The 144,179-nt window shown below is 43.3% G+C and overlaps 2 protein-coding genes across 9 annotated transcripts in view; both read right to left on the bottom strand.

Moving 5' to 3' along the window:
* Window positions 1-34,335: 34,335 nt before the first annotated feature.
* On the bottom strand, window positions 34,336-82,239 carry wnt5a (wingless-type MMTV integration site family, member 5a). 5 transcript variants are annotated; one of them, XM_086001638.1, is made up of 5 exons: window positions 82,105-82,239; window positions 68,956-69,086; window positions 67,162-67,409; window positions 62,723-63,015; window positions 34,336-36,164 (listed from the first exon to the last, which is right to left on the bottom strand). In XM_086001638.1, exons 1-5 carry the CDS (start codon window positions 82,162-82,164, stop codon window positions 35,706-35,708), a joined length of 1,191 nt encoding a protein of 396 aa, XP_085857764.1. In that variant the 5' UTR covers window positions 82,165-82,239; the 3' UTR covers window positions 34,336-35,705. The 5 variants fall into 5 exon arrangements, with proteins under 5 accessions (XP_085857764.1, XP_085857768.1, XP_085857767.1 ...); XM_086001642.1 differs by lacking the exon at window positions 82,105-82,239 and adding an exon at window positions 79,699-79,784; XM_086001641.1 differs by lacking the exon at window positions 82,105-82,239 and adding an exon at window positions 78,716-79,767.
* A 57,726-nt stretch (window positions 82,240-139,965) lies between these two features.
* The window catches only part of LOC147111092 (ERC protein 2), an 885,067-nt gene continuing 880,853 nt past the window's right edge, over window positions 139,966-144,179 (bottom strand). For all 4 annotated transcript variants that reach the window (XM_086001631.1, XM_086001634.1, XM_086001633.1 and 1 more), the window contains one exon: window positions 139,966-142,321. In XM_086001631.1, the coding sequence (XP_085857757.1) occupies window positions 142,184-142,321 (138 nt within the window). In that variant the 3' untranslated portion in view covers window positions 139,966-142,183. The remainder of the gene's footprint in view (window positions 142,322-144,179) is intronic.

Raw genomic sequence — 144,179 nt, 5'->3', positions numbered from 1 at the left:
TGACATAACTGGTTCCACCTCTGACTATAACCTTTAATTCTAGAGTGACAGAAGAATTGTACCTCTGTCCCACATTTTAAACAGAGAAAAAGTAAATGTTTCATTCGACCTAAAGGTGCATTTGGAATAGCTATACATAATCTATTGAAATATTCTTAATCAGACACTATTTATCCAGAAGTTGCACTACAGATAACTCAGGGTATCTTCCCCATTGAAGATCACCTCCAATGCAAGAAAGGCTTATTATAGCATTTTATCACAATCAATACAAGAAACACTAATCAAAATACAGAAACTTTGGAAATGTATATAAAGACTTTCAGATGATAAGCAAGGCTACTAGTTTACAACTTTCAAGGAAAAATGGACAAAATCCAGGGGTTTCCAAACCACTGGAAAGAATCCTAGAATCCCTTGAATAAAAATAGAATTTGAATTCTGCCATCGCCATTTATACTTCATCTAGAGTCATCTTTTGTCTCTTAACTTGTCCCATTACCATCTCCTTTTGCCTTGCACCATCACCCCTTTTGTCTCTTAATCGCTCTTGCTTCCCATCCTATCACGGACCTTCCCTTTTTTTCTTTCCTCCCCTCCCCCTTTTCCTGCCCCTACACTTGCTTAAAAACTTGTTCCATGTCCAGCTTTTTTCAGTTCTGATGAAGGGTCATCGACCTGAAACGTTAACTCTGTTCCTCGCTCCACAGATGCTGCCTGACCTGCTGAGTATTTCCAGCATTTTCTGTTTTTATTTCAGAATTTGATTATTCAGTCACCCGAAACTCGTGGCCTTAATTATAAATGGATGGAATAGTGGGATACAATCATAAGAAATACCAGTAAAAATCCTGGAATCTTGTGTATTAAAAATGCAATTTGACTTTTTCTGGTCACTGCAAACCAGTTTTGCCATTGGTAGGCAATGAAAATTGTTAGTCAGTCACAACCTGTAACAGATATTTTAAGAAAAAGTTAATTACAACAGACTTGGCACAACAAAAGTGTAGCACCCCTGACATAGGAGAACATCTCAAGGCACTTAACAATGTAAAGAACGAGCGGGGACAAGAGGCATTAAGGGGGGAATCAAAAGCAAGATGAAAGAATTTTGAAGGGAGTGAAAGAAGTGGTGAGGGAGGGTAATTGAAGGAAAGCGCTCCAAATGGAAGCACAGTACGTGAAAGATCAACCATAAATAGGAGAATTCTATTCCATGTAAAATAATGCAATTGATTATCAGGAGAAACTTGAGAACCAAGTACAATACCAACCTAGTAAACAGCAGTCAACATGCAATCAGATGGGGAAATCCTGCCTGATCAAGCCCTTGGACATCTTTCAGGAAATTACAACCCAAGTGAGCTGTGGTAAGCCTTTTGACATGGTGTACCTTGACTTCAAAAGGCCATTGACAAAGTTCCACATGAAAGGCTATTAATTAAACTGAAAGCTGTAGAGATTCAGCATAAACCCATGAAATGGATAAGAAATCAGTTAAAAGGTAGCAAATGAGAGCTCATTCGAGCAGTTACGTCAGAGTGGAAAGAAATACAGACTGGTGTGCCTCAGGGCTTAGTGCTAGGACCACAACTGTTTCTAATTTACAAAAATGATCTGGATTCAAAAAATCAATGGATAAATTTGCAATTGTTACCAAACCAGGAGAGGCAGTGGAATCGGAAGATATAACTCGGAAATTACAGAACAGTAGACTATCAGTCAAAAGAGGTAATGATCAAACTTTATACTGCTCTAATCAGAACACACCATGAATACTGCATCCAGTTCTGGTCGCCAAGAAACAAGAGAGACGTTCAAGTGCAGGAGGCAGTTCAAACAAGAGCCACGAGACTAATTGCCAGTGTCAGGGGTATGAGCTATGAGCAAAGAATGGAGAAACTTGGGCTTTTCAGCCAATTAAGGAGGCAGTTGAGAAGTGATCTCGTAGTGATATAGATAAGATTGTCAAGGGTATAGAAAAAGTTAATATATAGAAGATAGGAGCAGGAGTAGGCCATTCGGCCCCTCGAGCCTGGTCCGCCATTTAATGAGATCATGGCTGATCATCCAAATTCAGTATCCTGTCACTGCTTTATTCCAATATCCCTTGATCCCTTTAGCCTTAAGAAATATATCTAACTCCTTCTTGAATATATTTAATGAATTGGCCTCAACTGCCTTCTGTGGAAGAGAATTCCACAGATTCACCACTCTCTGGGTGAAGAAATTCCTCCTCATCTCTGTCCTAAATGGCTTACCCCTTATCCTTAGACTGTGACCCCTGGTTCTGGACTCCCCCGCCATCGGGAACATCCTTCCTGTATCTAGTCTGTCTAGTCTTGTTAGAATTTTATGTTTCAATGAGATCCCCTCTCATTCTTCCAAACTCCAGCGAATATAAGCTCAATCGACCCAATCTCTCCTCATACGTCATTCCTGCCATCCCAGGTATCAGTCTGGTGAATCTTCGCTGCACTCCCTCCATGGCAAGAACATCCTTCCTCAGATAAGGCGACCAAAACTGCACACAATGCTCAAGGGGGTCGATTTTCCCACACGAATGTAAATGGTTCTGCCAGATTGATGCAATTTTCCCTCAATTGGCCAATTCATTTCCAGCGTGTGGGAACCCTTGCTAATTGACTATTTCCAGTCAGAAAGCCCCACAGTATGATGTCATCATTCGTGGTGCTTTTAAAGTCTATAGCAAGCATTACAACCTCTGCAGGCTTTCATACGAACCACACAGGATGGCAGAGGAGCCTACAGCAGCTGTGGCCAGTGCCAGACCCCGAGCTGGCAGCAAATTCGACGAGGCTTCACTGCAGGCATTATTGGATGGGGTGAGGGCCCACAGGGAGGTCATCTTCCCTAGGTCAGGGAGGAAGAGGCCTCCCACTGAGACCAAGGCTGCATGGATGCAGGTGGCAGCAGATGTCAACTTGCTGGGAGTCACCAGAAGAACCTGGATACAGTGTCGGAAGCGATTCCATGACCTTCACCATACAGGAAAAGTAAGTATGAAGTTTTCATCACCCTCAAACTGATCCCCATTGCCTTTCCCCACCAGCACTCAGCTTTTGCACTCTCTTCCTCCACATTCCACTTCACAGTCACATCCATGCACCCTTACCCATTCCCTCTCTCTCTATGCTCACGTTCACATAACTATTCCAACATGCAGCCCTCATACTCCCTCTCACTCTGATGCTTTGAGCACAACTGACAACACACAGGGAGGGCCCTTGGTCATGCAGCCTCACACCATCTTTGTCTCCCTCTAAGTATCTATGCTATGCAATCTCTACACTCACTCCTTCATTCTCACTCAAACTCCACTTGTCTCCCTCATTGCAGGAAAAGAGAGCTCACAACAACAGAGAGCGAGCCAGGACTGGAGGAGGCCCACCCTCAATAGCGCACCTGACCCCCTGGGAGGAAGGAGTCCTGGAAATTGTCGGGGCTGATGTGGCTGCGGAAGCTGGGGAAGGAGAGACAGGGGCAGGCCCGCAAGCTGGTGACAGAATAGTTTTCCATCTCTCTCATTGACATAACATGAGTCGCTGTTATGATTCTGAAGCTACATCAGTTGGACTTATGAACATCTGCAAAATCCAATGTGCATGTAACCTTGGCAGCACATCTCTAACTCTTTCCTTTACTCCCCCACAGGACCATCCGAAGCCCCCGTCCCCACTGCGGAGGAGGAAGAGGCTGAGCAGCCAGACGCCTCAGAGGAAGCTCCCACCTCTGAGGGCACAGCATCAGCAGAATTCAGCACACCCAGCACCAGCGCAGACACTCACACCTCGATGGGACCTTCGCGAGATAGAGTAGTGTTGTCACCTGGTGTATCACAGCTCACAAGTGAGCATCAGCAGATGGTGGAGACAGGGACAGCATGGAGAGTCCTCGTCGGAGGGTGCAGGACACTGCCAGCTCAGCTCTGCTGCATGTTGACCCTCTGCCTCTGGGTCCATCCGTAAGAGAAGAGGTGATGGATCTCCATGCACAGATGCAGGAGTCTCTGGCAGCTTTTGTCTCCAGGGTCGCTGCGAGTGTGGAGCGAATAGAGGAGTCCATAGCGACCATGAGCAGAGCCTTTGTGGAATCATTGGCACATGAACACATCACCATGGAAAGGATGGCAACCTCCGCAGAAAGGATGGCTACAGTAGAGGAGAGGATGGCTACGGCCATGGAGGAGCTAAGTTGCCAGAGTGTTGAAAACATGGTGAGTGTTCAGGATAGACTGACATCTCTGGAGGAGCAATGGTCAGCTATTGAGCAGAGAAACCAGACCTTCATGGCAGGCCCTCTGAGTAGGACTGCCATTGTAGAAACGGGTCCCCATGGCCCCCCTGATGTGCAGCAAGCTGCTCTCAAGCCACTTGCAGGCACTGAGGGGGACCTGACCCATGAGAAGGAGGTTGGTGGCAGACCTCAAGGAAGTGGGGGCTCCTCTCCAAGCGCTCACACTTCCATGCCACTGCAGAGCCCTCGGTCAGAGCCCCGCCAGAGTCCACACCCAACGGAGATAGACGTCTCAATTCCTGCACAGCCGCAGGAGCAGCAGACTGCTGGCGAGCCCTCACAGGCTTGCCACCCCGGAGGACGCTCGCCAAAGGTGTCGAGACAGGAGCAGCAGGAAAGTGAGCAAGGGGCCTCCACATCTGCTGAAGCCACAGGGGAACCACTACGTAGGAGCACGCGTAAGAGAAAAATAAAGCACCACTAATCACAAGGGTAGTCACTTGGGTGAAATGTTGTGTTTATTTTTAAAATGCCATCAGTTGGCTATTGTAAATAAAATTTCAGATGGCAACTTCTGCAGTTGTGGCATGTGTCATTTCGCAATTGGGGCTGGAGGTCCTCTAATGCCAAGAGGGGAAGGAAAAAAAGGCCTCCCATGCTTCTGGTAGGTGCCTCAGTTGAGGAAGCGCTGAGTGAGGGTGGCGAGAGGGGCTTCCCAGGAGCTCACACTGGAGAAGTGTGTGAGGCTCCAACCTTCCACTGCTGTGCCTAAGCCTTGAACAAGTTGCCCCAAGCCTGAAACAACAAGGTCCTGCAACCTACAAATGCTGTCTGATTAAATCTCTTCTTTCCTGATTGACCTGCAGCTGAAAGTAAGCAAGCCGACACTGTTCACGCCAGGTTTCATCAGCGGGATTCCCACCAGGCGTGTTTAACGTGGGAAAAGGCTGAAAACAGCAAGGGCCCCTTAAAATGGCATTAAAGATGGCAATTATTGGTGATTAGGCTCCCGACGACCAGTCCCGCCAGCTGCGGGCGGGACTGATTCGGGTCAGATTGAAACGCCGGGGTGAAAGTCGGACGGGGTGGGGAATCAAGCGGGGGGGTTGCAACCCCCTATTTTTGCAATTTTTCCCCCCCCCCCACACACCTGAAACCCCGCTTGACGGCTCCAGGAAAATCGACCCCAAGGTGTGGTCTCACCAAGGCCCTGTACAACTACAGCAAGACATCCTTGTTCCTGTACTTGAATCATCTCGCTACGAAGGCCAACATACCATTTGCCTTCTTAACCACCTGCTGCACCTGCATGCTTACCTTCAGCGACTGGTGCACAAGGACACCCAGGTCTCATTGCACTTCCTCTTCTCCCAATCTATTGCCATTCAGATAATAATCTGCCTTCCTGTTTTTGCCACCAAAATGGATAACCTCGCATTTATCCACATTATACTGCATCTGCCATGCATCTACCCAATCACCCAACCTGTCCAAATCATACTGGAGTTTCTCGGCATCCTCCTCACAGCACACACGCCCACCCAGCTTTGTGTCATCTGCAAACTTGGAGATATTACATCTAGTTCCCTCGTCTAGATCATTAATATATATTGTGAATAGCTGGGGTCCTAGAACCGATCCCTGCGGTACCCCACTAGTCACTGCCTGCCACTCGGAAAAAGACCCGTTTATTCCAACTCTTTGCTTCCTGTCTGCCAACCAGTTCTCTATCGAAGTCCGTACCTTACCCCCAATCCCATGTGCTTTAACTTTGCACGCTAATCTCTTATGCAGGACCTTATCGAAAGCCTTCTGAAAGACCAAATACACATCCACTGGTTCTCCCTTATCTATTCTACCAGTTACATCCTCAAAAAATTCCAGTAGATTAGTCAAGCACGATTTACCTTTTGTAAATAGAAACATAGAAGATAGGAGCAGGAGTAGGCCATTCGGCCCCTCGAGCCTGCTCCACCATTCAATGAGATCACGGCTGATCATCCAAATTCAGTACCCTGTCCCTGCTTTCTCCCCATATCCCTTGATCCCTTTAGCCTTGAGAAATATATCCAACTCCTTCTTGAATATATTTAATGAATTGGCCTCTACTGCCTTCGGTGGTAGAGAATTCCACAGGTTCACCACTGTCTGGGTGAAGAAATTCCTCCTCATCTCTGTCCTAAATGGCTTACCCCTTATCCTTAGACTGTGACCCCTGGTTCTGGACTCCCCGACCATCGGGAACATCCTTCCTGCATCTAGTCTGTCCAGTCCTGTCAGAAATCCATGTCAACTTTGTCCGATCCTGTCACTGTTTTCCAAGTGCTCTGCTATTACATCTTTTATAATGGACTCTAGCATTTTCCCCACTACCGATGTCAGGCTTACCAGTCTATAATGCTCCGTTTTCTCTCTACCGTCTTTTTCAAATAGTGGGGTTACATTAGCTACCCTCCAATCCAAGGGAACTGTGCCAGAGTCTATAGAATTTTGGAAGATGACTAGCAATGCATCTACTATTTCTAGGGCCACTTCCTTAAGTACCCTAGGATGTAGATTATCAGGCCCTGGGGATTTATCGGCCTTCAATCCCATCAATTTCCCTAACACCATTTCCCTACAAACACTGATTTCATTCAGTTCCTCCCTCTCATTAGAACCTATTTTCCCTGACATCTCTGGGAGGTTATTTGTGTCCTCCTTTGTGAAGACAGAACCAAAGTATGTATTTAATTGGTCAGCCATTTCTTTGTTCCCCATTATAAATTCCCCTGATTCTGACTGAAAGGGACCTACGCTTGACTTCACCAATCTTTTTCTCTTCACATATCTATAGAGGCTTTTACAGTCAGTTTTTATGTTCCCTGCAAGCTTACTCGCATACTCTATTTCCCCCCTCTTAATTAATCCCTTTGTCCTCCTTTGCTGAATCCTAAACTGCTCCCAATCCTCAGGTTTGCTGCTTTTTCTGACCAATTTATATGTCCTCTCCTTGGATCTTATGCTATCCCTAATTTCCTTTGTTAGCCACGGTTGCGCCACCTTTTTTGTTTTATTTTTATGCCAGACAGGGATGAACAAATTCTGTAGTTCATCCATGCGATCGTTAAATGTTTGCCATTGCCTATCTACCGTCAACCCTTTAAGTAATGTTCTCCAATCCATCCTAGCCAACTCATGCCTCATACCATCATAGTTTCCTTTATTTACATTTAGGACCCTAGTCTCTGAGTCAACTACTTTACTCTCCGTCTTAATGAAGAGTTCTATCATATTATGATTGCTCCTCCCCAAGGGGCCTCGCACAACAAGATTGCTAATCAATCCTTTCTCATTACATAATACCCAGTCTAAGATGGCCTGATCTCTCATTGGTTCCTGTAAAGTATGTGTCTATACTTAATCCAATAATGAAGAGACAGCTTGGAGGATTCAACGTAGGTCTTTACTTAATACCAACAGGCGGGGAACTGAGGGGAGATCAGTACCCACAGTACTATTTATACCCCTATGGCCAGGAGTGGTACTACGGTATCACTACGCCCTACAAAGTAGTGCTGCCCTGGCCATAGGTTTAAAGTAACATACCTATTACATACACAACATTCCTCCCCTTTTAATTAAAACGTACCCGTGCAATTAAGTCAATAGATACCCCATAACTAGGGCTAATAACATTTGGTAACACAATATACATAACATATTTACATCAAGAGTTGTTATAGATTCAGTCTCTGAGGATGCCTCCTATCTCGACTAGGATAACGTCTTTCTCTAGTCGGTCTCGGTGTAGGCGGCGGTACTTCCGTCACCCCTTCATCGCTGGACTCGTCGGTGTCTGATGGCACATCCTGTGCCGTGGAGATCACTGGAGTGCTGAACTCCTCGCAATCCTGAGCCCTCTGTAACGACGAGCTGGGCCGTGATTCTGCTGTAACAATGTGCTGAGACGTTTGAGGTAGTGAATCAGTTGGGTTTCTGGACTCCACAAGTTGATCAGCATGTCGTCTGATTATGCCTTCCCCTGTCTCAACTGTGTACATCAAGGGTCCCTGGCGGGCCTTTATCGTACCAGACCGCCACTTTTCATTCCGATAATCACGGGCCAACACTTGCTGCCCCGCCTCGAAGCTCCGTGTCTGTCTGTCAGGAGCCCTACGAAATACTCGGTTTTCCACATCTCTCCGAATGTTTGGTCTGAGCAATTCAAGGCGAGACCTTAATCTTCTATTAAAGAACATGACGGCGGGGGCCTGGTTGGTCACCGTATGTGCAGCATTACGGTATGCGAATAGGAAGTTGTCCACCTTGTGTTGTAGTGGCAACCTTTCCTCCCCCATCGCCTTGATGGCCTTTTTAAAAGTCTGTACAAAGCGCTCTGCCAGCCCATTTGTAGCCGGATGATATGGTGCAGACGTATAATGTCGCACTCCATTCCTTTTTAGGAATGCTTGAAATTCTTCTGCCACAAATTGTGGCCCATTGTCCGAACAGACTTGCTCGGGCACCCCATTTCGGGCAAAAATGGTCCTTAAGACTGCGACCGTCTTTTCGGCTGTCGTTGATGACATCTTTATGACCTCCGGCCATTTTGAATGGGCGTCCACTACAATAAGGAACATCGCATCCAGGAAGGGGCCAGCAAAGTCCACGTGGATCCTTTGCCACGGCGTTGAGGGCCACTCCCACGGATGTAGTGGGGCTTGTGGTGGTACGTTCTGTACCATCTGGCACCCTTGGCACGCTTTTGCTACTTCCTCAATGTCCCTGTCAATGCTGGGCCACCAGACGTAGGCTCTGGCAAGGCTTTTCATTTTGACACCCCCCAGGTGACCTTCGTGTAAGTCCTGCAACACTTTATGTTGTAATTTTTGAGGGACCACCACCCTGGCTCCGCACATCAATGTGCCCCGGCAGACGGACAACTGGTCCTTCCTTGCCGAAAACGCCGGCAATGATGCGTCACCCTGCGCCGGCCAGCCTTTCACGGTTAACTCGTAAACCCTTGCCAATGTCGGGTCGTTCCGTGTTTCCCGCTCGATACATTGGCTGGTGATGGGCAAGTGTTCCATAACAGCCATATGATATATTTCCACGGGGTCCTGTACTATCTCTTCGATCTCGGCAGGCAAGGGTAGCCGCAACAGGCCACCCGCATTGCCATGCTGTTTGGTACCCTTATATTCGATAAGGTACTGGCGTGCTCCTAAGAACAGTGACCATCTCTGTAGCCTTTGGGCCGTCATCAGGGGCACCCCTTTTGTTGGATTAAATATCAACACCAACGGTTGATGATCCATCAGTAGTGTGAAACGTTGCCCATGCAGGTAGTGGTGGAATTCTTTTACACCCCACACCAGACTGAGGGCCTCCCTGTCGATTTGCGCATAGTTTCTTTCGGCTGTAGTTAACGACCTTGAGGCAAATGCTATTGTCCTCTCCGTCCCGTTGGGAAATTTGTGTGACAACACTGCCCCTATACCGTACGGGGAGGCGTCACATGCCAACCTCATTGGCATTTTTGGGTCAAAGTGTGCGAGCACTTCCTTTGATGTAATGAGTTGTTTACCCTTTTTAAAAGCAGCCTCACACGCTTCGTCCCAATTCCAGGAGACTCCCTTTTGCAGCAATGAATTTAGTGGATGTAAAATGGATGATAAGTTCAGGAGGAACTTATGGTAATAGTTTATAAGGCCTAAGAATGATCGTAACTGAGATACATTCTCAGGGGGCGGGGCCTTCACTACTGCCTCGATCTTTTCCGGGGACTTATGCAGGCCTTCCTTATCTATAATGTAACCACAGTATGAGATACGTTCCTGGAAAAACTCACATTTCTGCTTGTTTGCCCTGAGTCCGTATTGTTGCAACCGCAGAAGTACTCGCTCCAGGTTAGCGAGGTGGTCGTTATCCATTTGTCCTGTCGCCAGGATGTCATCCAGGTAGCACTGCGTTCCTGGAATGCCCTGTAGGACCTGTTCCATGGTCCTCTGCCATATTGCCGGGGCGGACGCCACACCAAATACCAGGCGATTGTACTGGTACAATCCCTTGTGTGTGTTAATCGTTAGGAGCTTTTTCGAGTCCTGTTCCACCTCCATCTGTAAATAAGCTTGACAAAGGTCAATCTTCGTAAAGTGTCTACCCCCAGCTAACGATGCGAATATATCCTCTATCTGCGGCAGCGGATACTGTACCGTGTGCAGGACTGGGTTAATAGTTATCTTAAAATCCCCACAAATGCGAACCTTCTTTGGTTCCCCCGGTGTGTTATTTGCAGATTTCTTTATAACTGGGATGATGGGCGTGGCCCACTCACTCCACTCAATCTTTGTAAGGACACCTGCACTCTCTAAGGCATCCAGTTCTGCTTCCACAGCTGGCCGAATGGCGTAAGGCACCGGTCTGGCCTTACAAAACTTGGGGTTTGCGTCTTGAGCAATAGTTATTTTTGCTCTAATGTCCTTTAAGGTCCCCAGCCCTTGTTGGAACACCTCTGGCGTTTTTGCCAATATTTTCGACAGCCTGCTTGTAATGGTTGTATCATCCTTGGTGGTCTCTACTTTTAACTCGTGTATCGACTTCCAGTCGAAATGGATTTTTCTTATCCATTCCCTACCCAAAAGTGGTGGTCCACCGTTTGGTAGGACGTATAAATAAAGTCCTGGCACTTTCCTGCCATTGTATTTAACTGTTACTTGCATTTTTCCCTTCGGGTAAACTTTTTGTCCCGTATATGTTTTTAATTTCATTTCCGTATCCTTTAAGGGAATGCGTTTGAACAGCCTGTTATAATCTTGTTCATTAATTACTGATAGGGCTGAACCCGTGTCCAGCTCCATATTAACTTCGACGCCTGCTACCTTCATTTTAACCCACATAGTGCTGTGGTACTCCGTTTTGTCTACACCATATAACTTGAGACATCCCAGACCTTTAGGCTCTGCTTTTGTGCCTTCCTGTGACTCGTCTGATCTACTGTCAGATATCTTATGTATTTTTGTCCTTGCCTTGGTACTGCTCGGACTGCCCCCACTATTGGGTTTCGTACCCGACCGACAAACTTTCGCTATATGCCCCTTTTTTCCACACTGCCGGCATATTTTATCACGAAACCAACAATTACTTTGGTCGTGGGTGGTTTTGCCACAATGGTAGCATTTACCTTTGTGAAATGTCACCTCATGGGTGTCATAGCAGGTTGTGTTTTGTCGCATTTGAGCAGCACCCTGTGCTGCTGCTTCGTGGGTCGATGCTATTTCAATCGCCTGATCTAGGCTGAGCTGTTTCTTGGCTAGCAACCATTTTTGTGTACTCTCATTTAACATGCCACAGACAAATCTGTCTCTGATCGCGTCCGCCAATATGGCTCCAAACTGGCAATGTTTGGACAACCTTCTGAGCTCAGCTAAATAGGCTGCCTGCGACTCATCATTCCTTTGGTCGCGCCTGTAGAAGCGGTACCTTTCCGCTATAAATGGTGGCTTAGGGTTTAAATGTACCTTTAACGTATCAACAATTTGGGCATACGTTTTGTCTGCTGGCTTTTCTGGAGTAAGAAGATTCCTCAGCAGACCGTATGTTTTTGCCCCCATACAATTTAATAAGGTTGCTACCTTTTTGTCATCTTCCACCTTGTTTACTATGCAATAAAGTTCATGCCTTTCGATATAGGCATCCCACTCTTCTGTGTCCTCAACAAATGCTGACAACCAACCTTCCTTAGACATTTTAAACTGCTGAAGAGCTTTTCCCGCCTTTCTCCACTAGATGGCGTTTTTGTTTTCTTTTATTTTAAACTGCTGAAGAGAAAAAAAACTTTTCCCCTTTGTCCACTAGATGGCGTTTTTCCCGCCTTTTCTCCTGCTGCTGCTAACGACCTCTCTCCAGCTTCGTTATTTTTGGCCCTTGCAGCTCCCGTTATTGCCACCGCCGCTATTGACAAAGACCTTCCCCTCTCGTGGCTTGCTAGTCCTCGTGGCTCCGTTTGTTCCCCAGATCGCCTGCCCGTTCTGGCCCTTGCAGCTCCCGTTCCCCGGGAAGGATTTCAGTTTACCTGGCCCTGGGTGGACTTTTGCCCTGTGGCTGGAGCGCCTGTTCAGCCTCTTCTCTCAGCTGCTGCAGCCTCCGCTGGAACCCTCTCTCTCTCTCGCGCCGTTGCTGCCGCTCCTCCCGAACCCGGAGTGCTGGGCGGCCTCCTTCGGTCGATGCTGGACTCTGCAGGCTGGCTGGTAAGAAACCTCTCTCCTTCTCTCTCCGTACTGCTACCGTTCCTTTGTTGCACCGTGTACTGGTGAGTTCGAACCTTACTCGTCGCCAGTGTAAAGTATGTGTCTATACTTAATCCAATAATGAAGAGACAGCTTGGAGGATTCAACGTAGGTCTTTACTTAATACCAACAGGCGGGGAACTGAGGGGAGATCAGTACCCACAGTACTATTTATACCCCTATGGCCAGGAGTGGTACTACGGTATCACTACGCCCTACAAAGTAGTGCTGCCCTGGCCATAGGTTTAAAGTAACATACCTATTACATACACAACAGTTCCCCGACATATTGGTCCAGGAAACCATCCCGTAAACATTCTAGGAATTCCTCCTCCACAGTATTGTTACTAATTTGGTTAGCCCAATCTATATGTAGATTAAAGTCACCCATGATAACTGCTGTGCCCTTATTGCATACATTGCTAAATTCCCATTTAATGCCATCCCCAACCTCAGCATTACTGTTTGGGGGTCTGTATACAACTCCCACTAACGTTTTCTGCCCCTTGCTATTTCTCAGCTCTACCCATACAGATTCCACACCATCAGAGCTAATATCCTTCCTTACTATTGTGTTAATCTCCTCTTTAACCAGCAATATTACCCCACCTCCTTTTCCTTTTTGCCTGTCCTTCCTGAATATTGAATACCCCTGGATGTTGAATTCCCAGCCTTGGTCACCCTGGAGCCATGTCTCTGTAATCCCAATTATATCATATCAGTTTACATTAATTTGTGCAGCTAATTCATCCACCTTATTACGAATGCTCCTCGCATTGAGACACAAAGCCTTCAGGCTTGTTTTTTTAACACTCTTAGTCCTTTTAGAATTATTCTTTACTGTAGCCCTGTTTTACACCCTTGATTTCTTTGCCTTCCACTTTTGTTTTTCTCCTTCCTGTCTTTTGCTTCTATCCTTGCTTCCCTTTGCTCTGTTTCCCTGCACAGGTTCCCAAACCCCTGCCATTTTCATTAAAACCCACCCCAACAGCACTAGCAAACACTCCCCCTGGGACATCGGTCCCGGTCCTGCCCAGGTGCAAACCGTCTAGTTTGTACTGGTCCCACCTCCCCCAGAACCGGTTCTAATGTCCCAGGAATTTGAATCCCTCCCCCTTGCACCGTTCCTCTAGCCACATATTCAGCTGAAATATCCTTCTATTTCTACTCTGACTAGTACGTGGCACTGGTAGCAATCCTGAGATTACTACCTTTGAGCTCCTATTTTTTAATTTACCTCCTAACTCCCTATATTCAGGTTTTGGGACCTCATCCCGTTTTTTACCTATATCGTTGGTACCTATATGCACCACAACAACTGGCTGTTCACCCTCCCTCTCCAGAATGCCCTGCAGCCGCTCCGAGACATCCTTGATCCTTGCACCAGGGAGGCAACATACCATCCTGGAGTCTCGTTTGCGGCCGCAGAAATGCCTATCTATTCCCCTTACAATAGAATCCCCTATCATTATAGCTCTCCCACTCTTTTTCCTCCCGTCCTGTGCAGCAGAACTACCCATGGTGCCAAAATATTGAATAAAACTGGGAGTAGAACTAGGGTACACAGGTTCAAACTAGAGAAGGATATTTTTTAAAGACAAATATCAGGAAATCCTTCACACAAAGAGTGATTGACATGTAGAATAAATGTGGAATAGTGCAAGCACAAAATGTGGAATAATTTAAACAATTGGATGCTACATTGAAGAGGGGGAGGGGGGCATTAAGACCTCTCTGGATGGATGAATCAAATGGGCCAAATGACCTTCCTCATCCATAATTAGCTTGTGAGCTTGTGAGCAGAGGGAATGGGGAATAAACAATATGGCAGAGTTAGAGGGGTGCCGCGTGTGTCATTGGAGAAGATCAGTCAAGCATGAAGAAGCAAAGATGTGGAGGGATTTATAAACAAGAACAAGGACCTTGAAATTGAGATGATGAGGAGCAAACTACCAATGGACAGGGATAACAGGAAAGTGAGATCTAGTGTACAAAATGACTCAAGATGGAGGGATTTTGATTAATTGAAGTTTGTAAAGAGTGGAGGAAGGGAGACCAGTGAGGAGGATATTCAAGAGGTCAATCTTTAACATGAAGAAGGCATGTATTAAGGTTTCAGTAGTGGAAGAGGAGTGGTGGTGTTATAAATTGGGAATGTTCTTCAGTTGGAAAAATGCACTCAGAAATTGACCAAAAGCAAGGTATTCCTCCTTCCCCCCCCCCCCATTCACATAGATCATAAATTGATATATAAATATTGTTGGTGTCTCAGCTTCTGATAATCCTGACATACCAGCTATTTATCCACATCAGTCTCTGAGTATCGACAGTGAGAACAGAACAAATTATGGCAGATTGGCCCCATATTTCAAGCATGAGTTGGAAACACTCACTGGAAAAATTTGAAAGCACCTGTCTTAAGCTCCTTTGACCAGACATGCTTCTCGAACAGAGTAGCGTCATTTGAAAAACTGATTACTGTCTAACATCTACCGATAATTCCTTTCTCACTGACTGAATTCAGTGCTGATGAATCATTCTCCTGATGAGGAACTTAATTTGTAATCACTAGAGAATGGGCTTGGAATAGAAAAAATATCAGTTGCTGATGGCATCATGCAGCTTGTGGTGGGGGTGGGGAAGATGTTAACTGCCTCCTCTCAGTTGTGGTAATCCAATGGAATGGGATGTTTGCCGCTGCTCAGACACATACGGGAATGGATTAGGAAAAAAAGGAGGGCTTTTGGTAGATACAAAAGGCTAAAGACGGAGGAAGCCCTAGAGGAGTACAAAAAGTGCAGGGGGATACTTAAAAAAGAAATTAGGAGATCAAGGAGGGGCCATGAAATAACACTGGCAAGCAAAATAAAGGAAAATCCGAAGATGTTTTATAAGTATATTAAGGGTAAGAGGATAACTAGGGAAAAAATAGGGCCCATTAGGGACAAAAGTGGCAATCTGTGTGTGGAGCCGGAAGATGTAGGAGGGGTTCTGAATGAATTTTTTGCGTCTGTTTTCACTATGGAGAAGGACGATGTAGACATAGAAATAGGGCGGGGGGACTGTGATATGCTCGAACATATTAACATCGAGCGGGGGGAGGTATTGGCGGTTTTAGCTGGCCTAAAAATGGATAAATCCCCAGGCCCGGATGAAATGTATCCCAGGCTGCTGTGTGAGGCAAAGGAGGAGATTGCGGGGGCTCTAACACATATATTCAGGACCTCTCTGGCCACAGGGGATGTGCCAGAGGACTGGAGAACCGCTAATGTAGTACCATTATTCAAGAAGGGTAGTAGGGAAAAACCGGGGAACTACAGGCCAGTGAGCCTAACATCAGTGGTAGGAAAATTATTGGAAAAAATCCTGAGGGACAAAATTTGTCTCCACTTGGAGAGGCAAGGATTAATCAGGGATAGTCAACATGGCTTTGTCAAGGGAAGATCATGTCTGACTAATTTGATTGAATTTTTTGAGGGGGTGACTAGGTGTGTGGATGAGGGTAACGCAGTGGATGTGGTATACATGGATTTCAGTAAGGCCTTCGATAAAGTCCCGCACAGGAGACTGGTCAAGAAGGTAAGAGCCCATGGAATCCAGGGTGCCTTGGCACATTGGATACAAAACTGGCTTAGTGGCAGAAGGCAGAGGGTGATGGTCGAAGGTTGTTTTTGTGACTGGAAGCCTGTGGCCAGTGGGGTACCACAGGGATCGGTGCTGGGTCCCTTGCTGTTTGTGGTCTACATTAATGACTTGGATATGAATGTAAAGGGTATGATCAGTAAGTTCGCGGATGATACAAAAATTGGTAGGGTGGTAAATAGCGAGGAGGGTAGCCTCAGTCTGCAGGACGATATAGATGGGTTGGTCAGATGGGCGGAACAGTGGCAAATGGAATTTAACCCGGAAAAGTGCGAGGTGATGCACTTTGGGGGGACTAACAAGGCAAAGGAATACACAATGAATGGAAAGACCCTAGGCAAGACGGAGGGTCAGAGGGATCTGGGTGTGCAAGTACACAGATCCCTGAAGGCGGCGGAACAGGTGGATAAGGTGGTAAAAAAGGCATATGGGATACTTGCCTTCATTAGCCGAGGCATTGAATATAAGAGCAAGGAGGTTATGATGGAGCTGTATAAAACACTGGTTAGGCCACAGCTGGAATATTGTGTGCAGTTCTGGTCGCCACACTACAGGAAGGATGTGATCGCGTTAGAGAGGGTGCAGAGGAGGTTCACCAGGATGTTACCAGGGCTGGAGCGCTTCAGCTATGAAGAGAGACTGGGCAGGTTGGGTTTGTTTTCCTTGGAGCTGAGGAGGCTGAGGGGGGACATGATTGAGGTGTACAAAATTATGAGGGGCATAGATAGGATGGATGCTGAGGAGCTTTTTCCCTTAGTAGAGGGGTCGATAACTAGGGGGCATAGATTCAAGGTAAAGGGTGGGAGGTTTAGAGGGGATTTGAGAAAGAACTTTTTCACCCAGAGGGTGGTTGGAGTCTGGAACTCACTGCCTGAAAGGGTTGTGGAGGCAGAAACCCTCACAACATTTAAGAAGCATTTGGATGTGCACTTGAAATGCCATAGCATACAAGGCTACGGGCCAAATGCTGGAATATGGGATTAGATTAGACAGGGCTTGATGGCCGGCGCGGACACGATGGGCGGAAGGGCCTCTATCCGTGCTGTATTACTCTATGACTCTATGACTCTAACTGCAACCCTGACCCAGTTTCCTGGGTTACGATTCATCCAGTATGCACAGTGAGCCCCCAGCATGATTTCCCTCGACCAAGAGAGAGCCCGAGGAGAACGTCAGGACCATTATCAATGGCTCCCATGGCCTACCGCCACTTTGCCCATCATGGCCTCAGGAAGCAAGGGAAATCCACTGTGGACCCGGACACTACCCCTCCACTGTAATTTGCATGTGGTGGGCAAGGAAGGAATGGCGAGCAGCAGTCCTAGTGAGGCAGGAAGAGGGAACTGAAAGACAGATGGTGAAGCAACGATGAGCCTTACCACTCAAATATTCCATCAGTTTTGGGCAGGATTACGGAGAAGAATCCAGCCCCAAGAAGCATTAGCATTTAAGTCAGACTTGTGTCAGTAACACAAAAGTCATGTAGTTACATCTTAACACTCTGTATAGTATAATACCAGCAGTAAGGCTGTACACACTGATTCTTTTATCTATAGCATTTTCTCCCAGATAATATTACTGGAACGCTGTTCCATATATAAGAACATAGGAACAGGAGGAGGCCATTTAGCCCCTCAAGCCTGTTCCGCCATTCAATCAGATCAAATCAATCAAATCAAATCAACTTTTATTGTCATTGTTAGTGCACAAGTGCAGTACAACGAAATGTAGGCTTGCGGCTCCCGAGAGTGTACATTTAAATTAAGACATTTAAACATTCAACATACATTTGGTTTGTAATACATTCATATAAACACAACCATAATAAAGTGCATTGGCAGATGTGCAGGCTTTAGAGTTTATTTGTGGAGTTCAGTAGGATGACAGCCCTGGGAAAGAAGCTGTTCCTAAATCTGGTCGTACGGGTGCGAATGCATCTATAGCGCCTCCCAGATGGCAGGAGGGCGAACAGACTGTGGCTGGGGTGGGTAGGGTCTTTGATGATGGACCGTGACCTCCGTAAACAGCGTTTCTGGTATATGTGCTCTGTGGTCAGTAGCCGGGTGCCGGTAATGCGTTGGGCAGTTTTGACTACCCGCTGCAGGGCTTTCCGGTCATAGTAGCTACAGCTGCCATACCATACTGTGATACAGTTCGTCAGGATGCTCTCTATTGTGCAGCGGTAAAAGTTAGAGAGGATCAGGGGTGACAGGTTACATCCCTTCAGCCTCCTTAGGAAATAATAGGCGCTGCTGGGCCTTCTTCACCAGAGAGGAGGTATTGAGGGACCAGGAGAGGTCTTCCGTGATGTGGACTCCGAGGAACTTAAAGCTGTCCACCCTTTCCACCACAGCCCCATGGGTGTGGATGGGGGTGTGACTTCCGCCTTTAGACTTCCTGAAGTCCACAATCATTTCTTTGGTTTTCTTGATGTTAAGGGCCAGGTTGTTATCGGCGACCTAACTCCATATAACCGTTTTTGGCCCATATCCCTTAATACCTTTAGTTAACAAAAAGCTATCAATCTCCGATTTAAAATTAACAATTGATCTAGCATCAATTGACATTTGCGGAAGAGAGTTCCAAACTTCTACCACCCTTTGTGTGTAGAAGTGTTTCCTAATTTCACTCCTAGAAGGTCTGGCTCTAAAGATTGAAAGACAGATGGTGAGGCAGTGATGGGCCTTACCACCCGAATATTCCATCAGTTTTGGGTGGGATTACGGAGAAGAATCCAGCCCCAAGTTCAAATACAAAGATAGTCACTTGCTGAACCAAGAGTGTCAAATTATGTATTAACCTATAGGAAGTATCTGACTTGTCCACTGGCACCCAGTAGAATTTCTCTAGACGTTTCTGTCCATCCAGCAACCACAGGGGTCGAATCGTGTCACCCACTTTTATTACATCAACATGTGTCATTAGCCACACAAGTTCCTCAGTCTTCACCATTGTGCCTCTACATGCCTTATTACTTTTCACTAATTGTGAACCTCTTCTAGGTGCCACCTGTGACCGAAGTGGAGACAATGGCTGGCTGTTCTTTGGCTGTAGGACTCACATGGGACTGAAGTGATTGGAGTCTCTGACAGGCACTGTCGTGAGAAGGATTAGTTGTAGGTTGTATCTCCCAATCAGATAGTGGGGCAATGTGGTCTGGTGCTGTGAAGTAGCATGTTCAGAGATTTACTGGAACTGGATTTCTGAAAGAAAGTTAAATCCAGTAAATTGCTTCCTGGTAGGTCACTGGTGCTGGGTTCATTCTCCAATGGGACAGTGTTTGGCTGGAAGACAATTTGAATGGTCTCAATCAGAGTTGAGAATCCCTCCTATTTATTGTCCTCTCAATGCAGTTGCCCAAGCTCTCCCTGGCAGTATGTGAGCTAACTTTTGGGAAGCAGACAAAACTTCAGGGTTCTTATTCATGTGAGCATTCTCTACAAGTTTTCCTTCAGTTCTCCAAGGGTTGCTGCAGGGAGAAGAACCCCTCCCCAGTAGTGCTGCATGTGCTGATGATGAATTCCTCCAGCAGACCAGACAGACGCAACACATTTTTGGGAGACTGTCTGCAGTGCCTTCACATAGGTTCACTGATCCATTTGCATCCTTCGTCTGAAAGCAGGGCCAATGAAATCTGTGTCCTGAAGCTCCTCAACCAAGGTCTGACACCTTTAGAGCCTCTGATCAGAGATGTCATCATCATCTTCCTCCATCCCCCATTCCTTCTGGCCATATCACCCAATGCAGGACCTTCCTCATCACTCGTCTGAAGCTCCTGGGTGGCTCTCTCTGGCCCGGTGCTTGGAAGTGATGGAATGAATGACAATGTGGGTGATGGTGTGCAGGCAGAGCAGCAGCCAGAGTGGGAGAAGTCCTCTTCCTCCATGTTATCATGCTCTGCAGGCTGCATTTTGTCTGGCTGGACTTCCTAACAAACAGACCCCAGTCTGTCAAATTAGGTAACCACACCTCCCGCCCCCTGACCCTGAACTGGGGGCCCCACAAGGATGTGTGCTGAGCCCCCTCTTCACCCACGACTGTGTGGCTGTTCATGGTTCCAACACCATCATCAAGTTTGCGGATGATACCACGGTAGTAGGCCAGATCACCAACAACGATGAGTCAGCCTACAGGGAGGAGGTCCAGCATCTCGTGAAGTGGTGCGCCGATAACAACCTGGCCCTTAACATCAAGAAAACCAAAGAAATCATTGTGGACTTCAGGAAGTCCAAAGGCGGAAGTCACACCCCCATCCACATCAATGGGGCTGTGGTGGAAAGGGTGGACAGCTTTAAGTTCCTCGGAGTCCACATCATGGAAGACCTCTCCTGGTCCCTCAATACCTCCTCTCTGGTGAAGAAGGCCCAGCAGCGCCTATATTTCCTAAGGAGGCTGAAGGGATGTAACCTGTCACCCCTGATCCTCTCTAACTTTTACCGCTGCACAATAGAGAGCATCCTGACGAACTGTATCACAGTATGGTATGGCAGCTGTAGCTACTATGACCGGAAAGCCCTGCAGCGGGTAGTCAAAACTGCCCAACGCATTACCGGCACCCGGCTACTGACCATAGAGCAAATATACCAGAAACGCTGTTTACGGAGGTCACGGTCCATCATCAAAGACCCTACCCACCCCAGCCACAGTCTGTTCGCCCCCCTGCCATCTGGGAGACGCTATAGATGCATTCGCACCCGTACGACCAGATTTAGGAACAGCTTCTTTCCCAGGGCTGTCATCCTACTGAACTCCACAAATAAACTCTAAAGCCTGCACATCTGCCAATGCACTTTATTATGGTTATGTTTATGTTAATGTATTACAAGCCAAATGTATACTGAATGTTTAAATGTCTTAATCTAAATGTACACTCTCGGGAGCCGCAAGCCTACATTTTGTTGTACTGCACTTGTGCACTAACAATGACAATAAAGTTGATTATGATTATGATTATGAAAATAACAGAAATTAATACAAGGGCATTCAACGGTGAGCTACAAAGAAACTTCCAGAGTGCAATACAATCACAGTAGGCTAACAGAAGCCTGAGAAGTCAGCGATGTTTCATTTATGCACAAATCTCATTGTGCCAACAGCCCACCAATCCCTCCATCTCTGACTGTTTCTGCCACCAGACATCCTATGATGCTAAGTACCTCCTCCTCATAGGGGGTCAACTTGCATATATTTGCCACTCCTTCCTCCTGTGGACTTTCTCTCCTCCACATTATGCATCATCTTTTCCTGCAGCACAAATGCAGCCTAATTATTATATCAGTCTCATTCTGCTCATTTGGGAATTCAGGAGGGGACCCAGTGACTGCTTGCTAACTGGCAGACTCATACCTGTAATACACAGTGGGCTTGTTGTGATAGTTTCAGAGGCATGCAAAGTGCTGGCGATCACAAAGATGTGTTGATTGACTGTGTGTGAACATTGGTACTTCACAATGTTCTAAGACCTCATAAAATCTAAACCTTTGACCGCAATTTTGCCGCCGCTCAGAGAGGCGGGTCAGAGGTTAAAGTCCTATTGATTGATGGCGGGTCCCGAACCCGCCGTACACCTGCCTCCAAACAGCTTTCCCAAGTGTCGGGTCCCCGATTTGCAAATGGACCCAACACCTAGTGGCCGGAAATGGATTAAAGGCAATTACCTGCCTATTAACAGGTACTTGTCAGTACTGTTCAGCCTGTTTTTTGATTTTCCTGCTTCTGGATCAGGTTTCCCGAAGTCCGGACACCACACCAGGTAAGTGTGACGTCTTGAGAGTCTGGTGTAATATTTGTGAAAAGATGACAGCTGCAGAAGTGGTGTAAAGGATGCAATGTTGCACATGGTGAGTTTCAGAGCAAAGAAAATGTTGGTTACTGCATTTTTAAAACATATACAGATTTCTTTAGCTTACAAGTTTTTAAATTCAACTGTATGTCCAGTGTCACCTCATTGGGAGAACCTCTCTCACCAGTGACAGATCGCTTCTGTCATCTCACCTACAGCTGCCATCTATTCCAGCATTTGAAGGGAGTCATTGGAGAGCCTGGGTGCAAGCGTTCACCTTTGTGCAGTGATTGTCAGTGTTTTCAGCACCTCAATGCTGTCAAACACTGAGAAATCAACTGTCAAAATAAAATTGTGCATGGTCCCTTTAAGGAAACCGGCAGATGACGCGTCATCAAATTAAGTCATCTGACCCACTTCCTGTTAATTGGCTGTTAAGCCCGCATAACAAGGTCAATCAAGGGAAAATCACGTCTGTGAAGCGGAGGTAGCTGAGGGCGGGACCGGAACCCAGAAACCACCTGACCCACACCCATTCCGACACCGAACGCAAAATCGCAGCCTTTGTCTCTACTCTAAGGCTCAACTGATCTCCCATTTGTTAAAGCCAAAAGAAAAACAGACTGCCTATTTCCTGTGATGAGTTGACCTACTATTTTGGTTGTAACATAGTAATGTTTTGGACAGGAAAAGACCATTGGTTCAACTAACCTACCCTTCCAAGCCTTCCATCAGTTTCCATACAGAGATTCTAGAAAACCCCTTTCCTAATAGGAATTCATCCGGTCCTTTTTTTAAAAAAAATAGCCTCCATAGTTTTCTGTTCCACCAACCACACTGCTAGCTGTTCCTCAATTCTATCACCCTCTTATTTGTTACCTGTCCCTATTGCGTCCCTTGCTTACATTCTTTCCAAATGTTTTAATCATCCTAGTTGAGATGAATATATCTGCTCAGTGTCAGTGCAGGTCATCCTGATGATAAAGCCTTCCTTTCCCTGGAATTGTTTTCAGTAGGCCAAGATTTCAACCCTCCCTTTCACACCCTATGTTGAGTCATCAATGACCTATTAATATGTCTCTAATGGGTCCAGCATCTGATATAGGGATATAATACTCTGGAAGTCTTCTTCTATAATCTTTTCCCAAGCTCATGAAGCTTCCTTTGTACGACTTTCATTCTGTACCTACCTACATCATTAGTTCCTATTTGAATCATGACTCTTGATTTCTCCACTTTCCATCACAGAATCTGATCTACCTTATTAGTGAAGTCCCAGAATCTGTCACAGTGGAAGCCCATTTGGGGCTCCCAATCAAGCTGGAGAAGATTATATCAATCCCTCTTACTATAGAGTCTCCTTCAACTACAGTGTTACCTTTAATCTTAGCTATTCCCTGTGTCACTTGAGCAGTCTCTTGCAGCCCTGTGCCATTGGCCTGCTCATGGTTACCATTCCCTGTGGTTCTATCTTTGGCCATCTCCAATGTTGAAAATAGGTTGGACAATTCCACAAGTTCCCTCAATTTTAGCCTACTCTTTTTACATGCCTAGTGTTAATGCTTGCTATGCTGTTTCTCTCTCTGTCTTATTGCTGACAACCTCATGGAAAGTATTTTCCAAATGCATTTCCTCTTTGCATATAGTGAACAGTGTAGCTCACAGGTCTTTGAACTGGCCAACTTGTTTCTTGTCAGAATCAATTAATCAGCACTTTATGCAAGCATATTTCCCTAGATCCAGGATGGCCCACGTCCCAAATGTCACGCAAGCAGTCAGCTTAATATTGACAAATGCAATCTCAATTTAGGTGTGTGGTAAAGATTGCTTGCATTTAATTTTTTTAGAATGTACATTCAAAGAATAATTTCTTCCCAGTTCCAAACTCCTTCCATTCTACTCCCTTAAATAAGAAAATTACTTCTTATTCTGCCAAAAACTCACTGCTATAAGTCTCCAAATAAAATAACAAATATAAAACTTTTGACTTATAATATGCAGCTATTTGTTAGTTGAACTTGAACTTTTGAAGCTGAACTTTTCATACCCACCTCACATATGTACATGAATGAATCATCTTAACTTTTATCCTTTGACTATAATTTGCACAATTGCAATCTTGCACATTTGGTTGTTTAATGTTTTAAGCACACTTTTAAAAAAAACAACTTCTGAATGATCAATGTTGTCCTTGCAGTGGCACTGGCAGGAGTAGCAAAGAAGACGGGGCGGAGGTCAATAGACAGAGCATTGAATATAAAAGAGTATGCAGGTATTGTAAACAGTAATTGAAAAGTGCACCAATCTTGTCAACCATGCTATTTATGAGATTTTGCTGTGTATTCCTAAGTAACAGTTCCTGCACTTCAAAGTAGTTCATTCTCTGTGAAGTGCTTTAAAATGCTTCTAGGAGACACCATAAAATGCTATGTAAATGAAAGTCTTTCTCCATAATCTGAAAAATGTTAAATAGATATTCTAACATCCTCTCTTCATTATCTAGAGGCGGTCGGGAAGAGGAAATTTCAGTTTTCACGGTTTTAATCTTTTTGGAAGGTTATTCAGTTTACCCACAACATTGCATAAATTCAAAACAATCCATGAAATCAGAGCTGCCAGCCACCAGTTTCAATACAACTACTTTTTCCAGGTTTCCAAAGCAGAGTATCTACCAAATATCTGCCACAATCTGACCAACTGGAAACAGGGTTGCACTGTGGATTTGGATTGCTCCATTTTCTAACTACTTGCCAAACAATGGGACATAATGCATAATGTATCACAGTCCTCTACAGAATTCCTTTTCATCTTGGTAACTTCTACACCTCATCACTTCACTCTGGAAAGCAGCTTCTTTCTGAGGCAGGCCTTTTATCTCCGAGCTCTAACCTCCAATCCACCCAAATTGATGGGTTGAAAGTCTCCTCGTCCCTCTGACTGTAAAGAATTTATGCGAGTTGAGTTTTGGTAGTTTCAACCTTGTTCAGAGTGAGATGGTTGGTGTGGGAATAGAAAAATGGGAATGCTCCTATGAAATTGGGACTGAGGCACATTGTTGTAACAGAACAGGTGGGACATTACTCTGCACCTAACCTAGCATAGAAGTGCTTGATGGCAACACTTGATGCCTAAAATGGAAACTGTTCCATTCCCCAGCACCAACATCCCTTACCTTCATGAGCACAAAATTCAAAATAGAAAAACAATTTTACATCTTGAAATAATTAGTACATACAAAAATATGAGAAATCAGTGTGAAAATCCACATCCTTGATACATTTCTCTTCCAAATCCTCTCAACACTTGAATTCAATGAACTATGCATTTCTACTCCATTAGTTTGAGTTATGCTGCTAACTACATCAAGAGACATGGCATACTAGGAAAATTAGTTACGTACAGCTAGTGCTTAATACAGTTTTTAGATAATGCCAACCTCAACTTTGGGATTTATCATTAATTAATTTGCTAAAACAATTTCAAAACTATCCAATCACATTTGATAATCATACTTACACATCTTTTGAAGCCACAGTAATGTAGACACAAATAAAAATTTTGTAACAAAAAAACCGAGACTTAAAAATTCAAAAAAATGTTTTACCACATGTAACCCCTTCAAAATCCCAATAATTATAAGATGATTGAATAAGCCATCTTAGCATTAGTTTGAATAAAACTATATAGATTTAAGTAGATCAGGTTTAACACTACTACTTAACATAATGGATTAAAATCATAGTAACACCCATTTTATCATAATACTATTAGAAGTGAGAGTAACTAGTCAAATCCGAACGCTATACCTAGTTCTGATTATGTTTCTCAGGCCTGGTATTCAGAAATTCATGCTCCCAATACTGTTAAGTTAAGTTACCTACCGTCATTAGATTTAATTTCCATTTTGTTTTCATTAATAGTAATAAATGTTGACAGAATTCTATAAATAGTGCTACTACCTTTTCACAGCTTACAACAAATGTACCTTTTTATTACTGTACAACTGCTGATAGGTATCTTCCAGTACTTATCTGATCCTTAGGAGAACAGATATGTGGAATTCAGCCCTGCCACCTCTGGTAAGTAACCACGGTCAATGGAACAGAGGCATAGTGGTTATATTACTGGACTTAATGATCTCAGAGACTTGAGTTCAAATCCCACCATGAGAAGCTGGGGAATTTAAATTCAGTTAATTAGATAAAAATCTGGGATAAAAAACTTGTATCAGTAATGGTGACTGACGTAATAAAGACTCACTACGCACTTGGTTGAACATAAAGCAAGACTTTAATCGACTTGTAACAAAACATGGAGGTCTAGTTAGTAGTCACTAGCTTCCTGTTTCCAGATTGTCTCTGGCCAAGTTGGGCCCACGCCCGAGTATTTATACTCCTCGGACGGCGCCCTCAGCTGGCCGTCCAGTAGTACTTCCTGAGTTACTTCTTGTAGACGTTGCGATTTATGACAGTGACCATGAAACTATCGGATTGTTGTAAAAACCCATCTGGTTCAGTAATATCCTTTAGGGAAGCAAATCTACTGGTCTGGCCTATATGTGACTCCAGACCCACAGCAAATGTGGTTGACTCTTCACTGGCCTCTGAAATGGCCAAGCAAGCCACTCAGTTGTACGCAACCGCTACGAAAAACAATAATGAGAATATAACTGGACGGACCACCCGGCATTGACCTCGGCACTGGCTTATTGCCAGTTCCTTCATCGTCGCTGGGTCAAAGTCCTGGAACTCCCTCCCTAACAGCACTGTGGAATTACCTTCGCCATAAGGACTGCAGCGGGTTCAAGAAGATGGCTGACCACCACCTTCTCAAGGACAATTAGGGATGGGCAATAAATGTTGGCCTTGCCAGCAGTGCCCACATTCCGGAAAGAATTTTTAAAAAAGCTCCAAAGTGGTTCCATATGACAACATTAGTGGACATTGATAAGCCGTCACTGACAGGTAAGTACTGTGGCTGGAACTGGCCCAGATTTTTCTACAATGCACTGGTATTCATAAAGTATAGACTAAATTTTTATATTAAATCTAACCAGGGAGTCATTACAACCTCCCTAGAATTCCAAATCCATTATTATACTCTTAAATATGCTGCTCATAACCAGCCATTTTTCAGAACATTCTTTTTTTTTATTGATTGTGGCCTAAATTCATCTTAAACAACTGCATTCATTTTTGTGAAAATCATTAGCCCATTCCATAGAGATCACCATCTTTAATCAGCTTACTTGTTAAATCTGAAAAAAATGTTCATTTTTGCACTAATAGACGCTACCATCTGTTCTATTGGCTTCTTATCTGGGGATCTAGAAATCATTCATAATATCCTGGGATTAAGTTGCCATGCTACAACACATTTTTGAAGAACATCCAACCATGAATTGCTGCTGAGTCAGTATGTACAGAATATGTTTTTCACTCTCCCCCGACCCCCGCCCATCAAGCTTGGTTCAACAATACATTCTTTTAAAATAGTTTCAAATTCACCAGCATGGTGGTGCAATGCATTGTCTCTTCAAATATATTATATTAGAACCCATGATCATCTATGGAGTGAGCTTCAGTCTTAACCAGGCCAAGAGGGGAAGACGGTAAACAGAGGCCAATATCAACAGATTATAGAATAGCATTGGAAGAGCTCGGAGATACCCAGAGCTTTCAGCCAGATAATAGTGCATGGTGGAGAAATAAAACACAATGGGAACAGATAACTTGGCACCAAAAGAAGTTAAAAATCAATTTGAAAGATATAACTATGTAAGTATTGACTAGAGTTTTAAGGCTTGAGATAAATTCTCATCTATCAGGTTACAGAGGTGACATTAAGTGTGCTATAAGGCCATCAGCCATTAGAACATAACACTGGTAGCTTCTGAAATTGTCAGATCCAAGGTGTACCCCTTATCGCCCTCAACAAGAATCACTTATAAATTTATATAAGAAAAAAGTGATTGGATCTCTAAAATATGCTTCTGCCTTTTAGTGAAGTTTATCATTGGACTGATTATTTAATATGCTGGACATTACACCTAAGATAATCGAGGGACAGTTCCTGCCTGATTGTATTTCAGTGCAATATTTTGTTCAGGAATTCTACGGAATGGGAATAAATGGTTGGATTTAGAATGCATTTATCTAGAAGCACGCTGTAATACAGACTTGGCTGAGACTGGTTACTTCCAGTAAATACAAAGCATATCCAGATGAGACTTGAAGCTGGTTGACGTTGATAGTTTATTTCTCCATCCTCTCCACTATAGTTTAATAAAACAGAAATTGGGACTTCTGTGAGAAATCTGGAACACTATCAGCAGCCTGTGGAAACTGAAATTTGGCAGGCACTTAGAACACTCATTGCTGTAATCGGCATACCCTGGAACTACGATTTTTTCCAGAACAAGATAAATGTCCTTGACAATGGTGATTATGTTTCACAGTGACAGATTGTCTTGGAACAGAGCTTGGAAAGTGGTTAGCCATAGGCATTTTTACAGATGTGTTTTTGTGGATGTCATTGCTTCTTTCTGTTTTGCAGCAGGTTTTGAATTTTATGTATAATGCTGTTCATCTTTTTATTAATGATATGTGCTACAATATATAGTCTTATATTAGTTTGCTGCTAGTTTGTTTTTCATATAAGATTAACCCAAATACTTCATTGTGTATCCATAATTAGCTGCAGTAGAATTAAAGCACCAATGTTTGTAATCAGGAAAACTAGCCTCTTACTTCCAAAAAGCTGATAACGATCTATTAATGGCACATGTTTGCTCATTGTGATAATTTAGAGCATTTTCACAAAGTGATTAATGTTAAACCAACAATCACATTTGGAGAAGTAATAGATGGGTATCTTCCTTTCCCTGAAATGGTAACAGAAATCTTAAATGGTTCAATGGAACTATTGGTCCCAGCTTTATTAATTCTATCTCATTTTTCTCTGGTAAGGCAAATATCTGACAGTGTGGCTTCACTGGATGAACGCATCACACTTGAACAGCAAAATCCTAAATGACAAAACCTTCACTTCCTTAAGATGTGGGCATAGAGCTTTGTAAATGGTGGTCACTGAACAGTAAAACTTGTCAATTGCTAACTCCTCCTCCAAGATATTAGCGTTGCTCATATCTTTATCAGCTTTTTGGAAGTACAAAGCTAGTTTTCCTGATTACAAACATTGGTGCTTTAATTCTACTGCAGCTAATTATGGATACACAATGAAGTACTTGGGTTAACCTTATATGAAAAACAAACTAGCAGCAAACTAATATAAGACTATAAATTGTAGCACATATCATTAATCCATCCTCCAACCAAGGTATACAACTGATTTTTAAATAGGTCAAACCAATAACCCACTCTGTCTATATAACTGAACGAATAGACCACTCTGGTACATAATTTGGGAAACAACCTTTAAACATTCCATCAAGTATATGGGATTGTATCAGACAGAAGAAAAAAATAATGACACCACAGACACAATGTCCACCACTTTTTCATTACACCCATGTGACAATATTTTGGTAACATTCCATCCCCCAACACAAAATGCCACTTAAACCCATAGAATCTGCTCCAACACAGAATCATTCAATCATAGAATTTTACGGCATAGGAGGCCATTTAGCCCAATGTGCCTATTTTACTATCTAAAAGAGCTATCCACTTAGTTCTATTCTCCTACTCCTTTTTATAAAAGCTATTTTGGATTCTGACTCCACAATGTTTCTGATGGAACATTCCATTTCGTAATGATCGACCCTCTGTGTTCAACAATTTCTCATAATTTTCTCCTTAAGTTTATGCCCTCTATTAATTAACTCACCAACCAGTGGAAATAGTTTTCTTCTACTTATCATATTGAAACCTTTCATGATTTTGGACACCTGTACCAGATTTCCTCTTAACCTTCTCTATTCTAATGAAAAAAGGCCCAGCCTTTATTCTTTATCCATAACTAACCTCTCATCCCTGGTATCATTTTAGTGAATCGCTTCTGTACACTCTCCATGCCCTTGACATAATTTCTAAAGTAGGGCACACAAGACTAGACACATTATTCTAACTAAAGCTTAATCAGTTATTTGTATAAGTTTAGCATTACCTCTTTTCTGTGAACTTGATGTTCCTATTTATAAAACATATATATGATCCCAAATATCTTTGTTCCAGCTTTATCAACCATTCCTCCCATTTTTAAAGATTTGTGTATCTGACTCCTTGAGTTGCTCTGTTCCTTTGCTCCTTTTAAAGTTTTGTCATTTAATCTATATTTCCTCGCCTCGTTCTTCCTCCCAAAATGTATCATCTCATGTTTCTCTTCATTAAGTTTCATCCAACATGTACCTGCCCAATCTAATAACCTGTCTTCATCTATCTGAAGTCACATATAATCCTCTTCACAATTAATCACCTCCTTATTTTTCTGTCATCAGCAAATTTGGACAATGTACCCCTTATATCCAATTCCAAGTGATTTAGTTATATTAAGAAAACCACTCGCCCAGACAACACTGCTTACATCCCTTCAATCCAAAAAACATCAGTTTACCACTAATCTATGTCCTCTGTCCTTTAACCAGTTTGCTATCCATGCTGCCATATTTCCCTCACTACCCCAAGTTTATTTTATCAACAAGCCTGCTTTGCGGCTTCTTATCAAACACCTTTGTAATTCCATATACATAACGTTTACTGCATTTCCTTTTCAATACACTGTTACTTCCTCAAAGAATTCTAGTAAATTTGAAAGCTCCCAATTGCCTTTTAGAAATGCGTGCTAGCTGTCTTTAACTAACCAATGTCTTTCTAAGTATTAACTTGATTCCTCATTATGGCCCATAGACACTTATCCACTACGAGTATCTACAGTTGGTCTATAGTTAAAAGATTTCTCCCTTTCTCCCTTTTTGAATAGAAGTGTTACATTGGCAACCCTCCAGTACTCAGCCACAACTGTTACATTCAAGAATATTGTGGTCAAAAAAATCTCCGCTATTTCCTCTTTGAATCCCTGAACATTTTAGGATGCATGCCATGTCTGTTCCATCATGTTGTTGAATACTTTTTGAGATAAACACTTACTTTAACTCTTAAGGTGTGTTTATAAAGCATATTCAGCAACCACTAACCCATTTTAATATGACAATACTTACATAAAATAAATACATTTTACCTTCCTACCCTTAAAGCTGTCCCACTTACTATGAATTGGCAAAGAAAGATGAATGCTACCAAGAAGGGTGCTGAAGCCCTCTCACTTCCACTATACAGACAGTGGAGCATTGCTTTCATTACTTACCTGTACATCCTGTCTCTGTAAACAAAAGTTGACGATTTTGGGCTACAGCAATTTTTAGTGGGAAACGGACCTAATTCGTTAATGTGTCTCCTGATTACTGCCATGAAATGACTGTCAGAAACCAAGCTTCCGACATAGATACATCATTCCCGAAAGGAAAGGAAGAACTTAAATTTATACAGCGCCTTTCACGTCCTCGGGACGCCTCCAAGCGCTTTACAGCCAATAAAGTACTTTTGGAGTGTAATCGCTGCTGTAATGTTGGGAAGGTCCCACAAACAGGGCAATTAGGGATGGGCAATAAATGCTGGTCTTGCCAGCGACGCCCACATCCCAGGAACAAATAAAAAGATTCCCGAGGAGTGTCCGGATGACTTAATCATTCCAAAAATTGCCGGCTTAGAATAATCAAAACCTAGGCGTACTGCCCAACTACCGACTTCTGCTTCCTTGGGCTGAAGATGGGGGTGAAAAAACTTAACCAAAATATCGTAACTTTTCACAAACGCTATCAAACGTTGAATATTTGAATTCGTCTGTACTTGTACTGAAAGTATACCGATTCTGTTTGAAAGCAATATGAATGGTAAAGTAATCCAAGCAGGGGCTTGTTTTTAAATGTAGAGCCACGAGCTCGAGCTTTCCTCTCTCACGGAATTCAAGAGGACGGAACCTTTTGGAGACTTGAGATGTGCCCATCTGCCAGTTGCACGGACCAAGTCCATTTATTTCCCAGCAAACTTCTCTGTGTAGTGGTCTGGATTGTGACCTACAAACCCAATGGCGGAAGAAACGTGTAGACTGACAGTGAATACAATTCGTCATTACTGCATGAACATGCTTTCAGAGTTTTACCATTTATGTAATGGACAAAATCCTTCTTGAAAATGGGAACAATTGGAATAATTATAGCGAGCAAAGCAATTCTCTGTGTAAAAGATTGCCTTTGATTTGAAGGAATGTACATAAGAGTGCTATTTGGAAGACGAAAGCTCTGCTGTTGGCAATGAAGTAGAAACTATTATATAAACCGGCGATCTGAACAGATGCAGCAGAAAAGCGCTGACATTTTTAAATTGTTTGCACAACTTCCCAAACAAGAGCGCATTGATCAATAATACGATGGGGGGGGGGGGGGGGGAGAACTGAAACAGATGTTCACTGTCCAAATACCACAAATTAATTTCTTGCAGAGAAGCGGTTTCTAATGGCCACGTTATGTTTGTAATGATGCCTTTTGCAGTCCGTTCTCAAGCATGGCGAGTTGTGAGAAAGCGACTGTCTCTTCTCACCAAGTGGACGTTTGGTAAATGTCACAAAAATTGTCAAAAACGGACGGTTACTTCATCCGTTTGGTTAAAAGACGTTGTCTACGAGCATTCATATGGTCGCTCGGTACTAAACAAAATGGGAGTCTATAGCGTTTTTATTCGGTGAAGTCAGTGTATGAAGTCATGTTTTGGAGGAAGGGGGAGATTTTATTAGTGGGTTGTTATAGAAGGAAACATATTCGGTTTAGAGAGAAATACAAAACTGCTAAGCCGAAAGCACGGATGCTCTAATCTGGTATTTTACCCCCGCAGAAGTCCCATTCTGACAGGCAGCTTCTGGGGCTTTGAAATTGCGATAAACCCGAAACAGGAATTGCAAACTGATTTTAGAATATCTGGTTTGCATTCAAATTGATGCCGATGGATATTTCCAGACCAGATACAATATTTTCCTTCAAAGTGCGGGCAGATCAAACTGCTCATACAAGAAATAAAGCTGACAAAGTAAGCTGGAAATATTTGAACTAAAAGACGGATTGCGACGGCCAATGAAGGAAGACCCAGCTAGTTCAGATTTATAGCTCAGGGTGTTTTAGAACATATGGGATTGCTTTTGGCCGTCTTACATTCGGTTAATACCAAGTTCCAATAAGACAAGCAAAAACACTATTTCCTCATTTAGCAAGGTTTGCAAACAGATGGAGTGCGAACCCAGACCCTGCACCCTCTGAACCGCTCTATTTTAGAGCATCGCGATGTGAAGACTTTAATTAGACAGGGTTCTCCTTCCTTCGCTTCATGTCTTCCTGTCTCCAAATCAATGTAGGGGAAGCAACTCTCAATTTCAACGACAAAGGACTGAAAACAGGTTTCTTCCTTAAAAGTGGTCGAGGTCAGTAAAAGGCATCCAGTGCGAGTCCTCAGAAGGTCCTGTCAGAACCCCGAGTCTTGGCTCTTATCTGCACTTATTATTGGGCCCTCCAAAAACTGATCGAAAACGTGACCCCCACCGCCCGTCTAACTTGTTAAACGATGCAGCCTGTTAACAGCGGGGCCGCCAACTGATGGCATCTCCAACCAATAAGAGAAGGAAATTATTTCCCCTCATGTCAATAATTTCACTGGAGATGCCGACTTTAAAAAAATACGATTAAAAAGCGTATACCTCGATTTAAGGTAAATTTAAGGTAAATTTGGCAGCCACCTTAAGAAACAGTTACGAAAAACGTCCAATTAATTAAAGCACTTTCTGGCACAAACACAATCTTACATATGCTGATATACAAATAATAACACATTTCCAACTATAGCAGTTTTATTTTCAACATTGAAAATAACTCTCCTTATAAATAGCCATTAAACATTAAGGGGTGGTATAAGGATTAAGGTTACTCAATGAACCCTGGTCAAGTACGGTTCCATAGTCAGACCACCAAAAGTATACAACACAATACACTAGATTAAAGTTATCCACGGTTAAATTAATTGCAATGACATTTTTTTACTGGCCTGGGTTATATCTATTTTTGCAACATTGTACCGTTATAATTTTAAAAAATCCACTTAAAATGTAAAACACTTAAGACGTGTCGAATGCGTTGCTATAATGAAATGCTGCCAGAAACGTGAGTTGGTGCAGGATCACAGAGACAAATATTGCCCTATTGAAATAGTCACCAAATGTCGTTGCCATGTTTCCCGTGTATACCGGTTTCTGTAAGTGACATTAAACGTCGCTATTTCTTTGGAACAAACGCAACACAAATTATAAACCAATTCAAACCCAAAATGTGCCCCAAACGGTTTAATAAATGGGAATGGTATGGTGCACAAGTGCTGTTTGGAACAATTTTACAACTTAGGTCAGTGCAACATTCCGATGGAACTGAATGCCCCCAAACTCTTCTGGGGTTGGGGGTAAAAACACATCCTACAAACATTAGCAATGCCCACTTAGCGCGACATCTCCACGGATTTAAAAAGGAACCAATTGAAAGTGTTAGATGACGACTAATACAGCAAATCCGTTAAAATGCAGAAAGGTAGACAACCCTACTCTAGATATAACTTGTAAATAAATACAATTTAAATCGCTGATTGTAGACGTATATACAAAGTTGGAATATTAGACACCAAATAAACCTTAGTTTGCCCGTAATATATAGTTTACCATCCCAGCAAGTCCTCCCGTGTTCGACCTGCAGTTATATATCTATTATTTTGGAAACTAAAATATTGCAATTAAGGATGATCTCTAAATTATTGTCCATCTGTGCTGCAGCTCTCAATCTCTTCATTAATCACGGGGATTAATTGGTTTAAATACACAGAAACCAGATTGCCACCACAGCGAATATTTTCCGCAAAATAAATACATGACAAGCGATGAATTAAACCATGCTTTTAAATATTAGAAAGCGACATAGAAATGGATTTCTCCGTCAGATGACATGAACCCGGGAGATTTTCTGTAAGTTTAAGTCTCAGAGCGGCGAATGGGCGATTGTCAGCAAAGTTGGCTTTTCTGCGAGCTTTAGTGAATTTTCTGAAATATATCTAATAAATTGTCACATTTATATTAAAAATCAATTCACTTTCCAGGTTGTTGGCGTGACCTCGTTTTCCTTAAAGAGCAAGTCAGTTAAGAGCGTTCAGTCGGGTCTTTTCTATACCCATAAAACAGGATGCTCAGAATTCAGTCATCCTTCAAACTAGTCAATGCCAATCATTTCATTTGGCCAGTCTGGACTTGGTTACAGACGGGATCGGGGTGACTGGATAGCTCTCACATTTTCCCACTGGTCTCCCCATGAAGGAGTTGGAGGCGAGGCCGCTCTTCTGAGTGCAGTCATTGCACGGTGTGAAACAGTGCCCTAAGTGTTGCTCGTACTCTGGAGATGTCCATAGGTTTCAGATCACTGAACGGACCTTTATTACTGCTTTTTACTTACATATTAGTCAGTGTTTAGCGTTAACTCTATTTTGATGGGTCTTCGATAGGGTTAGAGTCCACGTGGTATTAAAGTTTGCTTTTGGTTTGATCAGTTTACTTTCGATTAGCTCAAGTATTAAGAGGCAATTCGAGTATTGCAGCTGAGGAGTATTGTCTCTAAGTTCTCAGGGGTCTCTGTGTAGCTGCAGTTTCTTTGAGGGAGGGGGTTATTTGCAGACGAACTGATCCACCACCTCGGTGCACTTTTTGCACTTGACATAGCAGCACCAGTGGAACTTGCAGTGGCAGCGCTCGGTGCGGACCGTCTTGAACTGGTCGTAGCCCCGGCCGCAGCACATGAGCGCGCAGCCGTCCATCCCCTCCGACGTCTTGTTGCAGAGGCGGCTTTGGGTGCCCAGGGAGCCGGTGCTTTCGTTGCGGACGCAGTAGTCGGGGCTCTGGTCGACGTAGACCAGGTCCAGGGTGGTGGGTGGGTTGAAGCGGCTGTTGACCTGCACCAGTTTGCCGCGCCCGTTCAGTTTCATGGCGGTCGCACTGTCGTATTTCTCCTTCAGCGCGTCCCCGACTTTCCGGAAATCGGCCAGCTGTAACCAGCAAGTCTTCAGGCTGCAAGAACCCGACACTCCGTGACATTTACAGGCCACATCCGCCAGGTTATACACCGTCTGCAAGAAACACCAGAAAGGAATGTGTTAGACCAATATCCACAGTAAGACCACTGAGTCCCACAGCTACCTTGCCTACGATTCCTCCCACCCCGCTTCCTGTAAGGACTCTATTCCATTCTCCCAGTATCTCTGTTCTGATGATGCCACCTTCCATACCAGTGCTTCCGATATGTCTTCCCTTTCATCAACCGAGGATTCCCCTCCACTGTGGTTGACATGGCCCTCCACCATGTCTGTTCCATTTCCTGCACTTCTCCTCTCACCCCTTCACCTGCCTCCCAGAACCACGATAGGGTTCCCCTTGTCCTCACCTTCCACCCCACCAGCCTCTACGTTCAATTGATCATCCTCCGCCATTCCCGCCACCTCCAGCGTGATCCTACCACCAAACACATCTTCCCCTCCTCCCTTTTCACCATTCCAAAGGGACCGTTCCCTCCACGACACCCTGGTCCACTCATCAATCATCCCCAACACCCCCTTCACTTCCCACAGCACCTTCCCGTGCAAGCGCAGGAGATGCAACACCATTGCCCTTTCACCTCCTCCTTTCCCATCATCCAGGGCCCCAAACATTCTTTCCCGATGAAATAGCGATCTACTTGTACTTCTTGCAATTTAATATACTGGGGCAGTAATTCCTCCCCAAACGCATGAGTACGGAAGGGGTACTCACGCGTCTGGCCGGAGGAAATGCCGGTTTTCAGCATGCACAGCGCATGCGCTGAAAACCGGCATTTCCTCTCCTCTAACCCAAGAGTTGAAGAGGCTAGCGCGTGCGCTGTAGGGGGCAGCGCGTGCGTCTTGGATTTCCTCTGTTTTGGGGGATTTGCGCATGTCTAAAGGCCTCCGGTCTTTACGCTTGTAAAAAGCACACGTAAGTATTTATTTTTACAGGTAAGTGGTGTTTTAGTGTCATTTAGAATTTTTTTTCCCACAGGTTTATTATTTTAAAGAATCTACAATAAGGTAAGTTTCGTTTTAGACCCTTTTTATTAAAAATTTATTTTTTTCAAAAGAAAAAATTGTTTAAATTATTTTTTTAAACTTATTTATACTTAATTTAATGATTGGGATGTTTTTTAAATTTTTATTTAAAGTTTAAATAGTGTTTTGGGCCCCCGTAGTTTTCATGAGTTTGACAGTTCTTACTCTCAAACTCATGAATGAACCTTCCCCTCCCCTGATTGGTTGTACAGTGCTCACCTGATCCCAGCCGGCACATCGCACTAACTACACCGCTGGATCAGGTAAGCACTGCGCGCTGACATCTGAACCGGGCCTGTCACAGGAAATGCAAGCAGGCCCGGGCTTCAGATGTCAGCGCGCAGGGTGAGTGCAGATCGGGGGCTTGCACACGCGACAAGCCCCCGACACCAAGTTCTGGGCCATTGTATTGGCTGTGCACAATGCAGTCCCCTCTACATTGGGGAGACCAATCACAGATTGGGTGACCGCTTTGCGGAACACTGCCATTCAGTCTGCAAATGTGACCTCGAGCTTCCGGTCAGCTGTCACTTTAATTCTTTGCTTCACTCCCACTCTGACCTCTCTGTTCCCGGCCTCCTATACTGTTCCAATGAATCTCAACGGAAGCTCGAGGAAAAGCACCTCATCTTTCGGTTAGGCACTTTACAGCCTTCTGGACTTAACATCGAGTTCAACAATTTCAGATCGTAACCTCTGCCCCATTTTTTTGGATGGCAGCTGTTGATGATTCTGCCATTGCCATTAACACCTCTTCTAGACCCATCTTTTGTTTCTTTACTTGTCCCATTACCATCTCCTTTTGCCTTCCACCATCATCCCTTTCGTCATTTAATATCTCCTGCCTTCCACCCATCACATACCTTCCCTTTTGTTCTTTCCTTTTCCCTGCCTCTGTACTTGCTTAAAACCTGTTATATCGCTAACTTTTTCCAGTTCTGACGAAGGGTCATCGACCTGAAACGTTAACTCTGTTTCTCTCGCCACACATGCTGCCTGACCTGCTGAGTATTGGCAGCATTTTCTGTTTCTGTCTCAGATTTCCAGCATCCGCAGTATTTTGCTTTTGTGTTGTTTTGTGTTAAAGAAAAAGGCTAGCTCAGGAAATAGTTAATTTTAGCGGCTTCGTAGCCGGGTGAAAGCGACATGACTGTTCAGATCCCCAGCCCTACAAGCTTTCTCAGCACTGCGTGCTCAACAGTTGATTCCATGAAAAAAAATGCTTCCCACCCGTCCTTTCAAAACATTTCAAAATCCCTGGGTGCAGGAGATTTATGCATGTACATTGCTTTCTGATGGCTGCAACACGCTCCCTGGAGCCAGCTCTCTCCAAACGGTAGTGCAGTATAAACACTTGCCTTGCACTGTCTCTGGTGAAAACAAGGCAGCATTTTTTCAGGCAATTAATGTGGACGTTTCCAGTTAAAGAGGCGTTGTTAACTCATCGCACCGTTACTCTCACACCCCAGGCTAACAGACTCTCTGACCCCCCCCCCCAGCCCAACAGACTCTCTGACATCCCCCAGCCCAACAGACTCTCTGACCCCCCCCCCAGCCCAACAGACTCTCTGACCCCCCAGCCCAACAGACTCTCTGACCCCCCCCCAGCCCAACAGACTCTCTGACACCCCCCAGCCCAACAGACTCTCTGACCCCCCCAGCCCAACAGACTCTCTGACCCTCCCCCCAGCCCAACAGACTCTCTGACCCCCCCTCCCAGCCCAACAGACTCTCTGACACCCCCCAGCCCAACAGACTCTCTGACACCCCCCAGCCCAACAGACTCTCTGACCCCCCCAGCCCAACAGACTCTCTGACCCTCCCCCCAGCCCAACAGACTCTCTGACACCCCCCAGCCCAACAGACTCTCACACCCCAGGCTAACAGACTCTCTGACATCTCCCAGCCCAACAGACTCTCTGACCCCCCCCAGCCCAACAGACTCTGACCACCCCCCCCAGCCCAACAGACTCTCTGACCCCCCCAGCCCAACAGACTCTCTGACCCCCCCCCCCCAGCCCAACAGACTCTCTGACACCCCCCAGCCCAACAGACTCTCTGACCCCCCCAGCCCAACAGACTCTCTGGCCCTCCCCCCAGCCCAACAGACTCTCTGACACCCCCCAGCCCAACAGACTCTCTGACACCCCCCAGCCCAACAGACTCTCACACCCCAGGCTAACAGACTCTCTGACATCCCCCAGCCCAACAGACTCTCTGACCCCCCCCCCAGCCCAACAGACTCTCTGACCCCCCAGCCCAACAGACTCTCTGACCCCCCAGCCCAACAGACTCTCTGACCCCCCCCAGCCCAACAGACTCTCTGACCCCCCCAGCCCAACAGACTCTCTGACCCTCCCCCCAGCCCAACAGACTCTCTGACCCCCCCCTCCCAGCCCAACAGACTCTCTGACACCCCCCAGCCCAACAGACTCTCTGACACCCCCCAGCCCAACAGACTCTCTGACCCCCCCAGCCCAACAGACTCTCTGACCCTCCCCCCAGCCCAACAGACTCTCTGACACCCCCCAGCCCAACAGACTCTCACACCCCAGGCTAACAGACTCTCTGACATCCCCCAGCCCAACAGACTCTCTGACCCCCCCCCAGCCCAACAGACTCTGACCACCCCCCCCAGCCCAACAGACTCTCTGACACCCCCCAGCCCAACAGACTCTCTGACCCCCCCAGCCCAATAGACTCTCACACCCCAGGCTAACAGACTCTCTGACATCCCCCAGCCCAACAGACTCTCTGACCCCCCCCAGCCCAACAGACTCTCTGACCCCCCCAGCCCAACAGACTCTCTGACACCCCCCCAGCCCAACAGACTCTCTGACCGCCCCCCCCCAGCCCAACAGACTCTCTGACACCCCCCAGCCCAACAGACTCTCTGACCCCCCCAGCCCAACAGACTCTCTGACACCCCCCAGCCCAACAGACTCTCTGACCCCCCCCCAGCCCAACAGACTCTCTGACCCCCCCAGCCCAACAGACTCTCTGACCATCCCAAACCAACAGACTCTCTGACCCCAACAGACTCTCTGACCCCCCCCCAGCCCAACAGACTCTCTGACCCCCCCAGCCCAACAGACTCTCTGATCCCACCCCCAGCCCAACCGACTCTGAGGCGCCCGCCCCCCCCCCCCACCCACCCACCACCAGCCCAACAGACTCTCTGACACCGGTTATAGGTATATGAAATTCTCAGAATCCTCATAAAACTTAATTAAAGCTCCACAATACTGACCACCATAGGAGTCATAGGGGGAGAAATACGGCATGTTAGCGCCCCCAGTTAGCACCTGGCGGAGGCCCTAATGGGGCACTCAGATAGTAGCACCGCAGCAGGGTGAATCCCATGCCGCATGGCACATTCGCCAGCCTGTAGCACCGGCAATAACAGTTAGTGCCTCGGCACCTTTTGTCATGCAGACCGTGACATCAGCGAGCGTGCAATGCTCGCTGGGCGCCCGATCTGCAAACTTCAGTAGCGTCCCCCGCCTTGCCGTCTCACGCCGACAGCACCAGGGAGCGGAGGCGTGAACCAGCCGGCTGGTGGGACGCTACTTAAAGGGATGCGCCACAGCTGTCAAGGAACTTCTGTTCCAAAGGTCTGCAGCCAAATAAAGGCTGTTTAGTCCTCGGAATGTTGCGGGCCATCAAAGGACTTTGCATTTCATCCCACAGCATATCGCCGTTCTGCGCTCCCCGAATCAATGGGGGCTGGTGTGCGGACTCCAGTGACCCTCCCCTTTAATGACTGGAAGGCGCCTGCGCCAATGCTCACTCCCGATTACACAACACCTCATATTCGTTATCGTTTGGAGCCTAGTGCCACTCACCTATGCCATTAGTGCCTGATTTAGTGCTCCCCTGCATTCTTTGAGTGCTGAGACTGAATTTAGCAGGCAGCGAGATTGATCAGCGCCTGGCACTAAACTTCCAACTTCTCACAAGTTAGCGCCCCTTCCTGGGCGCTACTGAATTTCTAGCTGTCATTTGTTTTATATGTGGCCCCAATACTTAGCTCTGTTGGAATGTTTAATACACCATTCATTCTTCACCGTGAGCAAAAACTGATCAGAATTTAAATATACACTTGTTTAATATGATAATACTGCTTTTGTGCTTTTATAAATGCTTTGATTAATGTTCTAGATACTTGACTGAACATATTAAGTAATTGTGGCATAATTAGTGTTGTAGATGTAAAATAGTTCATGTACAAAATTCAAATATTTTCTCCCACAATCTTCAAATCTAACAAGAAGACAATCTATGAATACTACTAAGCTTTTCAAATCAAAAGTTATTTGATCAATGCATCTACTGGCTCTCCCTCCAGATCCTCAAAGTGTATTAAGACTTAGTCCAAATCTATTTTGGCTGGGTTACTCATTTCTGCACATGAACAATAATTCAAGTACGACCAAGTTTGAGGATTACCTAAAGGCATTACAGTCAACAGCATTTGCAAATGTAGGCAGTTTGGCGTCTGGATAGGATCAGGGACTCACATTTTCATGGTCTTGCAATCTGTCTTAAGATTGTACATCCGTGTTGGGGCAATAAAACAAGCAAGATGTTCCATGCATCTAAACGCTTGTCAAATTATGTGAAATAACATCATCGAACAAGCACGTAGATGCATGGAACTGGTTCTGTGTTACTCCCATGGCCACCTTGCATTATCATAATGTTTTTCTGTCAAATTCACCTCCAACAGGCTTACAGGGAGAGCAGTGCCAAAGCACGAGCAAACACATATATCAGAGGGAGCAACATAGAGATGTCATTTAAGTTTTGTTTTCAGAGGCCTGGTCAACTGATCAGTCAGTGGCAAACTCCTAAGGGAACTGCAATGGCACTCCATCCAGAGATGGCAGAGTCGTTTTTTTTTTAGGTTGACTGCCTCAAGCATCAGTGCAAACATTGCTGGATGGCAAGGCTGCTGGAAAAAAATGGCTGCCAGAGGGCTGAATAACTAAAGCACTCCTGCCTGCCTCTATATAGTGAGTGAAGCAGGTTTGTTCCCACTGACCCATATGGACCTTTCTCAACCAATGTGAAAAGCACTTGCAATAAAAGCGATGTTGTTGTCCATGCAACAACTCTAAAACAATTGCATATACACAATTATGTAGATTTATTATTTTTTTAAAACACCCTGCAATATAAATAAGGTGACTTCTATGATCAATTTACATAACTAAGTTCCCATGGAACTATTTGGAGAGCAGAGAATGCTGCTGGTGTTCTGAACAACATACCTCCCACAATCAAAAAACAGATCATCTCATTTACTGATTATGGGATTTGGCTATGCGCAAAATGGCTGTCATGTTTACCATGACTACACTTCGAAAGTAATTTATCTGTCATGAAATGCTTTGCAGCTTCCTGAGGGACATGATAAGGTGCGATATAAATGCAAATTCTTTCAACAGCAATGAGTCAGCCCTGGAGAACCACTTCAGCAAGCAGTTCTCTAACAGAAATGGGCCATAAAGTTTTAGAATCTACTGGATTAAAACATTTCCTGAAAATAAAGTAAAGTTGTACCTTGATAATTGCATTTTCTTGCAACTCATGAAGAAAACACGTTTTGAGTAGGAATCTAGCTTTAACCCTCTTGGATGGATCACATAACATTACAGTTCAAGCGATGATTTACATTGCAGTCCTATTGTGGTCACTCTGCTTTTAGTTAAATCAGCTGGTGCAGGAGTCGAATATAACTTCAGAACCAAACTTGCACAAATTAAGGGAATAGTTAAACTTCACTCTCGGTTTTCTGTACTTCCGTATAAGTTCTGCATGGCTGTGGTACATGCACCAGTATACACTAGAAACTAAGCTAAGGAAGACACTGATTTGTCTAGTAGCAAAGAGTACACATTTTTACTTGAATATTTTGTACCCAGGTTATGTGAAGATGCTAAAATATAGCATCTATGAGCAAAAAGAAAACTATGGAAAGTGCTCTTAATCAGTATTAAAATAGGAAGTTCCATTTATCCAGTATTCCTTTGGAAAAAGACAATATTAAGATATTTACTGGATACATCAAATACCATGGGCTGGATTTTCATTGAGGAGTCGGGTAGGAGGCGGGACTACAACTTTCGGGGTTTCACAGCTGTTTGAAGCTGTCAAACACTGACAATCTGTACTCCAAGTTAATTCCTTCCTGTCAGGATGATTTAGAGATCTCCCCGGAACAGAAAGCTGAATGCTGCAATTTTTGACAGATCGCGGCCATTCTGCTTTCAGTGCCGGTGAGATGAGGGACTCCCGAGACCTGAGGGAAGGAAGGCTGTAAAGGTATGTAAATGTAAGTAAAACTTCTTTAAACACTTTAAACACACCAAACACACTTACCTCTGCACTCATGCACCCATCACTCACCTGAACACCGGACATCTCGACCCCCTCCAAGCCTTCATCCCAACGGCCCACCTCGCTAACTTGGCGTAGTTTGGAGCTGTCGGGAATCCCACACTTCAACAATGAAAATAGGGATTAGGCTAAAAACTGCCTGTTAATTACCTGTTAACAGGCAGTTAATTGGCACTAATCCCCTTCCCGCCTCGGGGAGGCGGGTCCCAGTGCGGGTCGGGTACCCGCCTCCTTTGAAACTGGCATGGAGGTGGGTTGGGTGCGGGATGGGTTTGTGCCCCCCGATTTCGGGATTTTAACCCCCCACACGCCTCCAATCCCGACTCCACGACCCAATGAAAATCCTGCCCATGTCTTCCAGTTCTATGACACCCAACCTGCAATGCTGGGGATTGAATTTCCACAGGGGTTATCTCACTTGTCCACTGTAACTTTGGTGGATGATCCATGGAAATTCCAGAATGACAGTTTTTCCAGGGTTTCCGCAGTTCTTTGCCCAAGTTACGGGGGAGGAGCAAGAGGAACCTTTTATGTTTAATTATTTTAATTACTTTAATTGCTTTAGACTGAACCAAAACATTTTTGCCGTAGAAAGGATATATCTAAGCTTCAATCATTCCAAGTTACAATGGAAAGAACAATGTGCAGAATTTAACTCTTCATTTCAGTATATAAATGTTAACCAGTGATAGTGGCAGGCAACACTCCAGGCACAATCCTTATGATGCTGGGCTTGATAAGCCAGCACTTTATCTCTGTTGGTATCAGTTTTGACTGGCTTTTGGAGTGTTCATGGGGTTATAGCTTCTGAGAAAATGACAATATTACACACTGAACAAACTGTAAGAAATCACTCAAACCAGCACAGCTGTAAAGTTTGTAGAGTCTCCCTCCTCCTTTCTGCAACCCCCAAACAAACAAAAAACTGTATTTTTATATCCTCTTATTATCAATTTTATAGGGTATAAATAAACACAACACATAAAATTAGCTGTTCTATTTTATGCTAAAGTTATGTTTGACTCCTGCACCAGCTGATTTGGCTAAAAGCAGAAGTGACCCCTGTAGGACTACACTGTAAATCATCCGTTAAGTCTATAATTCTTCCCTTTATCTAACACTTAAGTGTGGTTCATTTCAAAATGATATATTATTCTCAAAATGGGAAGAGAAAATTACAAAGGAACATAGATTAAGTGAGTGGACAAACTATGGCAGATGGAGTGCAATGTGGAGAAGGGCGAGGTTATCTACTTCGGATCCGAGAAAGACAAATTCGAATATTTGCTTAAGGATCAGAAAATAGACTCTGTGGAGGAGCAAAGGGACTTGTTGTCCATATATGCAAACCACTAAAAGTTAGTGTACATTTACAAAAAGGCTAATGAAATGTTAGCCTTTATCTCAAGGGGGGTTGGAATATAAAAGTGAGGAAGTGATGCTTCAGCTGTACAGAGCCTTGGTCAGACCCCATCTTGAGCACTGATTTTAGTTTTGGTCACCAAACCTCAGCAAGTATATAATGGGTCAGATTTTGCCCAATCTTGCAGCATACCCCATTGGTTAGACTTGTTCGTGCACGTTTAGGTTTTAAATTTTTTGCCCACAAAGTTGCTGTAAGTGCGAGCTGATAATGGCGCAGCAAGGGAACCAGGGCATCTGGGAGCTTGGTGAACAATGGGACAAACACTGCATCTACTTAACCAATGAGATTTAAGGATTGAGAAATAAACAGAGGAAGCACTGAGAAGGAGGGTGAATTAGAGTGGGTGAATTCAATGTTAAATCAGGTACAGAAAGAGAAATAAAGTGAGGGAAAGAAAGATTAAGAGAGAGAGAGAAAAGAGACAGAAAGGAAAAGTAAGAAAAAAAATGTAAAAGTTGACAATTTTAAAATCTCATAAAACAATTCACAACCTGAAGGAATGAGACTCCGCACTTATAACTGTTTATTTTCTTGGCAAGAGAGATTGACTGGCAATCATTAACAATTATCACACCATTAAAAGGGTACTTTGCTATTAATTACTAGACTTAACTTTCTGTGATGAGTTTAATATGCAATTAATGTGCAAATGCAGCAATTTTACTGAGACATGGCTGCAAGACAGTCAGGACCGGGAACAAAATATACCATGTTATAAGGTCTACAGGAAAGATAGGGAAAACGGTAAGGGGAGGAGTAGCCTTAGTGATTATGGATGAAATCACTTCAATGATAAGAGAGGATATAACAAGAGGTAAACAGGCAGTGGAGGCTTTATGGGGAGAATTAAGAAGTAGAAAAGGATTTTAAGACTGTAGTGGGAGTGGTGTATAGGTCACCTGGTAGCAGCTGTAAAGTGTTCGAATGTATAAATGCAGAGATTAGACAAGTATGTAGCAAAGGCAGAGTGGTTTTAATGGGGGATTAGCTCATGCCAGAAAGGTAGTGAATTTCTTGAGTGTGTTCAGGATAGTTTTCTGCAACAATATGTTCCAAAACCAACAAGGGGGCATGCCATATTAAAATTAGTAATGAGTAATGAGCTAAATTTAGTTAACAGCCTAACGGTGCGTGAACATTTATCTAATAGTGATCATAATATAATCAAGTTCAACGTAGTGTTTGAAAGGGAGAAATGCAAAACAGCTACTAAGATTCTAGATTTAGGTAAGGCCGACTTCAACATGATGAGACAGAGACTGTCCACAGTAAACTGGATAAATCTGTTAATGGGTAAAACAACAGAAGATCAGTGGGAGGTGTTCAAAAAAATTTAAGGTGATACAGAACCTGTTTACATGCCTATGGGGCAAGAGGTCCACTTGCCAAAAGAAACAGCCATGGACAACTAAAGATGTAAGGGACAACATAAAACTAAAAGAAAAAGCACACAAAAATGCAAAAGCTAGCACAGATCCTAGCAACTGGGAGAGATACAAAGAACAATAAAAGGTGACAAAACAGATAAGAGCTGAATTTGCCGTGGTGGTAGCGGGCGCGATCGGTGGCAGGTCGGGTGGGAAAGTTGTTTTTTTTGACAGCGGGTCGGGAACCCGCTGTCAACTCGCTCCCACGTGCCTTTCCCACAGGTGCATCTGCCAGCGTGGAGATGACCCGACCTGCAGCGATGGGGGACCCAATTGAAATCATTATGAGGTACTTTACAGGCACGTTAGAGCCTTTTTCCCCCTACATTTTAAATTTCCCTGCATGGCCACGGGATTCACACAGCTCGGGAATCACGTCTGTCAACCTGAGGTGGGAGTTCCGTGGCCATTGCTCCAGCTGATTACTTGACAGCATGGAAAACAAACCAAAATAAATACATGTTGATTACATCAGCTAACAAATTGATAGAGATTCTGTTCTACTTGAAAAGCTACTGGTAAATGTTAATTTTTCACTGGCCATTTTTGACTGTTGCCTGCCAACTGAACAGTAATTGCAGCGAATTGATCGGCATTATAAAAAATGACATATACCATTTAAATACATTTTTGTGTTGTTCTGGCCAGGTTTTCTCAGTACTGTGATTGCCCAGTTACACATTAAATCAAGTCATCAACCATAATAATTTCATTCTCATCACTCATTCCACTGGTTCAATTTGCTTTCAGTCCCTGAATATGACTAATTTAATTTTTCAGTCTGAGACTTTAGGGTGAATTTTTGCGGAGGTTCTCTAACTTGTTCTTTGTTAACTTCAATGGAAGAGCTGCCGAAATCTCAGAAACACATTGTAAGCACCACTTACACTGCTTGTCAGGGATTCCGCAGCTGTTCCGCTGAACTTCCATAAGATTGTAAATCCACCCCTTTACAATTACGTTTAAAATCTGCTTAATTTTATATATTACCTATACACACACATCTTTTATTTGTACCAGTTACTGATTCAAAAGTCTACGGATTTGTGACTAAAGCGCAATTAATGAACTTATTAAATTATGTTTCTGATTGTATTTGTAGATGTAATCATATTACTTAATGATAATTTTATTTAAATATTTCTTTGTCACTCATATATAACTTTTATTATATGATTGTACAGTAAATATTCAACACCCACTATGTTAGATTGAACTTAAAATTTAATGTGGCCATGGTCCCTTTAAGGATCCGGCTAAAAACCCGTCATGACATCACCAGACCTGCTCCATCTAACTGGGCCAGGTAACGCGCTGGGTGGGCTTAATAGGCCCCATTAAGGTAAGTTCATTTTGTACAGCGGGATGGAGCCAGCAGCGGGGTCGGGACCCCCCACAGACACCGCCTGCACTGGACCTACCAAGGTAAGGAAAATTCTGGCTATAGTAAGAGCTACAAAAAGGGAGTATGAAAAGAAACTTGCAAGGGATATCAAAATCAACACAAAACATTTTTACAATTATATTAGGAAAAAGAGGGTGGTCAGGAGCAATGTGGGCCTCTTGAGAACTGATAACGGTGATATTGTCAATGAAAGTAGGAAAATGGCGGACATGTTGAATAATTACTTTGCATCAGTATTTACAGTAGAGGAAGAGCATGCTGGACATCCCAAGGAAACTAATATTGAATCAGGAACAGGGACTCACCAAAGTTAATGTAAGTAAAATAACAGTAATGAAGAAAATAATGGCACTAAAGAGTGACAAATTTTCAGGACCAGATGTTTTCCATCCCAGGTTTCTAAAGGAAGTAGGTGAGAACATTGCAGATGCCCTAACCATAACCATCCAAAGTTTTCTCAATTCAGGAACTGTTCCTTTAGATTAGAAAATTGTGCATCACTCCATTATTTAAAAAAGGTAAGAGATGGAAACCAGAGAATTATAGACCAATCAGCCGAACATCTGTGGTCGGAAAATTACTAGAGTCTATAATTAAGGATAGAGTGACTGAACACCTTGACATTTTTCATGCCTAACAAACCTGATTGAATTTTTTAAAGAGGTGACTAAAGTAGTGGACAGGGGAATGTCTATGGATGTTATTTATATGGACTTCCTGAAGGCATTTGATAAAATCCCTCATAAGTAACTGTTAGCCAAAGTAGAAGCTCGTGGAATTGAAGGCAAATTATTGACCTGGTTAGGAAATTGGCTGAGCGGCAGGAGACAGAGAGTAGGGATAATGGGCAGGTACTCTAACTGGCAGGATGTGACGAGTGGTGTCCCGCAAGGATCTGTGTTGTGGCTTCAACTATTCACCATATTTATTAACAACTTAGATGATGGGATAGAAAGAAACATATCCAAATTTGTCGATGACATAAAGATATAAGCAGTGTAGATGAAAGCATAAAATTACAGAGGTATTAATAGATTAAGCAAATGGGCAAAACTGTGACAAATGGATTTCAATGTAGGCAAATGTGAGGTCACCCACTTTGGATCTAAAAAGGATAGAAGAGTACTTTCTAAATGGTGAAAAGCTAGAAACAGTGGAGGTCCAAAGAGACTTAGGGTTCCATGTACATAGATCATTAAAATGTCATGGACAGGTTCAGAAAATAATCAAAAAGGCTAATGGAATGCTGGCCTTTATATCTAGAGGACTAGAATGCAAGGGGGTAGAAGTTATGCTGCAGCTATACAAAACCCTGGTTAGACCACACCTGGAGTACTGTGAACAGGTCTGGGCACCACACCTTAGGAAGGATAAATTACCCTTGGAGGGAGTGCAGCGTAAATACCAGAATGATAACCGGACTCCAAGGGTTAAATTACAAAGAGAGATTACACAAACTAGGGTTGTATTCCCTGGAATTTAGACGGTTAAGGGGTTATTTGATCAAAGTTTTCAAGATATTAAGGGGAATTGATCGGGTAGATAGAGAGAAACTATTTCCACTGGTTGAGGAGTCTAAGACTAGGGGGCAGAGTCTAAAAATTAGAGCCAGACTTTTCAGGAGTGAAGTTAGGAAACACGTCTACACAAAAAGGGTGGGAGAAGTTTGGAACTCTCTTCGGCAAACGGCAATTGATGCTAGATCAATTGTTCATTTTAAATCTGACCTTGATATATTTATGTTAACCAAAGGTATTAAGGGATATGGAGCAAAGGCATAGAGTTAGGTCACAAATCAGCCATGATCTCATTGAATGGCGGAACAGGCTCGAGGGGCTAAATGGCCTACCCCGTTACTATGTTCCTAACTTCATGAAAATAATGTTGGAGATGCCGGGTTTTTTTATTCGTTCATGGGATGTTGGAGTCGCTGGCAAGGCCAGCATTTATTGCCCATCCCTAGTTACCCTTGAGAAGGTGGTGGTGAGCTGCCTTCTTGAACCGCTGCAGTCCTTGTGGTGAAGGTACTCCCACAGCACTGTTAGGGAGGGAGTTCCAGGGTTTTGACCCAGCGACGATGAAGGAACAGCGATATGCTTCCAAGTCAGGATGGTGTGTGACTTGGAAGGGAACTTGGAGGTGGTGGTGTTCCCATGCGCCTGCCGCCCTTGTCCTTCTAGGTGGAAGAGGTCGCGGGTTTGGGAGGTGCTGCCGAAGAAGCCTTGGTGAGTTGCTGCAGTGCATCTTGTAGATGGTATACACTGCAGCCACGGTACACCGATGGTGGAGTCAGTGAATGTTTAAGGTGGTGGATGGAGTGCCAATCAAGCGGGCTGCTTTGTCTTGGTGTCGAGCTTCTTGAGTGTTGTTGGAGCTGCACTCATCCAGGCAAGTGGAGAGTATTCCATCACACTCCTGACTTATGCCTTGTAGATGGTGGAAAGGCTTTGGGGAGTCAGGAGGTGAGACACTCGCCACAGAATAACCAGCCTCTGACCCACTCTTGTTGTCACAGTGTTTATGTGGCTAGTCCAGTTAAGTTTCTGGTCAATGGTGACCCCCAGGATGTTGATGGTGGGGGATTCAGCGATGGTAATGCCATTGAATGTTAAGGGGCAGTGGTTAGACGCTTGCTTGTTGGAGATAGTCATTGCCTGGCACTGGTGTGGTGCGAATGTTACCTGCCACTTATCAGCCCAAACCTGAATGTCGTCCTGGTCTTGCTGAATGCGGGCATGGACTGCTTCATTTTCTGAGGAGTTGTGAATGGAACTGAACACTGTGCAGTCATCAGCGAACATCCCCACTTCTGACCTTATGATAGAGGGAAGGTCATTCGTAAAGCAGCTGAAGATGGTTGGACCTAGGACACTGCCCTGAGGAACTCCTGCAGCGATGTCCTGGGGCTGAGATGATTGACCTCCAACCACCACAACCATCTTCCTTTTTGCTAGGTATGACTCCAGCCAGTGGCGAGTTTTCCCCCCCATTCCCATTGACTTCAGTTTGACTAGGGCTCCTTCATGCCACACTCGGTCAAATGCTGCCTTGGTGTCAAGGGCAGTCACTCTCACCTCACCTCTGGAATTCAGCTCTTTTGTCCATGTTTGGACCAAGGCTGTAATGAGGTGTGGAGACGAGTGGTCCTGGCGGAACCCAAACTGGGCATCATTGAGCAGATTATTGGTAAGTGCTGCTTGATAGCACTTTGAGAGTAAACTGATGGGGCGGTAATTGGCCGGATTAGATTTGTCCTGCTTTTAGTGGACAGGACATACGTGGGCAGTTTTTCACATTGTCAGATAGATGTAAGTGTTATAGCTGTACTGGAACAGCTTGGCTAGAGGCACAGCTAGTTCTGGAGCACAAGTCTTCGGCACGACAGCCGGGATGTTGTTGGAGCCCACAGCCTTTGCTCTATCCAGAGCGCTCAGCCGTTTCTTGATATCACGTGGAGTGAATCGAATTGACTGAAGACTGGCTTCTGTGGTGGTGGGGACCTCAGTAGGAAGCCGATATGGATCATGCACTCGGCACTTCTGGCTGAAGATGGTTGCTTCAGCTTTGTCTTTTGCACTCACATGCTGGGCTCCACCATCTTTGAGGATGGGGATATTCATGGATCTTCCTCCTCCCGTTAGTTGTTTAATTGTCCCCCACCATTCACAACTGGATGTCGCAGGACTGCAGAGCTTTGATCTGATCTGTTGATTGCGAGATCGCTTAGCTCTGTCTATAGCATGCTGATTCCGCTTTTTAGCATGCATGTAGTCCTGTGTTGCAGTTTCCCCAGGTTGTCACCTCATTTTTAGGTATGTCTGGTGTTGCTCCTGGCACGCTCTTCTACACTCCTTATTGAACCAGGGTTGGTCCTCTGGCTTGATGGTAATTGTAGAGTGAGGGATTTGCCGGGCCATGAGGTTACAGATTGTGGTGGAATACAATTCTGCTGCTGCTGATGGCCCACAGCACCTCATGGATGCCAAGTTTTGAGCTGCTAGGTTTAGCACGGTGGTAGTGTCACACAACATGATGGAGGGTGTCCTCAGTGTGAAGACGGGACTTCGCCTCCACAAAGACTGTGCGGTGGTCACTCCTACCAATGCTGTCATGAACAGGTGCATCTGCGACAGGTAGATTGGTGAGGATGAGGTCAAGTAGGTTTTTCCCTCATGTTGGTTCTCTCACTACCTGTCGCAGGCCCAGATTGGCAGCTATGTCCTTCAGGACTCGGCCAGCTCGGTCAGTAGTGGTGCTATCGAGCCACTCTTTGTGATGGACATTGAAGTCCCCCACCCAGAGTACATTCTGTGCCCTTGCTACTCTCAGTGCTTCTTCCAAGTGGTGTTCAACATGGAGGAGTACTGATTCATCAGCTGAGGGAGGGTGGTAGGTGGTAATCAACAGGAGGTTTCCTTGCCCATGCTTGACCTGAAGCCATGAGACTTCATGGGGTCCGGAGTCAATGTTGAGGACTCCGAGGGCCACTCCTTCCCGACTGTATACCACTGTGTCACCACCCCTGGTGGGTCTGTCCTGCCAGTGGGACAGGACCTACCCAGGGATGGTGATGGAGGAGTTTGGGACATTGGCTGAAAATATGATTCTGTGAGTATGACTATGTCAGGCTGTTGCTTGACTGGTCTGTGGGACAGCTCCAATTTTGGCACAAGTCCCCAGATTTTGGTGAGGAGGACTTTGCAGGGTGGACTGGGCTGGGTGTACCGTTGTCGTGTCCGTAGCCGGTGCTGAGGTCCATACCGGGTGGTCCGTCGGGTTTTATTCTTATTGTTTCTCGTAGCGGTTTTTTACAACTGAGTGACTTGCTCGGCCATTTCAGGGGGCAGTTAAGAGTCAACCACATTGCTGTGGGTCTGGAGTCACATATAGGCCAGACCAGGCAAAGACGGCGGATTTCCTTCCCTAAAGGACTTTTCGTGAAGCTAACAGGGGAGTGTTGCAAATTGGCCAGTAACTTGTGGCAATTCTCAATTCATGGGGTGTCTCTTCCTCGCTATAATTTGCTGGCTGGTTTGCACATTAATAATGGTGTACGTTGTTCATACCCCATTATTCTTTCAGCAAAATCTGGCCCATTGGCCTTGGTGATACAGTGCAGATTCTCTAGAATGAAAGCAGGGTTTAAAGGGTTAAATTGTGAGGACACGTTGCATAAACTTGGTTTGTATTTCCTTGAGTTTTGACAGTTAAACGGTGATCTAATCAAGGTTTTTTAAATGATAACCAAATTCAATAGGGTTGCATTTGGGTAAGGAATGGACATCACGCAAATTTGCTATTATCTATTATTACCTATTTTAGCAGTGTAACGAAAGATTGTAGAACAAAGATTAAATTAACCCTTCCTGAACTTCAAAACAGATTCTCATCAAGGCATTACAAGCCTGCTAGTATTATGGGCAGATATTCGGACTTTTTAAAAATGTTACAGAAAGCAAAACACAGATTGGGGCTCTCACATGGGGAAATAGTAAACCTGAAATATATATGAACAAACTTTTGCAAAATATAGGCCCAGAATTTGCGGTCCCGATGACGGCGTATGCTCAGCGTATGCTGTCGGAAGCCTTCTGAAAGGCCCCGCAACTTCCAGGTTTCCGCATGCGCTGCACATTCGCGAAAACCCGGAACTTGCAATCTGTCAAGGTTCGCCTTGACAGATCTACCGAACCAACTAGAAATTCACTTTCGCTGCACAGAGTTGGGCTATTTGCCCAGCTACTGCCCAGCAAATGCCCACGAAACTCTTGTGTACAGTTGCTTTCACCAGCGTAAAGGTTAATATAAATCTTAAATTAAAAATGTAAAAATAAAAAAAGGACACTTAAAATTAGCTCATCCAAATTTTGGCCCGGATTAAAATGTTCACAATTATTTTTCAAATGTTTTTTATTATATTTGCAGTACTGAAGGGACTTTTAATTAAATGTGAAAATCAGAACATTTATTTTTATTGCAGTTGTCTAAATAGTTTAATTATTTCAGGATTCCATTAGGGTTTATGGGAATTCCATTCATAAATGGAATCCTCCTTTCTCATTGTGGGACCTGGCCCAAGAGATCGCAGGGGCGCTTCCGAACTGCCGGCGTCCCGGGGATCAGTCAGCCTTTACGCAGGCATACGCCTGCAGGCCCAGGACCCAAACTCTCCACAGCTTTAGAGCCAGGAGGTAAGTTTATAGATCTTTTGCGGGTCAGAGACATACTCTGGAAGTACGCCTCCGACCACAAATTCAGGGCCATAATTTTTAAATAATTTTTCTTAAAAAAAATTATTTTTACTATACTGGAGAACATTGACACTCACAAAATTAAAATTCGTTTTTCAGGGCCATAACATTTGTTCAGCAGTAAATACGCTGTTAGAACCCCAATTACACCTAATCCAACAAGGCCAAACTTTTACGATAGCAAAATACTCCAGATGCTGGAAATCCAAAATAACAACAGAAAATGCTGGAAAAACTCAGCAGGCCAGGCAACATCCATGGAGAGAAATTAGAGTCGACGTTTCGGGTCGAAACCCTTTTTCAAAACTGGAAAGGAAATGAAATAGATCGAAAGGAGGGCTGGGGAGGGAACAAAAGAAGTGAATAGACATTAAGAGGTATTCAAAACGAGACGAGATGGTGATAGGACTAGTAAAGAGTCAAAAGATGGCTCAGATTAGGTGTGAAATTTACTGGCAGAATGAGAGACAGCTGCCATGTAAAAAAAGAGGAAAGGGTGGGGTTGGAGGGAAAACCCAAAACAAAGGGGTGGGGGGAAAAAAATAAGTAAAAATGTAATAGGTGCCGAGGTTATGATCTGAAATTGTTGAACTCGATATTGAGTCCGGAAGGCTGCAAAGTTTCCAGTTTTGAAAAAGGGTTTCGACCCAAAACGTCAACTCTAATTTCTCTCCACGGATGTTGCCTGGCCTGCTGAGTTTTTCCAGCATTTTCTGTTGTTATTAAGGCCTAACTTTTAATGGGGGATGTAACAGCGATATTACCGCGGTAAAAACCCAAGTTTTCGTCAGTTTCCCTGATTTCACAGATTACACTGATTGCTGACTGTGGGGGAGAGGCCACAGAGCAGCCAGCGTCGGAGCAGTGACCGCAACTTCAGGATTTCCGCGTTTAGATGTGCATGCGCTACATCCTGAAGTTGCAGTCAGTTTCAAAGGGGTAATAACAGCAAACGCTGTTAGTTCGCAGATATTACCCACCGCAAATTCCGGGCCCATTCCTTGCCCTTCTAACATAAAAATGCAACGGTTGACCTGGCTGTTTCTATGATGCAACCAGGTCAGCCTTAACTTATGCTACTGATTAGGCTTCAAAGGCTTTTTTCAGGGACCTTTTTCTAAATATAGGCCCCAATTCCATAACTTAGAGATCCAGGAGGAAGAAAACAATAGATAAGGAAAGTATTTAGGTTAAAAACAATTAAATGTAATATGATGGTTAGACAACAAAAAAAGAATGTGGAAAAAGGGAAGACACTGAGCAGATGTTATTAAAATGTTTAAATATTTATTTCATTTGTCCAAAGTCCAAATTTCAATAAAACTACTCTTCAGATTCAAGTGTCAGTGGGTGAACTTAAAACATTTTTTTTTAATGGTTGGCCTCTGAAGACTGGAATGTCCTTGGCTCTACTGACAGTTTAAAGGTTAACACTAACATCTTGACCAGTTTCTATACTGAACATGGTGCAATTAGTAGCAGTACAGTTGTGACTTAAAACATCTAATCAAGCTGCATTTTTTTTCTCTTCTGAACATTTCTAAGAACCCAGGCTGCCTTCCACACCTTCAAAAAAAATCTGCAGACCTCTCTGGGGACACCATTAATACTGCTCAACAATCCACCATGAAAAGCTGTGCTTCTGTAAAGATGTAACAGAACTTGATCATTTTACCAATTCTAAAAGCCCAGACAAGAATTGCAGCATAATTGGCAAATGGGGATACATAAATGTAAATGGTGATTTAGACTAGTATTTGCACTTAGTACCTTTTCTTTGCAAGTCCAACACAATTGTTGCAGTTACTAAGCTTGCAAGTCTAATCATTTCCAATGGGTACAAATTATTGCATCTCAAAAAATAGAACTGCACATATACCATTTGTGTCCTTATGCTTAGTTGATGAGAATGGATTCCAGCTTGATTTATGAACACTGTAGTACAGTCCTTTGAGCACGATAGAGAGTTAAAAAGGAACGGATTGTTTCCATGCTGGTAGAGTTCACATTTACCGTGCAAGCATGGCATCCATTTATCATGAAAAGTTTTATTAAAATAAGTTTTGTACCCAGATAAACCACATTACTCTGATCAAATGTACCACAATTAATGTGTAAAACATGCAGTGTCCATGGTGTTGTGTTAATCATTAGAAAAAGACACCTGCAAAATATTCACATTAACAGAGGGCAGATTTATGCAATTACATTTTCTTTTATAAATTGTCACAGTTGTAAGTACTTCCTTGTACTTACGTTATAGAAGGCAGGAATTTTGTATTAATACCTGTATTCGGTTAGATTTAAAAGTATAGTAATAGGTCCCTGATGTCTAAGTGAGTAAATGCAGAGTTTGGAATGGTACTGAGTCACAACGGATTCACAATCAACCTTGGTGTCTCCAGGCTTTGGTGGGAAGGGGTGCTATAAAGTGCATGTGTGGGTGCTGGTGAGGAGAACATAAGATATAGAATCATAGAATCATAGAATAGTATGGACCGTGGAGCCGGCGACGGTGAGGTGGAGGCCGCGGCGACCGGAGGATGTGTTCGGCGAGTCGGGCGGAGGCAGCACAGCGCATCGAGCAGCAGCAGCAGCCACGACGACTCGCAGTCCGACTGGGAGGAGGGGAGCTGGGATTGGTGGCCAGAGGGTGAGCGGGAGAAGCAGGCCACCACACGTGGGGCCGAGCCGGCAACAGTGAGGAGGAGGCCGCGGTGACGAGGAGTATGGAGCGGCTGAGGGACATCGTGCTCCCACTGCCACTGGATGCCAAAGAATTGACTTCCTGAACACGGCGCTGTAAGAATAGCTGACGTGTCCCTATGGGGAGTAAGCATTCCATTGTACTAGTTACATATGGCAAATAAAATTGAATTGAATTGAATTGAATAGTACAGCACAGAAGGAGGCCATTCGGCCCATCGAGTCTGCGCCGGCTCTTTCGAAGAGCAGTCCAGTTAGTCCCACTCTCTCGCTCTTTCCCCGCATCCCTGCAATTTTTTCTCCTTCAAGTATTTATCCAATTCCCTTTTGAAGGCCACTATTGAATCTGTATCCACCGCCCTATCAGGCAGAGCATTCCAAATCCCAACCACTCGCTGCGTGAAAATTTTTTCCTCCTGTCGCCTCTGGTTCTTTTGCCAATCACCTTCAATCTGTGCCCTCTGGTTATCGACATAGGAGCAGAAGTAGGCCATATGGCCCCTCGAGCCTACTTCACCATTCAATAAGGTCATGGCTGATCTTCGAGCTCAACTCGACTTTCCCGCCCGATCCCCATATCCCTTGATTCCCTTAGAGTCCAAAAATCTATCGATCTCAGCCTTGAATATACTCAATGACTGAGCATCCACAGCTCTCTGGGGTAGAGAATTCTAAAGATTCACAACCCTTTGAGTGAAGAAATGTCTCCTCCTCTCAGTCCTAAATGGCCGACTCCTTATTCTGAGACTGTGACCCCTGGTTCTAGACTCCACATCCCGGGGAAACATCCTCTCTGAATCTACCCTGTCAAGCCCTTTAAGAATTTTGTATGTTTCAACGAGATCACCTCTCATTCTTCTAAACTCTAGGGAATATAACCCTAATCTACGCAATCTCTCCTCATAAGACTATTATTATATTATTATTAAAATAGTATTAGTCTGTATTAGCAAGCTTGGAATTATTTTAAAAACAGTAAATGTTTGTTTTTAGGGCAGCACTCAACATTACACACATTCTGCATTCATGAAGGAGAGAGGATACTGGACATGAATGTGAATTTAGCATTTATTCCTGAAGTGATGGATCACATAAAAATGGAGTATTCAGGTTTCCTTCATTAATGCATGGTGTTTTCTTTTTTGTGGGGGGGTCCATTTTATTTAAGTGATACCTATATAATTTAGAGATTTTTTAGTGAGTTGGCTGTGTTTCAATAATCAGGGATTTCCTGCGCCCCCCCCCACCCTCCATATACATGAGAATGATCAGAAACAGCAAGGAGAAAGGAATTGCCATAGTTACAGTTGTATTTTCATTGATCGGAAGAGCAAACAAACAGCTGTTTGCTATATATCAATGGCTCATGGAAAAGTAGCTCGAGTCAGGTTATTTCATGTACATTGAAATCACTCTACATTTCATATACTTGAGATTACCAGCATGTATCATATGCTGTTTGATCCACATGCATCGTATAAAAGCGACTATTATAACTTGCTCCAACCAGTATGGATGAGATTTCTTCTGTACCAGATATAAAGTTACAGTATCGATTCAACTTTGCTGCACACAAAGCCTGCACTGAATAGAGAATAAATGGATCTCAGTGAAGTTAAGACCATAATCCAATCAAGAGGTTCAGATAACCTAAACCATGAAAGCAAAACTCAAGCCATTTTAGCCCTCTGAAGCAATATTAAATCTTAACTCTTACAACACCACAGCAAAGTTTACTTATTAGCGTGCTATCAAATGACTACACCTGCCAACAAGTTTAGCCATCAGTAACAAGCACCTCCTGGTTTTTTATGCCATTTGCATATCAAGATGGACCCGATTGTATCTACGATGCCACTAAAGCAATCTATAGAACCTAAGCTATGCATTGTCTGGAAAAACAACTTTCAAAATGGCTTAGCATCTCCATTAAAGTATTGGACAAAGGAATTTTTTACAAACCATTAGTGTTAATATGCTATCATACAGTGCAATTTCACCCCAAAAGTGTTTAAAGCCCGTAAACATTATCAACTTTAGCAATAATAACCCATAATATAACTGAATATACCAGTAAGTATTGGCTGCTTTGTCTGAAAGCTTCGGAGGAAGACTAAATCTTATAAATATCCAAAGTGTCAAGACACTATTACACATTTGTGTCATGTATTATTTAATAGAGGAGCACCTATGTCAATTTCTAAACAGATTTACATATTTTGCATATTGAAGCCAATTTTACAAATGCTCACTTCCAGCAGGGAGCTTCTCCATTCTTGAAATGCGAGCATCGTTGGCGGGACATTTATTTCCCATCCCTATATGTCTTGAGAAGGTGGTGGTGGGCCACCATCTTGAACCACTGCAATCCGTGTGGTGGAAGTATTCTTTGTAGTGGTTTGATACACCTGGGTGGCTTGCTAGACCACTTCAGAGGGTAGTGAAGAGTCAACCACGTTGGTGTGGGACTGGAATCACATACAGGCCAGACTGGATAAGGATGGCAGGTTTCCTTCCCCAAAGGACATTAGTGAATCAGTTGCATTTTTACAACAATCCGACAGCTTCATGGTCACTTTTACTGATACCAGCTTTTTATTTCCAGATTTAAAAAAAAACTTTATTCAAATTCTCAAACTGCCACGTTGGGATTTGAACTCACGTTCTCTGGATCAGTAGTCCAGTAACTCCTGCAGGAGCACATATTAGGAAATCTCATGATCTCCATTCAGAATGGACAGAAAATAGTGGAGCTTGTGTCCATAATTTCCCAATATGTGCTCCTGACAGTCAAGTCTCCCTATTGGCATGTGCAATTGACCCTTTATGCCTATTCTAATTTTAAATATATTAATTTGTTCAGCAAAGAAATCTGAGGCTTGAGATGTTTACAGTGGTACAGTGGTACAAATGGGCACAAAAATAAGAAGCTCTAACCTCTTGTCACAATGACAAGTTTCCAATCACTGGCATTACCAATATAATTAAAGTGTGAACAGGTACAAATATAGAAAAAAAATTGTGTCCATGGGTATAGTTTTTAAAAAAACTACTATTATGACAACTCACCCAAGTAAGCCTTGAGTTTACTTTATTAGTATTAGACCATATTTCACTACCGAGGATTATGGCCATCATTGTCAGTTTCAGCCTCGGTCTTTTAGACAGCTGGTTATATACATTAGTGCCCATGGAGACAAACTATAAACTATCTGAAATGGATGACAGGGAAATGTAAAAACAATTGTAATGTTCCATATGTTGAAATTTGAGCAAGTTCTGCTCCTGCCAAAATCAATTAAAGTTTGTCGGCATTTAAGTACAATCAGAGCAGGTAGCTGAAGCCAGTGAAAAGGCTATGTTGCATTATAATAATCTGCTACTCTTTTGGTAATTGGAAATCAGTAAAGAAAGAAAGACTTGCATTTATATAGCGCCGTTCACGACCACTGGACGTCTCAAAGCGTTTACAGCCAATGAAGTACTTTTTGAAGTGGAGTTGCTGTTGTAATGTGGGAAACGCAGCAGCCAATTTGCGCACAGCAAGCTCCCACAAACAGCAATGTGATAACGGCCAGATAATCTGTTTTTGTTATTTTGGTTGAGGGATAAATATTGGCCAGGACACCGGGGATAAGAACCCTGCTCTTCTTCGAAATAGTGCCATGGATCTTTTACGTCCACCTCAGAGAACAGACGGGGCCTCGGTTTAACGTCTCATCTGAAAGACGGCACCTCTGACAGTGCAGCACTCCCTCAGCACTGCACTGGAGTGTCAGCCAAGCTTTATGTGCTCAAGGCCCTGGTAAAGTACAACACTATATCAATCTCTATGGTCTTGGAATACACAGAGCACTACTGCACCTTTTATGGAGTGATGCACAAGTTTTTTTATAACTTATGCTGTTGAACAGTTTCACCCCATGCTCCAACCCTAAGTTGTACATTAACCATTAATATGAATAGTTGAATTAGAATTCTGAATAAAAGAATGTAGATAAAGTTATTAGAATAGTTATCTGTATTCCGTGAAATTATAAAAAATTCTCACCAAACATTGAGATTCGTATTATTTTATCTCACACTGTCAACAACTGAGGCAGGGAAATTAAATATTCCCAACTGAGCATATTACTTATCCCCCTTATGATACATTCTGAAATATGCAAGAAGATTCAATTAAACAAAGGAGGAGCATGCAACTTAAGGTGTCAAAAAGACAGAAAAACACTGCAAATCCTTTCATTTAAAAAAAAGACTCCAGTCCCAACACGTAAAAAGAAAATTTCATGGATGGAGGGTAGAGTAGGGATAGAGTAGATGGAGCTTTACTCCACATCTGGCCGTGCTACATCTGACCTAGGACAATTTTATGCTAACAAAGTACCAAAAAGTGTTCCATTCCCCAATGCCAGCATCACTTGCCCGTTGCTTTAAAAAAAATTGGCAAACAAAAAAAAAATTGCAAAATTCTCCCAGTTCAGATTTAATTATATAATGAATTGGGAGAATTTTTCAGATTTATGTAGATACACATATACACACATTCTGCTGCTTCATAAATTAATATAGATAGCAGTACAATAGGAAGCCAATGATGGAAGCTTTATTTGATGAATATATCACGTTATGGACATATTAAATCATATATGCAATAAATTTAATTAACATTTTTCATATTTTTCAAGACTACCTTCTTTCTAACCTTCAAGTGCAGTTACTATTATGTGGGTAAATGTGGCAACACATTTGCACACAGCAAGAAGCCACGAGCTAACAATGAGATGAATGGTCTGTTTCTGGTGGTGTTGGTTCAGGGAGAAATGTTAGCAAAAGAACAGGAGAAATCCCTGTTCTTCTTCAATTAATGCCATGAGATCTGTTACATCCACCTGAATCTCTAGAACTGACAGACAGGCCATGTTTAACATCTCACCTGAAGGGCAGCACTTCTGAGAATGTAGCATTCCCTCAATACCACACTGAAGTGTCAACCCTGGAGTAAGGCTTGAACCCCTCAATTTTTTGACTTAGAGGCTACCCACTGAGTAAAATTAATACTTTATGGCATACTAAAATTGGTCACAAGTACTTGTGAAAAAACACATAATTATTTGCCATGCCCCCACCCCCCACCACCCAATGGCTCAGTAAAAAACCTGGCAGCTCACTGGACATCCATTTCTCTATGACCGTAGTATTAGACTACTTTGTTAATTGGTGGTTAACTCATTACCCATACTATTTCCACTAAGATCACGTGGAACCCTGTTCCTTCCAGTTCAAGTAATTGAAGCTGCCCAGCTAAAATTCTCTTAAATGTGTCTTAATTGTTCTAGTCTCGCTTGACTTTTTTTTAACACTTCTGCTGATAATCCTCCAGCCTTTCCAGAGCTCAATAATCAGTAACATGAAAAATGGACTATGCAAATCAGACATTTTGGTATTACATTCATGAGCAATAGGCTACATCCCTGTACTACTTAAGCACCAAAGACTAGAATTTTATGCAAGGAATAGGATACATAATTTGGTCGCAGTGCTTTATGCAAAATAAAACAACCAATGAATCAGGCCTATAATTTGCTCATCTCTGTGGTTTTAGAATTATGCAACATATTTGTTCCTGGTCAAATAGACTATTATATTAATGCCATATTCATGCAACTAGAATTCATAATGAGAAAGCATTGGAATACTCCGTTTATCTGCTCATTTGGAAGGTTTCTGAAACACTCCCTTTACTTGTGCAATAAATTGCCTAATCCACAGTTTCCCAACTGTATATTTCTACATACAATATAGGACTAGATTTTAGCTTTTTTTTTAAAACGCAATATTTAAACAAATTGGAAAAATTATATTAACAAATATCTCTTCAATCTATTACTGTAGATGTACATTAGGTCTTTATATCATAAATAAACTTAAAGTGTGAAAGATCAATTTACCCTTCTTCCAGCCTCGTTGTTATGCAGATTCATGAATGTCCTGGCACTATCATAAGTTCCTTTCTGATAGATCTTCTCCCTCTCCCTGGCATCCACAAACTCCTTTGCAAACCTGTAGCCATACTCTACATTATCTCCGCAGCCACCCCATAGCCAGTCACGTGGTAAATCCTTGGGCCGTGCAGCACGACTGCAGCCACATGTGGCCAGCTCCCCCTCACGACAAGCACGGCTGATAGCATGCACCACTCCAGCAGCAGAGATCCCATAGGTGAAGGCAGTCTCGCGGCTTCCTAATGAAAAATATAAATGGCTTCAATGCAGAAGAGTAAATCAATCACTTTGTGTTAAAAAAAACACATTCAAAATCAGTTTGATAACCTAGTTCCTACATAATATCATGGCTATTTGTGGGAAGACCCAGAAGGCTCTTAGTAGTTAGAAAGATGAAATAGGCGTACATCCGACATGCTATCCAAAGGGAGAACAGCTTACTCATTCCAGTTTAGTACAGCATGGCTGACTCTCTCAGATAAATTGTAGCACGACTCTGCAGTACATTTAAGAATATGTAAAATTATTTCTAGAGTTTTAACAAATAATGCTCTAACCTAGATTTTCTTGGGGAATTAAAACAAGAAAAAAATGCAAAATAAAATCATATGGAGCAATTTGCAGTCTTGTTCTGAAAAAAACCTTTGAAAAAGTACCAAGCGTTACTTATGTAGGATAGGTCTGCATCATTGTTAGTCAACTTGGCCGAGAGTTTCCGCTTTGGGCGCAATCGACAATCCGGGCGCAAATTGCGCTCAAAATTGCGCTCGTTTTAAGAAAATGTTTTTGCTCAAGTTTCCACTCAAACTCATTTGCATATCGCCAAACGTAAAAATCTTCCATAAACCAGCGCAATCAGGCAGCGTTTTAGAACATAATTTTTTTGAAAATATTTTTTGCATTAATAAATATTTCTTGACATATTTAACAGTGGCAACCTGGTGCAGTTTTATTAATACAGCTGAAAATTGGTTTATCTCAAAAAATAAGCATTTTTAATCAGAGTATCTAGTCCACCACCTGAGTACCCTGATTTTAAACAACTGAAAATGACTTTAAAAACTATACAGAACCAATTACTAGTTACATTGGTATACAGTAGTCAGTTTCTTAGTAAATTTTTAAAAATAATGGCCCGAATTTGCGGTCAGTGGCAAAACAAAAGCATTTGCCGCTGGCCCCAAAGTAAACTTCGCACAAAGATCTTGCGATCTCTGTGTCGAGAAGTTTGGGTTTCCTGACCTGTCATTCAAATCAATGGAGTTTAGTGTGGAACCCCATAGTGCGAGCTGCTGTGACGTCAACAGGCTGTCTAAGCAGCCATTCAAAACGCAGAATTCTCACTGAGCGAACAAGGAAGTGAGTGAGCTCTTAAAATTCTAACTTTTTTAAAATGTTAGAGAGAGCAAAACAAAGACTCGAGCTCTCACATGGGGAAAGGAGAACCTCAAATAAAGATGAACAAACTTTAAAAAATATTGTTTTTTTTAAACTTTCTTAAAAATGTTAATTTTTATTAAAATGGATAAATTTGACACTGCACAAAACTAAAATTAGTTTTTCAGGGCGATAACTTTTGTTTAGCAGTCAATAACCCCAGTTACACCTAATTCCTTTGTGTCTAACTTTTAGTGGGGAATTTAACAGTGCAATTACTGCGGAAGAGCCGAAGTTTTAATCAGTTTCCCTGACTTAAGAGATTTCACTGATTGCCGGCTCTTTAGGGTGTGTGTGTGGGGGGGGGGGTTGTCCACAGCGCAGCCTGTGTCGGAGCAGTGAATGACAGACCGCAACTTCAGGATTTCCGCATTACACTGCGCATGCGCTAAATCCCGAAGTTGCGGTCAGTTTCAGAGCTGGAATGATGGCGAACACTGCCAGTTTGCTGTCATCCAGACTGCAAATTCCAGGCTAATATTTCAAAGCTTTTAAAACGTGTCCTTGCACCTAAAAAAAAAAGTTTAATTTTAAGAGCCTCTTTGAAGGCCCACAAACAGGAGCAATGAGCAGAAACTCGCCGTAGTGATTAATTTGATCGGGGGGGGCGTGGCCAATTTTGTAGGCGGGGCCAGTTTCCAGCACGTTGTTTTTTTAAACCAGCGGAAACTCAATTTGTGCTGGGCATAATTTGCATTTGAAATTACTCAATCTTTTACACTGGTTTGGCCGATTTCAGGTGAATTGTGCTGAAAAAAACAGTGCAACGCAGAGGAATCTCCGGCCTCCTATTCGATACTGTAACACAATTTGAAGTTCAATAATAGAAAAATACATAAAAGTAACTCCACTTAAGATTGGTACAGGAATATAGTACAGTTATTACTGAAAAGAGGTTTGAAAAGGTTACTTGCCATTTGGGAGTAATAAAAGTCTAGATTAACTTTTCACTTGTCGTTTTAACCAGAGGAAATAAAATTGAATAAAATATGGCTTTAGTATAGGCAAGGAGCTTGTCTGTTGGTTAGAGAAGTGCTACAAGAGGCCACATAAGGATCAGATGCAGAAGAAAAGCAGAGTCTATGAAGGATTCCAGATGGAGGAATGCAACTTGAAAGCAAGCTGGTTCCTATGCTTTTCAGCTGGCCAAAGCTGGAAAGTAATTAGCCCTGGGGCACCTTGCCAGTGGGACTATAGAACAGCTAAGGCTAAAGTGAAAAGGGAAAGCAATAAAAAAGTAACATCAAAAAGCATACAGAAACAGAAATAAAATGAGTGCATCATTATACCAGCCCTTGCACAGGACATGTGGGATGGGCAATATTTGTTCAGATTTTTCACCATGTCATGGTTTCAACTGGTCTCCAATTTGTAGTAAAACACAAATAGGAATTAAAGTTATTGCAATTTTCAATACTTCAAAAAACAAAATCCATGGTGTCATTGTACACTGGCCAAAACTGGATATGTGAACTGCAACTGAAGGTGTGAAGAACACAATCCCTGCCCATGGCTAAAAGTGCTGCTAACGGTAATGTTTAATAGGTTTGAATAAGCTGAGGTTAATTAAGATGAAAGTTGTCTTAAACATACAACTTGGTTCTATGACAGTACTTCGAGACTAGAAGTTAAACTTCCCATATCTTATAAAATAAAGACTTGCATTTATATAGCGCCTTTCACAACCTCAGGACATCCCAAAGTGCTTTACAGCCAATGAATTACTTTTCTTGAAGTGTAGTCACTGTAGTAATGTAAGAAATATGGCAGCCAATCTGCTCACAGCAAGCTCCCACAAACAACAATGTGATAATGACCAGATAATCTGTTTTTTTAGTGATGTTGGTTGAGGGATAAATATTCATTTGAAGTAGAGAATCGAGTTAGCAAATTTGAAGAGTCAATAAATGTGAAAGTTTGCATGAAAGATTCAAAAAATCCCATTTCAAACATAAATATTATAAAACTCTGGCAGTTTTGAGCTTGGCTCTTCTGATGTGGCCTGCCCAGGGCCAACCCAAAACCAGCTGAAAACCTAGCTGTCATCAAACCACATTCTTTATCTACTACAACTGTGCTGCTCCTAAAACATTCAAAATGCTCCCATCAAGATGTGAAAGACATGCAGAATCCACATGTTTAAGTTAATTATGTTGGAGGAATTGGCTTTAAAAACTAAATTAAATCATGAAGTGCAAACCCCTATTTGTTTTAGCTCATACATGCCTTTAACCAGAATTCAACTACTAGTTAAAATAGGAAATTCTACAAACATTAATACTTTACCATCAGGGAGCAGAGCTCTGCACATGCAGATGCAAAGATCTCTCCTAGTGGTGAGGGTGTGATTTGCAAACTGACAATGTAACAGGGGTCTTGCCAGCTACAAACAGTACTTTGCACGTACTAGTCTTAGAGAGGCAGCACAGTGCAACTGCAGTCTAAGGTTTGGTGAGCTTGTTCACTGAATGAAATATTTGAAATTGGTTGACTATATCTAATGATGTTGTTTTATTTTAAATACAATGGACCATTACTTGTAGTCAATTTATGTCCTTACCTGTTCTGGTGTAGTTTTGTTTTAGTAAAGAGTTGCTGTCATTAAGATTTTGTTCTCAAACAGGACTTCATGGATAAGTGAAGAAAAATTAGTCATAGATGAGACAGGAACATAAAAATGCATTAGATACTATAATTTAAAGAGAAAAAAATAAAAAGCAAGCTAATTAACAAGAATGGAAAGGCTTCGGGAAATTCAAGCAGGAAAACAGCAAGGCAGTCTGTGCAACGGGAACTGTGTGAACAAACGCACACACAAGATGTGGCAATTTGTATATTTCTGTCGTGCAATAAGAGAAACACATACATACAAGCACAAACACATACACATGTACACGCACAAATTACAATTGTTACGTTGACATTGCATACTGTTGGGGGAAATGTACCTATCTGCATGACCCTGCCGAAGACAGATGTGTTATCAACAGTGCTGCAATTCCACCGCCGGTGTCTGAACTGATGTTGACATTCCTTGATGCCAGTTTTGGCACCCTCTCCAATATACTGCATGTGATCCCGGTACAACTGGCAAAGTTTCTTCTGGCCTTGAGAAAGCCCAGCCAGCTGGCTACACAAAGGCTGGGCTCCTATAATGTAAACCTCTGGTATTTGAATGGGATTCATGGCTAAAGACCTGAAGTGGGAAAAAAAAACATTAGCAAAAGTTGGCATCTCCATTCACAGTCATCTCAACAGGCTGCAATCTATCGGAAGACCTCTAAGCATTTTATGAATTGGCCAGGGAGCAAAAGGAAAGGCAAAAAAATATACAGAATCTATGAGTCCACAGGGGAGAGGTAGTAAATGGGGAAGACAAAACACTAAAATGATTCAGGACATGAACTTGTAGTGTTGCCTACAGCAAGAAAGTCTGTGTGAAAATTGATTCAGTTAAAGTACACATCAACTCTCAGATATTCAGAAAAGTTTAATTAAATGTGTTACCATTTGAAAATTAATTATTTTTTAATTATTAGAAAGTGTTGATGAACCATTGTTATTCTGCAAATATCCTTGCTTACATCCATTTCAATATGAATACAACAGCTATAATATTCCAAAGTAGATACAGTGCAGAAGTGGAAAGCATTCATTAACATCGAAAAAATCTCAACACTTTTTTCACAGTTCGGGATGAATTACTTAGAACTCCATTAAATCGACTAAAATCCAGTGTATTTATAATTATATTTCAGTAAAGTTTACAATAAAGGTGCAATTACTTTTGAGAATACTGTGTGAATGTGTGTAAAAACACGACAAATGTACTGAAATGTGGCTGTGGAAATCCAATCGCTCTCTCCTGTTGGTAACTGGCGCTGGCTGAAAAACTGCCGTTTCTTGCAGCCAATCGTTCTTGTACCGGTGTTTCGATGTAACACCTGCATTTAACATTGTCAAGTCTTGTGCAACAGAAATAACCCTATCATAATACTTCATGCGATTCAGATGAATCAGCTCTGAACAAAAATGCTGTAAGTCGGTTAGGAGCTGTGTTCAGTAATAAAGGTATGTACAGTATTGTTAGTTAACTGGTTAGTGCTGTACTTAATTTGACAAGCATGGGTCTGAGGAAGGACGCGGTGAAACTCGAAATGGAATGACTATCCCAGCAAGAGTTTCTTAAAAATTCTTCCGTACAGGTACAGCAGAGGGGTATAATGCCTCTTTTGTTCAAGAGGAATTCACTTCCCTAACGTGGCAGAATTCCTAAAAAAAAAGACACCAATGGGAAAATTCATCTGTACAAGGGAAGTCCTTCATTCTGTCAACTGCTTTGAAGTCACCTGAACCATCATTCTCTGTATAACGGGTCCGCCAAATTGCATAAAGCATTGCTACCGCAGCTTCCTACAGCACACGGACCGATTTCCAAATTCTCCATCAGCTGATGGAGCACTTTGGGGGAATGGGCCGTGGAATTCAGCAATCTTAAGTATATATCAGGATTCAGATTGTTCAGATATTGTTTGCTAGTTAAAATCCACTGAAAGGCCAACTATACACAGATAAGTATAAATGAACAGACTGTGTACTTGGATGATGTCGACATGTGTATGCAGCTATAACAAGTGTTTGAACGGGTTTGCCCCATCATAATTCAACTCAGGCACAAATATGCACCGATGACGTTTATAATGAACGCATTTTCGAGTTAGATTTTTTAAAAGTGGACTCACCACCACGAGCTTGCTTCTACGAGGACCTGTTTGCAGCCCGATAAGAGAGTGGCAGTAACCAGCAGGTACCTCCAGGCCATGGCACTTTTCAAAGCGGAGTAAACCGCTCCTTGCACTGTCTCTCCTCCACTCTGCACAACATAAAATTAGAACTGATGCACATCAAGGAAGCCAGGGAGGATAGTCAAAAGTTCACAAGAATTTTCACTAGTAATACAATAATGCTAACACCAACCTTTAGGTGAAAAGGTGGCTCCTTGCGTTCAAGGACCATCTCTAATCTCCTATTGGCTGACCATCAATTACACTGATTCACACACATCTGGAATAATTTACCAGATGTGTTTGAATCACTGTAATTGGCGGACAATTACAGTCCAGGCAAGATAGTCTTAAAAAAGACCATTTGATCATAAAGTTGCTGTTACGCCTCAGTGAGGCAAACAATGGCGCAATATTATGCACAGAAAGAAAGATTAATATATGACATGATCACCTACTTGGGAATAAGTACCAGCAGTAACATTAGCATAACTTGATTCTTAATCAATCATAGTTAGGCAAACCACGTTCTGTAACTCTGGAGAGTGGCTGTCATTTGTTTTTAAATGAACACTTCGCGCTTTTAAACATTCTCTGCCGTGTTTGCGAAGACCTTATTCAAGTGATCATGTACCGGTTTGCTTTTGATAGTTTTGAAATATTGCCAAAGTAACCAGACGAAAAGGGAGAAGTCTCCTTAATTATTCTCAAAGGAGGTGATAATTTAAGTGTAAATATTTGCCAAGAGGTAGTAACTCCTAGTTTGGAGTATAAAAACACAGGAGATGATCATCGGAAGGAATTTGTCCATATACTGAGCTGGATTCTTTAAAACGCCCTGAAACATTCTAATCTTCGTGAAGCAATACAAGATCATGCAACTAATTTCGCTTGTAATGTCTTCCAATTGCCCACTTTACATCTTAGTCGTGACATTGATCGCTGTGAGAACTGAGCCAACATTAGGTGGGAACCCAAGCCGCCAGACAAGTTTATATTAAGGCCGAAATCATTAGCCCGTTTTTGGACAAGAAGCATGACTACTGCATGAAAGTAGCCGCTTGATTTTATAACAGGAGATTAAATAACTGTTTCTTAACACATCAGCTATATTTGTAGTTATTCAGTATAGCAGTTGTGCCGTCCCTTAAATCTATATGTACTAATTCAAATAATATTTCCACTACTTTATACCTCCTGGATAAGAATACAATCTCTATTTAAAATTTCACAAACGAATTCTGATAGTCAATTTCAGGACCGAATAAGATTCTTTTGAAAGGCGATGGGTTGAGGAATTACACGTGAAATGTTGTAAAGCTTGAACTCAATTTACACACGCAGCTTTGGTGAACTAAGTAAGACTGAAGACCTGAATTCATGCCTCAACTGACTGCAGGATATTTCCCCCGGGAAGAAACACTTCGCGAACAGGTGGCAACTACTTAGTAAACCTTAAAACGTTTTCCCGAACGATTTAAAACAAATAAATTATAGGAAAGGCCGGCCAGCGTCGCTTTCTATCTAGATAAGATTTATGTATTTTTTTAAAAACGAATTCGTCTACAGTGATGCGACGTTACTTTCAACTACAGCAACAGAGATACTGAAAACAGATTTTACAAAAAAAAAGTATAGCAAGTAATTGTATTAACTTTCTAATGTGCACACACGTCACATCCTAAAGATATCCCCGCGATGGACACGGAGAATGCAGTTAATTGAGAACACGTCGAACTAAGGGACATCCTAGAGACCACATTGCTGCCTTTGCAATGGAATGACCCACATAACGTTCTGATTCGTGGCAAAATAAATTAAATCTCAAATTCAACTCCTTTACCTACAGGCTCACAACTAGCTTTTAGTCTTGTGTACACATGTTAGGGTTCTGCATTGGAATAAACGCACATACTTTCTGAAATACAATCTGCCGAACCTCACACAAAGAAGAACTTATTTTAACAAGCCCAAAATTGACCAGTTGAATATAATAGAAATCAACTAAATCTCCACTGCAGCTAAACTAGGCGGTTACAGTCCAAGGCAGGCACCGGATCCAAGACACAAACGTTACTTTGGGCGCAATTCTCTAAACGACCCTTTATGTTTGGCAACGTTGGAACACATTAAATTTATTGACAAAGTACTCACCCAAAATATAATTAGTTAGTGCGAACTGAAGTCAAAACTTGAAGGGGTTTGGTTGGTTTCATAATTAGTTTATTCCCTGCACTTCGTCGACCCCGAGTTAACTGTCAAAGTATGAAATTTCTAAAGTATTTTATTTTCTACAAAGCCATATAAATACTTCCGTCACCAATGTTTAATCAAATCCGACCATAGAAACATCTGTTCTCTATGTCACCAGGCTGCAGTGTATCTAACTTTTTAAAATCCTAAATAGAACTGCACCGCGCCCATAAATTAAAGACCCTTTCAATTTCCAGCCTAGCTGGGTTCCTGTTTCCAATTTCAGACTGCAGTTCCACAGCAGTTGTACAACTCCTCTCGCTGGTTTCTATTTGTGAAGCATGATATCAAATTATTAGAAATAAGTTTTCGTCAACAATTTACATATTCTAAATGTTTCCGTTCAGTCCTTTGATATTGACATCCCCATTCTAATTTTTGGCAGGCGATAAGAAAACAACGTTTTGTAATTCTTCCCATCTTAGGGCTGGACAAAACCAAAGGAGGTTTGCAAGCACATTACAATCTGAGGCAACGGGCTTTCTTGAATACCTGGGTGACATTTAAAATGTTTGGGTTTCAACTAAAACAATCCCACTGAACAATTAAAAGTACAAAAAGAGCAGTGAAGTGGGATCCACTTGCAATGTAAAACATTTAGATTGATTGCCAGAATTGTGCCTGTGGATATGACTGCATTGTTCTACCAGTTGTTCTCCTGGCGGGAATATATATGATAACTTACTGCCAACCGACCAATCATGCTGAACACCGATGAAAATGTGACAGCGCAATATAAATGCAACTGCATCAACAAGGAGCCCGTAAACTGGGAAGGAAACTACTGTTTAGTTTCTATTAATCTAAAACATGAACACAAAGTCGTCGTTTCCAGATTAAACGTTTCTAGTATCCATTTTTCTCATGACATGTAATAGATACCTGCAAGTTATAATAGAATTTGAGTAATGAAATTGGTTGCACTCATCTCAGCCATTAACATTACCTATATAAATAGACAATATAGCTTGTAACTTTTCATAAACTTAAGAGGCAACAGTATTTTGCCAATATATTGATTTTCTTTCTACCAACGGCTAATAATTAGCCTCACATAAATGTAGCTACACGTGGTACAATATTGAATATTGAGATCATGTATCAGGGCCTCTCCTCTTGAAAATGGTCTCCCAGTTTCAAGCATCTCCTACTAACATGAAACAGCCGCCCTGTAAATCAGCCTTCGGTCAACCCAAGAATACTGTATGGAAGAAATAATTTTACCATCTGTAAGAGGGAATACTCCATGGATTAAAAAGTTAACGTTATGTCTTATATCCCTTTAAGATACCGGCTGGTTTGGTTCAGTCTGAACGTTGGGAAGCTCTGCAGCAAATAGTTCAGCTGCTCTCAACAGGTACCCTCACTAAATATTGCTAAGCGTTACAGAAAGTGATTTAAGTATGGAGATTAGATATTTTATTACCATCACTTACATGGTAGTGTTTTGTTATAGTCCATTTTCGGGCAACTTTCATTTGGATCAAAAAGCAATCTAGTAATTTAGATTAACCTACTCTGTGAACCACATTTGTGTAAATATCTCTAAACGTCTAGAATCTAGAACCGTCAGATTCTCCTCCAAGGTAAACCTAGAGACAGTCGTTTTCGCCCAAAATTCACTGGAATTCCCCACCCACTTTTCAGCTGCCATTTGCAGGATATTCAAACGTCTGCTGCAGACTTGGTTGCTTGCTTGCAAAGGGCAGGTGCACATCGAAAGGTTCAAAATTTGTTAACAGTTTTGACTTACATCGCCTTCAGTTTTCGGCCATATTCACTAATAAGAATATAAGTGGAAGAAGAATTTGAAATATTCGAGATGTTAATTATGATTACTGCAAACTGCTGAAACTGAAGTAATGCATTTTATATCGGTGTTGAAATATAGTATTAGATCTAGAATTTAAAAGTTTATTAGGAGTGCATTCTGGGAGGTAGGCATTTTCCTAACAACTGACATACTGTAAACCAGTGTGACCCAAAAGGAATGTTAAAGGATATTCAGAAGTGACTTGAAAGCAAGATGCAAAACATTTAATCAGCTAGTACTAAACATAGATGGAAACAGAAAGTTAAATTTTGCTAATCTTGAGCGGATCTTCGTTTTGAGGAACGAATTATATGCATCGAATATGTCCGCATGCCATAAACTACCGATCTGTAGTTACGTGTTGACTACACTAAAGCATCAAACGCTAGCTCTGGCTTCCATTACTTTAAAGATAATTAAAAGTTCTCGAAACAAATTGCAAAATCAAGTGTGAACTTTAAACCAAAAGCTTATGATATCCTAGTCAATGTAAATCTAGATTTGATTGCAACACGAAAACTCCTTTGAAGTAAGCAGTGAAAATAAAGCAATCAGTGTGATCACACAGATATACTGTTAAAGTTATTATAGGGTTTATTACACACTACAGTAATGTTCAAATACACTTCCGAACAAGCAAACAGTATCCGCCTTCGATCACAATGACGAAGGCCAGTTTAATCATTTGGAAAGTTAAGATTAAAATTGGCCCAATGCTATTGAGGTAACGTACTTACTTTGCTGTTTATGTACCTACAGTGGTGTTGAGAAGATACCTGCGAACAGCAGAATATTTTGAGAGTTGCTTTTAACAAACTAACTCATTCTGAAGAGAATTAAGAAAGTTGTTTTGTGGGCAAACAGACTGTATGACAAAATAAACAGAAATATAAACATAATAAAAAGTGATTCAGCGTGAAATGAAATATTTGACTCGGTTTCCGCAGGTAGTTTACGGTAACGGAGGTTGAAGATATTAGCATAAAAGATGCGGAGAAGGAAATCCAATTTCATCACGTCCTTATTTTTTTAGTGAGCAGTACGGTTCACGTTAAATTCCAGTCTTTAGACCGATAGATAAAATAAAATGTCCTGTAGGTTCTGTTCTGCTTTTCATGTTTTATCACTGAAATATTCAGACTGTAATCTGATACACTTACAGATGATAGGATTGTGTGGAGTCAACCGTCCTTCTATGGCTGTTTGATGATAATCAATGCTAGATAAGTGCACTACCGCTAGTAGTCACAATATTTGTTTATATAAAATGTACTAAGTGCACTTAGTACATGTTAGGGTAGCATCAAAAAGTTATGTAAATATGTTCCAAAGCAGAACTATTTAAACAGGAAACAGTTTCAATCACATGGGCGGGGTGGGGGTTGCAGAGCACACTACAATATACTTCTAAAACCCTGATTTCCAAATGAGTACCAGTGACAGAGGAAGATGAGATTAATGATCGACTGTAAGACATGGAACCAATAATTATTTACACCTATATGTGTAGATTAGTATTGCCTTACTGCCATCGGTTTCATGAGGGACTAGGAACCACTTATTTCCACAAGCGAACGGACTATCATAGAATTCGAGCCCTCTTGTGCCGCTGCTCCTGTTCAATTGGCGCTATCTACTCTAACCCCACACCTCTGACCTTTCTGCTATCTTCTTATATTCTTAAATGCAAATAAGAAGTATCAGTTCTTCATTCACCCAGCTAAAGATGCCCTTTTAGAAGCGGAGAAATGGGGAGGGGAGGGGGCGGGGAGGCGGAGATGACAGTCAGCGGGCCAGATATCTTTATCGAGCTTGTCCCTGTCCAGTGCTCAAACATGATGGAGCACAGAGCAGCTTCACCTTATATCCGTATCCCGACATCAATCACCAAGATGTCACTGACTGTTCATTTGTCATTAAACTTGTCTCCAGATACACTTACTTATCTGAAAATTCCAATGTCCAAAGCCAAATTGAAAAGCAACATCAAAACCATCGTCTATGTACACAAGGTACCAGGTAACTAGAGGCGCTCAGCTAGAAATGTATACAAAATGACTGCAGCTCAATGCGGTCTGCAGCCAGTGAGCACTTGGGACAGCGCGGGCAGAGAGCATCTCGGGGCAAGTGGATGGGGTTTCTTTACAATACAAACTTTACGATAACGATCAAAATAAGAGACGTGAATTCAACTGTATTCATTTCGAGTTTTTATGCAGGAGGGGTTTTCAAAGGAGATCCTGCAGGGCATTTATTTACATTTTCTCCAGCCATTTTCTTTCATTATTTCGCCGTTTTGAAATCGATGTTTATTTTAAAATCACAACGCCGAAAGGAAACTGCCAAAACAAGAATACGTTGGAGAAAGGAGCAAAGATTTGAAATCAGAACAATCTAGGATTGTACAGAATTTTTATTCGACCTAACGCGAATGCAAAGGATTTAACCCACAATTAATTAGGAATCGGTGGGTGTAAAAATCGAAATTCAGTTTCAAAGTTTGAAATTTAAATCCCCCCCCCCCCCACAAAATAATAAAAACTTCCCGTCAGAATGGCAAAGACCGTATTTTCAAACCCAGCTTGGGGCTGGGATTCCAAAGGTCCCGTGTTCAACACTTGGGGGCTCCCTTTCCCCTTGAATGATAGTGCAGGAGCCAGCGCTCCTCCGAAAACAAAGCATCTCAAAACCAACGATGGAGGCCAGCGAGGACACCGCTCATTCCCGGCTGTGTGACTCCGGAATAGTTTCCACTTTTTTTTCCTCACCAACATTAATTGAAAAGTTACCTGTTCCAACAATCTTCGCCAAATATGGGGAATTAAACGCAATCGCTGCACTTCCATAAAATAACCATTTTCAAATGTCTTATGAGCCAAAACATTTCTCGCAAATCAGTCAAAACTTAAGTAAAAACAGTCAAGGAGCCCGGAGTAGTTAATGGAGCGTGATGTCTTTTCATTTACCAAAAAAATAAACAAGTCTCAAGTATTGTTACAAGACGGGGCAATAATCTTTATTTAAATTGTTATGCAAAGCTATTGAACTTTGGAAGCAGCTATTGGCTGACAGGAAACATAGAACTGATAAATCGTAAATCTGTGTTTTAAAACATCTTTTTGGGAGAAATTAGTTTCAACTATTCAATTTCTACCCAAAAAATTATTTTAGCCCTTTTTGGCGATTCACTTGCGATTTGCTTTCCATTTTGTACAGTTGGAGAGGGGAAAAGACAAGATAAACACCACTACTAACCCAAATCCCAAAGACAGGGAGCTCATCGTGTCCACTAACATTCATTCTCCAACCCTCTTCCACCAGCAGACAGTCTGCCACCTCGAGCATTACACTCCATAGCACGCAACTTTTGACATTCACCCTCTTCCAACGGCAGGCATCTTGTTCTCTCTGCTCTTATCTCTCTCCCCTCCCCCCGATGCGAGTGCCCCCTTCTTCTGGAGGGATTCAGAATCACCAGCCAATTATAGCACGTTATTCCTACTAACATTAGACTTCAGCCCACAGCGGATAGATAGCCCACTGCTTTCACTGACATCCATACCCCTCCCTCGACATTCAGAGTAGCTTATCATTTCAGGGACTCGGTATCGCCATTCGGTTATATACTGCTCCTATTCATAAGTCCCCTTCTCCACAGGGCAAGCATCTCGCTGCCTCTGATGATATTTATTGCCTCTCCCCCATTAATGCCTGCACCCGTTTAATTTTAGAGCTGTACAATTCGTGTGTACCATTACAACCCCGTTAAAAGTGAGCCGGCCAATTTAACAATTCAAGGGCATTGTAATCGTCAACGTCAGTCTGAAATAATGCAAGACTTTTTCATTTTAAACTCAGCCCGCCTCTGTAAATAAAGCACGGGGAGTGGGAGCAAAAAGCTGCTTCGTTAAATTCGTGATCTTCCTGAAGTCTTAAAAAGCAAACAAGCTCAATGTGCTAAAACCAGAAAATCTGAATTGTCCCGGTCATTAATGTTGCTCTTTTTATAGAGCGAATTTTCAGTTCGGTCAAATCCTTCATTCTGCTTCGTTCAATCTTTTGATTCCGCAGTCAGTGTTTAAACATAATGGTGGTAGTTTTCTGATCAATGTGGAATTCGAGTCACGCGATGTATGCAAACTAAGAAAATATTGCATTTTAAACTTTGCTTTTTTTTTTCTAAATTGGTATGTTTTGGCTCAATCTTTGGTTTCCGCGGCAGTGAGAATCTACTACCTTCAAATGCACCAATTTAACTTTTATTTTCACTCTTGAAGTTTGATGCCGCTCGAAAATCTGGGCCTTGCGTTTACCAACTTCGCCAGACTTTTTTTGTATATGCCGCAGCTTTCGAACCGATACATTTTATTTGCCATCCGTTGGCAAACCCAGAATCTCAATCTTTCAGAAGTCCTGCCTGCCCGGGTCAGGAAGCAGTGGTTGGGGTTAACAAGCCTTCAGCTCACTGGTCATCTGAGACTAGTAGACGGCTCTATTTTCTTTGGCACTTAATTAAAATCATGAATTTAACAGGTTGTAAATCAAATCATATTCGTTCTAGTCACGGATTACTGCTTTTTTTTCGGCAGAAGTGTGCACGTTCAAGAACTAGGAATTGTACATGGGAGCAGCGCAACATGCTTCCTGGAGTTGTACTTTTTCACATTCTCGAGGCGTCATTCCACCAAACTGACACGGGCTGCTTAAATGTGCTTTAAAATGCACCACTCTGATCACTTTGATTTCAATGTGGTATAAACGTGGTATCTAATGGGAAACTAAAACTTTTATTTGCATTAGATTCGCGCGTTGTTAGCATACCATACCTTGGCGTTAGAATGTTAACGGTAACATTTTTAAAATCGTTCTTCAGCTGTTTTTATTTTGGCTTTCTAGCTTTAGAATCATGCGTGCTTAAAAAGATTGAGGGATTTTTGGAGTGAAACAAACGCACGAAGGCAGGTCCACTAGATGGAGCTGCCCACCGCCTTGGACCGTATAGTTAGGTCACCACCACACGGATTTAAAATTATATTCGTAACATTTAAAATATTTGAAATGTAATTAAGCACAAACTCTGTGTTTTCACGTCATGAACAAATACTGTACATCCAACAAGAGAAGAATGTAACATTTACACACTGTGAGCACAGCAATACCTGCCCTGCCGCTTGACACAATATGCATGTTTATCCAAGTCGAAACTAGTTCTAATACGCACTGGACTTCAGTCACTTTATTGCTATTTGTATCCTGTCGTATAAAAGTACGCGCGTATATAGTTAAAGAGTAAAATAAAGAGCCTTTGGATCGATTGAGATGGTGTTAGTAAACGCTTCAAAAGTCGTATCAAGCTTTCTCAGATGGTCTATCAGTCGCAATCTGCCTGTGTGCAAGTTATAAAAGCCACTTTGTGTCTGTAATACGCTCTGCAGTTTTTATACAGTACTGAAGGAAGAAGCAAGGTTCCCGAGTGAACTTAGAGACAACACACACGCACGCACAGACACACACCCTTGTAGAGACTAGTTTACTACCATACCCGATTTTAGAAATGGTCACTACTGGCACAGCTACCACCCGCTTATACAAAAGGTTGCGCAGAGTATACTTGCAGGGTCCCTTTATAAGGGAAACAATAACAAAACTTACAATCTCCGCCTAAAAAAGAGCCACGAACGATGCTGCAGTCTCATTGCAGACCTACCCCCATATTTCTTTGGCAAAGCGGTCACCAAGTAATCCAAGATTACAGTATCAAGCAGGTAATCCCTCTGCGGTGATCTTGTGCTTAACGTCTTGATCCCTACCATCAAAGCATGAAACGGGTTAAGCACGAGATGTCCTTGGAGTAAGGGCTCCTAGGATCAACACGATGAAAATTGGCTTTCAGATCGAATTATTTAAACCCAGATCAATGAATTAATCGTCTCAACCGCATTGCCTCGTTAACTGATCCAAGCGGAGAATAACGCCACTAATTCGCTTCCAAGGAATGAAGGCTATTTACAACAATGTCCATCTGCAATAGAAATAATTAGTGCTCCTAACAAACTGTGGGCGTGATGTGCGGAAACACTTTGGAAGAAATAAAATATTCAGGAACAAAATGCCTTTGGCCAGATCGTCAGCAATAAACTTCTAGTGCTTTACCACCCCCCAACACACACACTTCTGATCTCCGCTGGCACCGGTTTCAAATAGGCAAGCTTCGGGAAGGTTTCCTTTTTCAAGTCCAAGTAAAGTTTTTGCTCGAACTTTGGTTGGGATTTTGCAGCCCTATTTTCCACAGTCTTCTGAGCTTTCAGAAAACCGAACTCGCTGGTAGTAAAGTGTCTTGCAAACATGGTTCAAAAGTCCTTTCTGGCATTCTGAGGCTGTGGTCAGAAGCCTGTGCTTAAGAGTTTGGAGATTTCCCCCTGATTGCAGCCGCTAAGGATTTCCTGAGCTCCACTCTGCGGCTCAGCCTTCAGATTTGCACCAGGAACCCCGAGCCCTTCACATACAATCCACTCGCGTCTGCAGCAAGAACAGCCTGGAAACACAGCTCAGGCGAGGCTGTGCGATTCGGAGAGGAGCATTATCCACAACAGCCTTCCTTCTCACTTCTCGTCGCTTGGGTCCCTCGGTCTCACCTGTCCGCTCTGATTCTCACTCTGGCTCTTCTCCTAAACTCGAAGCTTTGACTCCTCCCGCGGGCAACCGATTCCGCAACTCGCGCATGCGCGGTTCACATTGTGACCCAAGTTTGGGCAGACCCACATTTAAAGCTGGATGTCCTGTCCGCCGCCCCCCCCCCCCACCCCCATAAAAACAAGGCATCAAAATAAATAGTCATTTTACATCTACTGAAGGGTAGCAATCGATTATCAATTATTTAGCATTTTCAAATAAAGCTATAAGCTAGTTAAAAGAGAACAATGAAAACCACAACAATGTTGAATGGAGCTTACATTTTCACTCAATTACAATTGGGTGTAAACTATGAAAAGATAATTATAGTGTTTATTACGAATTGGCCTAAGGAGGAATGCGTGCTATTGCTGATTTATTTCTGGTATAATAGTGGAATGAAACCCGTTGCAATGGAAATCCATAGGCAATGCGTGGAGAAGCAATAGGAGAATATTACATAGGATTACATAAGATATACATTACAGAAACAGGTCATTCGGCCCAACCAGTCCATGCTGGCGTTTATGCTCCACACGAGCCTCCTCCAGCCTTTCCTCATCTAAATCATAACCCTCTATTCCCTTTTCCCTGATATGCTTGTCTAACCTCCCCTTAAATGCATCTATACTATTCACTTCAACCACTCCCTGCGGTAGCGAGTTCCACTTTCTCACCACTCTCTGGGTAAAGAAGTTTCTTCTGAATTCTCTATTGGATTTCTTGGTGACTATCTTATATTGATGGCCTCTAGTTATGCTCTTCCCCACAAGTGGAAGCATTCTCTCTCTATCCACTCTATCAACATTTTTCATAATTTTAAAGACCTCTATTAGGTCACCCCTCAGCCTTCTCTTTTCAATAGAAGAGGCCCAGCCTATTCATCCTTTCCTGATATGTATACCCTCGCATTTCTGGTATCATGCTTGTAAATCTTCTCTGCATCCTCTCCAATGCCTCTATATCCTTGTTATAATATGGCGACCAGAACTGAAGGCAGTACTCTAAGTGTGGTCTAACCAAGGTTTGATACAGATTTAGCATAATTTTCCTACTTTTCAATTCTATACCTCTAGAAATAAACCCTAGTGCTTGGTTTGCTTTTTTATGGCATTGCTAACCTGTGTTGCAACTTTTAGTGATTTGTGTATTTGTACTCCGAGATCCCTTTGTTCCTCTACCCCACCTAGACTCGCACCCTCCAAGTGATAAGTGACCTCCCTATTCTTCCTACCAAAATGTAATAGCTCACATTTATCTGTGTTGAACTTCATTTGCCAATTATATGCCCATTCTGCAAGTTTATTAACGCCCTCCTGTAATTTGTTGCAGTCCTCCTCAGTATTGACTATACCCCCCAATTTGGTGTCATCCGCAAATGTAGAAACTGTGTTTTTGATTCCAAAGTCTAAATCGTTAATATAAATTGTGAACAGCAGTGGTCCCGGCACTGATCCTTGTGGAACACCACTACCCACCTCCTGCCATTGTGAATAGTTACCCTTTATTCCTACTCTCTGCTTTCTGTCCTGAAGCCAGCCAGCAATCCATTCTGCCACTTGTCCCCTGACTCCGCATTCTCTGACTTTGTCCATCGGTCTATTATGGGGTACCTTATCGAAACAGGAAAGGGCGCTTTAGATTATAGGTGTCCAAGCTTTGGTCCCGCTGCATACGTTTGGGGACTCAAAGTTTGAAAACATTCACTTGCATATATATCAAGTGACTGATAGTAAGAGATACTGGTGATCTGATTTAGGACTTATCCACCAGGATGGCAACTGCGTTAACAAGGAGCTTGTTTTGCAAAACTCCAGGCGTGCAACATTCGAACAAACAAAAACAGCAAACGAGAAATGTGAGACGGAGTTGCTTGGGCTTGGAGGGCAAGAGCTCCTGGGCCGCACGCTGGACATCCTTGACTTCAGATATAACCTAGATCAAGGCTCACAACTGATTAGCATGTTAAAGTATTTGCCACTTGCTAAAAAAAAATGCTGTCTCCCCGCCGCCCCCATGGTTTGTTCGATTTTACTTGGGAATAAACAATGAGGCAACAAAAAGAAACCCCCGTGTTTATTGTAGGCATCTTGTTTTAGAGAACAAAAAAGCGCTCAATTTAACGGACAACGTTGCACGAGAGAACAAACGAAAGCCGCTCTCCTACAGCCAGCGACTCTGACCATTGATTTTCCAGGAAGTTTAATAAGAAGCAAATGAGGTTAATAGAAAATAATCGAAATAGGGCCTCCGCCGCTTCCAGCGAAGTGTCGCCTGGTTATTTATGTAACCGCAACAAGAAAAAGTCGACAGTTTCAACACACAACCGCTAGATTGAATTCAGATTAGAATCGTTTCATACAACCCACTTCAGTATTACAGCCATAGAATCGCTGGATCTCTTCTGGTCTTTCAGTAGAAGAGTCCATGTATCATACTCTGGTTTCTCTCTGTGTCATTCAGTTCCTAATGCAACCCCAGTGCTGTAATTACTGACGGTCTTGCGTCCGGAAAGGGTGGGCGAGAGAAGGAGGTCGCGGCGGTATCTTGTCCCTAAAGCGAACATTTTCGGGTTCAAAGCAACAAAATATTACAAGGATGATATTTTACATTAAATAGAGGTTTCCAATGAAACTGACGGTTTTAGTGGTTGTTGGAAGCCATTTCACCTTCGGAGGACAAAAGGAACAGAGTCTGTTCAGTTTATAATCGTATCTCTAAACAGGATGTAACCCCTTGTAATTATTTACGTGTCAATTTGAGCTTTCGTGATGTTTGATTTTTCGGAAGGATTCACTGAAAGCAGGCGGGGTCTGCATAAATTCATACCAAATCGTGTAATGTTGGAAACAAAACTTCCACAATTGCAGAAATGTCGCGGTGCTGGCGTTAAGACGCGGTTACAGCGATCAAGGCATTTCTCGTTGCTTAACCTCGTGGGATTGAAATCCACATAATCAGTCACCGCTTCCAAAAATATCGCTCAAGGGAAACCCGTAATAAATATTAAACCCTTCGGTTGCTGCTAGACAATTAACCTAATCACAAGAAATATATGTAATAAAGCAAAAACGGTTCTTTAAGTCATTATTATTTGGCTCGCAAAACAACCAGTTGTATTTGTCTTCTTCATCTTTGTAACTGAGGAATTGAATGATATCGTCGACTCAGAAGGGTTATGCAGTATTTGCGTCTTTAATTGCGGACCTCGTGTGTTGTTTCTATGATTAGTTACACGAATATTACGCCGTTCGTGATACAGTGTAATCTTGTTATAGAGGGGCGCTTTATTACTCATCTTAGAAACTGGATTCTCTATAGGATAAAATAGTTATCTGAATCGCCTCATATACTTATTGTCGGGAGATCCATTATTTACAATAGTCTGTTTACCAATCACTCTTCAATCGTAATATAGGGTGGGACAAAGTTACCAGAGATTTCCATCAGAAGATTTTGGGACAATTATAAGAGACGCAGAACACACAGCGCAATCCAGTAATACAGTACCTGCATTAACCAATAAAAGGCTCGAGGCCTTTTCAGACTCTGTGGAAAAAACAATGGTATCTTGGTGTTTATAAATCAATTTCTACACCATAGGAAGTGCAAGGAACACTACATTAGGATTCTATAGCAGCAAGGACTGCAAAAAGACTGATGTCCATAAAATATTATAATGCACTGTTACTCATTCTAATATTTTCCTTTGCGCAATTCAGACTGTTTTAAACCTATTCAAATCAGAGATAGAATGGAAACCATTTAACCTTCAATTTTTATTCAAAAATCCACAGACAGAAAATACGCTAAAATAATGTTCACATAAAATATGAGATCAGGCCAGGTACAACCCCACAAATGCTCTCTATTGTAACTTATTTTAATTTAAGCTTTGGATGAGTGGTAGAGTGACATTCTACTTTATCATTGGTTTCATAGTGCTAACTGGGAGATGTGGGGAATATATTCCACTGGCAACCCAGCGATTCTTTGCCTGGTGGTAGGTTTGTCCAATGTTTTCCTTTCATAGGATCCAAAGTGTTGATTGGATGCTCTGACACTTCTAATTCGATCTAGATAGTAGCAGTGGCCCCCTTTCAGAGTACAAATATATATTTCCAACTGAGGGAAAATAAAATATATATATATATAGATAGATGCTACACATAATTTGATGGAATTGAGATAGGAGCAGGAGTAGGCCATTCAGCCCCTCCAGCCTGTTCTGCCATTCTATTAGTTCATGACTGATCTTTATCGTAATATTAGGGGTAGGGTAGCACATTGGCTATATTACTGGACTAGTGATCCAGAGGCCCGGACTAATGATCCGGAGACATGAGTTCAAATCCCACCACGGCAGCTGGGGAATTTAAATTCAGTTAATTAAATAAAGCTACTGTCAGTAATGGTGACTGAAATTACCGGATTGTCGTAAAAACCCATCTGGTTCACTAAAGTCATTTAGGGAAGGAAACCTGCCCTGTGAAATGGTCCAGCAAGCTAACAAACCACTATGAAAAACAACTATAAGAATAAAACCGGACAGATCACCCGACATCAACCTAGGCACCAGATTTGGATATAACAAAGGTACACCCAGCCCAGTTGACACTGCAAAGTCCTCCTCACTAACATCTGGGGACCTATGGCAAAATTGGGAGAGCTGTCCCACAGACTAGTTAAGCAACAGTCTGACATAGTCATACTCACAGAATCATACCTTTCAGCTAATGTCCCAGACTCCTCCATCACCATCCCTGGATATGTCCAGAGGTGGCAGCACAGTGGTATACAATTAGGAGGGAGTGGCTCTGGAAACCCTCAGCATTGATACCAGCCCCTATGAAGTCTCATGCATCAGGTCAAACAAGGAAACCTCCTGCTGTATTACCACCTACTGCTCTCCTGATGAATCAGTGCTCCTCTGTGTTGAACACCACTTGGAAGAAGCACTGAGGGTAGCAAGGGCACAGAATGTACGTTGGATGGGCAACCTCAATGTCTTATCACCAAGAGTGACTTGGTAGCATCAATGCTGGTTGGGTCCTGAAGGGCACAGCTGCCAAACTGGGACTGCGGCAGGTGGTGAGAGAACCAACACAACAGGAAAACCTACTTGACCTCATCCTCACCAATCTTCTTGTCATAGATGCTTCTGTCCATGACAGTATAGGTAGGAGTGACCATCGCACTGTCCCTGTGGGACCAAGTCCTGTCTTCCCACTGAGGACACTCGCCATCGTGTTGTGTGGCACTACCACCAAGCTAAATGGAATAGATTCAGAACAGATCTGGCAGCTCAAAACGAGGTGTTGTGGGCCATCAGCAGCAGCAGAATTGTATTCCACCACAATCTGTAACCTCATAGCCCGGCATATTCCTCACTCTACCATTACCATCAAGCCAGTGGACGAACCCTGGATAAACGAGGAGTGTAGAAGAGCATGCCGGGAGCAGCACCAGGCGTACCTAAAAATGAGGTGCCAAACTGGTGAAGCTACAACACAGGACTACATGCATGCTAAACAGCGGAAGCAGCATGCTATAGACAGAGCTAAGAGATCCTACAATCAATGGATCAGATGAAAGCTCTGCAGTCCTGTCACTTCCATTGGAATGTTGGTGGACAATTAAACAACTAATGGGAGGAGGAGGCTCTGTGAACATCCCCATCCTCAATGATGGCGGAGCCCAGCATATGAGCGCAAAGGACAAGGCTGAAGCGTTTGCAACCATCTTCAGCCAGAAGTGCCGAGTGGATGATTCATATTGGCCTCCTCCTGAGGTCCCCACCATCACAGAAGCCAGTCTTCACCAAATTCAATTCACTCGACGTGATATCAAGAAACGACTCAATGCACTGGATACAACAAAGGCTGTGGGCCCTGACAACATCCTGGCTGAAGACTTGTGCTCCAGAACTAGCTGTGCCAGTACAGCTATAACACTGGCATCTACACAACAAAGTGGAAAATTTCCCAGGTATGTCCTGTCCACAAAAAACAGGACAAATCCAATCCGGCCAATGACCACCCCATCAGCCTACTCTCAATCATCAGCAAAGTGATGGAAGGTGTTGTTGACAGTGCTATCAATTGGCACTTACTCACCAATAACCTGCTCACTAATGCTTAGTTTGGGTTCCACCAGGACCACTCGGTTCCAGACCTCATTACTACCTTGGTCTAAACATGGACAAATGAGCCTCAACAGTTTTCTGGGGGAGAGAGTTTCCACTACCCTTTGTGTGACAAAGTGCTTTCTGACATTAACCCTGAACAGCCTAGTTCTAATTTTAAGGTTATGCCTCTTTGTTAGCTGTGGCTCAGTGGGTAGCACACTCACCTCTGAGTCAGAAGATTGTGGGTTCAAGTCCCTACTCCAGGGATTTGAGCACATAAAGCTACAGTGCAGTGCTGAGGGAGTGCTGCACTGTCGGAGGTGCTGTCTTTCGGATGAGACGTTAAACCGAGGCCCCGTCCTCTCTCTCTCAGGTGGACATAAAAGATCCTATGGCACTATTTTGAAAAAGAGCAGGGAAGATATCCCTGGTGTCCTGGCCAATATTTATCCCTCAATCAACATAACAAAAACAGATTATCTGGTCATTATCACATTGCTATTTGTGGGAGCTTGCTGTGCGCAAATTGGCTGCCGTATTTCCCACATTACAACAGTGACTACACTCCAAAAGTACTTCATTGGCTGTAAAGCACTTTGCGGCGTCCGGTGGTCATGAAAGGCGCTATATAAATGCAAGTCTTTCTTTTGTTCTTTCTTGTTCTTGACTCTCCCACCAGAGAAAATAGTTTCTCTCTACCCTATTCAATCATTTAATCATCTTAAACATTTCAATTAGATCACCCTTTAATCTTTTATATTCAAGGGAATACAAGCCTAGTCTATGCAACCTGTCCTCATAATTTAACCCTTGTAGTCCTGGTATCCTTCTGGTGAATCTGCGCTGTATGCCCTCCAAGGCCAGTATATCCTTCCTGAGGTGTGGTGCCCAGAACTGAATGCAGTGCTCCAGCTGGGGTCTAACCAGAGCTCTGTACAGCTGTAACATAACTTCCAGCCCTTTGTATTCCACCTCTTGAGATAAAGATCAATATTCCATTAGCCTTTTTAATTATTTTTTGTACCTGTCCAGTAGCTTTTTGTGATTTCTGTATTTGGACCCTTAAATCTCTCTGCTCATCCATAGTTCTGAGCTTCTCACCATTAGAAAATATTCGGATCTATCTTTCTTAGGTCCAAACTGGATGAACTCACACTTTCCCACATTGAACTCCACGTGCCACAGTTTTGCCCACTCATTTAATCTATCAATGTCCCTTCGCAACTTTCTGCTTCCATCTATTCTATTTACTGTGCCACCTAATGGTGTCGTCAGCAAACATAGATAGTCGGCTCTCTAAAAGACTTGCATTTATATAGCGACTTTCACAATCATCGGACGTCCCAAAGCGTTTTACAGCCAATGAAGTACTTTTGAAGTGTAGTCACAGTTGTAATGTAGGAAATGTGGCAGCCAATTTGCAAACAGCAAGCTCCCACAAACAGCAACCAGATAATTTGTTTCAGGTATGTCGATTGAGGAATAAATATTGGCTAGGACACCAGGGATAACTCCTCTGCTCTTCTTCAAAATGAGAGGGCGGACTTAAAAGATTTAACTTCTTTTAAACTTGGTTAACTTCTCATCTGAAAGAGGGCACCTCAGACAGTGCAGCGCTCCCTCAGTACTGCACTGGAGTGTCAGCTAAGATTTTTGTGCTCAAGTCCCTGGAGTGTGACTTGAACCCACAGCCTTCTGACTCAGAGGCTATCAACTGAGCCGTAGCTGACATGACATGACCTTTATCCAAGTAATTTATGAATATAGTGATAAGCTGTGGCCCCAGTACAGATACCTGGGGGACACCACTAGTCACATCCTGCCAATTGAAGTCTTCTCCCTAAACTTATTCATTTACTGTTATATTCTTTCTGACTGACACATGTTCCAGCTGCCATGGAAGACATTGCTCATAACAATAATGAGCTTGCCATTTAGAAAACATTGTGTCTCTTTCAGTAACCAATTGTCATTTGTAAATAGGATGCTGCAGAGTCAAAACTCTCCTCCCATCTGGGAAGTGTCCTATACAATAAGGACAGAGAACAATTGTTTATTTGTTACTGGCAGTTTGAAAGCCATGGGTCCAATGGGCAACTCTTATCATATATTAAAGATCCATGGTGCTATTCAAAGAAGAGCAGGAAGTTCTCTCAGTGTCCTGGCCAGAATTCCTCCCTTAACTACAACCACCAAAATAGATGAATTAGTCATACGTCTAATTATTGTTTCTTGATAGTTTACACACTAACCTTTGAGGAATGGCTCATTTGGCTTTGCTCCTGGAGCTGGAGCTCCTCAGTTTCCTATCTTCTTTTGTGATGATGTGACTTATGTGTGTGGAATACAATTTCTGGAATATCTGCTTTGCCACTTCCTGACTAGTAAGGCTGTGCTGTTTTTATTTTCAGAAGTCTAGTCAATTCTCTATTCTTGCCAAATGTCGGACCAATAAAGATATATTTTCAGTTATTGCATCAACTCTCAATGTTCAGGGTATTTTGCCATCCAATTCTTATTTGATCACTTTGTGTTATCTGTCAACCAACCGATTGACCTTGTATTTGAAGATGGAAAAATCAAGAGCCAGCCACACTACTGTTAAATGCAATCTATCTATTTGCCTCTTGAAAAATAACATGTTCCCTTTGCCCATCTGTTCCCCAGATGTGTTCCCTAGCTAGTCAGAGAGGAATCTGGCAAATATCAAACAAGGCAATGAATGTCATAAGCTGACACCTGCCATAACTGTGTCCCTTTTCTATGACCACTAAGAAGCCTTTACAGATGTAATATCTATCCACACTAGTTGAGATATAGGAAAACATTCGGCTTGGCATGTGGTCTGTTGAGAAATTTGCAAAATGATTATGGATATACAGATAGCATTCTTTTGGCAGCAAGATTAACCCAAAGATAATATGGAATCTGGCACCAAGGAAGCTAATTGTCTTGGAGTGTTCCATTTGAGACTTTAAGAATCATGGAAATTCAGGCACAGTGGGAGGCCATTCAGCCCACATCCACCATTGCTAGCTCTTCAACTGGAGCTACCTACTCTAATTCCATTTCCCTGCCCTTTCTCCGCATCCAATTCCTTTTTAAATGACGTTACAATCACTGTCTGAATAGCCATTGCATTCCCTTTATCTATATTCTCTCATAAATGTATTTAAATTTATTAGTCAAGCACAAATTGCCCTTTAGAAATAAATGACTATCCCTAATCAGCCTACGCCTTACTAAGTTTTTACTAATTTCATCCCATATTATGGAATCTGAATGGCAGCTTTATGAATGTGCATTAGTGGTAGCGAGTCTCAGCTATCAGCCATGCATATCAGGAAATTGTGGACAAGCTGCTCATGATTTTCTGTCTATTAAGTGATGCCACCCTTCCTGTAATGTGCATTCAGAAAATCATTCCTTAGAAGTCTGTCTACAACTATGGTAAGGCTGACTGGCCTATCATTTATTCTTTTTGAACAGGGGTGTAATATTTTCCACCCTTCAGTCCTTTAGCACAATTCATATTTCCAAAGAATTTTGGAAAATTAAGATTACATAGAATCAAATAACATAGAATATACAGCACAGAAACAGGCCATTCCACCCAACTAGTTTGTGCTGGTGTTTTTACTCCACATAGGAACATAGGAAGAACATAGGAACAGGAGTAGGGCATTGAGCCCCTTGAGCCTGTTCCACCATTCAATGAGATCATGGCTGATCTGCGACCTAACTCCTTATACCTGCCATTGGCCCATATTTTTTTTTTTTTAATGTATTCGTTTTATGGGATGTGGGCGTCGCTGGCAATGCCAGCATTTATTGCCCATCCCTAATTGCCCTTGAGAAGGTGGTGGTGAGCCACCTTCTTGAACCGCTGCATTCCGTGTGGTGAAGGTACTCCCACAGTGCTGTTAGGTAGGGAGTTCCAGGATTTTGACCCAGCGACGATGAAGGATCGGCGATATACTTCTAAGTCAGGATGGTGTGTGACTTGGAGGGGAACTTGGAGGTGGTGGTGTTCCCATGCGTCTGCTGCCCTTGTCCTTCTAGGTGGAAGAGGTCACGGGTTTGGGAGGTGCTGCCGAAGAAGCCTTGACGAGTTGCTGCAATGCATCTTGTAGATGGTACACACTGCAGCCACGGTGCACTGGTGGTGCAGGGAGTGAATGTTTAAGGTGGTGGATGGGGTGCCAATCAAGCAGGCTGCTTTGTCCTGGATGGTGTCGAGCTTCTTGAGTGTTGTTGGAGCTGCACTCATCCAGGCAAATGGAGAGTATTCCATCACACTCCTTATTTGTGCCTTGTAGATGGTGGAAAGGCCCATATCCCTTAATACCTTAGGTTAACAAAAATCTATCAATCTCAGATTTAAAATTAACAATTGATCTAGCATCAATTGCCATTTGCAGAAGAGAGTTCCACACTTCTACCACTCTTTGTGTGTAGAAGTGTTTCCTAATTCCACTCCTGAAAGGTCTGGCTCTAATTTGTAAGCTATGCTCCCCAAGTCCAAGAATCCCCAACCAGCAGAAATAGTTTCTTTCTATCTACCCTATTGGTTCCCTTTAATATTTTGAAAGGTTCGATCAGATCACCCCTTAACTTTCTAAATTCCAGGGAATACAACCCTAGCTTGTGTAATCGCTCCTCATAATTTAACCCTTGAAGTCCGGGTATCATTCTGGTAAATCTACGCTGCACTCCCTCCAAGGCTAATATATCCTTCCTAAGGTGCGGTGCCCAGAACTGCTCACAGTACTCTAGGTGTGGTCTAACCAGGGTTTTATACAGCTGCAGCATAACTTCTACTCCATTGTATTCTAGTCCTCTACATATAAAGGCCAGCATTTCATTAGCCTTTTTGATTATTTTCTGTATCTGTTCATGACATTTTAATGATCTATGTACCTGGACCCCTAAGTCTCTTTGGACTTCCACTGTTTTTAACATTTCACCATTTAGAAAGTACCCTGTTCTATCCTTTTTAGGTCCAAAGTGGATAACCTCATATTGTCTACATTGAAATCCATTTGCCACGGTTTTGCCAATTCACTTAATCTAGCAATATCCCTTAATAAATACGGTGAATAGTTGAGGCCCCAACACAGATACCTGTGGGACACCACTGGTCGCACCCTAACAATTAGAGTACCTGCCCATTATCCCTACTCACTGTCTCCTGCCGCTCAGCCAATTTCCTAACCAGGTCAATAATGTGCCTTCAGTTCCATGGGCTTCAACCTTAGTTAACAGACTCTTATGTGGGAATTCATCAAATGCCTTCTGGAAGTCCATATAAATAACATCCATAGACATTCCCCTGTCCACCAGTTCTGATGAAAGGTCATCGATCTGAAACGTTAACTCTGTTTCTCGCACCACAGATGCTGCCTGACCCGCTGAGTATTTCCAGCATTTTCCATTTCTACCCCATCCACTACTTTAGTCACTTCCTCAAAATATTCAATCAGATTTGTCAGGCATGACCCACCTTTCACAAATCCATGCTGGCTCTCTCTGATCAATTGATAATTTTAGAGGTGTTCAGTCAACCCATCCTTAATTATATTTCCCGACATCAGATGTTAGGCTAACTGGTCTATAATTCCCTGGTTTCCCTCTCTCGCCATTCTTAAATAGCGGAGTGACATGCGCAATTTTCCAATCTAAAGGAACGGCTCCTGAATCGAGAGAACTTTGGAAGATTATAGTTAGGGCATCTGCAATGTCCTCACCTACTTCCTTTAAAACCCTGGGATGGAAACCATCTGGTCCTGGGGATTTGTCACTCTTTAGCTCCATTATTTTCTTCATTACTGTTATTTTACTTATGTTAATTTTATTGAGTCCCTGTCCCTGATTCAATATTAGTTTCCTTGGGATTTCTGGCTATCCTCTTCCTCTACTGTAAATATTAACACAAAGTAATTATTCAACATGTCGGCCATTTCCTCATTATCATTGACAATAGTTTTTAAGGGGCCAACATTGCTCCTGACCACCCTCTTTTTCCTAATATAATTGTAAAAATTCCTTGTGTTGATTTTGATATCCCTTGCAAGTTTCTTTTCATTCCCCCTTTTTGTAGCTCTTACTATCTGTTATGTCTTCTTAGGCAGTCCCTCAGAACCAAGGATGACTTGCTTCCACATTAAAAATGAGTTCACAGGTGACTGATTAGTCCAATGCGGGACCTACAGTCTCTGTCACAGGTGGGGCAGACGGTGGTTGAAGGGGCGGGTGGGTGGGGTGCTTGGGTTGACGTGCGCTCCTTGCGCTGCCTGCGCTTGGCTTCCGCCTGCTCCCGGCGAAGAGACTCGAGGTGTTTGGCGCCTTCCCGGATGCTTCTCCTCCACTTTGTGCAGTCTTGGGCCAGGGATTCTCAGGTGTCGGTGGAGATGTTACACTTTTTCAAGGAGGCTTTGAGGGTGTCCTTGAAGCGTTTCCTCTGCCCACCTGGGGCTCTCTTGCCGTGCCGGAGCTCCGAGTAGAGCACTTGTTTTGGGAGTCTTGTATCGGGCATGCGGACAATGTGACCCGTCCATCGGAGCTGATCGAGTGTGGTCAAAGCTTCGATGCTGGGGATGCTGGCCTGAGCAAGAACACTGACGTTAGTGCGCCTATTCTGCCAATGGATTTGCAGGATCTTGCGGAGACAGTGTTGGTGGTACCTCTCCAGTGCTTTGAGGTGCCTGCTGTACATGGTCCATGTCTCTGAGGCATACAGCAGGGCGGGTATCACTGCTGCTCTGTAGACCATGAGCTTAGTGCCGGGTTTGAGGTCCTGGTCTTCAAACATTCTCTTCCTCAGGCGACCGAAGGCTGCACTGGCACACTGAAGGCGGTGTTGGACTTCGTCGTCGACGTCTGCCCTTGTTGACAGTAGGCTCCTGAGGTATGGAAAGTGGATTTTGATATCCCTTGCAAGTTTCTTTTCATTCTCTCTTTTTGTAGCTATTACTATCTGTTATGTGACCCTTTGCTGTTGTTTGTATCTTTCCTATTTGCCAAGATCTGTGCTATTTTTGCATTTTTGTATGCTTTTTCTTTGAGTTTTATGCTGTCCCTTTCCTCTTTTATCATCCATGGCTGGTTTTTTTTGGCAAGTCGAGCTCCTGCCCCTCAGGGGTTATAAACTGGTTCTGTATCACATTAAATTCTTTTTTGAAAATCTCCCACTGATCTTCTGTCGTTTTGCCCAGTAACAGATTTGCCCAGTTTACTGTGGACAGTCTCGGTCTCCTCTCATTGAAGTCGGCCTTACCTAAATCTAGAATCTTAGTAGCTGTTTCGCGATTCTCCCTTTCAAACGCTACATTGAACTTGATCATGTTATGATCGCTATTAGATAAATGTTCACACACAGTTAGGCTGTTAACTAAATCTGGCTCATTACTAAATCTAATATGGCATGCCCCCTGTTGCTTCTAGGACATATTGTTGTAGAAAACTATCCTGGACACACTGAAGAAACTCACTACCTTTGTGACTGGTGCTAGTTTACTTATCCCAATCTATGAAAGTTAAAATCCCCCATTAAAACCACTCAGCCTTTACTACACGCATGTCTAATCTCTGCATTTATACAATCTAGCACTTCACAGCTGCTACCAGGGGGCCTATACACAACTCCCACTAGCCCAATCCTTTCCTATTTTTTAATTCTACCCATCAAGTCTCCACTGCCTGCTTGCCTCTCTTTATATCCTCTCTTATCATTGAAGTGATTTCATCCTTAATCACTAAGGCTACTCCTCCCCCTCTGCCATTTCCCCTATCTTTCCTGTAGACTTTATAACCTGGTATATTTAGTTCCCAGTCCTGACCGTCTTGCAGCCATGTCTCAGTAATGGCTACCATGTCATACCCTCCAATTTGAATTCACGCCTGCAGTTCATTCAATTTATTCCTTATACTCCGTGCGTTTGTATAAAGAACGCTTATTTGGGCCACACATTCTAGCCTGTCCTTCAGCTCTAGTGTTTTACCCACATGGTTCTTATTCCTCTCTCCTGGTTTAATCACTTTACATCTTTTAATTTTCCCTTTACCTTTAGTGTTTAAAGCACAATTTCTGACTGTTACTCTACTCTCTTCCCTTTTGTTTGTTTTTGAATTATTATTTGTACTACAATTTTCACCTGAACCCTCCCTGCCATTTACTAGTTTAAAGTCCTTGTGACCACCCTATTTATCCTTCCCGCTAGGACCCTGGACCCAGACTGGTTCAGGCAGAGCCCGTCCCAATGGTACAGTTCCTTCCTCTCCCAATACTGGTGCCAGTGCCCCACGCTATTCCTTTAGCCACATGTTCATTTCCCTTTGCCAATTTGCACGTGGCTCAGGTAATAATCTAGAGATTATAACCCTTGAGGTCCTGTTCTTTAATTTAGCCCCTAGTTCCTGGTACTCCCCAAACAGGACCTCTTGCCTACTCTTCCCTATGTCATTGGTCCCAAAATGGACCACAATGGTTGGATCCTCCCCCTTCCCCCCCCTTTCCAATATCCTTTCAAGCTGGTTCAAGATGTCTCTCACCCTGGCACCAGGTAGGCAACATACCGTGTGGGACTCTCGATCTTGCTTACAAAGGATGCGATCTGTACCCCTAATTATAGAATCCACTACAACTACCACATTATGCTTCCTCTCCTACTCCTCCTCCCCGCTTTGGCCAGCCTCCTGCTCCAAAGTGCCATGGTCCACATTCTGGCTGTCCTTCCAACAGTCTTTATCCTTATCCTCACAGGTAGCAAGGACATTGTACCTGTTGGATAGGATCAGTTTCTGTGGATCCTCGTTCTCTTTCTCACCTGGGTTCCCTTTACTCTGCACATTACTGGTCACACCAACCCTGTTCTGAACTTACGAGGTGTGACCAAGGTCTGGTGCAACCTGTCCAGATACTCTTCCCCCTCCCTTATATGTCGGAGTGTCTTCAACTCACACTCCAGCCCAATGACTCTGAGCTGGAGCGATTCGAGACATCTACTGCAGATGTGTTTGCTTGGGACTAGCTCGCTGTCAACAAACTCCCACAAACTGCAGTCCAGACACACAACCTGTGCTGCCATATCTTAGTTTAGCCTTGTTTTATTTATTTAATTAGTTAAAGCCTTTATTCAAATGATTATTTAAAGTTATATTAATTTGTTTATCTAGTTAAGTTATTAATTTAATAAAGTGCATTATAGTTTCCCAGCTCTTAGTTTAAACCATTAGCTTGGAGAGAAAAAAACGTGAATACTCACCAAACAATCACCTACCTGCTGTCCTGTGATGTCACTCCTTGTTTTTTTGTTGTTTTTGAATTCGCTGGAGATACTCAGGTCCACGCTGTCCTCAGGTCCCGCTCTGTTTATGTACTGCCGCCCCGGTGCTGCTGGTCAGGTCCCGCTCTGTTTATGTACTGCCGCCCCGGTGCTGCTGGTCAGGTCCACACTGTCCTCAGGTCCCGCTCTGTTTATGTACTGCTGCCCCGGTGCTGCTGGTCAGGTCCACACTGTCCTTGGGTCCCACTCTGTTTATGTACTGCTGCCCCGGTGCTGCTGGTCAGGTCCACACTGTCCTTGGGTCCCGCTCTGTTTATGCACTGCCGCCCCGGTGCTGCTGGTCAGGTCCCGCTCTGTTCATATACTGCTGCCCCGGTGCTGCTGGTCAGGTCCACACTGTCCTTGGGTCCCACTCTGTTTATGTACTGCTGCCCCGGTGCTGCTGGTCAGGTCCACACTGTCCTTGGGTCCCACTCTGTTTATGTACTGCCGCCCCGGTACTGCTGGTCAGGTCCACACTGTCCTTGGGTCCCACTCTGTTTATGTACTGCTGCCCCGGTGCTGCTGGTCAGGTCCACACTGTCCTTGGGTCCCACTCTGTTTATGTACTGCCGCCCCGGTGCTGCTGGTCAGGTCCACACTGTCCTTGGGTCCCACTCTGTTTATGTACTGCTGCCCCGGTGCTGCTGGTCAGGTCCACACTGTCCTTGGGTCCCACTCTGTTTATGTACTACCGCCCCGGTACTGCTGGTCAGGTCCACACTGTCCTTGGGTCCCACTCTGTTTATGTACTGCTGCCCCAGTGCTGCTGGTCAGGTCCACACTGTCCTTGGGTCCCACTCTGTTTATGTACTGCCGCCCCGGTGCTGCTGGTCAGGTCTGCCATGTGAGTCTTCTCATTCCATCTACCTCATCTCAGCCTTGCAGCATATCTTTCTATTCCCTTTTCTCTCGTGTACTCATCTAGTTTCCTTTTGAAAGCGTCTAAGTTATTTACCTCAACCACTTTCTGTGGTAGCGAGATCCACATTCTAACCACTCTCTGAGTAAAGAAATTTCTCCTAATTTCCCTATTGGATTTATTAGTAACTATCTTGTATTTATGCTCCTAGTTCTGGATTCTCCCACAAGTGGAAACATTCTCTCCACATCTACCCTGTCCAACCCATTCATAATTGTAAAGACCTCTATCAGCTCACCTCTAAGTCTTCTCTTTTCTAAAGATTAAAGCCCTAACTTGTTCAATCTTTCCCCATTGCTGTAATCTCTCAGTTCTGGTACCTTCCTACTAAATCTTTTTTGCCCTTTCTCCAGTGCTTCTATGTCCTTTTTATAGTATGGAGACCAGAACTGTGCACAGCACACTAAGTGCGGCCTGACCAGGGTCCTATACAATTTTAACATAACGTCACTGCTTTTGAATTCCATACCCCTAGATATAAATCCCAGAGCTTCGTTAGCATTTTTAATTGCTTTGCTGATCTGCGATGCTGCTTTTAATGATTTGTTCACCTGTATCCCTAGATCCCTTTGCACCTATTGGATAGGATAAAAATAGATAAAGAGTAGGTACTTAAAAGGTTGGCAGCACTGAAAGTAGAAAAGTCACCTGGTCAGGATGGGATGCATCCTAGGTTACTGAGGGAAGTAAGGGTGGAAATTGAGGAGGCTCTGGCCACAATCTTCCAATTCTCTTTGGATATGGGGGTGGTGCCAGAGGACTAGAGGACTGCAAATGTTATGCCCCTGTTTAAAAAAGGGGAGAGAGATAAACTTGGCAACTACAGGCCAGTCAGCCTAACGTTGGTGCTGGGGAAACTTTTAGAGACAATAATCCAGGACAAAATTAATTGGCATTTGGAAAAGTATGGGCTAATAAATAAAAGTCAGCACAGGTTTGTTAAAGGCAAATCATGTTTGACTAACTAGATCGAGTTCTTTGACGAAGTAACAGAGAGGGTTGATGAGGGTGGTGTGGTTGAAATTGTGTATATGGACTTTCAATAGGCGTTTGACAAAGTATCACATAACAAACTTGTTAGCAAAATTAAAGCCCATGGGACTAAAGGGACAGTGGCAGCATGGATACAAAATTGGCGAAAGGATAAAAAGCAAAGAGTAGTGGTGAACAGCTGTTTTCAGACTGGCGGGAGGTATACAATCGTGTTCCCCAGGGGTCGGTATTAGGACCACTGCTCTCTTTGATATACGTTAATGACCTGGACTTGGGTATACGAGGCATAATTTCAAAGTTTGCAGATGATACAAAACTCGGAAATGTAGTAAGCAATGAGGAGGATAATAATAGACTTCAGGAGGACATAGACAGACTGGTGAAATGGGCAGACACATGGCAGATGAAAGTTAACGCAGAGAAGTGTGAAGTGATACATTTGTGTAGGAAGAATGAAGAGAGGCAATATGAACTAAATGGAACAATTTTAAAGGGGGTGCAGGAACAGGGAGACCTGGGGGTGTATGAACACAAATCTTTGAAGGTGGCAGGACAAGTTGAGAAGGCTGTTAAAAAAAACATATGGGATCCTTGGCTTTATTACTAGAGGAATAGAGTACATAAGCAAGCAAGTTATGCTAAACATGTATAAAACACATGGGAGGCCTCAGTTGGAGTATTGTGTTCAATTCTGGGCACCACACTTTAGGAAAGATGTCAAGGCCTTGAAGAGGATGCAGAAGTGATTTACTAGAATGGTGCAAGGGATGATGGACTTAGAAACATAGAAGATAGGAGCAGGAGTAGGCCATTCGGCCCCTCGAGCCTGCTCTGCCATTCAATGAGATCATGGCTGATCATCCAAATTCAGTACACTTCAGTTATGTGGTGAGACTAGAGAAGCTGGGATTGTTCTCCTTAAGAGCAGAGACGGTTAAGAGATGATTTAATAGAGGTGTTCAAAATCTTGAATGGTTTTGATAGAGTAAATAAGGAGAAGCTGCTTCCAGTGGCAGAAGGGTTGGTAACCAGAGGACACAGATTTAAGGTGATTGGCAAAAGAACCAGAGATGACATGAGGAAACATTTTTTTACACAGCGAGTTGTGATTTGGAATGCAAACCTCTCTTTTGGCTTCCCTTGTACGTACTTTTTATTTTCTTCTTAGTTTACTTCTGTCTATGTTTATCATATGCCTCTTTTTCAAATCTAATTAGAAATTTAGCCCTCCAGTTTATCCAAGGAACCTCAGCCTCTTCTCATCCGCTTTACTCCTAGTTGGCATGTATTTCACCTATACGTTATCCACCTTGTATTTGTACGAAGTTCTGACGAAGGGTCATCAACCCAAAACGTTAACTCTGTTTCTATCTCCACAGATGCTGCCTGACCTGTTGACTATTTCCAGCATTGTCTCTTTTTATTTTGTATTTGTACATCTTCTACTGCTGGTTCACTGTTTGATCTGCTGTTTTTTTTCTTGAACTTGTTAATGTGAGCTAAATCTGCTTTCATCCCACTAAAATGATCGAATTTCCAATCTAACACTTTACTGATGATTCATTCTTTTTCTTTACCTGTTTCAACTTGAGCCTAATAAGGTTATGGGGGTGAAATTGGATAATGTTGTCTTGCCAGTGCGAACTAGCCTCAGGAAACAATCCCTGCGCTGGAATAGGTAGGCCTGAGGTGCACTCGATATTGGGCTTTGGCCCTCATTTAATTTCGACCAGTGAGCTGCGGACCCCCGCTACGTGTCCCCAGGGAGTTCACAGGTGAAGCAGATTTATATTTTGGGCTGCTGCGTAGCTGGCAGTGGCCCTCATACAAATCCTGGGGTGGGGTGGGCGGGGGGGGGGGGTGGACAGGTGATCAGGAGGGGTGTAATTGATTGGGACAGTGGGAATGAAATCGGGAGGGTGGGAGGTGATCGGGAGGGTGGGAGGTGATTGGGAGATGGCCAAACACCATGGTTCTGGCAATGACCTTTGGTACTGCTATGGAGCTGGGAAGAGTGCTCCTGCCTTCGGTTCCACATTCAGGTAAGTATATTTTTTAAAAACGTACCTTTTTGGTAGCAGCCTCCAGCGGTCTCTTTAAGGACCGCCGGTTAGGCCGCATGTAGTCTTGTTTAGCCTGAACGCAGCTGGCCTGGCACCGGCTGCATTCAGAGCAGCCAAATTTCAGGAAGGGGGTCCTCAAACAGGCGTTAGGCCACCTATTTGCGTATGCAAAGGGACTAACACCTGTTTCAGGCACTGGCCTTAGACACTATACTTTACCAATATGGTGGGCAGCACACTTCCGGTGTGGAATGTACGCGTGCACGCTGGCCGAAATGCTGGACGCTTAGGCACCTGTTTTACGCCTGTAAAGCGGGCGCAATGTCAACTAATTTGTAGACCATGTTCTTTATTCCCCCAGTGCTTTCCTACCTGCATGCCATTACATGTTCTGTTTCATTACCCAGAACCAAATTTATCATTGTATCTTTCCTTGTAAGATATGTAATATACCAATTAAAGAAACAGTTCTAGATGCATCCTAAGAACCCCTCGCTATTTACACATTTGTCTTATCCTAATTAGCCTTAAGATAGTTAAAGTCTCCCATTGTTACTACTCTGTTACTACTGCAAACTTCTCCATATTGCCTACAAATCTCAATTTCTCATTATTCTGTGGTCTATAATGTACTCCCAATATGGTAAATAGATCTCTTATTAATTTTGACTCAACCCAGACAGGCTCCATCTGAGTACCATCAGCAATGAAAACTTTTCTTCCTACAGCTGTGAGCATGTGCTTCTCCCCCTTTTCATTCTGTGTCTCTGCTGAATGACAATCAGAATTGCTGCACAGTCATGGCTATCTGATGAACAGTTCTCCTTGTTCCTTTCCTGAGAAATTGGTCTCATGAATCAGTCATCTAGATGTGGCTAGTCTTTTCAGACACATGTGTACTTCTCTCAATGTTAGGCACCGAGTGTACAACCTGGGGCTGAAGCAAGGGCAAAGGGAAATATATTATATTGGTAGCATGTGCCTGTCATTTTTATACCGTTCCTAACTGCTAAGTTGTTGTATGTACTACATCTTCTTTGAGAATGTTGACATTTAAAGCAGGTTCAAAGTGCAATGCTAATCAGCTGCAGGCAAGGATGAAGGTGTCTGGAGAGATCATTTATGAAGTTCTGTTTGCTGATTCCAATGCCCTGATGGTTCAGTCAGAACATAACTTCCAACGCATCATGGACTATTTTGCATCTGCAGCTATGTGCTTCAAGCTGACCGGAAACAAAAACAGAAGCGATGTTTCATCCAGCTCCTGGCAATCAGCATAGTGCCAGCAGCTGAAAACAGTTCCCCAGTTAAAGAAAAGAAGAAATAACTTGCACTTATATAGCACCTTTCATGACCTCGGGACATCCCAAAGCACTTTTCAGCCAATGATGTACTTTTAAAGTGTAGTCTGTTGTAATATAGGGAAACTCAGCAACCAGTTTGCACACAGCAAGGTTCCACAAATAGCACTGAGATAAATGACCATCAGAATTGCTGCTTTAGTGATGTTGGTTGAGGGATAAATATTGGCCAGCACACCTACCTTAACAGCATATTATGTCTAAACCAATGTTATCAGCATATGGGCATTGGTGATGAGGGTATAGCTTTAATGGCCAGGACACATCATGCAGACAGATGTCACAAGCTTGACAAAACATATTTTCTACAGTGAATAGCATGATGGTGCCTGCAACTATCTCAGTCAATGAAAGTGCTACAGAGATGTTTTGAAGATAAGATTGAAACTGGAAGAGAATTAGGAAGAAGCAGATTAACCAAAATGGTGGAATAATTGCTGATGTCAGAGGAAATCTGCACAGGCAGTAAACTTGTAGAACATAAGAAATAGCAGCAGGAATAGGCCACTTGGCCCCTCGAGCATGCTCCGCCATTCAATAAGATCATGGCTGATCTTGGGCTCAAAGCCACTTCCCTGCCCGCTCCCCATAACCCTTCAATCCCTTATCTTGCAAAAATCTGTCAATCTCCACCTTAAATGTATTTATTGACCCAGCCTCCACGGCTCTCTGGGGCAGAGAATTCCACAGATTTACTACCCTCAGAGAAGAAATTCCTCCTCATCTCAGTTCTAAAAGGACGACCCTTTATTCTGAAACTATGCCCCCGAGTTCTAGATTTCCCCACGAGGGGAAACATCCTTTCTGCATCTACCTTGTCGAGCCCCCTCAGTATCTTATATGTTTCAATAAGATCACCTCTCTTTCTTCTAAATTCCAATGAGTATAGGTCCAACCTGCTCAACCTTTCCTCATTAGTCAACCCCCTCATCTCTGGAATTAACGTAGTGAATCATCTCTGAACTGCCTCCAATGCAAGTATATCCTACCTTAAATAAGGAGACCAAAAGGCGTGGTCTCACCAATACCTTGTACAGTTGTAGCAGGACTTCCCTGCTTTTATACTCCAACCCCCTTGCAATAAAGGCCAACATTCCATGTGCCTTTTTGATTACTTGCTGTACCTGCATGCTAACTTTTTGTGTTTCATGCACAAGGACCCCCAGATCCCTCTGAACTGTAGCATTTTGTAATCTCCCTCCATTTAAATAATAATTTGCTTTTTTATTTTTCCTGCCAAAGTGGATAACCTTGCACTTTCCCACATTATATTCCATCTGCCAAATGTTTGCCCACTCACTTAGCCTGTCTAGATCCCTTTGTAGATTCTTTGAGTCCTCTGCACAACTTGCTTTCCCACCCATCTTTGTATCATCCGCAAACTTGGCTACATTACACTCGGTCCCTTCATCCAAATCATTAATGTAGATTGTAAATAGTTGAGGCCCCAGCACCGATTCCTGTGGCGCCCCACTAGTTACCGTTTGCCAACCGGAAAAGAACCCATTTATCCCAACTCTCTGTTTTCTGTTAGTTAGCCTATTCTCTATCCATGCTAATATATTACCCCCAACCCCGTGAGCTCTTATCTTATGAAGTAACCTTTTATGTGGCACCTTATCGAATGCCTTCTGGAAATCCAAATACACCACATCCACTGGCTCACCCTTATCCACCCTGCTCGTTACATCCTCAAAGAACTCTAGCAAATTTGTTAAACATGATTTCCCTTTTATAAAACCATGCTGACTCTGCCTGTCTGCATTATGATTTTCCAAATGCCCTGCTACTGCTTCCTTAATGAAGGACTCCAGCACTTTCTCAACGACAGATGTTAGGCTAACTGGTCTATAGTTTCCTGCTTTTTGTTTCCTCCTTTCTTAAATAGGGGTGTTGCATTTGCGGTTTTCCAATTCACTGGGACTTCTCCAGAGTCCAGGGAATTTTGGTATATTGCAACCAATGCATCCACTATCTCTGCAGCCACTTCTTTTAAGACCCTGGGATGCAGGCCATCTGGTCCAGGGGACTTGTCGTCTTTTAGCCCCATTATTTTACCAAGTACTTTTTCCTTAGCAATAGTGATTGTCTTTAATAACAACAGAAAATGCTGGAAAAACTCAGCAGGCCAGGCAACATCCGTGGAGAGAAATTAGAGTCGACGTTTCGGGTCAAAACCCTTTATCAAAACTAAAGAGGCACAGGGAATGAACTAGATTAAGAGGCCGGGCTGGGAGAGAACAAAAGAGACGAAGAGACATTAAGAGGTATTCAAAACGAGACGAGATGGTGATAGGACTAGTGGAGACAAAAGACAGCTCTAGATTAGGTGTGAAATGCGCTGGCTGAATGGGAGACTCTTCCCTTCCCTTCCTCGACTTCTCCGTCTCCATCTCTGGGGATAGGTTATTGACCAATATTCACTACAAGCCCACTGACTCCCACAGCTACCCGGACTACACTTCCTCCCACCCCGCATCCTGTAAGGACTCTATTCCATTCTCCCAGTTTCTCCGTCTCCGCCGCATCTGCTCTGACGCTGCTACCTTCCACACCAGTGCTTCTGGCATGTTTTCCTTTTTCCTCAACCGAGGATTCCCCTCTACCGTGGTTGACACGGCCCTCGACCGTGTCCATTCTATCTCCCACACTTCTGCCCTCACCCCTGCCCCTCCCTCCCGGAACCACGATAGGGTTCCCCTCATCCTCACCTTCCACCCCACCAGCCTCCACATTCAACGGATCATCCTCCACCATTTCTGCCACCTCCAAAGTGATCCCACCACCAAACGTATCTTCCCCTCCCCTCCCCTTTCAGCATTCCGTAGGGACCGCTCCCTCCGAGACACCCTAGTCCACTCCTCTATCACCCCCAGCACCTCTTCTCCTTCGTCTGGCACCTTCCCATGCAAGCGCAGGAGATGTAACACCTGCCCTTATACCTCCCCCCTTCCCACTGTCCAGGGCCCCAAACACCCCTTCCAGGTGAAACAGCGATTTACTTGTACTTCTCGCAATCTAGTATACTGTATTCGCTGCTCACGATGCGGTCTCCTCTACATTGGGGAGACCAAACGCAGATTGGGTGACCGCTTTGCGGAACACCTCCGTTCAGTCCGTAAGGGTGACCCCAAGCTTCCGGTCGCCTGTCATTTTAATTCACCGCTCCATTCCCACTCGGACCTCACCGTCCTTGGCCTCTTGCATTGTTCCACGAAAGCTCAACGTAAACTCGAGGAACAGCACCTCATCTTCCGATTAGGCACTTTACAGCCTTCCGGACTCAATATCGAGTTCAACAATTTCAGACCATAACCTCGGCCCCTATTACATTTTTACTTATTTGTTTTATCCACACCTTTGTTTTGGTTTTTCCCTCCCCCCCCTTTCCTTTTTTTTTCTCTCTCCCACATGGCAGCTGTCTCCCATTCAGCCAGCGCATTTCACACCTAATCTAGAGCTGTCTTTTGTCTCCACTAGTCCTATCACCATCTCGTCTCGTTTTGAATACCTCTTAATGTCTCTTCTCTTTTGTTCTCTCCCAGCCCAGCCTCTTAATCTATTTCATTCCCTGTGCCTCTTTAGTTTTGATAAAGGGTTTTGACCCGAAACGTCAACTCTAATTTCTCTCCACGGATGTTGCCTGGCCTGTTGAGTTTTTCCAGCATTTTCTGTTGTTATTTCGGATTTCCAGCATCTGCAGTATTTTGCAATCGTACTAGTGATTGTCTTTAGTTCCCCCTCCCTGTGGTGCCTTGATTATCCATTATTGGGATGTTGTTAGTGTCTTCTACTGTGAAGACAGATACAAAGGGCCCGATTTTGTGGATTGTGTGGGAAATGGTCGGATTCCCCAAATGTGGGGTTCTGATCCACAAAAAAATGTCAGCCAGCTGCACGCAATTTTCCCTCAAGTGGCCAATTAATTTCCAGTGTGTGGACAGCCTTGCTAATTGTCCATTTCTAGTCAGAAAGCCCCACAGTATGATGTCATCATTCGTGGTTCTTTCAAGGTCCACAGCAAGCATTGCTTCCTCTGTTGGCTTCCAAACGAACCATACAGGATGGCAGAGGAGCCTGCAGCAGCTGTGGCCAGTGCCAGACCCCGAGCTGCCTCCAAATTCGACGAAGCTTCACTGCAGGCATTATTGGATGGGGTTAGGGCCTGCAGGAAGGTCCTCTTCCCTAGGTCAGGCAGGAAGAGGCCTCCCACTGAGACCAAGGCTACATGGATGCAGGTGTCAGCAGATGTCAACTCGAATGTGCATGTAACCTTGGCATCACATCTCTAACTCCTTCCTCTACTCCCCCACAGGACCATCCAAAGCCCCGTCCCCACTGTGGAGGAGGAAGAGGCTGTGCAGCCAGACTCCTCTGAGGAAGCTCCAACCTCTGAGGGCGCAGCGTCAGCAGAAGTAAGCGCACCCAGCACCAGCGCAGACACTCACACCTCGGGGGGACCTTCGGGACATAGAGTAGTGTTGTCACCTGGTGTTTCACAGCTCACAAGTGAGCCTCAGCAGATTCTGGAGACAGGGACAGCAGTGGAGAGTCCTCGTCAGAGGGCGCAGGACTCTGCCAGCTCAGCTGCGCTGCATGTCGACCCTCTGCCTCTGGGTCCATCCGCAAGAGAAGAGGTGAAGGATTTCCATGCACAGATGCAGGAGTCTCTGGCAGGTTTTGTCTCCAGGGTCGCTGCGAGTGTGGAGCGAATGGAGGAGTCCATAGCGACCATGAGCAGAGCCTTTGTGGAGTCATTGGCGCATGAACGTATCACCATGGAAAGGTTGGCAACCTCCATGGAGGAGATAACTCGCCAGGGTATGGAAAACATGGTGAGTGCTCATAAGAGAATGACATCTCTTGAGGAGTATTGGCCATCTATTGAACAGAGAAACCAGACCTTCATGGAAGTCCTTCTGAGTAGGACTGCCAGTGCAGAAACGGGTCCCCATGGCCCCTTAAAGCGCCGCAAGGTGCTCTCAAGCCACTTCCAAGCGCTGGCCCCTTCTGGCCTGTGCAGCTTCAGGTGAGTGAGCAGCAGCCTGGTGCTCCTGGTGCTCATCCTGCTGTTCCTGGTTCTACTGCTGCCACCTCTGCTGCTGGAGATCCTCTAATGGCAAGAAGGGAAGGAAAAAAAGGCGTCCCATGCTTCTCGTAGATGCCTCCGCTGAGGAAGCACTGAGTGAGGGTGGCGAGAGGGGCTTCCCAGGAGATCACATTGGAGAAGTGTGTGAGGCTCCAACCTTCCACAGCTGTGCCTAAGCCTTGAAGAAGTAGCCCCAAGCCTGCAGCAACAAGGTCCTTCACCATACAAATGCTCTCCGATTAAATCGCAGCTTTCCCGAATGACCTGCAGCTGACAGCAAGCAAGCCAGCAAGCTTCATGCCAGGGTTCATCAGCGGGGTTTCCCGCAGGCGTGTTTAGCGTGGGGGACCCCACAAAATCGCAACGGCCCCTGAAAATAGGTTTAAACATGGTAATAATTGGTGATTAGTGTTCCGACGGCCAGTCCCGCCAGCGGCGGGCGGGACTGATTCGGGTCGCGGAGAAACGGCGGTCCGATAGTCGGACAGGGCGGGGAATCAGGCGGTTGGGGGTCCCGACCCCCTATTTCTGCAATTTTCGGCCCCCGCCCGCCTGAAAACCCGCCTGGCAAAAAATCGGGGCCAAAATATTTATTCAGAGTCTCTGCCATTTCCCCGTTCCCCATTATTAATTCCCCAGTCTCATCCTCTGAGGGACCAATGTTTACTTTAGCTACCCTCTTCCTTTTTATATACCTGTAGAAGCTCTTACTATCTGTTTTAATATTTCTTGCCAGTTTACTCTCATAATTCATCTTCTCTCTATTATTTTTTTAGTCATCCTTTGCTGGTTTAAAATTTTTTCCCAATCCTCTGGTCTCCCACCAATCTTGGCAACATTGTATGCCTTTGTTTTCAATTTGATACCATCCTTTACTTCCTTAAATAGCCACGGATGGTGCTCCCTTCTCTTAAAATCTTTCTTTCTCACTGGAATATATTTATGTTGAGAGTTATGAAATATCTCCTTAAATGTCAGCCACTGCATTTCAACTGTCTTACCCTTTAGTTTATTTTTGCAGTCCACTTTAGCCAGTTCTGCCCTCATGCCATTGTAATTGCCTTTGTTTAAGATCAGGACACTGTTTTGAGATACAACTTTCTCACCCTCCAACTGAATTTGAAATTCATCCATGCTATGATCACTCTTTCCTAGAGGTTCCTTTACTATCAGATCATTTATTAATTCTGTCTCATTAAACAGTACCAGATCCAAGATAGCCTGCTCCCTGGTTGGTTCCATTACGTACTGTTCTAGAAAACCATCCCGGATGCACTCTATGAACTCCTCCTCAAGGCTACCATGGCCAATTTGATTTGTCCAATCTATATGGAGATTAAAATCACCCATGATTATTACTGTACCTTTTTTACAGGCCTCCATTATTTGTTGATTTATACTCTGTCCAACAGTATTGCTACTGTTCGGGGGCCTGTAGACTTCGCCCACCAGAGACTATTTTCCCTTATTATTTTTTATCTCCACCCAAACCGATTCTAGATCTTGATCTTCTGAGCCAATATCACTTCTCACCACTGCACTGATCCCATCCTTTACCAACAAAGCCACCCCACCTCCCTTTCCTTTCTGTCTATCCTTCCGAATTATCAGATACCCTGGAATATTCAGTTCCCAGCCCTGGTCACCTTGCAACCACATCTCTGTAATGGTGATCAGATCATACCTATTTGTATCTATTTGTGCCGTCAACTCATCTATCTTGTTACGACTGCTACATGCATTCAGATATAGAGCTTTTAACTTTGTCTTTTTACCATTTCTCCTTGTTTTGGCCCTATTTTCTGTTGCACTCTTATTTTTAAACATTCTGTCCCTTCCTGTCACACTCTGGTTATTATTTCCCCCATCTCTATCCTGCTCTATTGGTTTCTCATTTCTCATTGACTTTTTTAATTCCCGCTCACATGGACTCTACCCCCCCGCCCCCCCCGACTATTTAGTTTAAAGTCCTCTCTACAGCCCTGGTTATTCAATTCACCAGGACTCCAGCCTTTGTATGGTTCAAGTGAAGCCCGTCCACCGTCCAAACGGAACAGCTATCTCTTATCCCAGTACTGGTGCCAGTGCCCCAAAAATCGAAACCCATTTCTCCCACACCAGTCTTTGAGCCACTCGTTCATTTCTCTGATCTTATTTACCCAATGCAAATTCGCTTGTGGCTCAGGTAGTAATCCAGAGATTATTACCTTTGTGGTTCTGTTTTTTAATTTAGCCCCTAGCTGCTCATAGTCTCTCAGCAGAACCTCTTTCTTTGTCCTACCTAAGTCATTGGTACCTACATGGACCATGACAACTGGATCTTCCCTCTCCCACTCCAAGCCAGAGGAGATGCCCTTAACCCTGGCACCGGGCAGGCAACACAGCCTTCGGGACTCACGCTCTCGGCTGCAGAGAACAGTATCCAGATACTAGAGGCTTGTCCAAATTTACCAGGATGTTTGCATAAGTCCATGGGCATTTATGGTTAATTTCTTCAAACTATGAGAAATTTGAACAATATTTGTACAAGCAATTACAGATATTGTGAGAAATTTGTACAAAAGCCGGCGCAAATGATCATTTACATCTATTTCCTACCACAGTGACATTGCCTGTTTTGAGATCAAAGAGAGCTCAATGCATGACACCAAGCAGATGGAACAAAAACATCTACACTTGATTAGGGCCAGATCATTGTGTTTCCCCACTCATCTTAGCACTGGTGAGGTTTTCCAAAAATCTGCTTATAGTCACATTCAGTGGCAACTGTGGAGGTACACCATCTGTAGGACAGAGTATTTCAGCTTAGGAGCAACAAGAGAGGGAAATTCAGAGGAAAACTGACCACAGAAATGTTGACAAAATAAAAGAAGGTTACAATGGAGAAAGAGAGCTAGAAGTGAGAGATTAGAAGCCTATTGGATGACAAGCTGTTTCTTACGTCTATCCAAGAGTGTGGGAGAAATGTTAGATAGGCCTCCCCATTGAGCAATGTTCAAGTCTTATATTAAACTGTGTTTTGCAGAAAATTAAGAATTGTTGAAGGAAAATGTGTTTTGCACAAGAGGAAAATAAGCTTCATGGAAGCTATTTTAAAAATGGAGATGTCAGATTTCCATTTGAGATCACAAGGTATAAAGTTAATAAAGTCAACAGATGAAGGATTAATGGTGGGACCACGAGAAGGTAAAAGGTGATTGCTGCTCATTGGACTTGTAAAAGAAACCATGTAGAATCATAGAATCATAGAATCATAGAATGGTTACAGCACAGAAGGAGGCCATTCGGCCCATCGAGCCCGTGTCTTTGAAGAACTGAAGGAAAGTAAATTTTCACTGCTTTACTTAGGGCATGGAGGAGATCAAAATGTAGACTAGGCAATGAAGCATCCTGCTGAGTCACACATTCTCAGTGTGACAATCTCACCTCCTGACTCCCCAAAGCTTTTCCACCATCTACAAGGCACAAGTAAGGAGTGTGATGGAATACTCTCCACTTGCCTGGATGAGTGCAGCTCCAACAACACTCAAGAAGCTCGACACCATCCAGGACAAAGCAGCCCGCTTGATTGGCACCCCATCCACCGCCTTAAACATTCACTCCCTTCATCACCGGCGTACCGTGGCTGCAGTGTGTACCATCTACAGGATGCACTGCAGCAACTTGCCAAGGCTTCTTTGACAGCACCTCCCAAACCCACGACCTCTTCCACCTAGAAGGACAAGGGCAGCAGGCACATGGGAACACCACCACCTCCAAGTTCCCCGCCAAGTCACACACCATCCTGACTTAGAAGTATATCGCTGATGTTTCATCGTCGCTGGGTCAAAATCCTGGAACACCCTACCTAACAGCACTGTGGGAGTACCATCACCACACGGACTGCAGCAGTTCAAGAAGGCGGCTCACCACCACCTTCTCAAGGGCAATTAGGGATGGACACTAAATGCTGGCATTGCCAGCGACGCCCTGATCCCATAAATGAATTTTAAAAAATATATTATGTGCAGATATATCCATTACAGCAATTTTTTGATCATCAGTACAGCCCATAATGATAAAATCATAGCTGCACCCCTTTAACTATGCCTACACAAGACTTAACTTCATCATTCACGTTGATTTACGTTGGTTCAAGACAGACTGAGAAATACCCGCCCAATCCATTACATGTGGTACAAAATATAATAAAATAGCAAAACTCTGCCCAAACATAACACTTTGTTGCCAGCTCAGTATCCTTGTTACACAAGGCTATATCTGATACAAGATTATATTCTAAATATAGTGATCACTATACTGCTATTCTCGCAACAGAGATACATTAGGAACACATTATACATATTATTACATAATAGTAAATCATTTTCCTGGAATAACGACACAGCCTACCAGAGGCATGCTGCAGGCCTTAAAAATTTTGAAATTGTGTTATATGATAAAAGGGCAACATACTCCCTGTACTGACAGGAGGTGAACTCTCTGCCTCAATTAGCGACCCAACCCAACTTTTTGTTGGCTCGAAGTCTGGTTCCTCTGTGGAAAAGAAATGTATTTTCCCCCCACTAGGCTTCAAACAAAGTGGGCCCACAATCATCAGCATGCTGCTGCAAGTGAAACAGAAGGGTGGTGCTTGAAGTTTGCAGGTTTCTGCTTGAGTACCACTGTCCTGCAGCCTGAGACAAAATATAGTACTTTTAGTTTTTCGTCACTTAGTTGGGGAGAGGTGGAGGAAGGGGGGAGATGGGGGGTGGGGGCAAGGTTATTCTCAAGGGCAGTAGAATAATCCAGCTCAAGACCATCAATTGCTGAGAACAATAGGATTCACTGTTTGCTTATTAGCCATTTCTGCCTCTAAAGGCGTTCTCCTCTGTTTTGACAGTATCTGCTAACTGGCCTATTTGGCCTACTTAAAAGTTTCTTTATTAGCCTCTTCTTGCAGGAGAGGAAATTTAATGACATGCAACACTTCTAAATTGTTGCTTTTTTATATATTTGTCTGACTGCTATATGGCTATAGTAGTCATAATTTCGAACAAAGGCTCCCATTCTCTCAGCAGAAGTCCACCACCGCCACCATTTTGCTAAAGCTCCTTTCTGTGTAAACAGACTACTTTGGGTCAGGATATAAGGTAAAATGGTTTCAGATAAGAAATGTTTTTATTTTAATTTGAAACCTGGCAGGAGACTTGCATTCCACAGAAAGCGGAACATGGTGGTGGTTTGAACTTTCCTGGCAGTCTGTTTCTGCTAGGGGCTTGGGCAACAATAATGGAACCAATGGCAGCTGTAGTGGAGATAGCTTTTATACTGGTTCCTGGGTGGCATTCTTCTAGGTCAGATTCAGAGAAGATAGGAACAAGAGTAGAGTGGAGAGAGCAGCAGTAAATTCAGAATGATTCCCCCCAAAAAATCACCCACAGGAGAATTTTCTTCTCATATTATAGCCAACTCCTTGTAACTACACAAATGATCCTGTCACAAAATTCCAATGTACAGACCATTTCCTGTTTCATTCTGATCCAACTGTAGCATTTAGACAAAAACTCCAAATCCATGCGTGAATATTCCTCCATTATCTTTTTTTCATAGTCAGATACTTAGCACATTAAATTATAGATTTTCCAGTCCTAGCTAAATGGAGCCAGGATTGGTTAGCTGCTATCCCAAAGCTAGCCAAGGAGCTGAGGTCAGCTCATATGCATGATTATCCTGAGTTCCCAGCACAGCTTTGGCCTTGTGTTGAAAGCTAACCTAATGGGAGATGCGAAAAATCTGTCCACAATGCAGCCCTTAAAAGGCAGCAGCTCAAACTTGAGGGGCTGTAGATGCTTAAAGGCAAGTGGCTGCTTATGAAGACAAATACTGTTTCAATTTTGATAAAGACTTAAAATGAATCTCAAATATTTGTCAGCCTTTGCCAAGTCTGGAGGGGGAGAGGAAGAAGTGAAAGGAACCCCAACTTAGGTAAAATTTTGGAGTCCATTATTGAGACAGTAACAGGACATTTGGATAATCATAATTTAATAAGACAAAGTCAGCATGGTCTTATGAAGGGGAAGTCATGTTTGACAAATTTGCTGGAGTTCTTTGAGGAAGTAACATATAGGGTGGATAAAGGTGAACCAGTGGACGTAGTGTATTTAGACTTCCAAAAGGCATTTGACAAGGTGCCACACAAAAGATTATTGCTTAAGATAAAAAATCACGGGATTGGGGGTAATATTCTGGCATGGATAGAGGATTGGCTATCTAACAGAAGGCAGAGAGTTGGGATAAATGGTTCATTCTCAGACTGGCAATCAGTAACCAGTGGTGTTCCGCAGGGGTCAGTGCTGGGTCCCCAACTCTTTACAATCTATATTAACGATTTGGAAGAGGGGACTGAGTGTAACACATCAAAGTTTGCAGATGATACTAAGATGGGAGGGAAAGTAGTGAGTGAGGAGGACATAAAAAACCTGCAAGGGGACATAGACAGGCTAAGTAAGTGGGCAGAGATTTGGCAGATGGAATACAATACTGGAAAGTGTGAGGTTATGCACTTTGGCAGGAAAAATCGTAGAGCAAGTTATTATCTTAATGGCAAGAAACTGGAAAGTACTGAAGTACAAAGGGATCTGGGGGTCCTGGTGCACGAAACTCAAAAGGTTAGTATGCAGGTGCAGCAAGTGATTAAGAAGGCCAATGGAATGTTGGCTTTCATTGCTAGGGGGATAGAATATAAAAATAGGGAGGTATTGCTTCAGTTGTACAAGGTATTGGTGAGACCGCACCTGGAATACTGCATACAGTTTTGGTGTCCATACTTAAGAAAGGACATACTTGCTCTCGAGTCAGTACAAAGAAGGTTCACTCGGTTGATCCCGGGGATGAGGGGATGGACATATGAGGAGAGGTTGAGTAGATTGGGACTCTACTCATTGGAGTTCAGAAGAATGAGAGACGATCTTATTGAAACATATAAGATTATGAAGGGGTTGGACAGGGTAGATGCAGGGAGGATGTTCCAGATGATGGGTGAAACTAGAACTAGGGGGCATAGTCTTAGAATAAGGGGCTGCTCTTTCAAAACTGAGATGAGGAGGAACTACTTCACTCAGAGGGTGGTAGGTCCATGGAATATGCTGCCCCAAAAAGCTGTCGAAGCTACATCATTACATAAATTTAAAACAGAAATAGACAGTTTCCTGGAAGAAAAGGGAATTAAGGGTTACGGGGAGCGGGCAGGAATTTGGACACGAGTCTAGGTTCGGATCGGTCATGGCCCTGTGGGTAGCGGAGCAGGCCCAGGGGCCGTGTAGCCTGAACCTGCTCCTGTTTCGTGTGTCTAATTCTGTTAGATTCAGGAGATAGTCCTGTCATAGTGGATTGGCGGTTAGGATCAGATCAGCCATGATCTTATTGAATGGCGGAGCAGGCTCGAGGGGCCAATTGGCCTACTCCTGCTCCTATTTCTTATGTTCTTATGTTCTTATGTTCTTATGTTAGAGGCATTAATCAGAGTCTCTGGGCAAGCGATAGAGTGGCACAATAGACAAATCCATTTTTAATGGCTGGTGAGGTGGGCGTGCTGCTGCATGAGATGGGTTGCAGCATCTGAGGAGAGTTGCCCTGTTTGGCACTCCAAAGAAGACTCCTCAGAGGACAGCAGTGCACCATAGAAACATAGAAGATAGGAGCAGGAGTAGGCCATTCGGCCCCTCGAGCCTGCTCCGCCATTTAATGAGATCATGGCTGATCATCCAAATTCAGTACCCTGTCCCTGCTTTCTCCCCATATCCCATGATCGCTTTAGCCTTAAGAAATATATCTAACTCCTTCTTGAATATATTTAATGAATTGGCCTCAACTGCCTTCTGTGGTAGAGAATTCCATAGGTTCACCACTCTCTGGGTGAAGAAATTCTTCCTCATCTCAGTCCTAAATGGCTTACCCCTTATCCTTAGACTGTGACCCCTGGTTCTGGACTCCCCCGCCATCGGGAACATCCTTCCTGCATCTAGTCTGTCTAGTCCTGTTAGAATTTTATAAGTTTCAATGAGATCCCCTCTCATTCTTCTAAACTCCAGCGAACATAAGCCCAATCAACCCAATCTCTCCTCATACATCATTCCTGCCATCCCAGGTATCAGTCTGGTGAATCTTCGCTGCACTCCCTCCATGGCAAGAACATCCTTCCTCAGATAAGGCGACCAAAACTACACACAATACTCAAGGGCCTAGAAATTGGGTTTTGGCTTAGCCAGGGCTTTAGCGCCGGAAGTTAGTGCCGGCGCTAAGTCCCCTGCGCGCGCCAAAAATTCAGTGGCGCCGCGCCCAAACGGCTGCCGGCGCTACTGAAGGGTCTTAGCGCCTGGAAAAGGGCGCTAACTGCCGTTTCGCGCCGCAATTCCGGCGCTGCGGCACCCGATGCGGTGCGGCAGGCTGGGGAAGTGCAGGCCTCCTCCTTCCGTTAAGGAGGAGCTGCCTGCACCCGGCCGCGGCCCGCGCAAATCTGCTTAAAAATGAGCCCGGCACCTCGGACAAGTGCCGGGCTTGCATCTGTTCCGGCGGGGGGCGGGAGAGAAGTCCGGGGAGGGAGCTGCGGGCAGGCGGCCGGCGGGAAAGCGGCCGGCCGCCGCGGGGCCTTTAATGCGCCGGCGCTAACTGCAGTAAGGCACCTCTGACAAAACGCTGGTTGCGGCTGCCACGGGCGAGGCGGCCGCAACTCAATTTCGGAGTTCGGGCGGGTTACCACGGCAGCCGGGACGCTGCGCACACCGATGACGTCATCGGTGCCAGCGCAGCGCTACCGGAGCAACGCCGATTTAGGGCCCCAGAGAATTTCACTACTGGCCATAACTCCGGCGCAAGGCCCTCTAGCGCCTCAAATGAGGCGCTAAGGCTAGTGAATTTTCAGCCGACGGTGTGGTCTCATCAAGGCCCTGTACAAATGCAGCAAGACATCCTTGCTCCTGTATTCGAATCCTCTCGCTATGAAGGCCAACATACCATTTGCCTTCTTAACCGCCTGCTGCACCTGCATGCTTACCTTCAGCGACTGGTGCACAAGGACACCCAGGTCTCGTTGCACTTCCCCTTCTCCCAATCTATTGCTGTTCAGATAATAATCTGCCTTCCTGTTTTCGCATTTATCCACATTATACTGCATCTGCCATGCATCTGCCCAATCACCCAACCTGTCCAAATCATACTGGAGTTTCTCGGCATCCTCCTCACAGCACACACACACCCCCAGCTTTGTGTCATCTGCAAACATGGTGATATTACATCTAGTTCCTTTGTCTAGATCATTAATATATATTGTGAATAGCTGGGGTCCTAGCACCGATCCCTGCGGTACCCCACTAGTCACTGCCTGCCACTCGGAAAAAGACCCGTTTATTCCAACTCTTTGCTTCCTGTCTGCCATCCAGTTCTCTATTCAAGTCAGTACCTTACCCCCAATCCCATGTGCTTTAACTTTGCACGCTAATCTCTTATGTGGGACCTTATCGAAAGCCTTCTGAAAGTCCAAATACACCACATCCACTGGTTCTCCCTTATCTATTCTACCAGTTACATCCTCAAAAAATTCCAGTAGATTAGTCAAGCACGATTTGCCTTTTGTAAATCCATGTTGACTTTGTCCGATCCTGTCACTGTTTTCCAAGTGCTCTGCTATTTCATCTTTTATAATGGACTCTAGCATTTTCCCCATGCCTGTTAGGAGGCGGCAGGTCTGCACAATATCTGCAGCACGTGGGAACAGAAGCAGGAGAAGATGGTACATTTTAAGGAACATGGCAAGATGACATTCCCCAATTGTACAATTTAAAAATCCAGGAGTCCAAGGTATTACCAAAGCCATGGGATCACTAGAGCCATCATAGATCACACCATTGGCCTGCTTAAACAATGCTTTTGCTGCCTGGACAGGTCTGGGGACTCTATGTAGTACAGTCCACAGAGAATCTCCTGCATTGTGGTTGTGTGCTGCATTCTGTACAACTTTGGTGTGCAACAGGGACTGCACATGGAACCTGCATAGCAAGAAAACCTTCCCTGATCTAATGACAAAGATCCAGATGATGGTGAGGACGGAGCAGAAGCGGGAGGGTGCTCTCCTGACCGGTGGCCCATCTTCCACTCTCCATAAACGTAAGCTCATCCAGACTTCACCTGCCCATATCCTAACTCGTACCAAGTCCCAGTCACCCATCACCCTTGTGCTCACTGATTTACACTGGTCCACCAATGCGTTGATTTTAAAATTCTCATCTTCATGTTCAAATCTCTCACTCATTCCTATCTGTGTAAACTCCTTCAGCACTACAACGCTGAGAACTTTGCATTCCTCCAACTCTGGCCTCTTGTGCCTCCCCCACTTCCTTCACTCCACCATTCCTTCAGCTGTCTAGACCCTAATCTCTGAAATTCTTTCCCTAAACTTCTTCGCCTCTCTGCCTCTCTCTCCTCCTTTAAAACGCTCCTTAAAACCTACTTCCTCACCTGTCCTAATGTCTCCTTCCTTGGCTCGATGTCAATTTTTGTCTGATTATGTTCCTGTGATGCATCTTGGGAAGTTTTATTATGTCAAAGGCGTTATATAAATGCAAGTTGTTATTGTTCTTGCCTAATGCTTCAGCTTACCTACTCCTTCCCCTCACTCTACCCCACACTGCAGCAATAACACTCTTCAATACCACTCCTATCAGTCCTTTCACCCCGTAATAAAGAACTTCTAACCTCTGACCAACATTCATATACATTACACCTAACATTGCAGGCTCAGTAGTTACTATGAAACCACACTGCAGACAAAGTTGCAAAGTTGAAAGCTGTACTTTTTTAAATGGCCGACAAAAGAGTCATAACATTATATTTCCCCTTGTCCTCACCTTTTACCGCACCAGCCTCCACATTCAATGGATCATCCTCCACCATTTCCACCATCTCTAGCGTGATCCCACCACCAAACACATCTTTCCCTCACCTCCCCTTTCAGAATTCCAAAGGGACCGCTCCCTCCGCGGCACCCTGGTCCACTCCTCTATCACCCCCAACACCCCTTCCCCTTCGCCCGGCACCTTCCAATGCAAGCGCAGGAGATGCAACACATGCCCTTTTACCTTCTCCCTTCCCACCGTCCAGGGCCCCAAACACTCCTTCCAGGTGAAACAGTGATTTACTTGTGCTTCTTGCAATTTAGTATACTGTATTCGCTGCTCACAATGCGGTCTCCTCTACATTGGGGAGACTAAACGCAGATTGGGCGACCGCTTTGCGGAACACCTCCGTTCAGTCCATAAGGGTGACCCCGAGCTTCCGGTCGCCTGTCACTTTAATTCCCCGCTCCACTCCCACTCTGACCTCACCGCCCTCGACCTCTTACACTGTTCCAATGAAGCTCAACGTAAGTGCGAGGAACCGCACCTCATCCTTCGATTAGGCACTTTACAGCCTTCTGGATTCAACATCGAGTTCAACAATTTCAGACCATAACCTCTGCCCCTATCTTTTTTTTCATTTTTGTTTCTCTCTCTCACATGGCAGCTGACGATCATTCTGCCATTGCCATTTACACTTCATCTAGAACCATCTTTTGTTTCTTAACTTGTCCCATTACCATCTCCTTTTGCTTTGCACCATCATCCCTTTTGTCTCACAATCTCTCCTGCCTTCCATCCTATCACAGACCTTCCCTTTTGTTCTTTCCTCCCCTCCCCCCTTTCCCTGCCCCTACACTTGCTTAAAAACCTGTTCCATCTCCAAGGGCTGGATTTTCCAAGCCCCGAGGAGACGGGTATGTAGGCGGGACTGCTGCTAAAGTAGTAGAAAGTGGGGGTGGATGGCAAACCCGCCCCCATCCCGCCTCCGTGCCCTTTTGCCAGGAGGCGGGAAGATGTGCTGCTTCGGGTCCCGTCTCCTGGAGGCGGGAAAGGCATTTAATCCTTTTAACTGCCTGTTAACAGGTAGTTAACAGGCAGAAAAAAGGATTAATGCCATTTTACCTTCACAGGTGAAGGCTTCCCGACCTCGGAGAACCCCGCCGGGTTGGAGGAGACGTGAAGGAGGTCTGCGGCGGTCGGAGGCGCCTGGAAGTAAGATGTAGAGGTGAGTGATGGGTGCAAGTGTGGAGTGGTAAGTATGTAAGGTGAGTGATAAGTTTTTAAAAATGTTCACTTACCTTGTTTTCTTCCTACAGCCTTCAGCTGCGCTGGATCAGGAGACCCGACATCCTCCTTGTCGATTTCACAGCCTGGCTGTTGGATCCTCTGAACCAACAGCCATGTGAAATTTACAAAGTTGAAAGGTTTGATGAGTCCTGAACACAAGGTCTCATCAAACTACAGAGAATGTCAGTGTTTGACAGCTTCACAGAGCTGTCAAATGCTGACATTTCTTCTTTCAAGAAGTCTTGATAGATGGCACGTCTGACGTTGATGTGATCTGTCAGTGACTTCCTCCCTAATTGGCCTGCTGAGCCCGCAGGGCGGGCTTAACAAGGTCAATCAGGGGAAAATCCCTCTGGTTGGTCAGACGAGGATGGAGGCGGGACATTCACAGAAGAATCACAGAAATCACACAGTGCAGATAGAGGCCATTTCGGCCCATCGAGCCTGCACCGACACATATCCCACCCGATCCCCGTAACCCCTACATCAACACTGACACATTGACACGACAAGCAGCAGTCCCGCCTCCAACTCGCCTCCATTCACAAAATCCAGCCACAACTTTTTCCAGTTCTGACAAAGTGTCATCGACCTGAAACGTTAACTCTGTTTCTCTCTCCACAGATGCTGCCTGACCTGCTGAGTATTTCCAGCATTTTCTGTTTTTATTTTATATTATATTTGCACCCATGTGTTAACCCAGAGTGTTTTTCTTCAGTGGTGTCTGTTCTAATACTTTAACGAGGTGCTCCCCCAGTGGCTTCAGCATGGGTGGTGGAATGCTGCTCATGTTCAGATGAGGGTCCTTGAGACACTCGTGGTCGGTGACCTCTAGGAGCTTGGGCCTGAATGGTGCGGGCTTCAGGCTGGTGAGATCGGGCAGACAGCTTGATCGCCCTGCCCAGTGGCCTCTCAAAAAAACAACTGCAATTAAAATCGGCCCTACAGTTTCTTGCAGTACAAGCTCTGGTTGAAGGTATTTTGGGGAACCAATATTCTAACATTTGTACTGTTCCTGTATGCACGCTCGCATTTTTTGTGTATGTATACTTGCATTTTTCTGTATAGGCACCTGGATCTTTTGGATATGTGTGTTTGCACTTTTTGTATATGTGGGCTTGCATCTTTGTATATAGCGCCCACTGATTTCTTTGTGTCAGGATGCATACATTTTTGTGCATGGGGGCTTGTATTTTTCATGTGCACTTCTTTCAAGCAACTCTTAAGGAACCAAAAGGAAAACTGTGAGGAAGAATGCAGGAGATTGCAGGATAACATTAGCAGATTAGAAAAGTGGGCAGATCAGTAGCAGATGATGTTCTACAGAGAAATGCAAAGTAGTAGTAGACTGAGAGGAGACCTGATAGAGGTCTTTAAAATTATGAAGGTGTTCAATAGAGTGGATGTGGAGAAATTGTTTCCACTTGTGGGTGAGTCCAGAACAAAGGGCTATAAATATAAGATAGTTACTAGGAGATCAAATAAAGAATTTAGGATGAATTTCTTTACACAAAGAGTAGTGAGAATGTGGAACTCGCTGAAGCAGAGAGCATTGATGCATTTAAGGGCAGGCTTGATGCATACATGAGGAAGCAGGGAATAGAAGCATATGGGGGCAGGGTGGGAAGAGGTAATTAGAGTGGGAGGAAGCTCATGTAGAGTCTAAACACTGGCATAGACCAATTGGGCCAAATGGCCTATTTCTGTACTATAGATTGCAACTCTATGAAACAAAGCACAGATTTGTAGTTAGAATGTTGTACCGATAGCAAACTTCCAATTAAAATGATCTCAACCAGCCACTCATTCTGTCTTGCATACTTTAGAAAAGATCAATTTGTTTGTGCCGGCTTTAAATAAAGCTGTCTTTTCTACAGAAGGTCAAATTATATACAAAATATTTGCCACATATGTCAACAGAAGAGGAGTTAGGTATGACAAAAGTTAAAATTTTATCCTAAGAACATATATAAGCCCCAGTGTGCCTTTGTTCCCAAGTTAATCAAATGATAAATTCTTTGAAGTACAGGGAATATTTCAAAGGCTGATTTCATTTCAATCACTCAAACAGAGTTGTGTTTTCCGATTGCTGTCAGGAGTCAAAAACAGATTACGTATTAGGCTGCTTGGAAATCTCAGTTCATACCTTTCCCTCCAAAATGTTAAAGACGGTTAACATTTTGGTTGTCTAACTATTGAGGAGAAATTATTTGGTCTTCAAAGGAAAATATGCCTTATGACCAACTGTTTCTTGGGACTTCAGTTTCCAATGTTGCCTTCACATGGAGTCAATATAGAAACTCAGGATGCAATGTCATCCCGTGATCATCATCTGAGATTGTTACTAAGCATTCACTAAAAATAACTGCAAGGATTTTGGACTCTATTTTGTTTTGTTTTTAAACACTTCAAAAGTGCATATATGTATCCTAGGTAGCTTTATGATTCTGCAGATTATTTGATCTATAGCTAAATCTAAATAATTTTAGCCTGTGCACAGTGGCCTACTGGTGTGTTATTTGCCCTTGGAGGTGATTGGGGAGTGCAGCAAGAAATCCACGTATTCGTCAATGAGTGATACAATTGTTAAACCTGGGCATGGTAATCAATACATGGAGAATAAAGACACAGGTTCACAAGGGACTTAAGCCTGCACATGGGAACTATAGTCTAGTTGTGAATGTTGTACAAGAGAAAATGTTGGGGATAAAGCCTGAGCTGCAAAAATAAGTTGCTTCCATATTGCATGTGTCAAACAAATTACCATTTGCTTTAATCTAAAATCTCCAAGGCATAAACCATTCAAAGTCTTAAACATCTCTTTATCATAACTCAATCAGATTTCAAGATAGGTTGTCACATGCTTCATATTAAAAAGATAATTTTCATTAACATCCCTTCGTAAAACTGGAATGGTGCTTTGCCACTGTGAACATTTTGAATCATGTTATGATGCACACTAATTTCAGTAGGAGTACATCAGAATTACATTAATTTAAAAAATAAAAATGTGTCTGGGAGGCAGTCCAGTGATGTTATTCTGTAGAAAGGCTGCTATTTAGACCTCCTCAAACACTGGCTTATTTGTGTCACATTTCACTCAGCTATGCCCCCCCCCCCACCAAGTTATTCTTACAATAACTTAAATCACACTTCACTAGGAGGCCTAGCATTGAAATGAGAAAAAAAACAGGTAATCAGCTCTCCTTAAAATGTATTTCTGCTGCAAGCTTTGGGTTTGTATTAACCTCTGAAATGCTGCCTTTGCACAATTCTCCATTGGCTTCAGGAGTTGAAAAAACTCACTTTATGGGAATGAACTTCAGTTCATTTTGTCCACAGTAACTTGAGGATTAAAACTGTCAGTGTGGAGCTTGCTGCCACTCAGATCTCCATTTGGATTAAGAAGCTTAATTCTGTGGTGAAATTTAATGGAATTGGCACCTCCTTTTACATTTTTCACAATATCATTAATTCTGGTTCAATTCCTGACACTCGGTGAGATGTGCCCTTCTCTCAGCTTGAAACATTCCAGAGCTACATTCTCATCTCTCTTAACTGCGATTCAAAGATACTTACCAAAATTGTAGCTAATCACCTAAATAGATTTGTTTCCAAATTAGTTCAAACTGCTAGGAGAGAAATTCATGATAATGAAATTCATGTCCAAAGACTTCTAAATGTTATCCATGCCTTCCTGGAAGATTATTAGCCTGATCGTCTTCCTTAATGCTGAGATGTGAAATGGTCTTTTTAAAAGATTCGGTTAATCTTCTTACTGTACTCTTACCCATGATCTTTAGTGGTCAACAATTGGATTTCTTTTGAGCTGTTCAGGGGTAATTTATGGTTGCCTTGTCCTTTTTTGTTGGAAATTGAACTGCGAGGGATTTGAGTGGTGGGCAGAGAACACAAAATAACTCTTTATGTAGATGAAATTCTATACAAATGTATCCTTTACCATCTGGAGTGCGTTAAACAATAGAGGGGGCTAAATTCAATAAGGCCCGAAAATGGGCGCAGAGCTCATGATGTGCAATCTGCCCACGCCCGTTAAAAGTAATGCAGGCAGCAAGCAAAGTTCATGCTGCCTGCTAATTAACATGATTGAAACGCTGAACCCAGCACTGAATGCGCTGCTAGTTGGCTCAGCACTCAACAGGCGGCCCAATTTCGTGAGAAGTATGATCTCTATTTAAAGCTAGCCTGCAGTGTGAAACGCTGTCTGCACTTCTTAAAGGGGAGGTGCTTTCTGAAAGAAGCACCTCGTTGTTAGTGCAGCTAAGGAAAGGGGAAGGTACCAGTGGCACAAGGCAGAGAAAGGGCACCTCGGTTCTCGGGCGCAGCACTGGAGGCCTTAGTGCAGGGGGTCGAAAGGAGGAGACAGGTCCTCTACCCACAGGGGCCCAGGAGACCCTCCATACAGACTGTAAGAAGGCAGTGGAAACAGAGTGCTCAAGCGGTTCGTGCCAACAGTCTTTCCCCCAGGACCTGGATGCAGTGTCAAAAGAAAAATCTTGTTTTCACTGTGATTGGAGGTTATTGGAATGAATTACCCAGATCAGTTGGAGGATGGAACTGAAGGCTGTGAAAACTCATTTATTTCTCCCCTTTGTTTGCGCACAAACGCGTGCACAAGTTTGAGAGTTGCACTTGCAGGTGTTTTTATTTAGTCCTTGTGCCCAAAGAAGTTGCAGATAATAAATAAGTTGCTAGATTGCAACTTTTAGGAACTTTTCATTTTCCTGAAAGGAACTTTCTGGGGAATGCCAAGCTGTTACTTTATACAAAGTTTTATTTTTAAAACTGGTGGCAGCCCCGTTTTTGAGATAAGGAGGATCTTCCCTGGTGTGAATTCATTAACTGGCTTTATTGAGCATTCTTGTCACTGCACTGGTAGAATTGTCAAGGATTGGAAGCATACATGCCATCCATCAATGTTTCACGCTGGTAGTCAGTGTTTTGGTACACAAATCAGTACAACCAGACTTTCCTATCCTCTTCGTTCTGTTCATTCTGAGTCCAGTGAATGCATGGCAAAGGGAAGGGAGGGGGAAGATGCATGGCAAGGGGAGGCCGTGCACAGACGCATGTCAAGGGGAGTGGGCAGAATCATGGCAAGAGGAGGGAGGAGGCAGAATGTATAGCAAGAAGGGAGGGGAAGAGAGGAGTGGATGGCAATGAAACAAGGGAGAGAGTAGATGCTAGTGAAAGAGGGGGGTAGTGGATGGCAGTGAAGGAGTGGTGAATAGGTGGCAGTGACGGGGAGAGGGAAAAGAAAAAATGAAGGGGTGACAAAAGAGGTAAAAATAGAAACAGAGGGTGATAAATGTATGGCTGTAGAGGGAAGGGAAGAAGGGGACAGAATTGAGAGCATTGTTGGGGGCTGGTGAGGGAAGAGGAGAGAAGCTAGGAGTGGCACTTCAGGATGGGGTGAGGAAGGAGAGTGCCAGCATTAACTGAGAGGAAGTGAAATGGGAGATTTCCAGCTTAAATTGGGGATGGAAGGGAGGTAGTGCCGGCAAGATCACAGGGAGGGCTGGTAAGAGTATTAACTTGAACAGAGAAAGGTGGAAGAAAAATATCAGCTTATCTAGGTTGGAGGGGGAGAAGAGTGGCAGATTGAATTGAGGAAGCGGGAGAAGAGTGCCAGTGTGATCTGGGAGGTTTGGAGAAGATTGTCTCACAAGATCACATGATATTTACATATGAGAAAGGCTATTCAGCCCATCTCAATACATACATTCAGATAGTTCCTAATGTTCCCCTATTGTAGCTTCCAATTGTTTCTTAAATGATTCTAGGTTTTTTTTTTGCCTTTACTACACCATCTGGAAGTTTATTTCATGTTAATCACACTTTGTATGAAGAAGAATTTCATATCAGTCAAAAATTACCTTTACCAGTATGAATCCATGTCCCCTAGTTTTACTCCCGCAGTTTAATTTATAGTAACATTTTGGATTAACATTTTCTATACGCTTAATCTATCTCTACCAGATCAACTCTCAGATGCCTACTTTATAGGCTGAAAAATCAAGGCGTTTAAATTCCTCATAGATGGTAGCGTAACACGGGTGATAGCGCCCAAGATGAATTTATACCCCAAATCTCTCTTTTTTCATAACTCAGACTATAGCTGTTCTCTGCACTGCCTCCAGCATTTGAATGTCTCTCATTTCTTGACAACAAGAACGGGGTACAATATTCAAGGTGTGGTCTGAACAGAGAACTATACAGTTTTGATTGTTCCTTCCTCTGACTTATATTCAATTGTTTTGGCTATGTAGTTCAAAATTTGTTGATTGCTGCTAGTATCAAGTCCACTAAAATTCCTAGGTCTCTTTCAGCTACACCCTTAGCTATTTCAACACCATTCACAGAGTATGCATGTCATCTATTTTCCTTCCTATGTGTGGCACTTTACACTAGTCGGCATTACATTTGATCTGCCATTGATCTGCCCACTTGCATATTTTGTCTAATGTATTCTGTCAATCTGAGCTGCCTTTTCCAAAACCACCTCCCCTTCTACTGTGATTTGCATTTCTGATCATTTCTGAAAATTAGAACAGTAATGGTCCCAACACCAAGCCCAGAGGTACCCCACTCAGTACTTCCACCCACTCCATTCCAACGAAACTCCTCAAATGAGTACTTGTTGTTTTCCTACCCTTTGGTCAGTGTTTTATCCATTCCCAGGGTTTACCCTGAATCCTCACGGTTTTGAGTTTAATTAATAGCCTTTTATTTGAAACTTTATTGAAAGTGTGGGAAGTTGGATTGCGTGCAGTGTCTCTGTGAACTGAGGCAGAGTGCCTTTGTCAACTGGGGTGTTGAGGGATTGGGTGTGGAAGGGTGATTGTTGAGAAAACTTTTGGGCAATCGATGGTCTAGTTGGTCCATGGAAAATCCAAATATCACTTTATCTTTCCTTTTTTAAAAAAAATCAAAAATCTTCCAATTGTTAAGTACAAAAGCGTTTAAAATTAACCAGAATCCATTATCAGTGTAAACATTTAAATTTGTCCAGAAGACCTTGCTCCAGGTCCTCCTAGAAATGCACCACCATTTTTTTGCCTTTACCATTTAGATTTTCACTTCAGGCTTTCATGTACTTATATTTTTTTGTCTTCCAATACAAGGGAGGAAATGTTGGTATACCAGCAGCTTAAGTTACAAAGCCTCTTTTCACATAATGGGGCTGTTCTTGGGTTGTCAGCTTTTTGAAGCTGTTGGTTTGCAGTTGCCAGTTTTCTAGGTTGGTATTTCTGTGGATGTGGTGAGCATGGCTTGATTGCGTGAGATGTAGGCAGCCAATCTAAATCTATCTATTGAGGTGCGGAACCCAATTCTACAGGCAGTCTGCAGACTGGTAACCAGCAATTAGCTGCGAAGAGCAATTAAACATTTTATGTTGAACACACTGCTACTCCATTTTTGCTCCCCTGAGATCTTGGAATTCTATTGGAAAGCTGGCAGTCCCTTGTACTTTTTATGTACCTGTACCAAGGTTTGAGTTTAAGTGTTAAATTTTGGAGGCGCTCAAGGCCGTAACATGCATCAGCTTTGATTCCAATCCCATTACCGAATTGACAATTTTGGACTGCAGTTTCCATCATTCCTATTGGACACTTTCAATACCACTTGTTATTTTCCAAGCTGCCAAGTTTACTTTTGCATACCTTGTTTTTAGTTATAAAACCTTATTTGTAAATTGCTATTTTGGAACACTTTTCACAGTGGTGACCAATGTAAGTTTACTATTGAGCGATATCTCTATGTCAAATAGCATTTTGCTGTGTTTTTCAGTGTGTCTCAGTTGGTAGCAGATAGTTCTTGGTTCATGTTCCACTTGCATACATAATCTAGACATGACATTTCAGTGCGGTACTGAAGGACGACTGTATTGCTGGAGTTGGTGTCTTTTGGATGATATCTGGTCTGCCTCTTCCAGTGGACGCAAATGTCTTGTGGCACCATTTGAAAAGCAGAGTCCTGGCCAAAATTTTTCTCTGACACCATCAAAATCAGATCAACTGGTCATTCATCTCATTGGTGGGAACTTGCTGTGCAGAAATTGGCTGCCATGTTATCCACATAACAACACTTACAAAGTAGTTATATGAAGGATACGATGAATGAACTATATAAATGAAAATTCTATCAATATTTTATAGGGTCATGTCCAAATAGAACAAGCAACTGGGATGAAACTGCTCAAAATGATATTACATAGGATTACGTAGGATATACGGCACAAACAGGCCATTTGGCCCAACCAGTCCATGCCGGCATTTATGATCCACTCGAGCCTCCTCCCGTCTTTCCTCATCTAACTCTATCAGCATAACCCTCTATTCCCTTCTCCCTCATATGCTTTTCTAGCCGCCCCTTAATGCATCTATACTATTCGCTTCAACCACTCCCTGTGGTAGTGAGTTCCATATTCTCACCACTCTGGGTAAAGAAGTTCTTTCTGAATTCCCTATTGGGTTTCTTGGTGACTATCTTATATTGATGGCCTCTAGTTATGCTCTTCCCCACAAGTGGAAACATTCTCTCTGTATCCACTTTATCAACATTTTTCATAATTTTAAAGACCTCTATTAGGTCACCCTCAGCCTTCTTTTTTCAAGAGCAAAGAGACCCAGCCTGTTCATCCTTTCCTGATATGTATACCTCCCGTCCCTTTGGTGAAAGTCTTCTGGCTGCTGGCTGCCAGGGCCCAAATTATGAAGACTTTGGCAGTTTCAACCCTTCCAGAGTTCTGAAGACTTGAATGCTCAAGTTTTTTTTATCAACCATATTCATTTATAGTCGCATCTTTAAGGTGAATAGAGTCCCAAGGCACTTCACAAATAGGGCGAAGGGGAATGAACGTCAACCCAGGAAGGGCATGATTGAAAATGTGATCGAGAAAATGGGTTTTGTGGAGATATTAGAGGGGTTTATGGAGCGAGTTCCAGAAAGAAGGGCCATGGCAGCTGAAGGCAATGCCACCGCTGGTGGGGCAAAGGGAAGGGAGGTATACAAGGACACAGTCAGGACAACAGAGATATGGGAGGGGGTAAATGGCTGTAGGAGGAATTTGTAGATGAGGTGCTGTTCCTCGATTATGCATGATCTGTTTCAAAGTGGCTGGGGAGGGGATGCAGTCAGTAGCAAAGGAATGGAGTTTGTGGTGGTGGGATGTGATGGGGGCTTTGGCCTTCCCGATGTTGAGCTGGCGAAAGTTGTGACTCACCCAGGACTTAATGTTGATCAAGCAGAACTGCAGTAATGAGAACAATTTGGAGTCTATTATAAATTTGTAATATTTCCAGAAAGAGACTAATCTCCTCATAACAAAATTTAAAAAATAACCTATAGTACCCTAATATCAAATGATTTGGTTCTCTCTATTCTATGGTCTGACATTTCACTCCTTATCTTGACCTCTCATCTAGTAGTCAACATCTGGTGGTTTCAACAGAAGATAAAGATCATAATAACAAAAATCAGCTGTGTTACTACAAAACCTCCAACGGCAAACATTGGCAGCAGTAGGGAAAGATCCAAAACGCTGTGGCAAAATTTAACAATAGCAAATGTAAAATTAAAATTAGAATAATAGGTAGATAAAGTGAAAAAGTCCTAATATGAACATATTCTGGAAAGATGCTAATACAGTATTTGCAAATTGTTAGCCTTCCCCCAATTGTGCTCCTTATACAGGAAATAATAGTAGTGTAATTTGAGCTCCATTATATGCAGCTTTCTCCTATGAGTTGTAAGCACAATTTCACTGTATTGTATAAAACAGTTGCCTGAAAAAATTGTTACAGATTAACATGACATTTCAGTTCTGAGGATTTTATAAAGTCACTTGAGTCTCAGTATTGCTGTTTAGGACATTATTACAAATCCTAACCTGAATATTATAGTCTTGTAACACCTCCAGCTTCTTGTTCTATATGTCGTAAGTACATGTGAATGTACATGCGCAAATGATAGTGTTAAATATATTTTTGTTAACTTTTAGATGCCTCAATTGCATAATCCAAGTAAAGTGAAAGTATCTCCACCAAAGGTTCTTCTATAATGGTTACTAAGAAACAAACCCCACCTGACAAACAATTCCTCACACTGCACTGAAAATCGGCCGAGTGCTACCAGCTCTCATAATAACAAGTTGCTGAACAGGATATCAGTTACCCCATGCACGAAACATTCTTGATCATACTACCCTATACTCCAATCACACAGTATTTTACACCTATTCATCACAAAATCTTAATCTTTCCATAAAACACACCCTGAATTGAACTGGAAAGGATCCCCAATTTCACAATCACAAAGCTGCATTTTCATTCTAAGTGCACAATCCAACTTATCCATTCAGAATACAGATTATTAAATATGTGGGTGACTTTCATTGGTTCTTTCCTCCTTAATCTCAACTAAGCAGCAAGTTTTCCTTCGATTTCTGACCCCTCTCACTCTACTGACATGCTTAATCCCACATACTACCAGTTTCTCTCATTCATTACTTTAGGCTTGCTATATTCTAGTGAATCTTCACCGTATCCATTCCATGGTTCTAATATCTTTCCTTTAATGGGCACTATTCCAAATGTGGCCTCATCAATGACTTTCACATCAGTATTCTAGGATGCATACCATCAGTTTCCTCCACAGCCTGCACAATGGCAGTCCAATTGTGCACGACTCCTTTGTATAAGTTTCACAGTGGAACCTGCTCAACTGTTCACAAAGTATGTCTTTCATCAAATAATTAAGGTTGATCTTCATTGAACTAAACAGAAATGGAGCCAGTTATTGATGAAATTCTTATTTTAAAGGTGTTGCAAACTGACATAGGTTCAAAGATACTGAAAATCAGAATTCTGTAGATTATGCAGAATATTTGCTTTACAAAGAAGCTCCTGTACATTTAAAAAAAAAATTGTTTATGGGATCAGGGCGTCACTGGCAATGCCAGCATTTATTGCCCATCCCTAGTTGCCCTTGAGAAGGTGGTGGTGAGCCGCCTTCTTGAACCGTTGCAGTCCGTGTGTTGAAGGTACTCCCACAGTGCTGTTAGGGAGGGAGTTCCAGGATTTTGACCCAGTGACGATGAAGGATCGGCGATATACTTCTAAGTCAGGATGGTGTGTGACTTGGAGGGGAACTTGGAGGTGGTGATGTTCCCATGCGCCTGCTGCCCTTGTCCTTCTAAGTGGAAGAGGTCACGGGTTTGGGAGGTGCTGCCGAAGAAGCCTTGGTGAGTTGCTGCAGTGCATCTTGTACATGGTACATACTGCAGCCACGGTATGCTGGTGGTGGAGGGAGTGAATGTTTAAGGTGGCGGATGGGGTGCCAATCAAGCGAGCTGCTTTGTCCTGGATGGTGTCGAGCTTCTTGAGTGTTGTTGGAGCTGCACTCATCCAGGCAAGTGGAGAGTATTCCATCACACTCCTTACTTGTGCCTTGTAGATGGTGGAAAGGCTTTGGGGAGTCAGGAGGTGAGACACTCACCACAGAATACCTAGCCTCTGACCTGCTCTTGTTGCCACAGTATTTATTTGGCTGGTCCAGTTAAGTTTCTGGTCAATGGTGAACCCCAGGATGTTGATGGTGGGGGATTCGGCGATGGTAATGCCATTGAATGTCAAGGGGAGGTGGTTAGACTCTCGCTTGTTGGAGATAGTCATTGCCTGGTACTTCTGTGGTGCGAATGTTACCTGCCTCTAATCAGCCCAAGCCTGAACGTCGTCCAGGTCTTGTTGCATGCGGGCATCGACTGCTTCATTATCTGAGGAGTTGTGAATGGCACTGAACACTGTGCAGCCATCAGCGAACATCCCCATTTCTGACCTTATGTTGGAGGGAAGGTCATTGATGAAGCAGCTGAAGTTGGTTGGGCCTAGGACACTGCCCTGAGGAACTCCTGCAGCCATGTCCTGGGGCTGTGATGATTGACCTTCAACCACCACAACTATCTTCCTTTGTGCTAGGTATGACTCAAGCCAGTGGATCGCTTTCCCTGATTTCCATTGACTTCAGTTCCTTGATGCCACACTCGGTCAAATGCTGCCTTGATGTCAAGGGCAGTCACTCTCACCTCATCTCTGGAATTCAGCTCCTTTGTCCATGTTTGGACCAAGGCTGTGATGAGGTCGGGAGCCAAGTGGTCTTGGCGGAACCCAAACAGGGCATCAGTGAGCAGGTTATTGGTGAGTAAGTGCCGCTTGATAGCACTGTCGATGACACCTTCCATCACTTTGCTGATCATTGAGAGTAGACCTGCCTTGAACTCCCAATTTAGAGACATTGGGCTAGAAATTCATCTACTTACCGCCACTCTGTAGCGCCATGAAATGGTGATAAAGTGGCGGCCGCCGCTCTTTCGCCAGCCGGTGGTTGGTCCCGCGGCAGCCGCCATAATCGTGTCCCCCTTTGTGCTGCCGGTAACTTGTAGCACCCTGAAAGAAAAAATGGTGGCGTGGTGACGTCAATCGGCGTGCAACGCCAACCTAAATTCACCAACATGAACTTTGACCATAGCGCTGGGTCCTGGTGTGCAAACTGGCTGACAGTGGTGATGACTGCACCTCTTAATGGGACACACACATCGTTAGGTAGGTTTAAATGTAAGGTTTTGGACTTTTAAAAAATCTAATTGAAGTGGTGGCTTGCTGCAATAGATGTGAAAAGTTTTTTTTTTAATTGTGTAGGGAGTGCTGCTGGATGCTTGCAAGGTTCAGATGGTAAATGAACACCTTCGAAAAGACAGGACATGCTGCAAATACTCAGCAGGTCACGCAACACCCGTGGAGAGGAAAGCTGCCTGACCAACTGAGTATTTCCAGCATTTTATGCTGTCATTTCACATTTACAGCATCTGCTTGCAGAGGGAAGAGGAAGACACAGAAGAGGAGGAAGCAGAAGAGGAGGAAGCTGAAGAGGAGGAAGCAGATGGAAGGATGCATCCCAAACAGCTCCTTTGTGGCCAGGATATCGGGATGGAACCATCCACCTCTGGTCCCAGTGACAACAACCCAAGTCCCCTTTCAACATTAGTCCCACACCTTACCTTCCCTCTGTTACTGACCATCACAACGTCCTCTTGGCCAGGGTGCTGAAATAAAAGCCACCACAAAGCAAACTTTCCAATCCACCTATATACATCTATTGTGGGTAGAGGGCCTGTCTTGCAGTGTTGACCCCCTGCACAAAGCTGGAGTGCTGCATGCGAGACACTGGGTGCCCCTTCCCTGGCTTGCTGAGCCATTTGTGTTAGTGCTGAGGCAGTTTTCCCATTTGTTGAGGTTAGGAAGGTAATTTTGTTTTTTTAGACCAGTATGTTGAGGAGCCAACCAGGGAACAGGCTATCCTAGATTGGGTATTGTGAAATGAGAAGGGGTTAATAATAATCTTGTTGTACGGGGTCCTTTAGGGAAGAGTGACCATAACATGATAGAATTCTTCATTAAAATGGAAAGTGAAGAAGTCCAATCCGAAACTAGGGTTCTAAATCTAAACAAAGGAAACTACGATGGTATGAGGAGTGAGTTGGCTATGATAGATTGGGGCGCTTCATTAAAAAGTATGACGGTTGATAGGCAATAGCTAACATTTAAGGAACGAATGCATGAATTGCAAGTTATACATTCCTTTCTGGTGCAAAAACACAAAAGGAAAAGGTTCAGATGAGGGAACCAAATGTAATATTTCCAAGATTGCTGACAACACAAAAATAAGTGGGATTATGAGTTGTGAGGAGGATGCAAAGAGGCTTCAAGGCAATTTAGACAAGTTGAGTGAGTGGGCAAATACATGGCAGATGCAGTATAACGTGGATAAATGTGAAGTTATCCACTTCAGTAAGAAAAACAGAAAGGTAGAGTATTATTTAAATGGTGATAGATTGGGAAATGTTGATGTACAAAGGGACCTGGGTGTCCTTGTACACCAGTCACTGAAAGCAAACATGCAGGTGCAGCAAGCAGTTAGGAAGGCAAATGATATGTTGGCCTTCATTGCAAGAGAATTTGAGAACAGGAGCAAGGATGTCTTACTACAGTTGTACAGGGCCTTGGTGAGACCACACTTGGAGTACTGTGTGCAGTTCTGGTCTCCTTACCTAAGAAAGGATATACTTGCCATAGAGGGAGTGCAGCGAAGGTTCACCAGACTGATTCCTGGGATGGCAGGACTGTTGTATGAGAAGAGATTGGGTCGACTAGGCCTGTATTCACTAGAGTTTAGAAGAATGAGAGGTGATCTAATTGCAAAGTATAAAATTCTGGCAGGGCTAGACAGACTGGATGCAGGGATGATGTTTCCCCTGGCTGGGGGATCTAGAACGAGGGGTCACAGTCTCAGGATACGGGGTAGGGCATTTAGGACTGAGATGAGGAGAAATTTCTTCACTCAGAGGGTGGTGAACCTGTGGAATTCTCTACCATAGAAGGCTGTGGAGGCCAAGTCACTGAATATATTTAAGAAGGAGATCGATAGATTTCTAGACACAAAAGGCATCAAGGCGTATGGGGAGAGAGCGGGAATATGGTATTGAGATAGAGGATCAGCCATAATCATATTGAATGGCGGAGCAGGCTCGAAGGGCCAAATGGCCTACTCCTGCTCCTATTTTTCAATGTTTCTAATTCAGCTTTAAGAGCTGAATATTCACATGTGGGTCTTTTTAATGTTAAATATTTTTTAAAAGGCAGAAAGGGCTGAAAACTGCATTGTTAACTTAATTTTAATTTGTATTGCTTCAGTGTGCATGGCCCCTTTAATTCTCAGACCTCTTCATTACCCACAATTCCTTGCGAGCTCCACAGCCTCAATTCCAGAGGCTCTGGGAAGCTGCAACACCGCACCTGCACAGGATATTCATCTCGGATGCCTCCAGCAATGCCACCAGGATGGCGTTGCATGGAAGGTAAGTGTTGCACCACCAATCTCCATGTCCCTAGGCCAATTTTGCTCCGTTAGCGTTGCGGCCATTTTCAGCGGCTGTTAACTCCAACTTTGCTGGTGAAAATGAATTCCTACCCCATTGGCCTAGAAATTTGTTTACGCCTTAAAATGAGTGTGCTGTGGGGGGGGGGGGTGCACTGCACGTGCTTGTTCATGTGGGCGCACAATGTGAGATTCATGTTGGCAGCTCATTATAATGAGTCAGGCATGCAGGCAGAGCTGCTCATTGGCTGTTTGGGAAGGGGGATGGAAAATCAGGGGTCTCTGACGCCACTTAAAGGCAGCCAGCATCTCTTAAAGGGGAGACGCACTCTGGCTGTAGAAAGCAGAGAAACATCACAAGTGGAGAAATGGCTCCAAGTGGGCCAGACATGGTACTCAGGTCCTGTGATGCAGCATTGGAGGCCCTGGTCCAGGCAGTGGACCGGAGGCTTGAGATCATGTTCCCCCCAAGAGGGCAGAAATATGGCCGATGGCAAACCTCTGGTGTGGAATGAGCGCACGTATACTGCCCGCCATATTGGACCCTTAGGTGCCTGTTTTACACGAGTTAAAACAGGCTCGGCATGATCCAATTTCTAGGCCATTAAGTAGAATCCTACTCTACATGGCCCGCAATTTGCGGTCAGCAGCGAAGCAAAGGCGTCGCCACCGGTGTCAAAAAAAGCTGCCCACAGGGAAGTTTGCCTTTCTCAACATGCAATTGATTATAGCGCTCTGTAATGGGAATTCCCAGCAAAGAGCTGCACTGGTGTCAACAAACTGTCTAAGCAGCCATCACATTGAAGAATTCTGAGTCAGCAAACCAGGAAATGAAAAGCAGCTTTTATCTAGACTTATTGAAAATGCTACAGGGAGCGAAATAAAGATTGGGACTTTCACATGGGGATAAGGTAGAAGCTGAAATATCATGAACTTAAAAAAAAAAGTTTAAAAAAAATATTTTAATTTTGACACTCCACAAATATAAAAATTAGTTTTTCAGGGCCAGAACGGTTGTTTAGCAGTCAATACGTGATTAAAACCTCGGTTACACCTATTCCAATGAAGCTTAACATTTAATGGGGTACTTAACAGTGATAGTAACGCAGAAAAGCCCAAGTTTTCATCAGTTCTTGACATCAAGGCAGCATTTGACCGAGTGTGGCATCAAGGAGCCCTACTAAAACTGAAGTTAATGGGAATCGGGGGGGAAAACTCTCCACTGGCTGGAGTCGTACCTAGCACAAAGGAAGATGTTTGTGGTGATTGAAAGTCAATCATCACAGCCCCAGGACATCGCTGCAGGAGTTCTTCAGGGCAGTGTCCTAGGCCCAACCATCTTCAGCTGCTTCACCAATGACCTTCCCTCCAACATAAGGTCAGGAATGGGGATGTTCACTGATGACTGCACAGTGTTCAGTGCCATTCACAACTCCTCAGATAATGAAGCTGTTCGAGCTGGACGATGTTCAGGCTTGGGCTGATAAGTGCCAGGCAATGACTATCTCCAACAAGCGACAGTCTAACCACCGTCCCTTGACATTCAAGGCATTACCATCGCCGATTCCCACACCATTAACATCCTGGGCCAGAAACTTAACTGGACCAGCCACATAAATACTGTGGCAACAAGAGCAGGTCAGAGGCTAGGTATTCTGTGGCGAGTGTCTCACCTCCTGACTCCCCAAAACCTTTCCACCATCTACAAGGCACAAGTAAGGAGTGTGATGAAATACTCTCCACTTGCCTGGATGAGTGCAGCTCCAACAACACTCAAGAAGCTCGACACCATCCAGGACAAAGCAGCCTGCTTGATTGGCACCCCATCCACCACCTTAAACATTCACTCCCTTCACCACCGGCGTACCGTGGCTGCAGTGTGTACCATCTACAAGATGCACTGCAGCAACTCGCTAAGGCTTCTTCGGCAGCACCTCCCAAACCCGCGACCTCTTCCACCTAGAAGGTCAAAGGCAGCAGGCAAATGGGAACCGCACCAGCTCCAAGTTCCCCTCCAAGTCACACACCATCCTGACTTAGAAGTATATCGCCGATCCTTCATCGTTGCTGGGTCAAAATCCTGGAACTCCCTACCTAACAGCACTGTGGGAGTACCTTCACCATACGGTTCAAGAAAGCGGCCTACCACCACCTTCTCAAGGGCAATTAGGGATGGGCAATAAATGCTGGCCTTGCCAGCGATGCCCACATCCCATAAATGAATAAAAAGAGTTCCACTGATCGCCGCTTTGAAGGGTGGGTGTCCACAGCGCAGCCTGTGTCAGAGCAGTGAATGACTGACTGCAACTTCAGGATTTCCGCATTTAGATGCATACACTTTAAATCCTGAAGTTGCGGTCAGTTTCAGAGGGGTAATGACGCCGAACGCTGACAGTTCGCCATCATTGCCCACCGCAAAATCCAGGCCTATAAGTTGCTCGGTTGCACCACAGCTGTGAAAGTGAAGCTTGGAGCTTTTTTTGCATCAGGAGTGCATTAAAATGTATACTTACATATAGAATTTAAAAAATGGCCCTGAATTGCCAATCGGAGGCTTCCTGCGTGCAGATGCCTCTGATCGGAAAAAATCTACGAATTTACCTGTTTGCTCCGTAGGTCGAGACACTTCCGCTCCTGGGCCTCTCCTGATCCGTGCGCGCAGAGGCCCAGGTATCCCAAGGGTGCATGCAGGTTGCAAGCATCCCTGGGATCATGTGGGCCATGGGGAACCAATCAAAGAAGGGAATCCCCCTTCACACTTTTGACAGGTCTCTACGCACAGATCTGTCAAAAGTATGAATGGGGATCACATAAAAACAGTTAAACATTAAATACTTTAAAAAAAAACACATTTAAAATTAGTTAGAATTACATTAAATTAAATATTTTAAACAAAAATAAAACATTTTGAAAAAAATTATTAAAGTTTTTCGGGGCTAAAAATAAACTTACTTTAAAAAAAAAAGTATTTTAAAATTATAAATGAGTGAAGATTTATTATTTTTTAAAATGCTTATGCTGGTAAAAGCAGGCCTTATGCATGCTTTTACCAGGCGTACTTTTTTAAAATGCTTTCAGTGGGTGGAGCTTGTGCAGAAAGTGGAACTCTCTGCCCGCAGAGGCCCTTCTGCAGAGCAGGCCTATGATTTTTTTAAATTCATTGATGGGATGTCGGCGTCGCTGGCTAGCTACGCCTGCATTTAGTGCCCATCCCTAATTGCCCTTGAGAAGATGGTGGTGAGCCGCCGCCTTGAACCGCTGCAGTCCATATGGTGTAGGTACACCCACAATGCTGTTAGGAAGGGAGTTCCAGGATTTTGGCCCAGCGACAGTGAAGGAACGGCGATACCGGTCCAAATCAGGATGGTGTGTGGTAAGAGGGTTCTTGACGGATCGTAAGTGCCGGGTTTTAGCGCATGCGCTTCGCATGCCTGAAACCGGCACTTGCGAGGCCCCAACGGGCGCGTACACAGCTTGTACACACCAGTGGGGGTCAGAAAATCCAGCCCATTGACTTCGCAGGATATATGGGCATTGCAACATTGGCAAGGTCACATTTATTACCCATCCCTGGTTGCGAGCATTCTTGAATAGCAATTACAATTGAGTGGCCTGCTATGCATTAAGAGTGAACAATTAGGCCGCGATTTTACTTACCTTGGTGGGTCCATGGCAGGTGATGTTGGTGGCCGGTTTCGGCCCCGCTGCTGGCTCCATCCCGGCCTCTGAAATGATTTTTCATTGATTGGGTGAAATAAGCCCGCCCAGCGAGTTTCCCAGCCAATTAGAGGAAGCGGGTCTGGTGACATCATTCATGACGCATCATCAGCCGGTTTCCTTAAAGGGACCATGCCCAAATTTATTTTGACAGTTGTGCTGTCAGTGTTCTATAGCATTGAAGTGCTGCAAACACTGATAATCACTGCACAGAGGTGCACAGCTGCATCCAGGTTCTCCCATGACTCCCTCCATATGCTTATGGAGGGAGTCACAGCATGCAGGGTGGTCCTCTTCCCTTCCCGTGGGCGGAAGAGACCTCCCCAGGAGATCAACACAGCCTGGTTGCGCATTGCACAGGAGGAAACAAGCAGGGTTGTCGTCAGGAGGACCAGGCTGCAGTGGAACAAACCTTTCAATTATCTCATTAGATCACGAAACGTTAGTACAAAGCCACACTCCACCCCATCCTGCTATGCCACGCAGGGCAGCACGGTGGCATAGTGGTTAGCACTGTTGCCTCACAGCGCCAGGGACCCGGGTTCGAATCCGGCCTCGGGTGACTGTCTGTGTGGAGTTTGCACATTCTCCCCGTGTTTGCATGGGTTTCCTCCGGGTGCTCCGGTTTCCTCCCACAGTCCAAAGATGTGCGGGTTAGGTTGATTGGCTATGATAAATTGACCCTTAGTGTTAGGGGGATTAAATATGTGGGGTTACGGGGATCGGGTGGGATATGTGTCGCTGCAGGCTCGATGGGCCGAAATGGCCTCTATCTGCACTGTGGGGTTTCTGTGATTTCATCACATATCCATCACTCTGCCTTCCCTACCCTACTCCTGCACATTCTTACTCACACCAACTTACCTTGCACCTCTACCCATCCCTATCTATATTATCACTTTCCATCTCACTAGCCACCCCTCACACTCCCCCTCATCCTAGTGCAATAATACCAACTAACAACACACAAGGGTAGGCACTTGCGTGTTTTAGTCAATGTTCATGTAAAGTTTCTGTTAATATGCCGTCAAACATTGAAATCTTTATTTTCAACACTTTCTGTTCTTGGACAGATTTGTGTGCACGTTTGGAAGTGGCTTAATGAGTTGCAATGAATGGTGAAACGTAACGGTACCCCCCCCGCAATGGTGAGGAGTGTGAAAGGAATGGCTTGGGTATTGTAGGGATGCTTTATGTTGTTGGTGTGGGGTGGTGCCAACCTGGCACATCATGTAGCAGCCAGGGTGTACAGCGTCAAGTGAAGTAAATCTGGCCATGGTGAGGCCATCCCTGGTGTCCCGGGTAGCAATGTTCTCGGGTGCTGATGCCCTCTGTTCTGTGCAGCATCAGGTGACTGCGGAGAAGGTTGGTGTTGTTGTTGGTGCTGCTGGCGTGCCTGGTGCTGGGGCTGATTGTGGTGGGATTCTGAGGACCAGGGTGAGAGAGTATAAAGGGCACCTATGCTGATGGACTAGATGGCAGGTGAAGTAGAGATGACAGAAGCGATCTGTCAATGGTGAGAGCGGTAATCAGGTCAGACTGGATGGAGACTTGTGTAAAGACTTGCAGCATGGCGAATCTGTTGTGGAAATGCAGTAACAGCTTGTGGCTGAGGGATGTGGTAGCTTTTACTTGACATTTGAAGCTGTCAACTCATCAGCTGATTCAATAGCCACTGACCTCCCGCCTCAGCTTCACAAACGTTGTCTAGCAACAGCATGAAACCCGTGGACGAGCTGTCAAATTCAGACGGTAATTTTAAAATCATTGTTAAATGGCTGTAAACAAGCCACTAATCATTTAAATTGGCTTCCCTGCCACTGCCTATCGGGTCTGCTCAGCGCTGGCTGACCCGACATCGAGAAAGGCAAGTGTGTGCAATTTGACATTGGGTTCCCGACCCGCTGTCAATCAATTCACATTTAACTGCTGACCCGCCACTGATCCCGTCCGCTGAGCACCTGCAAAATTCTGGCCATAGTGTGGGACTGAAGTCACATGTAGGCCAGAGTGGGTAGGACATTAGTAAACCATTTAGGTTTATGAGAATTGGCAGCTTTTATGGTCATTTTTTCTGGTGTCAGCTCATAAATGACCAGATTTAATGAACTTAAATTAATAACTTGCCAGCGTGGGATTTGAACTCATGAACACTGGGAACATTAGACCAGTAATATAATACTTATGTTACCATACCCAGTAACATTTAATGAAATGAAAGATTCCCATACAGGTAAGTGATCTCCAGATATGCTGATTAAGAGGTTCGACCATAAAGATAGCTATAAAGAAGGGAGTGATCATTGAAATTCAGACATAAACCAATGTACTTTAATATTGTAGCTCTTTGCACATTAGGCTTATAAAGACCACAGGAGAATATTACTGTTTTTAACACTGATCTATCATATTTTGCTAAATTGCATATTACTTATTAATACAGTAACTTTATTAAGTGGTCTCAAAATATTTATTAATTTAGTAAAACTATCTTTTGCTGAAATAGATGTTTTCTAAAACATGCAGAATAATAGGTGTCTTGTGTTTTTCTACAAAATGTTATTCTAATAGAACGACATTAATTGTGCCACATGTGGAGCTCTCAAATATTCACTGCACTGCAAATCTTTTTCCTCATTGTTTTACAGAACTTCTTGGGCCCTATAAAATATAACTATTACTTAGCCATGCTTTCATTCGGTTGTCCCTTGATTTTTTTATTAGCCAGTATTGATTTAGTTCGAACTGAATTCTGCAGTGATCTTTCCATTTATATTTTAAGCCTATAAACCCCATGCAGACTAGCAGTCAAAAATGAGGGGCCATAGAAAATAAATAGATCACTGACACATTTTATATATAATTTCAATACCTGGGACATGCAAAATGAAATCAGAATACAGAACTACATTAAGGTTTTCAGATTTAGTTTTTTTTTTACTGATGAAGATCAACATGGTTTCTAAAAAAAAAGCAGCAAAACACCATTACTGGAGCAATGTGCTCTCATTTTCCATTCTGATTTTTTTAAAGTCTCAAAATGATTATGTACAAGTAAATCATTTCCCTATATACAGCATACAAAATGTTGTTGGGATTAAGCAACTCAAGCAATTGAGAGATTGACTTCCAGCCAGGTCATAAGATCATGACCTAGTGTTACTTGTAACTCAAATTCAGTTGCCTGAGTTTGGTGAGTTTTTGACAGTTCTCAGTTGGCTGGCCAAGGTGATGGAGTGCTAAGTGAAAGCCAAGTTATAGCTTTGAGAAGGGAAAAATTGACGTCTTCTAACTCACCCAGCTTGAACTGCGTGTTCTGCTCCAAATCACAGAATTATACTAATGAGCACTGTGGAGAAAACACTCCTGACAGACGGTGGTTGTATGGACAATGAGCAGTATATGAAAGAGGGGGAAATAGTGAAGAAGAGAAGTTGGTGAAAGCTATTGTATGTTAATTTTGACATAATGGTAGATTTGGATTTATTCTTAAAATAAAGTAAAAGGCCAGTATTCCACAAAAAAAGTTTTCTTTATTAAACAACAACAGTGATATCAGAAAGAAATCTTTATTTAATGAATATATAAACAAGCTGGGCAACACTAAATATTTCTTGCACATTGATAACAATGTTTTGAACTTTATATACCTCTAAATGTCCACGAGATAATGATGTACAGTAACAGTTTTAAAACATGCCCATGGTGGTTAACCATACTCAAGGATTCCTTTTGGTACCATGTCAACATCTTCACTACATATCAACAGCAGAACCCATGACATGCCACGAACTTGAAAATAATAGGACTATAGAGGTTACTAAAATCTGACAGAACATTTAAAGGGGGCTACCTGGGGAATTGCTGATCTACATATTCCAGCACATCACATTCAAACACCATTCTACACAATTACATTGCAGATAAGCATTGTGTCAACATTTTTATGATCTGCTTGTAAACACTATTTGGAAATTAAATCTTTAATCCACTTTCAAATGAAAGTCAAACTGAAATTGCGTGCTTTTTGATACACAAATCTCAAATACAAAATGTTTTACTGTACAGTAATTGACACAGTATATAGTACAATCAGAACACCAGTCAAGTTATTTATTTGAAAACAAGCCAAGGGAAAAGAGAAGTTGTGTTAATGGTAATCATTTTTGTAACACTCAAAGCGAGATGTCTACCAATGACGGATAAATAAAACATTACTGTCAGTTTGTCACAGTGTTTATTTTAACCAGAGTTCTATGCCAAAGTATCAAAAGAAAATATCTTGAAATTCTGTAAAACATGTAACGAGAAATGTCCTTTTTCATTTGGTAGAACAGTTTTCTTTTGCCCAAAAAGTCTTGTTTTGATGCCCTGATTTGAGGTTAACCTTTATGATCTGTATTACTATAATCTGGGAACAACATAATTCCCCAATACAATAACTGTTCCAAAATTGGCACATTACATATAAATGATCTAACAGCTAAACATCATTGCTTTTATGCTTTTACTATGACATTTACTTAACATTAGGTCCTTGTGGTAAGAATTTCCTACTTCAAGTATTCAGTTGTACTATAGAACATAGAGAACTGCTTGTTAGGGCACTCAAAGGATCACAACCTCAATGTGACAACAATGTTACAGACTACTTCGTGTTGCCTGTGTGCTCCAGGAGTGCAAAATTTGCCAGATGTGCTGAACATATTCCAAAGAACTTTGCCCCTTTACTGAAGAAAGCTCTGAGGTTTGGTTTCACTTAAGCAGTAAAAAGTTTTCTATTGCATTTCCACTCACAGCAGTAAAGTGCCTCTGCCATTGAGTATGATTATGCATTAAGAACTCAAATTGCCATACTTAGAAATCAGCTGCAAGATGCTGTTAAATTTCTTCAGGAATCTTTCATAATGGCATAAAGTACAACCATTACCATCAGAGAGCTTTGCTACATGAGCAAGAAAGAATTGCACTACAAATCCTACTTCTTTTCTCCTACTTGCTGACATGTGCTTTACATATAGTAATCCCAGTCTAGTGGGCCAGTTCCAGAATTTTAAATACTCTTCCATTTTAACGTCTCTTGTAAATTGATCATCTAATGAACATATTCAGACGTACAGTACATTTTGAGAGGCACAGGTTTCTTTGTTCAGAAGGATAATCCTCGTCAACTGTTTGATAATTCTTTCACCTTTAAAACTGAGCTTTTCATCGCACAAAAGATAAGTTTTATATTTAATGCATTGTCCACTAAAATGTTAAAAGATTATAAAAGTTCTTATCACTTTCCTACCCATCTGGAAATTTAGATGTGAGCGTAGCTAAGGTACAAGAGAGTAAGGAAAGATTACCCGTGGAATTCCCTGAACCCATTGTAGCTGCTGAACCTGCAGAAGTTGACAATAATGGGTTAAAAGCCGAAGCTGGGTATAAAAAAACTGCAAGCGATGGGCATCTCAAGAAGGTAGTCAAGGTGCAGCTGCACACCCACCTGATCATAATGTAGGCTTTTCAGAGTACAGATTATTTCCATCCCTCTTAATAGTAATTGAGAATCTTATTATTTCTGGAATGATACTCTTAATACTGTTAAGGTATACACAAATACAGTTGGATGAAGATTGGCTTTGAAACAATGGTGCAGTGTTTAGTGGTGTAAATGCTGAATGGGTTTTTCCTTTTTACTCACTTCACAATGAGCTACCACAATTTCAGTACTGCCTCACTTTCTGCTGCATCAGGCTGCTTCTTCCAGCATTTTGATGACTTGCTCCAGGACATCAGGGCATAGATCTGAGATTCGTTGAAGCAAGTTGTCTGTGTACTCCTGTAGTGCCACATTTTCCTTTTCTCCTCTCTCCAGCTCCTCTGCTAGCTAGTAAAAACATCAATACACAGTTTAGATTTTTTGCACACAATTGGCTATTTAGAACATGTTGATGTTTATGTCTTATAGTGTTAATGAGCAATGTAACTGTCACTTGTTTCATGGTTGGAACTAGAAGAGTAAATAACATTACCATGTTGATGTATCTCTTTTATAATAAACATCCCAACACTTACGTAGATAACACTCCAAATTCCTTAATGGAAAGGTTCAAAGTGGTAATTAATGTAGGTTGTATATTTTGCTTATTTTAAATATATATGGAACTTTAATTACCCAAAGCCTAGTTATTCAGATATGTTCAAGGAAAGGAAGAATTGCCATACAAGTGTAATATGTGTCATAATTCTAAGAATAATAGGCACTTCATTTTTTTTAATGAGAAACCAAAGTGAATGAGTAAGGCCTTCAAAGAGGGCACCACCAAGGGTTAAAAAAAGTGAGGATATAAATCAGGAGTAGTGAACACGTGATACAAAGCTCATGTTTCATAAGCTTTAAGATGGAAAGAGGAAGGAAAAACTAAGGGAGGTAAGGTGTTCCATCGTTTTAAAGTCCTAGGAAAGAACAAGTTAAAGTAGGAGGTTGTGTGATGAATTTTGATTTCAACAGTGAGGTGGAGTGGTGTGTAGGAAAGTGTACTTGCAGCTTTGGAGGAATGACTCAGAAAGCTCATAAAAACACTAAACATAGCAGTCTCAATAAAACTGAGACACACAACAGGTTGAGATAGGTTAAAGGCTAGGAGTGCCTAAAGGCTGGAAGAGGAATAACCTATCTGATGGTAAGGTTTTCATGTATCCTGTACATGAGTGTAAAAAAGGAGTTGGAACAGCCTTCCCAGATAGGAGTGCAATAGTGCCAGTATGGCAGACTTGGACTGTATAGAGAATTAAGTGCGGTGCAGGGAAAATAAATGTTCGTCACAAAGCGGAAGCTGACGTTCTGGAGACAGTTTTAGCAGAGGAGATATGGTAATTTAATTTGAGATCAGAGGTGATCGCAAGCCCAAGAATGTCAATAGATGAAGGAGAATTAAAAATGAAATCATCATAAGGTAAGAGATGCCAACTTTTGGTTGGACTTGTGAGACATGAACAACTGTCTTTGCGAAACTTAAAGAAATAAGATTTTAATTTAGCAATCAAATGACGTGGAGATCAAGATGTAGAGATTCAGCCGCTGCACTGTGAAAGGAATGAGGTGTGTGTACACTGATGGTCTGAAACATGAAGGAAGTTGATGAATGTAAAGTAGAATAATCAAGACAAGGATGGATAACATTGAGTGATGAGTGGACATCATCGCTGAGGTGCAGGAGAGAAGACAAAGGCTTGATGAAAGTCAGAGGGTAAACCATCAACTACAGCACAGAAAGTGATTTGAGAGGAAACTGGGTAACCATGCACACAGATTTGGTGTGAGGCCATGTAATAGCAACTGATTTATAAATGTATGGTGCCAGGCTTGTGAAAGGCTTTGCCAATGTTCAAGGCAATAGTAGACACATTACCAGTGTTTAAAAACCAGAGTTTCAGCATAAGCAGCAAGATCACCAGTGGAATGGTCCTGCAAAACATCTTTACTGGTGATTACTGATGAAGCCAGAACTTTCAAAGTGACTGATAATTTAAAAATTAACATAAATTTACATAACAAAACATGCCGATGGTAATACTAACAGGGCAGTAGTTTGAATAAGATGCATCACTCTTCGTAACACAGGGCTAAGTTTGTAGGGGCATATCTTGACAACGATAGGACAGATAAGCTCAGCAGATGTTTTATTGGAGTGCAGAGAACATCCAACAGATGGGGAAAGGTAAAACCTGGTATCAGTCATAAT

This window comes from Somniosus microcephalus, chromosome 11, assembly GCF_052327205.1.
Source record: "Somniosus microcephalus isolate GS21.2 chromosome 11, FLI_Smic_1.0, whole genome shotgun sequence".
Taxonomy (NCBI): Eukaryota; Metazoa; Chordata; class Chondrichthyes; order Squaliformes; family Somniosidae; genus Somniosus; species Somniosus microcephalus.
This window is presented reverse-complemented; position numbering and strand designations above follow the sequence as displayed.

Excerpts from the sequence above, each read along its gene's own strand:
- wnt5a (XM_086001637.1), bottom strand. The coding sequence starts at position 76,408 with ATGCTCGAGGTGGCAGACTGTCTGCTGGTGGAAGAGGGTTGGAGAATG. Across the intron at positions 67,410-68,955 it reads GTAGAAGCAAGCTCGTGGTG|GTCTTTAGCCATGAATCCCA; the intron begins GTGAGTCCACTT and ends TTCCCACTTCAG. Across the intron at positions 63,016-67,161 it reads CGGCAGGGTCATGCAGATAG|GAAGCCGCGAGACTGCCTTC; the intron begins GTACATTTCCCC and ends ATTTTTCATTAG.